At 37.4% G+C, this 144,179-nt stretch overlaps 8 protein-coding genes and 1 long non-coding RNA gene across 11 annotated transcripts; 2 read left to right on the forward strand and 7 right to left on the reverse strand.

Moving 5' to 3' along the window:
- Nucleotides 1-749: 749 nt before the first annotated feature.
- LOC103047227 (ankyrin repeat and SOCS box protein 2-like) lies at nucleotides 750-12,756 on the reverse strand. Its single transcript, XM_022663460.2, has 9 exons — nucleotides 12,656-12,756; nucleotides 9,858-10,008; nucleotides 6,446-6,615; nucleotides 5,884-6,039; nucleotides 4,757-5,002; nucleotides 4,402-4,573; nucleotides 2,548-3,103; nucleotides 1,113-1,266; nucleotides 750-1,003 (listed from the first exon to the last, which is right to left on the reverse strand). Exons 2-9 carry the CDS (start codon nucleotides 9,992-9,994, stop codon nucleotides 873-875), a joined length of 1,722 nt encoding a protein of 573 aa, XP_022519181.2. The 5' UTR covers nucleotides 9,995-10,008; nucleotides 12,656-12,756; the 3' UTR covers nucleotides 750-872.
- A 2,413-nt stretch (nucleotides 12,757-15,169) lies between these two features.
- asb2a.1 (ankyrin repeat and SOCS box containing 2a, tandem duplicate 1) lies at nucleotides 15,170-33,862 on the reverse strand. 2 transcript variants are annotated; one of them, XM_022663451.2, is made up of 11 exons: nucleotides 33,669-33,862; nucleotides 30,517-30,815; nucleotides 25,848-25,970; nucleotides 25,549-25,718; nucleotides 25,297-25,452; nucleotides 24,310-24,555; nucleotides 24,037-24,208; nucleotides 22,022-22,072; nucleotides 19,355-19,907; nucleotides 16,940-17,093; nucleotides 15,170-16,145 (listed from the first exon to the last, which is right to left on the reverse strand). In XM_022663451.2, exons 2-11 carry the CDS (start codon nucleotides 30,804-30,806, stop codon nucleotides 16,000-16,002), a joined length of 2,061 nt encoding a protein of 686 aa, XP_022519172.2. In that variant the 5' UTR covers nucleotides 30,807-30,815; nucleotides 33,669-33,862; the 3' UTR covers nucleotides 15,170-15,999. The 2 variants fall into 2 exon arrangements, with proteins under 2 accessions (XP_022519172.2, XP_007258266.3); XM_007258204.4 differs by lacking the exon at nucleotides 22,022-22,072 and having other exon boundaries at nucleotides 15,171-16,145; nucleotides 33,669-33,861.
- A 3,474-nt stretch (nucleotides 33,863-37,336) lies between these two features.
- On the reverse strand, nucleotides 37,337-45,007 carry asb2a.2 (ankyrin repeat and SOCS box containing 2a, tandem duplicate 2). Its single transcript, XM_007258209.4, has 10 exons — nucleotides 44,874-45,007; nucleotides 43,865-44,197; nucleotides 43,633-43,755; nucleotides 42,872-43,041; nucleotides 42,626-42,781; nucleotides 42,263-42,508; nucleotides 41,436-41,607; nucleotides 40,777-41,347; nucleotides 39,177-39,330; nucleotides 37,337-39,088 (listed from the first exon to the last, which is right to left on the reverse strand). Exons 2-10 carry the CDS (start codon nucleotides 44,188-44,190, stop codon nucleotides 38,937-38,939), a joined length of 2,070 nt encoding a protein of 689 aa, XP_007258271.3. The 5' UTR covers nucleotides 44,191-44,197; nucleotides 44,874-45,007; the 3' UTR covers nucleotides 37,337-38,936.
- Nucleotides 39,692-43,748, forward strand: LOC111189782 (uncharacterized). The gene is made up of 4 exons (XR_002648882.2): nucleotides 39,692-39,931; nucleotides 42,663-42,787; nucleotides 42,879-42,928; nucleotides 43,640-43,748. It is a non-coding gene; the product is annotated as an uncharacterized LOC111189782 (long non-coding RNA).
- A 5,941-nt stretch (nucleotides 45,008-50,948) lies between the features above and the next one.
- On the forward strand, nucleotides 50,949-80,814 carry ppp4r4 (protein phosphatase 4, regulatory subunit 4). Of its 2 annotated transcripts, none has more exons than XM_049483599.1 (25): nucleotides 50,949-52,869; nucleotides 54,224-54,297; nucleotides 61,685-61,787; nucleotides 61,901-62,048; nucleotides 63,010-63,083; nucleotides 63,198-63,304; nucleotides 63,658-63,765; nucleotides 65,349-65,470; nucleotides 66,974-67,096; nucleotides 67,773-67,936; nucleotides 69,090-69,209; nucleotides 69,609-69,686; nucleotides 74,938-75,021; nucleotides 75,267-75,446; nucleotides 75,542-75,647; nucleotides 75,743-75,890; nucleotides 76,026-76,170; nucleotides 76,299-76,337; nucleotides 76,419-76,490; nucleotides 77,252-77,315; nucleotides 77,614-77,694; nucleotides 77,800-77,890; nucleotides 78,567-78,628; nucleotides 78,823-78,988; nucleotides 80,205-80,814. In XM_049483599.1, exons 1-25 carry the CDS (start codon nucleotides 52,765-52,767, stop codon nucleotides 80,248-80,250), a joined length of 2,610 nt encoding a protein of 869 aa, XP_049339556.1. In that variant the 5' UTR covers nucleotides 50,949-52,764; the 3' UTR covers nucleotides 80,251-80,814. The 2 variants fall into 2 exon arrangements, with proteins under 2 accessions (XP_049339556.1, XP_049339554.1); XM_049483597.1 differs by having other exon boundaries at nucleotides 50,950-52,869; nucleotides 75,264-75,446.
- Nucleotides 80,815-80,863: 49 nt separating this feature from the next.
- On the reverse strand, nucleotides 80,864-94,322 carry serpina10a (serpin peptidase inhibitor, clade A (alpha-1 antiproteinase, antitrypsin), member 10a). The gene is made up of 5 exons (XM_007258205.4): nucleotides 94,162-94,322; nucleotides 89,721-90,296; nucleotides 84,143-84,416; nucleotides 82,453-82,600; nucleotides 80,864-81,376 (listed from the first exon to the last, which is right to left on the reverse strand). The coding sequence occupies exons 2-5, from the start codon at nucleotides 90,289-90,291 to the stop codon at nucleotides 81,200-81,202; spliced, it is 1,170 nt and encodes a 389-aa protein (XP_007258267.3). The 5' UTR covers nucleotides 90,292-90,296; nucleotides 94,162-94,322; the 3' UTR covers nucleotides 80,864-81,199.
- A 3,076-nt stretch (nucleotides 94,323-97,398) lies between these two features.
- prph2lb (peripherin 2-like b) lies at nucleotides 97,399-101,829 on the reverse strand. Its single transcript, XM_022663418.2, has 4 exons — nucleotides 101,680-101,829; nucleotides 100,364-101,151; nucleotides 98,837-99,083; nucleotides 97,399-98,197 (listed from the first exon to the last, which is right to left on the reverse strand). The coding sequence occupies exons 2-4, from the start codon at nucleotides 100,939-100,941 to the stop codon at nucleotides 97,943-97,945; spliced, it is 1,080 nt and encodes a 359-aa protein (XP_022519139.2). The 5' UTR covers nucleotides 100,942-101,151; nucleotides 101,680-101,829; the 3' UTR covers nucleotides 97,399-97,942.
- A 1,970-nt stretch (nucleotides 101,830-103,799) lies between these two features.
- LOC103047529 (G-protein coupled receptor 183-like) lies at nucleotides 103,800-105,210 on the reverse strand. The gene is made up of 2 exons (XM_049483621.1): nucleotides 104,037-105,210; nucleotides 103,800-103,889 (listed from the first exon to the last, which is right to left on the reverse strand). The coding sequence occupies exons 1-2, from the start codon at nucleotides 104,906-104,908 to the stop codon at nucleotides 103,865-103,867; spliced, it is 897 nt and encodes a 298-aa protein (XP_049339578.1). The 5' UTR covers nucleotides 104,909-105,210; the 3' UTR covers nucleotides 103,800-103,864.
- A 6,400-nt stretch (nucleotides 105,211-111,610) lies between these two features.
- On the reverse strand, nucleotides 111,611-113,590 carry LOC125804592 (trace amine-associated receptor 7e-like). The gene has a single exon (XM_049483623.1). It carries the CDS (start codon nucleotides 113,374-113,376, stop codon nucleotides 112,501-112,503), a length of 876 nt encoding a protein of 291 aa, XP_049339580.1. The 5' UTR covers nucleotides 113,377-113,590; the 3' UTR covers nucleotides 111,611-112,500.
- Nucleotides 113,591-144,179: the final 30,589 nt, after the last annotated feature.

Genomic DNA, 144,179 nt, shown 5'->3' on the forward strand with positions numbered 1-144,179 from the left:
TGTAAACAAATCTATATAAAGTAAAACAAAATATAATTGTGCTAAATATTATATATTCAATTTTTAAATCTGCATGGCCTACAGTAGAAATAAAAACATAGATTGTCATGTTTTCATCCTGTTCTATGTCTCTCCTGTATGTCTCTGTTTTTCCTGCCCTCCTGTTTGTTTATTTACCTTTTCTAAGCACATGGCCCTCTCTGTGTTCTCCTTGTCTCTGACCATGTCTTCAGTGCTCCCACCTGTGTTCATTTGTAGCTCCGTCCCCCCCATTACCTGTCCCCAGGTGTTTCCTGTTTCCTTTCCCCTTCCATGTACTATATATAGCTCTTTGTTTTCAGTGTTAGTCTGTCGGTTCTTTTACATCTTCACGTCTGTTCAGGTTGCATGTTTCTTGGTCTCAGTTTGCTCCTTGTTTCCTTGTTGTTTTGGTTTATTGTTTATTAGTTTATTGACAAAATTACTTACATTTGCGTCCGCTCTCCACGTCCAATCCCTGCTGCATCCTGACATAATTCATTTTAAATATCATTTCTTTCATTTTTTTGTATTTATTGTTTTTTTTACTCAATTTGAAAACACATTTTATGTTGCAATATTATTTTAGAATGTTTAAAACAGTAAATATGCTCCACACTTATTTGGAATAAACCTTCAGTAACTTCAGTAAAAGGTTTTTCTATATTCTCCTTTTTGTTTCCATTAGGTAGACAATATGAAATTTTCTGTTACTCTGACATTGCAATTGGTGTGATTAATCAACTCAAATTTATTTATATAGAGCTTCACAGAATCACACTAAACATAACTGCAACAGCATCTGTAACTGTATGTATCCATCAATCATTATAACATTTTAATAATATGTCTTGTCACTCCTGGTGGTGTAGATACTGGATTAGTCGTTTAGGGAGAGGGAGTTTGCTGATTCTGCTCGTTCTCTGTGCTCCAACAGAGTGGTGGATACTCAGTCTGCAGAGCTGCTTCATTGAGTGTGGAGCCCCTTTAATTATAAAGCAAAATCTGTTATAAGTATAATAATTTAGTGAGAAATCTCTTTACATTAATGTATTAAAACACACCAAATAAACCAGCATCTAAAGAACACTCACTTGTTCTCTCCTTGATGCAGAGCCATTCTTTATTGCTGTCCAGCTGTTCAGTGAGCCTGGAACAGAGTTTGACATTTCCCACATAATCCAGCAGCAGGTCTATGATTGGTCCTGCCCAGTGACACACTGTAGGCCGGGAGATCATCTCACAGAACTGTCAGAGAAGCGATGTACTTATTAAAAGAAAAAAAGCTAAATGAAATAACTCTCTTTATTTATGAAAGGATCCAATTATCAAGCTCTGGATGTGTATTTGCATAAGGGAAACACAAAACTTTGCTGATTATGGGGTACCTAGGATTGATTTTAGAAATTACATGTGTAGAAACATGAATTCTGCATTGCATTAAAGGAGAATACCATTTTACAATTCCTATTTCAGTGTTTTAGAGTAGTTTGAAGTATAAATACATTTTTACTGAGAGTCCCTCCTACATGCACTCACTCTTAAAGGCTTATGTTCCCTCCTGGCCGTTTAAGCTTTGCCAAACATTCACACAAAGCAATCCAGACAGTTCTCCTACTGAGTTCCTTAAGGGTGGAACAAACTATCTACTACTACCAGAGTCAAGACATTGGATGATCACCACCTCAACTCATACCAAAAGTATCGGGTAAAAAGTCATCATTCCAAAAAACAGTTTTTCACCGCTCCACAGCTCAGTGCTGGGTTTATATACCCCTCTAGCCCATACCTGGCATTAGGCATGATCCTACTGTAACGGTGGTTTTACATGTATTGTACTACTGCGCATGTGCGCCAGAGTTGTGCTTCTCTAGGAAGACGGTGAGCTAGCTGTAGTATGGCCTCCGGACTGATGTACCTACCCTAAGCTATCTGGACAGTAATGGGGAGATGCGTTGGTGCTTATGTACTGTTAAACCCGTCTTCTATCCCGCATGGAGTGTGTCCTGTGTGTGTGCCTCGAGGGAAGCCAGGTTTAAGTGTATTTTCTCTGCTAGCTCCTCCACCACACGCGTTTTCACCCATTACACTACTGTACTGGCAATACTTTACTTATAGTTACTTTTACTGGTAACTAGTTACTTTTATAATGGAGTAACTCAATTAGTAACTCAGTTACTTTTTTAAGAAGTAACTAGTAACTGTAACTAATTACTTTTTCAAAGTAACATGCCCAATGCTGACTAAAAGTGCTGTATTTCAGAATGCTGACATGCAGCTTTGTATGAAAGGGTGGATAAATGCATGATGGGAACAAAAAGTAAAAATAAAAAGTAATTAGGCTGTGAAAATATAATTTCTGTGTAACCTGAAGTCTTATAAATATGATAAAGTGTCAAAAGAATTAAAATGTTTTTAAGGTTTTGCAGCCAAAAAGGTACAGTATTCTAATAGTGACACTACTATCAATAACTTTGATTAAATTTCAAATATTTAATATTAGTAGAATTCTCCAATTCCTGTACAAACCTGAATGCATGGCTCCTCTTTGTTGACATCAAAGCTGTCTTTGGTGCAGTTTTTCAGCGGTGGATGTGATTTGCTGCCATACCTGCACTGCAAGCAAGACAGAGCGTCACATCCATTGTCCATGAGGAGCTTCAGCATGGGCAGGCAGTTCATGCAGATAGAGACAGTGGAGGGGAAAGTGGTCGGCGAGTTTGGAAACACCGTGTTTACATCAGCACCATAATCCAGAAGCAGCTGTACCATCTGCACTGAGCCCTGCCTCAAAGCTACCAGAATGGGTCTGAAGTAGTCCAGGTTGGGGTTTGCACCGGCCTTCAAGAGCATAGCTGCAGCTTCAATGTTTCCATTACTGACAGAGAAGTAAAGCGCCGTGGTACGACGGTCCTGATACATGCAGGAACGTCCTGGTGTCAGCAGAGCATTCACATCAAAGCCAGCCTGGATCAGGAGCTCCAGGACATAGTCCTCATCGTGCTCAGCTGCCAGATGGAGGGGGCTGATGCCACTGCAGTGAATTTTGGTTCTGCAAGTGACTGGAATCAGCATGGACACAATCCTAAGTCAGGAAGAAAGAGCATAATAAGCTTAAAACAGGGGTGTCCAGTCTAAATTGCTTCCTACTGCATTCCACTTAAAAAACATTTGACTTTAATTGTGATATTTGTAATGGCCAAGTCAACATGCACATGTGGAGCCCATCATTACAGTCCACCTTGTGTTTTTTCACACTTGTAGTTTGTTTCTCTGGTATGAATCAGTTAACAAGTTTGTTAACTTGGATCATTTCCCCCTTTGTTTAGAGGGGTTAGGCTGGTGCTAGAATGTAAATACATAAAGAAGGTATTTTTGTGCATGTGGAATTGTGATATAGATGGTGAACACAGCATATCCCACATTCAGTGTGAAAACAGGTCAGTTTGGAGCAACAGAGCTGGCATTAGTTATCTATGGTAATTATCTTGGTGATAATTACATCAAACATGAGGAGTAAACTTGATAGTTACATCAGATTAAGGTCAGATCATATTTTCACCACAAAAAAAAAAAAAAAAATGCTGCAAAGTTTATTGGGACTGGACCAAGACTCGCATGTCTCCTCTCGCAGGTCTCAGTGTGGTTGTATTGGTTTGCACCTGAGTGCTGGTGAAAAAAACACCCTTAATTTTAAATGGGTTCCATCAAGGCCTCATGTACAGTGTACAACCCAAATAGGGTACTTGTTTAACCCTTTCTAGTCCTATCACTGACATTCATATTTGGAGTCAACATGAAACCAGTGGACAAAACTTTCTGGTTATGTGTTATCAGGGAAAATGCTAAGTCAACTTTATGAATTGCAGTTTTATATTAAATGTTTTCAATCAACTTTTAAAATTAGAAACAAAACAATTTCATTACATATGCATAGTATTAACACTGTTATGCCAAAAGTCATGGGATATAAGTATGTAAATTGATCATGATATGTTACCTCAGGGGATGGCTTGGGAGCGCCCACACCTGAGGTGCCATGTTGCCAGTGAGGTCAAACACACATGTGAGAGTTTGAATAAGCTCTGATGGTAGGTGCCATATGGATGAGACTTTCATAGAAGCCATTACCTCCCTCAGTGGACAGAGCAGTGGGTGGTAATGATTGTCAGCAGCATCATCTGGCTAGAACTGTCCATATGAACAGACGACTAGCAGAAATCACATTTACATTCAATGTAGGAACCTCTCTTACCAATATACTGCAGGACAGGAGAATGGAAGAATTATTTAGCTCCCATGGGACACCTTACTCGTTTCGGTCCCATGACTTTTGGCATGTCAGTATATAAATGAATATAAAATAAAGTAGTGTGATCTAACTCATAATGGCCATGCTGGGCAGCAGTGTGAAGTGGGAGGAGTCCAGCCTTGGTTTGTTTGTTGGCATCAGCATTCTTCAGCAGGAGAAGTCTTACAGCTCTCTCGTGGCCGTTTTTACAGGCTTCAAAGAGGGCTGTTGCACCATCACCAGCCTGGCTGTCGATATTTGCTCCTGGGGGACCAAAACAGACACAAACATTTTATTACTTGAATGATATTTAAACTAGATTGATACTGATTAGGAATGAATGTCTCAAGAGAGTCTTTCAGACAGATATTTTATGTAACATCTAGTTAAATGGTAAAACACTCATACCAGTTTTTTTATATCACACAGTGTCCATTGCTTACTTACCATACTGCAGGAGGAGGCCTAATGCCTCTACATTTCCAGTTTGGGCTGCCACAAAGACAGGTGTAAGGCCATAAGTGTTAGGTGTGCATATTTTGGCTCCTGCTTTCAGTAAGATCTCACAGATCTCCACATTGTTCCTGCACACAGCCTCATGGAGGGGAGTCCATCCTTGGCTGCAGCTCTTATTCACATCAGCACCCACATTCAGGAGGAGCTTCACCATCTCTGCATTTTCTACATCACATGCTTTAACATTACAATAGACAACATAATATATCAGTACACTGTAAAAAAAAAAATTAATTGGCTCAAATTAACACAGTTTAATCACAGTCACAGTTTATTTAGTATGTATGTAGATATTATAAACATACTAAGTATATTATTTTTTAAGTACCAGCAATGTATAAGTGTAACACTGGAGCAGTACAGGAGTAAACTCTGAAAAAAGTAAAAATCTGTAGCTCTGTGCCAAGATACTGCCAGCACTAAGAATACAGAATAAAGGTAACTTGCTCTTACAGTCTACAACACTGAGACCTGCCAATCAACACATATATTACATTACTAAACACCCAGGATTACGTAGCTTTGGGCAACAGACAACACAAAGATGGTAAGTAAGGGAGAGGCCACACCCAATATGCAAAGATATGGTGCCAGGAGCCTTATGGGAAAATGGCATTCTGTAGAAACACTGTAGAAAGAACCATTGACACTAAAAGCTGTTTTTTCATTGGCTCAACAAACATTTTTAAGTTTTCAGGTTAAAGTTATCTAAACTCATTTTATTGAGATGCACTGGCCGGTAAGTTCACTCAGTTTAATAATATTAGTTCTTCTGACTAAAACACAGGCTTGTACATAGTGTATAATGTCAGTACAGAGTTATAGGTGTTGCACATGAGCAGTTTATGTCTGGTTTTACTTTTAGAGAAAAAACTCTATTTTAAAATTCTATTTCATGCAAACTTGTCCAACCACTGGTAGCTTTTTGGTAATTTTTTCTTTATTACAAATGCCTAATGATAAAATTGAAACCCCTTTTCCAAAAAGAAAGCTCATTTAAAGTAAAGTTGACCTGCAAGATAGCAATGTGTATTAGAGGAAATTAATTCAAATAGTACCTTTACACAAGGCGGTCTCTCTGTCTTTATTGGAAATGTTTGGATCAGCACCCCAGTTTAGAAGACACTCCACACAGGCAACCTGATCACTTTCCACAGCCACAAAAAGAGGAGTACGCCGTTTCATGTCACACCTGTCAATCAGCTCAGGGTGCACTAGATATAAAAAAAGATGGTGCTTTAGTTGTTCCAATATCTTATTTTACTCATCTTATTTCCACATTGTATATAAGTATGTACTTTATCAATCTCCTAACTATATAATTACTGTCATAGTTAACAACAGTTTAATAGGCCCTAAGATATATCCCTGTATTCACTGAACCAAACATTTATCAAAAATACCAAATGGTTTTTGTATTTAAATTATTATCAAACAACAAACCCAGGATCCAAGGGGTAACCAAAGGGTTAATGGTTAGTAGAAAGACAGAGGTGTAAATCTTCAGTAACCTGAGAATTGTCTTGGGTTTAAGATGCTTCCAGTCCATCTAGGTGTTAATAGCTGTGTATGTGTAAGGAATGGGAAGGTTAAGGGCAAGTCTGCTTTCGTCCTCCTCACCTGTTAGCAGCACTCTGAGGCATTTGTCCTGCCCATGAGCTGCAGCTTCATGCAGAGTGTTCCAGCCCTGCTGCTGAGATCTGTCTCTTACATTTCTCCCAGCCATGATCATCTCCAGCAAGACATCCACGCTACCACTTCGAATCACTCCAACAACTGGGTCAATAAGGCTTAAAAAAGGATCACAGATTAGTTTAACAGTTGTACTTTCAGACCTGATTTATGTTCCAGTGATAAAAACTATAATGATGCACTTTTCTGTCTATAATTCACTTAAAGGTTCAGCAAATAAATGGACACAATAATAAATAAATAAATAAATACATTAATTGTACATTGTATGTTCATTGGATTGTGGAATGATTTGTGCAACACTGTTGTTTTTATTCTGCTGAGATGCTTCCATTCTTTACTTCACTAATGTGCAAACTTTAATTTTTCCAATGCAGTGGGCGGGGCTAAACTGCTGTTTGATTGGCTGATATGTCTATTCTGATGGCCAATCGGTCTCAATCTGTGTTAATTGCCTTGTTGTCCATTGCATTGCATGCTTTTGTACTGTACTGACATTAAGTCTTACGTCTTACGTAGTATTTATACCTTATTTTTAATTAATTTGAACAGAAAAATAAGCACAAAATTCACCAGTCAAGTTATTCAGATTTGTGCATCTAATCAGTGAATTTTGTTTAATTTAAGACTTGCTTCACTCATTTTAGGACTGTGTGATTGCTTATTTTAAGAAAGCTTACTAAGAAACATTTGGTTACCACATTGGCAGAATTCTTTAGCTCAATATATGCATACACATCTCAGTTTACTAGTTTTCTTGTGTAATATAACAGATTTTAACTTTTTAACTCTATAACTATATTTTGATCAATAACAGGGTTAGGTACCTATAGTTGAATGTACATAGCTTTATATTCAAGTACGAGTACAAGTAGGTATTTTTGTATTTTTATTAGTATTCATGTGTCTCTATTTTAAGTCAAAGCTACTATGTTAAAAGGAGCTAAACTTAGCCTGTTCTGTTAAGGCTGGCTAGCTACGTTTTAGAGTGGTTGGTTTGGCGTTTTTATTTATTTATTTGTATTTTGAGGACCTATCATAAACGATGTGAACTATGGAGACCACATGCGTTCAGTTACAGCGGGTTGTTTCAGCCTCTGCAGGCTGGTTTCGTAGGTTTTATGTTTTTAAAAGGTGATAAAAAAGGAGAAAACCTCCTCCACACAGTGACATGATCATACTGTGACATAGAGGGCTCCCATGATGCACTGGGGTTCCATTGATTTGTATTTAGACTTTAAGAAAGGAGTTTAAGTTGCAGTGTGGTTAAGCAACAGTTTTGTTGTGTTATGTAGTGTTCTAAAATACGTTTTAAAGTGGTTGGTTTGGCATTTTTTTTCTATTTTTTTTAAGTTTGAGAACCTACCATAAATGATGTGAACTGTGGAGACCACGTCCCTTATAGCCCCTGTCTTCCAGGGCACAGACAAATGGGGAATATTGCAAATGTTGCTTTTCTCTGAATTTGTCAGTGTCAAAAAAATATATTTACGTTTTGTCTTTAGGGAAACTCTAATGGGAAAATTTAAGATTTTGCTATAAAGCTACAAGGTTTTCTGTCTTTTCTGTGCTTCAATAAAGGATTTCAAAACCAAGTCAAATCGAAAAAACTTCCTAAGGTTGCTTCTGTTTAAATCTGCCAATGTCAAATCAAATATTCAGACCATGTGTTGCCTTCAAGGAAAAGTCTGATGGTAAAATGTAAGATTATGCGATGAAGCTACAGGGTTTTCTGCCTTTTTCTGCTATGATTAAGGACTTTAAAAACCAGCAAAGATTTGGATGAGTTCAGTTCTGCGGGTTGTTTTAGCCTCTGCAGGCTGGTTTTGGAGGTTTTATATTTTAACAGGTAACAAAAAAGGAGAAAACCTGCTCCACAAAGTCACATGATCATTCTGAGGGATCCCATGATGCACTGGGGTTCCATTAATTTGTATTTGGATTTTAATAAAGGACTTTAGGTTGCAGTGTGATTAAGCAAGAGTTTTGTTGTGTTATGTAACGTTAGTGTTCTAAAATACGTTTTAGAGCGTTTGGTTTGCCATTTTTTTCTGTTTTTTTTTTGTAGTTTTGAGGACCTACCATAAATGATTTAAACTATGGAGACCACAACCCTGTTTTTAAGTAAAAGTTGTTGTTGAGTCACAGTGAAATGGAAAATTTAAGCTTTTGCAATCAAGCGACATGCTTTTCTGAGCAAAGTTTTGGATGAGTTTAGTTCTGCAGGTTGTTTCAGCCTCTGCAGCCTCTGGTTTTGTAGATTTTATATTTTAACGGCTGACAACAAAGGAGAAAACATGACCCACACAATAGTTGGCTATAGGTTGTACTGATTATGTGATTACTCCAAACTCATTGCAGGTGGGTTTATTCATCTAGGCATTTTTTCTAAATTTATATTGTTATCTATAAGTTAGCTGTGCGCTGCAGAGCTTTGGAAAAATTCACTCTACCTTAGCCTAGCTTTGCTAGCATTGTTATATTCCGTGTTGTGCGCTGCCTGAGCAGCAGTAATGTACTCACTTTTCTAAGCTTCTTATTACAAAAAATACAAAATTAATGATGTGGTAGCAATATTTATGTGTAGTATGAGACATAAGGGTGTGTATTTACTGGTTGTTCCTTACATGAGTGAAACAATGCACAGAGGTCACATTGGCAAAAAAAAAAAAAAAAATCACACAATTTCACCCTTTAGCTATTACACTTAACCTTCTGTAAAATTTATTTATGTATGTATTATGTACTGTATGTAAGACATAATTGGTTAACTGGTATCTGAAATTTGCTTCTTCTGTTTTTTGCCTGTAGCCTACTTAGAGGCAGATGTCCTTACAAACTCTTAAAAAGGATTCTTATATGATTCTAAAGCTTTATATTCTTTGAGAAAATATTAGGGTTTCTTCAATTTGAAGGAGGAGAGTGGAGAAACTTTATGATGTGATTTAATGGAATCTTAAGTAAACATTTTTCCACTAAAAAAACTTTTTCTTAAAGCACCACAATGTGTTCCTCCACAGCTTCAATAACACCTGTCCACCACCCTCTCTTTAACGCATTCATGTCTCTCAATTCTAGCTTCACTTATCAGAGATATGTTCATACTTCTAGCTCCTCAATCCTGCAGTCTGCTCCACATTTATTATATCCCAACAACATTCTCCTAACCTACAAAAATGGCCAGCTTGTTAGTTTCTTATGAATTGAGAGTTTGGAAAATGTTGCATTTTATTCTGTGGTACTGAAACAAATCTGTTGACCACACCTCATTGTATTTCAGCAAATCAAGATCAGTTTTCTGTTTTGTTTTTTTTACATTGAAACAAATATTTCCACTCACTCTTCAGGCTCTTTGGTAGTGTAAAATGTTCCATCATATCTCCTCCATGCCACACACCGAGTCCCATCACTGCTGATATAGGTGTATGACCTTGTGGCTTCAGAGGTGGGGCAGTTTAGGAGGGATTCAGCTTTCATCCTCGCCTTGTGTGCTTTATTAAAAACACAGTGGGTCAGGATTTTCCTCTTGGAATAAAGCTACATTTTATTTCTTGACATATGGAGGTTTAGGACATGTTTATATGTATAACAATGATTTGAAATTGATGTATGTTAATGCTAAATGAAAATGAACAAAATTCATCTAGAAATATTTTTAAAAATTTACTTATAATAACAGAGGTGGAAACAAGTCACTTAGTCTCAAGTCTTGACACTCAAGTTCTCAGTCTTAAAATTCAAGCCCTAGTTAAGTCATCAAAATGTAATTAAATTTCAATATTTACATATAATTATGTTAAAGTTGCTAAGTAATATATTGAACTGTTTGCTAACTAATTTATTGTATTTATTAAAACAAAAATAAACTACATATAAATTTAGATAATGTTCTATAATGATAATGTTAAATTAAAACCAATATGATGGCATAAACATTTATAATATCACCTGCGATTTATAATGCATGCAATTTTAAGTACACTGTCTCTGTATAGCTTTGTAAAATATCTCTTTTTTACAATAAACTTCCTGTTGGTGATGAATGAAGTAAAGCTGATCAGTGACCAAATCGTTTTAGATAATCGTCTCCAAGAAATGCTATGAGTATGCTTCACATGAACTTCTTCAATGGCCTGTTATTCTTTCCTTAGTGCTTCAGTGCACTACAGTGTGTTTAGTGTCACCCCACCTTTACATTGATACTGCAGTATGCATTCTATACAAAATGCACCAGTAATGTTCTTCAAATTATTTAACACCTAAAATAGGGTTGTCAAGTCTTTTGACTTGGTTATGTAACGTGTTTGTATATAGCATCTCTTTTTGCACTAGAGCTTTCTTTTCTTCTCAAGGTCTTCACACTTCGCCAGCCCATAAGTGATCCCTTCCAGCTGCTCAAGGATATTCCAGATATGGACGACACGGATACTGTGCACAACACGACAAGCTGCTGCTGAAGTCTTGTAGTCAGCTCCTGACCTCAGAGTAAAATTAGGCCTCAGCATCCTGGAAAGTGCAAGTACAATAACACAGGCTGCAACCGGACGCTGGAACGGCATGTGCGTCTGGTGCCTTTAAAGTGCAATTAACTAAGAGTTCAAGCTTCTTAAAGAGACTTTGGTTGAATAGAAATTTCAGAGTTTTAAATAATTACATTTTGGATGGTAATATTTATCTTATTTTGGCTTCACTGAGCCAGAGAGAGAGCATAAAGGTTGACTGAACCTTACTGACACAAACGTACATGATGTTTCATATTTCATGTAATGTTTGAATTCCATGAGATGTGACTTAAGCCATGTCTTTAAAAAAGCCAATTGTAAAAACAATGTAAAGAAAATGATAGCAAGCATTATGTCACGTCTGGTGCTGTTAGCTCCTCTGTCCCTTCCACACCAAGCTCTAACGGAGGTTCTCAGGTCAACAACTACACTACCCAGAATGCACCACCCGCTGACATCACGCACTCACCTGATCACGTGACACCTCACCTGCTTCCTCCAGGAAGTCCCGAATACTGATTACTGGCACTATAAAGGTGCACGCCAAACAGACTACCACGCCGCGTATTGTAGGTTCTCCTCTTTACAAAGCGTTACTTTATCTCTTGTCTCAGTTTACTTTGTGTATGACCTTGCTTTTGTTTTCTCGACGCCGATTGTTGCCTTTGCCTCTGATACTGGATTGTTTGTGTATGACTTGGACTGTGTTTTCACCACTGCCTCTTGGATTACCTCTGATACTGGATCTCTCGTGTATGAACTCTGGACTGGTTATCGTTTCTGGTATGGTTTTGCCTTCATTACTCTGTTTACTGGTGATCACCCATTTCTCTGTATCGACTCTGATTACATCTGTTTATTCTTATAATAAACACATTTTGATTTTATCAGTATCTGCACGTGTCTGCCATTCTGTACATACCATGACACATTAAGTAATTTTCTTTATCCCTCTAAAATCACTGTAGCAGAAATAAAAATAAACAAAAATAAACGGTAGGACATTTTTTAAAGAGAAAATCCATTATTATAAATAGGTGAATTTAGAGAAATAAAGATTTAGTTTGTGATTTTATATTTATTTGTATTAAAACTCTATATTGGACATAACAGTAATGCTGGGCTTTCTAAAGTAGAGCTTACATATAATTTAAAATATTGAGTATTTGTTCATTTTACTATAATAAATGATTGTTTTCAGTGGGGTGAATTAAGAGTAATTTCTTGTTGCACCCTAACTATGAATTCTCAAAATCTAATTAATACAACAATATAATTTCTTTATTATATTATTACAGGAATTAATCATTTGTTTGTCTATTTTGTTTTATTAATGACCAGTAAAATGCCCTAATCACCCTAAATGTACCCTATACATGTGTATAGCATGTATAAAAGAAAAAAAAATGTGGGTATTACAATATGAAATGAAGGTGGGCAACACAGCAAAAGACATAGTGAAGTATAATTCTGCCAAGCTGTGTTGTACATGCACACAAACACATAAAAACAGTGAGCAATATAGAGAAATATTAACAGGTGTATTAATACCTTTACCACTGCAGTGCTATGATAAACTCTTACGTCTCACACACAGTAACAATAACAGTAAGCCTATAGTAAAATGGCAAAATACCTTTTGTGTTGAGCAGAGCTTCAGCAGTAGCCGTGTTCTTCAGGAGTCAGTGCACTATACCTGCTGCAGCAGCTCACACACACTCTAATGCTGCAGGAAACGCCTCATGTGCACTCCAGACACAAGCTCACATATCCAAACATCAGTTGAGGCTAGTAAATATACAGTACAGCCACACTGTGATATGAGACTCAGCTGTCTGACTCTACTGTCTTCCCAAATAACAAATCCCATATGAAAACAGAAAATAAGTGTGAATACCTATTCTTCACAATCTGTTTTATGTAGAGTACTTTGTAATGTGTCCCTTTTGAGTGAGCGGGCCACTGGTTTTGGGGAATCCTGGGAATGCAGCCAAGTGTTGTTTTTTTGTGACCTTTACGAGTTGTTAGAGATGTGCTTAAGCACATGTATTTGGTCAGTCAGCATCAGTGAGGACCATGGTGTGCATAGTTTCATTGCCTAGTGTGGCTGTGTACTAACCTCATTGAGTGATTATGGAATAAATCAATCTGCCCCTGGATTCTTGTTTCTAAATAAGAATGGCTGTTTTAAGTATTCGTTCTTCTTACAGGTGATCCAATATTAGCTTTAAAACAACATCTTAACATGAAAATATTTGAATCCAAGTAATTTAGGAGTGTTTCTTTTGGTCCAAGACAAAATTCGCCATATTCACCATAGTTGTGCTAAAAACAGATGAAAAGAGTCCAATAGTGGCAGCATAAAAAACCCAGAAAATTGTAATCAGTAGTGCACTAACCACTGAGCCGTCAGTGAAAATTAATGTCAACATCAACTTCCAGATTCAAATTATGTAAAAAAAATAAAAATAATGGGAAAAAAATTGAGAATTTTAATGTAAAAGAACTTTGATGTAATGTTTCATTATGTAACTTTACCTGTTTTTTTCCTGAATATAAATATTTACATGTATTTTCAACTTGTGCATATTTGCTTATTATATGACAGTCTTTTCACACACACGTGTAGAGAACCCAAATTGATTACCCGTATATCTTTTTAAACATATATACAGATAAAGCATGAGTTCAAATATAAAAAGTGTAAATGTTCAGGTAATGTATTAAAATGTACATAGGTTTTACAAAAATCTAAAATGCATTAACTTTGTATTGACTTGTTTACACTTGTAAACATGTTGTAAACATAGTGAGCAATGCTATCACTGGAAATATCATTCCGCAAGATGTGCAGCGTTCATGTAACTTTTGCTCAAATGTTCAGCTTTGGTAACATTGCGCCCTCTAGCGCCCACAGTGGCAAAATAACATCCCAAAAACACACACGTTGGTAATACAGTATAAATGCTTTTACTATTATTGTCTCATCTAAAGTCAGTTAATAGAACTGTTTATTAATATCAAGGTATGAACAAATTGACCACTGAGGAATGTGTTATTATTTACATTTTATTAAAGCGTTGAATTTAAACATACACATGAAAGTTCCTAATTCTTACAGGCAAAACACATACTAAAAATATATATGTGCTAAATATTTTAAAGAATAAACACTATTCAAATTTATGCTTATTTAAATTGATTCAGTAAAAAAATATATTCTTTATAATTCAGGGGTTACAATGTCAATCCTACCATTCCTACCATTGCTTTGCTGATGACACCCAGCTATACCTGTCATTCTCACCTGAAGATAACTCAATCTCTGCACGGATATCGTCGTGTCTCTCTGACATATCCTCTTGGATGAAGGAGCATCACCTTCAATTAAATCTCTCAAAGACTGAACTTCTGGTCATACCAGCAAAACCATCTTTTCAACACAACCTCTCTATAAGCATCGACTCTCTCTCTCTCTCTCACCGACAAAGGTTGCTAGGAACCTGGGTGTTATGGTTGATGACCAGCTCTCCTTCACGCACCATGTGGCCTCGGTTGCTCGACCCTGCCGCTTCGCGCTTTATAACATCAGGAAAATTAGACAGTTTCTGACGCAACAGGCCACCCAACTCCTGGTACAAGCAGTCGTCATCTCACGCCTCGACTACTGCAATGCCCTGCTAACTGGCCTCCCGGCCTGCGTAGTAAAACCACTCCAAATGATCCAGAATGCAGCAGCACGTCTGGTCTTCAACCAACCAAAACGGGCACATGTCACCCCGCTGCTCATTGAGCTCCACTGGCTACCAGTTGATGCTCGCATCAAATTCAAAACTCTTACAATTGCCTACAAGGTGATGACAGAACAGGCTCCTTCCTACCTGCACTCACTCCTGAAGGCTTACGCTACCTCCCGGCCGCTGCGCTCCTCCAATGAACGTCGCCTCGCTTTGCCAAACATTCAAACAAAGCAATCCAGACTGTTCTCATACAGAGTTCCCCAATGGTGGAACAAACTACCTTCCACTACCAGATCAGGAGAATCTCTCGCTATCTTTAAGAGACTCCTGAAGACAGAGCTCTTCAAAGAGCACTTACCGGTACTCTCCTAACACCTCTAACAAACTAACTAATTCTAACCTCATCTCCTTCTTCCCCTCCTTCACTTCTCTATCCCTTTATTTCCCTTCGACCTCCTTTAAGCCCTATCTAAAAATGGGTTATCTAAATTCCTATTACTTTTGTACTTCATTATTGTAAGTCGCTTTGGACAAAAGCATCTGCCAAATGAAATGTAATGTAATGTAATGTATTTGGTCAATGTTGCCTTTCATTGGTATACAAACAAGATAAATGTGGCTTTATGAAAAATCTATTACTTTTGGGTATTTTTCAAGTGGTGATAGTTTTTACATCTTTTGGATTAGGTTATTATCAGTGAAAAACTGTTTAATTGCAAAAATAACTTTTTAATTTTTTATGTAAAATAAATTCAACAGTTAAAAACTTTAAAACTTTGGTTTTAGTGAAATATTTATTAATGTCTGTTTTTTATATAAAATAAATATCAACTCATCATTGGCACAGAAGCAGTATTGATTTAACAATATCACCAAAATCAATCTAAATAATTACGGTAAAAAATAAATTCAATAACATCCAGGATTATCTGCTATCCAAGTATAATTTAGTAAAAGACTAAAAAGACTAAAGTCACATTAATTGTTTTTTATTACCTTACTATATTTTTTAACACCCTAAGCTGCAATTATTTGAAATTAAGCTCTTAATTACATTGAAATACAAATGCATACAAAAAGCTTTGAAAAATATATACACTCATAAATACATCTACAGTGTTGAAGGGCTGTGTATGCACTGTACATGTAGATGTTTGTAGTGATAAAATATGCAGGATGATAATTTGCTTTCTCTACTTTTCCTCATTTGTGTTTACTGTCACTGTCATCCCCAGAAGACTTATAGATCATATGAGCGTTCCTCGTGATTCAGGAACCGGATCAGTCCTCCAGGAACGGGCAGCTTTTTGATCTTCTTCACTCTGTTAGAACCAAGAAGTTGGTGGATCTTCAGCCTGCAGAGCTGCATCAGTGGCCGTGGAGGTGCTGAAATGTGAATAAAATAAAGAAAAAGAAGATTAATAACTTATTAGACTCTGGGAAACTGAATGCCATAAAAGATTAAATAAATAACATATTTTTTTCTTTTCTCAATTTACTTCAGTTGTACTGATTTTAAATTGCATAGTAACTCTAAATTCTAATAAAGTTTTGGCAACTTTACATAAAGTTACCAAATTTAATATATTCAAAGTTGATGTAACTATTGGTTTCTGGCATCACCGCCACAAATTCACCATCAGTGTGTTTTCTTGTAAACAAGGGTTACCTTTCCTTGGGTATTTGGTTAATACTCACACACAGAATAATAGGAAATTATTATAATCCTTATAATGGGAAAGGTTGGACAAGACCCGAACAATGTCCAGTATATTTATTTAACTCACAGATAAAACACTTCCTTAGTGCTAAAATATTTGTGTTTTTATCTGTGAGTCAAATAAATATTCTTGACATTATACGGGTGCTGCCACTGCCATTTTTATCCAGCATTAAGTCTCACTTCACATTAAAGAAAATAGTAGCATACGTTTGTAGCATAAAACACTGTAGCCAGCCAGTCAACCATTCTATAAAATATAACTGAACAGCCAAGGAAAGGTACTGTATTCTGTGTGTGAATAAAGTCACAAGGAACATCAGCATTAGCAGTGTTTAATGCTTGCTCACTTGGTTAGAAACAAACATGGTAAGAATAGTGATCCTGATTAAGCTGTGATGTAATGTAAAGGCCTTAAACATAGACCAGTAGAGCTAGGCTTTGGGTATTTTGTACTTACTTGCTTTCTCTTTTATGTTTTCCCAATCGGGGTAGCTGTCCAAGTGTTCAGTCAGCCTGGCGCAGAGTTTAACATCACCCACATAATCCAGCAGCACATCTATAATGGGTCCTGCCCAGCGACTGTAGGTGTCAGTGGAGACCACTTCACAGAACTAGAGAGGAAAAATTATAGATCTTAGTTTTAAATGGTATTTATATCGTAACTGTGACATGAACCATCAGTTATTTTACACATGAGTTAAATTTCTGCATTTTAGGGATGCACTGTATTTTGTGGGAAGACTACTTAGTGGAAGTTCAATTAAAGCTGATTGTTGCATCACATTCTAAGCTTGTACTTGTGAAATTGTAATTTAAAGGACCACTCAGGATTATATTTTCAGTAGTAAATTCCAGTATTTTATTGATAATTAGATAATAGGTGCAGTGTTGTCTCTGTCTCGACCTACTGCTCGTTCCCAAACACACATTACCCACAACCAAGTTTGCCAAGTTTAAAAACACAAAAGCAACAAAAGAGCAGCCATGTAAGATAGAAAGTAAACCTTAGCTCAATGATAATCAATCACCAAAAACGGAATAAAACAGGAGTAAATATCGGCTGTGAATGAGAAGACTTCAAGCTCAGAAAGACTACAAAACAGACACCGAGCTGCTACTTTTCTCCTAAATGGGTAATGTTACTTAGTTTACTTGGTAATTTATCATAACCAATAGGTTAGCTTTCTTGGGAAAAAAACATTTTATTTAATTTATATGAAATTATTATTATAATTAATTTTATATTATTAACTGGTCTGTGTAAAGTTGGAGTAACAAAGCAGAGGATACCTGGGATAGCTAATGCTAGCTAGTTAGGTTAACTAGGTTAGCTAAAGTCATCTGGATTATGCTGGCTAATACAATCATGCTATGCTAACAGGAACTACAGTCAGTCACAACAGAGAAGCAGACATATAATATCTAATTATTACCTCAGCGGTGAAGAGTATACCGAATATTTATGTCAGAAACTGAATGTTACACTCTGACTCATTTTGTCTATAAATGTGAATATATGTCCTGTGATTTTCTACATTAAAAACAGTCAACTTTATTCATGGTTATTCCAAGCAGCTAGCTGGTTTTAGCTATACATCTGTTCTTTTCCAGTCTTTACTGACTTCGCTTGACTTCAGTTAAGGCAGGTCAAAACTGAGATGTAGATCAGGCTGCAGATTTAAGTTATCTGATAAATTAAGCAGTATATTACTGGAATCTGTAAAGTAGTAACTCCAACTTTTTTTTTTTTTAGGTATAACTGACTTGGCTTAGGTTAACCAAGTTAGCGGTGCAACCCGAGTGAGTTTGGTGTCTGTGGGGGGGATTTGGTGGGGGAAACAACTCTCTCCGGTGTTTTGAAATTGGACTGCTCCCTGCTTCCCACTAATTGCTCCTATAATATTTAGCTTTTAAACAAAATTGCCAACATTTTTGTTAAGGTTTCAAAATTGTCACAGGTTCTGGCTTCCCATGAGGGTTCTTTCATGGGTTCTTTTAGCACAAAGGCTGCTATAACTTTCTGTAAGTTCTGCACCGTTTAAGGTGTAATGAAACATTACTGCATTTTAAGGACACACTGTAGGTTGTGGGAAGAATAATCAGTTGACAGATTTGATTAATCAGTAGAATTTATAATGATGATGATGAATGATGTATCACATTTCAGGCTGAAAGATTGGATCCCATGTGTGAGACTGTACTTGTGTAATGTGGATAGGTCCTACAGCTCTGAAAAAATAAGCGACCACTTCAGTTTCTGAATCAGTTTCTCTGATTTTGCTATTTATAGATATAAGTTTAAGTAAAATGAACATTGTTGTTTTATTCTATAAACTACGGAAAACATTTCTCCCAAATTCCAAATAAAAATAGTGTCATTTAGAGCATTTATTTGCAGAAAATGGGAAATGGCTGAAATACCAAAAAATATGCAGAGCTTTCAGAACTCAAATCATGGAAAGAAAATGTTAATATTTATAAAGTTTTAAGAGTTGTCCTCCACCAGTCTTACACATTTAACTTTATGCCACTCTTGGTACAAATATTTGAGCAGTTCAGCTTGGTTTGATGGCTTGTCATCATCCATCATCCATCTTTTTAAGTGGTCTCTTATTTTTTCCAGAGCTGTATGTACTGTGTATAGACCTTCAGATCTACAACTATATTAATTAACTGTCTTTGTGGTCAGCGTTCAATGGTTTGGACTGCCTTTCTCTCAATATTAAGAATGGCCCATCTGTTACTGCTTTTCAATCAAAAATTAATTGCATTTTATTTCAATCGTCATCAGTAGGCTTCTTTTCTATTGTGATGTTTTTATTTTGGTCCATACTAACACACACACTCACACACACATACAGACCCCACCTACCTGCACACAGGTTTTCTGTGATGTATCATCTCGTTCAGAGCGCCGAGTCTTCAGAGGTGGATGAGGGTTGCTGCCATACACACAGTTGAAACATGACAGAGCGTCGCAGCCGTTGTCCATTAAGTACTTGAGCATGGTAAGGTACTTCATGCAGAACATTATGCTGGCTGGGAAGGTAGTAGGGTGTGTGAGGACATAGGCATTTACGTTTGCGCCGTGCTCTATAAGTAACCTCACGGTGCTCATGCAGCCCTGCCTCAAGGCCACCAGCAGGGCGCTGAAGGTGTCCAGGTTAGGGTTGGCGCCGGCCTCCAGCAGCATGGTGGTTGCATCAATGTTGTTATTAATGACGGCAAAGTACAAAGCGGTGCTGCGGCGGTCTTCGTACAGCATACTGCGTTCCTCAGAGAGCATGGCATTGACATCAAAGCCTGTCTCAATCAGCAACTCCAAAACATCGTCTCTGTTGCGTTCTGCAGCCAGATGTAGCGGGCTAATGCCAGTGCGTCTCACTCGGGCCTTACTGGTGGCTGGAATCAGCAAAGACACGATCCTGAAAGAAGCCATATAGTATTCCGTCAAATATGTGCTTTATAATGTCATTGCTAGAATACTGGGTTAGAATTTTACATGATATGAAATGATGGTTTAGTAAGGAGGCTTGCTAAGCAAATACAGTGAAAGATTAAAAAATATGGCTTAAACAAAAGACACCTCATGCTATCAGAGGATAAGGATGATTATTTTACTTTTTTTATTTGCATGGTTAAAGAAGACCATGACCATTTTGTACAGAAAGCATTATAACAATGGAGTGACACTCTAGTGAACACTAGGGAAAAAAACAACAAAAACACACCTGGTTAAGGCAATATTTTTAGACTGTATATTATATTGTGATTTTACAGTATAGCATTGACTAGGGGCATCCAACTCTGCTCCTGGTGAACAGACCTCGTCTTGTTTAACAAGGCCTTAAGGAGTTTCTGAACATCAGCATGACCAATACCCTGTGTACACCTGGTCAATTAATGTGATCTGGCTGTATGTTTAGGGTCATTGTCTTGCTGGAAGGTTTCCCAGTCTCAAGTCTTTTGCAGCTTCCAACACGTTTTCTTTTAAGGATTGCCCTGTATTTAGTTCTATCTATCTTCCCATCACTCTGAACAGCATGATGCTGCCACCACCATGTTTCACAGTGGGGATGGTGTGTTCAGGGTTATGAGCAGTGTTATTTTCTGCCACCTATAGAGCTTTGTATTTAGAAAAAGTTTAATTTGACCGCCGCACCTTCTTCTACATGTTTGCTGTGTCTCCTACATGGCTTGTGGCAACTTGCAAATAGAACGTCTTATATCTTTTTTTAACAATTGTTTTCCTCCTGCCAATCTTTTATAAAGGACATATTTGTGGTGTACATGACTTATGGTAGTTGTCCTGTTTACAGATTCTCCCGCCTGAGCTGGGGATTTCTGCAGCTTCTCCAGAGTGACCATGAACCTCTTGGCTGTTCTCTGACCAGTGCTCTCCTTGCTCTTGATCTGTCAGTTTGGGTGGATGACCAATTCTTGGTAGGTTTGCAGGTGTAGAATACTTTTTCTATTTTTGGATGATGGATTGTACAGTGCTCTTTGGGATGCTCAGATCTTAGGATATGTTTTTATAACCTAACCCTGCTTTAAACTTCTCCACAACTTTATCTCTGACCTGTCTGGTAAGTTCCTTGGTCTTCATGATGCTGTTTGTTCACTAGTGTTCTCTAACAAACCACTGAGGCCTTCACAGAACAGCTGTATTTATACTGAGACTAAATCACAAACAGCTGGACTCTGTTAACATATTCAGTGACTTCTGAAGACAATTGATTGCACTAGATATTATGTAGAGGTTTCAGAGTAAAGGGGGCTAAATACTTTTGCACGTCACACTTGATTACATTTTTGTTTGATTAAACTTTTTAAAACATTGTATAATTTTCTTCCTACTTCACAATTGTGTGCTATATTCTGTTGGTTTATTACTTTAAATCCCAATAATGTACAATAACCTTTATGGGTGTAAGGTGACAAAATATGAAAAAGTTCAAGGGGTATGAATACTTTTGCAAGCCACTGTATACTGTTTCATATCTATGATTCACAATCTGGTTTTGGGAGAAGATTGGAGGTCTAAAGATTTACTAACTAACTACACACTAAAGGATAATCTGGGACGATCATATTTTAAGATTACCCTGACATCATCAGACTTTTATCTTTATTATTTAATTAATTCAGCCCAGTTATTATAGTTGTAGTGGGGGTCAGAAATTGGTCAGATCGAATTGCTATGTGGCATTGCCATAGTGGCAATATTTTCTGGCATTTTGGTTGTACTAGAAGGAGTTGTGATGGAGATATTTACACTGAAATAACATGTGGCTCAAATGTGTTTCATACCACCTCCTATAGTGTTTCCAGAGATTATATTTGTATGTTTGTAGACACGTGAAGAGACCAGGTGTAAACAAGGTTTAGGTGTGCTAGAACTAAACTCACCAGGAGCATGTCTGGATGCACCTAGCATAGAGATTACATACTGTAAGCTTTGGGTTAAGGTTACATGTGCCATTGTTAATTGAGCACCATATTGCATTAATATAACTGTAAACCAGCTGCTGAGACTTACTTAACCGCCTTGTCACTTTTGCGGGTACACCCGTAAGTGAGGAGGTCATTGCTGAAAACCGATGCAAGATCATGAGATCCACTGAATCATGTTTTTGGGCAGCATTTGTATATTGTGACTGTCACACAATAACTTTGTATCCCCAAAACAGTGAAAGGAAGAGGAAAACATTTTCCTTACTTAAGTGAAAGTCAAAAAAGTGTAGAAATTAAATTGCATTCCAAGTCATTTTAAAGTATTTCTATTAACTAATTAATTAATTGTTAGTTTCTACAACAGTGTACCACTGGCAGATTCAAAATAATAAAAACAACATTTTTCATGACAGTGACAATATATTTGTTTTGTGTGTTTGTTGTTGGACTATTAGCCACATTTTCAGTTAAGAATAATAAAAGTAACAGAAAGAAAAGTAACAGATAGAAAATACAGATTAGATTAATACTTATTCTTTATAACTACTCAGAAAAATAGGCAGAAAAATGTCCTCAGTACAACAGCAATAAACAAAAGCAAAGATGAACCTGAACTGAATGCAGTTTTAAAATATTATTATTTATCTTGTCAGGGATCATTAACCACTCCATAAGTGCTTTCATGTAAAAAGAAAGTGCATGACAATCATATTACCAAGAACACTCCTTTTTTATTGTAATCCCATTTTTCCCCTTCTTTTGCTAGGCCACTCAGCTGGACTTCACCTATTACTAGTAATACTCCCAGTGTCAGGAGGGTGAAGACTAGGGCTGGGTAATGTTTTAAAATGTTCGCCGGTACTGATACAATACTTTGAATTCGGTGCTGATTCCTAAACAGTACTTTTTTAGACCCCTTTTTCTAAACCGTAACCAAAAAATACAAAAAATTATAATTTTTCTTATACAATGTATTATGAAACAGCAGACATGAGTAATCTCATTCTCATACTGGCAACACTGGAGACTCCATCTTTTTTAATCTTGTTGTAAAAAACAGTGAGCATGTTTGTGGTACTTTATCAAGAACAAAAATCATTGCTTGTGCTTAAACTAAAATTTAAGCACATTTTTCCTACATATATTGCTTTATGTGTTTCAGTTTTAAGAGTTATTATTTTTTTTAATATCAGCATTACATTAACAAAAGTAAATTATATTTGTATTAGTGATCTCAATTACTTAAAAAAGAATTATAATCATGATTCTTTTTTATGCTGGTATTTTTGAGAGGGGGCAGTAATAATAGTGTAGTGTGGTTTAATTAAGGGATACTAGAGATACTTTATTATAGAGAGAGAGAGAGTGGAGAGACAGCGCGAGTTAGGGAGAGACCACGGGCAAGTGCCTAAGAATTTAGACCAGCAGCAGTGCACAGTGTATGGCGTGTTTATATGCGTTTCAAGTATCTATAAATTTCACACCTAATTTCGATCTGTGTCTTTTTAGTATCGAATTTCGATACCCAACCCTAGTGAAGACTAGGACATGCCTCCTTCGATACATGTAATGTCAGCCATCTCCCGCTACTTCTTAAATATAAATGCTCATTCACAACTATATGTTTGGCATTTTTATAAGCCTAGAGTTAAACTACACAGCTGTTTGAAAGGAGATCCAATAAAAGGAAAATAAAGCCTAGACTAGGCTTAATCCATGTCTGGGAAACTGACTCTGTGTGCTGCATGTATGATTGAATCAACTGGGACAATCCCAACAATATCTGAGAACCAGTTTCAAAACTTTTGCTTTCAATAGATACTATAATAATAAAAAACTAATAATAAACTACAATCCCCTGATGTTTATTAGGGAATCAAAAGTAGTTCTTACACTGTATTCTATACACTGATTTACATTGATTCAATCATTCCCTATTTTCAAGAGTGCATGTGTAAAATCTTATTGTATATACATGCATATTTAAATATCATAAGCTGAGGACCACTGATGCATCATATAATAGACAATGTGCATTTACACTGAAAGCATCTGAGAGTCCGACCATTACAGATCATGATTCCAGAGCAATAGACATACCTGTCATTTCCACGCTGAGCAGCAATATGTATTGGCAGTAGTCCAGTTTTACCAGGCTTGTTGGCATCTGCATTCTGAGACAGAAGAAACTGCACAATGTCAACGTGACCATTCTTACAGGCTTCATACAGTGCTGTGGCTCCATCTGCTGCCTGGCTGTTGATATCTGCCCCTGATATTAGAAAGAAGAACAGACTTTTAATAGTGTCTCTTTCTATGATGGAGATGTATCTGCTGCACCAGTGTAATTCAGACCAGTGGAAGATTTATTACCGTGTTTCAACAGGAACCGAAGTGCATCTACTTTCCCGCTTTGGGCTGCCACAAAGATAGGTGTGATGCCATAATTGTTGGGTATGCTGATTTTGGCGCCTGCCTTCACGAGCATGTCACAGATCTCCACATTGTTCCTGCACACAGCTTCATGGAGAGGAGTCCATCCTTGACTGGAAGTCTTGTTTACACAGGCTCCGTGATTCAGCAGCATGGCAACGATTGCAGGATTCTCCTTTTCACAAGCTGGACAGGCCCCAAGCCAAGAAAATGGACAAAACAGTGAATCAAACAACTGTAGATGAAGAAGAGCTAAACTTAAAAAAACACAAAAAGGTACAGGAAATCATGTATAATACCATACATTTTTGCTTTAACTTTTTAATGCCAATATAAATATGAAAGCAGACTTATGCATCCCGTATGTTACGATTTTCTCAATTTCACCACTTTCATGCAAAACCTTTGTATCTCCATTTTGAGTTTTTTACATATTTTTATTCTGACAGTTGACCTTAAGATTATATCCAAATGCTATGATAAATGGACCAATAGAAATCCTTCCTTCTCCTGTAAAATTATAATCTCCCACAGGAAAGAAAAATCAGAAAGGATAATTTGGCTGTAGTTTCTTCTGTGGCCAACAATGAGATCAGATACAAAAATAGGGTGGTGGTAGACTTGCAGTTGGGGTATTGGTGGCTCGGTGGTTGGAGCAAGGTTGTGGTGGGCACCCAGAATCTCCCCAAATCTCACATGTATCTAAAACCACATTCTCAGTTTTTAACCCTTTAACCACAGAAGTATCATATGTCTCAGTAAGAATCCCAACTTTGTCTGCTGGGACATCAAAAATCAACATTTGAGCAAAAATTAAAATAAGTTTCCTATGGGATTGGATTGACGGTAATAATATTAGGCAAGCTGATAAACAGCAATTTTAACAAAAATGAGTTCAGGCTCATCTTGTAAAGCCCAGTCTGGTACCTTTATATAGGGGTGACTCCTTGTCTTTGTTTGCAAGATCTGGATCCGCACCTTTATCCAGAAGACACTGCACACAGTCTGCTTTCTCAGAGGACACAGCCAGATAAAGGGCAGTCGACTCGCTCAGAGTGCGCTTGTTAATCATCCCAGGTTGTACTTAACAATAGCAGCACAGAGAAAATGTAAAAAAATGAGCTGTCATTTATTAAAGGACTCACCAAGAAAGCAAATGGACAGACTATTTCATCCTACCTCTCAGTAACGCTTTAACACACTGATCTTGGCCATAGTACGCTGCTTCGTGAAGTGGAATCCATCCATATTGGTTTGGTATAAGAATGTTGCAGCCTGGCTTCTTTATGATTTGTCGTAACTGTCCCACATCTCCATTCCGAATAGCCTTCACTATTGGATCCTCTTCTCTACCAGAAGGTTTAACAGCTTATCATAAAGCATTCAACAGCCCAAGTGATATGAGCTCAAAATACATGGGTTTGTAGAAAAGTCTGAAATGTTCAGTATGGCATCATAAAACAGATACAAATACTCACACTTCAGCTTCAGGCTTGACTTCTACCAGCGTTCCATCATATCTGCGATATGCCACCATTGGCTTTCCATTACCACTGGTGAAATGACTAACTATAACAGGAGATTGTTCATTACTTGTGTCCCTATAAAGAAAAAAGTATAGGATTTATTAAAATGTGGATCTGAGGGTTTCAGAATAGCAATAATAAGTATCATTTATGTATTAACACAAAAGCAATTCTGCACTGTTTCTGGAATGGTTGTAATGTGTAAAAAGGCCTGTCACGATAACTGCATTATTGATTTATTGTACAACATGTGGACATAACTTCAAAAGTTTATGCTGACCTCAATATAGCCCATGTGTGTTTACTTAGCAAGGAGAGCATGTTTAAAAACAGTAACTTTATTTAATTTCTGTTTTATTTATTTTATTTATCTTTTTTTTACATTCCAATACTTGAAAATTTCTAATGTGTATTCTGTTCTATATACATAATCTGAATAGTCTTAATTCCTTATTCTAAATTAAAAGTTAATTCTTTAAAAGTAATGTGACATTATTGTTGCATTATTTTATCATTACTGTATATTAAAAATAGTCCTAAAATCATAAAATTGTTTATCTCAATAACATTTTTGGACAATATACTGTGCTGCTGTAACTGCAGCATATGTCACATACATACAGTTATGCATTCATCCATCCATTCATTCCTTCATCCATTCATTTGTTGTTCATAGTTAATCAAATTCTGATTAACTAAAACCAAATGCATTTAAATAAACTGACACATATTGTAAGATGTGTTTTTTTTGTTTCAAAATGACCAGTACACAAATTGTAAACTTTTGCAAAACTAAGAAAAAAATAAAATAAATAAATAAATAAAGTTGACACCAGCATTCATAGTTTGTAACTCAAGACACATTTGCCACTGTCACTTGCGAGTTCTAGAACGTTCTATAAAGGTTATTTAATCTACATTTAGTCTTGGCACTTTAAAATGTTATTACTGCTATATTTTATGAGCACATTCAGTCCCTATTTTTAATGTTGGCAATTTGATAAACTCTCCACTCCCCAACCTTAAGGTTACATTAAATATCATGTAACCTGAAACACCTTGTTTTTAAACACTGATAACCTCATCAATGCTCTATTGTCATTCTTACATTCTTTCCATTGTATATTGCGTATGCATACCCATATAAAATACATACCTGTTTGAATGTTATGACTGCTAACAAGCTCCTGAACCAAAATACAATAGAATTTATTCAGCAGATTGACAGTAATCCACTGGATTTTAAAGGGCTTGTTGTTGAGGTTTAGTTAAATTATGCTTTAAGCACAACAGAATTCCAGCCAAGTAGATCAGGGACAATACTGAAGGTCGTGCTTCTATTTTTTTCCTTGATGGCATGTGAAATTTGGGAATTGGTCCAACATGACCTCATGGTAATGATTATTTTGCACTGGTTGTTAGGGGTCTGTTACCCAGGATGTATTGGGACAGGTGCTGTGCACATGGCAGGTGTCGGGTAAGTGATACTTCTAAGTGATACTTTGCCAGCTAGTATTTAGTATATAAATGAGGACAGCATTAGATAAACAATTGGTGAAAGTACTAAATAAACTAGAAAGATGAAATAAACGGAGAGTGCACACTCACCCTGGCTTACATTTTTGTGTAAAAAAAAACAAAACCAAAAAGTTACCAATATCGGGTCGGGTAATGGGGTAATAATTTATATTGTAATAAAAAAAAAAGATTTGGACTAAATAATATTATCTGCCTTTTTGTGCAGTCACTAATAAACAGACATGAATAAAATACTAGAGTGGATATCATAATGCAGGCAGGTAGCAGAGTGAAAGGCAGAACTGTGGCAGCACGATATTCTTATGAGATCAGTTTGATCTTTTGATGTGCGGATAATGTTTGGAATTGTTTGTAACATTTTTTGTAATTGTAATGAGCAACAATGCAGCACATAAAAATGTATTGGAATAAATGTATGAAAAAATATATAGTGTAAGTAAAATACAGTGTTGGGAAGTAACGGATTACATGTAACGGCGTTACGTAATCAGATTACAAATTATAAGTAACTGTAATCCGTTACAGTTACTGCTTCAGTAAGTGGTAATCAGATTACAGTTACTCTGCTAAAATAAATGGATTACATTGCGGTACTTTCCTATTTTTGGTCTTCCAATCCAACACTGACAAAACGCAAACACATTCACATAAATCACGACATCAGAATATTCTATGATTCACAACCTCCTGCTCAGAATGTTTTCACTGCAGAAGCGCCCTCTAGCGGGCCCGTCGGCGGGCCCGTTCTGACTATGTAAAGTAGAATGCTTAAAAGCGTCAAATATTCTAAAAACACCGACAAACTAACCGACTCATATTCTTTAGTACTACTTTAACTACCTGCATGCAAAATTACAACCATCTACATGAAACCAGTCGCCAGAAATCTCCAACTGAAAATAGCCTGTTTTTTCACATTGTTTACATGGGGAACACGCCTCCCCAACAAAATAGCCTTATAAAATAATATTAGTGTATAAAATAACATCATATTCCATTATAGAAAATTCACTTACTATCACAGCATCCACAGTACAGCACTGACCCGCAGATATAATATCCATAAAGTCCTTTATTCGCCTGCTTACTTCTCCTCACAAACATGCGTTTATTTTCAGCGCAGCCGCAACGTAATATTCTCAGGCTCCTAGCGACCACGCAATGTAATATTTTCACGTAAAGTTGTACGTGAATACAAAGCTAAGGATGTCCTCTTCTAGATTCTGTGGTTTTCATTGGTCCACAAACCACTTTTGAACCAATAACGTGAGCTGGATCAATCCAATCCAATCAAATGAGGTCATAGCCTTTCTCCAGGGTCACAAAAGTGATTGACACCTATTTCAACCAATAGTCCACCCTTAGATGAAAACACTGGTACGTACTTTGCCCTGATTGGTCTCCTAATGGCTGGGGGCGGGGCATTCCTAAGCGCTGTCATCAAAATCCCTCTGCTGAACAAAGGTGCTCCCACAGCGCGGATACGTGTGATTTTGTGTCATTTCATCAAAAAAATGTTAATATTACTCTGAAGTAGACTTACATTCATTTATTTTATCACAAACAAACAAAAAATATTACAAACTCTGGTTGTATAGAGACAGATTTACTTGTGTATCTTTGTATTAGATTAAAGGCACTCTGGAGAGGTTTTGAACACTTTGGAGACGCCTGGTGGACACCTAATATAATGCAGTGTAACTCTTCAATGCTTTGTTCTATAAATTACAAATTTTGTAATTTGTTTGTCAAGATCCTGCTGAATCAGGAAATGTAGAGAATGATTCACTATTTATCACCAACATCCATACACACATTGTAAACTTTAAATATAACTGGCGCTTTTTTTTTTTTTTTACATTTTCTTCTGCATTTGATGTTTTCAAATGGAACCTAAATAATGGAAATGAAAGTGTTGAAGTGAATTATTGTTTACTGTTTATGATTACACTGCATTTGACATTTAATAATAAAACATTAAAATTATATTTTGTTTGCATTTGTGAGTTCTTACAAAAAGGAACAGATTGTAATCACATTAAATCCTATTGAACCGAATCGAATTGTATCGTGACATAATATGAGGTATCAAACATTTTCGCATAGCTGGCTAAAATAATCGTATTGTAACGTATCGTAATGAATCTTGTGATTTACACCCCTAGATAATCCTGGCAAAAAATCCACCTGCAGAAAGTGGCAAACCTGCAAAGAGATATCTTACAGTTGTTGTTACATTGTTTGTTTTTAATGATTTTATCATCAATTTATAGAAGTGTTTCATAAAATTGTTTGATGAAATGGTTTCATAAGTATTTTTATAGGGTGATTGAAAAGGCTGTTTTATTTGTTTATCTATTTGTTAATTGGAAAAAAAATAAAACAATAATATGCAATATGTGGTTGCTACATTCATTCAGGCTTAAAAAAAACAACAATACTGTAAGTAATCCAAAGTAATCAGATTACGTTACTCACTTGAAGTAATGTAACTGATTACGTTACAAATTACATTTTGAGTGATGTAATCAGTAATCTGTAAGGGATTACATTTTAAAAGTAACCTTCCCAACACTGGTAAAATATAAGTAAAAGTGGAAGTAGGAGAAAAAACTCCAGTAGATAGAAGACAGCAGTGAAGTAGCTCTACGTCCTTTCTGTCCGTCTCTGCTAAAACTATATAACAGTTATAAAAAGTTTACAGTGTTATAGTCATTATTTGACTGAAGATTAATCTGGGGTGAGACCACAATCCAGTGACTTTAAATGATTTATTTTTTGTTAATTTAATTAAAAATATTCCAAAATTAATTTTATAAACAGTAGAGCAGCATTTCTAATACAATCGTATCTTTGTCCTAAAAATGTGGGCACTGTATGCATGTGGTTGTGCTGTGTAGCTTAAATTTAATAAAAACAATATATATATATATATATATATATATATATATATATATATATATATATATATATATATATATATATATATATATATATGTATATATTACAATTGACTTATAAGACATATGGAGTGTCTCTGTTTGTCATGCTTGTTAAAATCTGTTGCATGTGTTTTATGCACCTGGGCGGGTTGGCAGGGCATGGCTCTGGAGTAGGTTGTACCGGCTGCGGTTGAGCAGCTGGACGAGATGGCGGTGCTGGACGGGTAATTGGGGGAGCTGTTCTGCTACTCGTGGGCACTGAAGTCTTTGTGGTTTCAGTCTTGGAGGTGAGGTTTGGTGAATCTTCAAGGCTGCGTTCGATTGCTAACTGCAAGAGCTCCTCATCAGACAGGTTACTGTAGAGACTGTAGTCATCAAATCCCAGGCTGGAGTCTGAGGACCCCGGCAAAGACACTCTGGCAGCCGCCATAATAGTTTTCTGCCCCCAAAACAAAACCAGTTCAATAAATGTAATTAGTTATCTACAGCTCTGGAAAAAAATAAGAGACCACTTTAAAATAATGAGTTTCTTTGATTCAAATTAAAAACCTCTGGAATACAATTAAGAGGAAGATGGATGATCACAAGCCATTAAACCAAACTGAACTGTTATCCAAAAGCAGTGTGTAAGACTGGTGGAGGAGAACATGCCATGATGCATGAAAACTGTGATTAAAAGCCAGGCTTGTTCCACCAAATATTGATTCCTGAACTCCTAAAACATTATAAATATGAACTTGTTTTCTTTGCATTATTTGAGGTTTAAAAGCTCTGCATCTTTTTTGTTATTTTAGCATTGTTATTTCTCATTTCATAAAATGTTTTCTGTAATTTATATGATAAACAACAATGTTCATTTTGCTCAATCATATACCTATAAATAGCATAATCAGAGAAACTGATTCAGAAACTGAAGTTCAGAACTGAATTAATTTTTTTCCTATGTATGTAGAGGTGCAAATAGCCTGCTGAAAAATTACATTAACTGTTAATATTTTGCTTCTTGAGGCCTTTATTTGGCTTCAAAAAATGCCATAAAAACTCAGAGAGCCTCACTTCTTATATTGTCATAAATCTGCAGTTTGTATTACTCTATACATTTTTTCATGTAATGTGAAAATAGCATGGTTCTTTGTATTTTGTCAAAGTTTTACGATAAATGGCTCAATAGAAATGCTCCAAAATTATTTTTACAATGACTTCCATTTAAAAGAGATTTTCCTAAAATATGCCTAAAATTACCGTTTTGAAGACACAATTTTTTTGTGCAACAGAGACAATGTAAATTTCGTAGCTGTTCTGCACTGGTAGTGCCATGCCAAAATAATGAGATTTTATTCAGTTTTGATTTTATGCATAGCATGGATTTATCAATTACATCTACAATAGGCAAAAGAGTCACATAATGAAAGCTACCAGCACAATATTCACTGTTTACTGGTAATCTTACTGCAGTTTTAAAAATCAGCTACATATATTGTATCTTGTCAGTTAATCTGTAGTTAACATGCTAACTGCTTGGAGTGAAATGCTACATGCTTATATTGCGACTACATGAATTAACAGGCTACGATGACCACAACAGAGCTCGTCAATTAACAGCATCGACCCTCCACAGCAGGGGTGTCCAAACTTTTTTTGTTGGGGGCCAGAAGGAGAATTATATTTGAAGTCATGGGCCACAGACTCTATAATTAAAACAAATAATGAAATATACCACTTTAAATTATAAATTTTCCTGATTACTTTAATTTACACATCATTTTACTTGACTTACTATCTTTATCTTTGACAGTGTTGTGTAAACTAAGATTGTTCAAATTGATGTTTCATTTCATGATGTCTCTTAAAATTGAACTCCTTAATTACGGCAATTTTTAGACTCTTTGGCCCGTTTTTCTGCGCTACAACTTCACCCTCTCCGCTTTTAGACTCTTTGGTCTGTTTTTCTGCGCTACAACTGCACACTCTCTCCGCTTTTTGGCTCTTTGGCACTTTTTTCTGCGCTAAAACTGAGCACTCTCTCCGCTTTTAGACTCTTTGGCCCGTTTTTCTGCGCTAAAACTGAGCACCCTCTCCGCTTTTAGACTCGTTTGCCCTAGATCTTTTTTGGATTTTTTTTTTTTTTTTAACAAAAAACTTAATAGCTTCCATCATACAGAGATTTACATTTAGGTAAGGCCCAGTTTTTAATGTTAAAATAATTTAGTAACTGGTAGACAAATATAGGAGAAATATATTTGAAGTCACAGGCCACAGACTCTATAATAAAACAAATAATGAAATATACCACTTTAAATAATACATTTTCCTGATTACTTTAATTTACACATCATTTTACTTGACTTACTATCTTTATCTTTAACAGTGTTGTGTAAACTAAGATTTTTCAAATGGATGTTTCATTTCATGATGTCTCTTAATATTAAACTCCTTAATTACGGCAACTTTTATACTCTTTGGCCCGTTTTTCAGCGCTAAAACTGCACACTCTCTTTTTTGGAAATGTTTTTTTTTTTTTTATAAAAAACTTAATAGCTTCCATCATACAGAGATTTACATTTAGGTAAGGCCCAGTTTTTAATGTTAAAATAATTTTGTAACTGGTAGACAAAAAGTTAAATTCGATGTTTGCTCAACATGTTAAGAACCAACCCACATTAAGTACCCTATGATATAAAAGCATACAGCAAAATACATTGCAGAAAATTATTCATACCAGTTCACAAACCATGTTGCAACTCTATGGAAGTCATTGGGTCATTGATTTTAAAATATGAGGTATTGAGTTCGACCCACCTGTCCAGCTGGAAGAGGACCGAGGTCAGTTCAGCACGTGCTTGTCTAACCTTTTAATATATAAATAGAATTCGGCACTAAGCAACTCTATGGACTCTATCTTATTACCCTCCCAACCCACAGCCCCATCCCACCCACTCTTAGTTTTGTGTTTTCTATGTCTGTCATTTTTTTTAATTATCATGTAAATCAAAACCACAAGTACATGAGAAAGAAATTACAGAATTTTAAAGCAACCAAATTAGCCAAGACCAGTCAGAAGACTGTTAAGTGTGAAGCAAAAGAATGCTTACTTTAATATATTAGTTGCACATGCAAGATGTGTCTCGTAATGCACTTCAAGAATATAAATCAACATATGTCACTACTGGAACCGTGACAAAAATTCATGATAGCGTTTATTTAAGTTAATTATAATGACTTATAATTATTTTAAAGTCAATGAAATTTGGAAAGCTTACAATACAGCACAAAACACAAAAATGACACTTACCTGCTTTTAGAGTTTTCTGTATTTCAGTAAGAAGATTCCACAAGTTTCTCCACTTGCTTTAGCTGAGCATGCTGCAGCCAAAAGAGGCCCCTATCTCTATGTCCTCCCTGACTGTTTATACCAGGCCACATGTCTAGAGAGTGCACATGATCCGGGCAGTGCATTCGCCAACCTCTTAGCTCGGGTTGCTCTTGAGAGATAGCTGGCCTAGAATTTGAAGAGTGGTCTCAAAGACCGGCAACACTGCGACACAACAGACGGAAATCCCATGGCAGACCAACAGGAGCACAAGAATGTCAAACCTAAAGTGATTGTTTAGCCTCTTTCATTGTGTCAAGTTACAGAAGAGACAAGACAAGCAAGACGTGAAATAGTGTGAATACCAGCTCCTTATTTATAGACAGAGGGTCAGGCTACTGCTGGGGAATAAGGTTATCAGCAAGGTTATGAACTTCTCTTCTTTGTTTACAGTTCTAACCCCTGAGTTCATCTGCTCTAATTCAGGGGGTCAACTTAGGTCAATAAGAATCAAAGCTTTTGTAAACAAGAGGCTGTTTTTCAATTGCTTTATTTTAGGAATAAAAAAATAATAAAAAAATAATAATAATAATAATTGCTTAACATTATCAAAAAAAAAAAAAAAAAAACAAAGCCAGGCATGGGAGAAATAATAGGCAAAAACATGGCCCAGAGCAGGGTGTAAATTCCGTTAGTCCATTAGGTGGCATCAGATAGATCCTGTTCAGTCCAAAAGGAATTAAAGGGCTCCAAGTCGTGAAGTAGAGACATTGACAGCCCTGGAAATATCACAGTCGCAAACTCCATAAAGACAGTGCGAATTCTTAACCCTTTCAGACCCAGCGTCCATTACAATGGATATCATGTATTTTCTTATTTTTTCAAATGTTTTGTTGCACATAACACTAATTGAGAGCTGTTTTCAATTAGAGTAGAATATAAACAAGCCAAAAAAAAACTTTATAAGCCAATGAAACAATATCTAAGCTCGCCCACTGCACTGGAAAAAAAAACGTAGAATACTTTTTTTATATTTTTACCATGTTTATTTTAGTGTTTAGGGATGGCTTGTAAACAAAAAGGTCAATATCAAATCTAAAATAAAAATGTTAAGTACAGGCCTCTAATGCAATTGACATAAAAACAGTTACTTATTTTAGTTAATTGGATTCAGTGTTAATATAGATTTTATATCATAATATTAGAGTCTTCCTTTTTGTACATTGCAGACAGAAAACAGCATTGCTATTACTATTAATATCATTTTCAACACTGGCACATAATTCAGGTCTGAAAGGGTTAAACAAGCCAGTATTAGTACACTGTGCCTTTGACCCTAAAATCTTTAAAAAGGTGACTTAAGATTTCCATTCTTTTGACTTTTTATTATATTTCTAAGACTTCAGACTACACAGAAATCATATTTTACCAGCTTAATCACTTAATATTTTCACATGCATGCAATGCATGCACAAAGAGAGAGGACGTTTTTAGGAAAAATTGGCATTAGATGGTTGACCTACAATTTAAAAGACATGGATTTTGATTATCTAAAATTATTTTACAGTGACAGGATGCACAGCTTAAGCTTTACCTCAGCTAAATATAGAGGCAATATTCTAAATATATTAGGTAAAATAATATTATTTTCTGCTGTACATAGAGTAAGTGTCTACTGTCCCCTGAAAATAAAACTGTATGATAGTTTTGATGTCACTGATGTCAAAGATTACTTTCTTAAAGAGGCGCTATGTCAAGATGGCAGGGTGAAAATTCCTAGACACATTTATATAGATTGATATGTTAATGAAAAGAGCTAAATTCATATCTAAAATGTCATCTCCTCTCATCTCATTGTCAACCACTTTATATGTGAAGGGTCGGGGGGGGGGGGGGTGTTGGCTGGAGCCTATCCCAGCAGGCATTGGGCGGAAGGCAGGATACACCCTGGACAGGCCGCCAATCCATCGCAGGGTAGACAGACACAGACAGACACACAGACACATCTAAGGGGCAATTTCAATCAAGGTCCAATTAGTCTGAACCGTCTTTGGACTGTGGGAGGAAACCGGAGAACCCGCAGGAAACTCACACAGACACGGGGAGAGCGTGCAAACTCCACACAGAAAGACCCGGGTTGCCCCAGCCGGGAATCAAACCCAGGCCGTCTTGCTGTGAGGCGGAAGTGCTACCCACTGCGCCACCGTGCCGCCCCATATCTAAAATGTGTACATAAAAAAAACCTATACTGATATTTAAAAAAATGTTATTTAACCACTTAAAAGTACTCAACTTATTCAGGCAGAACTGCGGACACCCAACTCACACATCAAATAAAAAGGCTAACATTCATCTACAAAAAAAAATGTTTTTTTACACAGTATTTGTATTGTAAATTTAAACAACTAAGCTGCAGACACAAAAAGCATATTGTGTTAACATCAGTTCAAATGGTTTTGTGCAGAAAATTGTAAAAATAATATTAAAAGTATTAATAATATTATTATTATTATTATTATTATTATTATTATTATTATTATTAGTAGTAGTAGTAGTAGTAGCAGTAGTATTAGTAGTAGTCATTATCATAGCATTGGTGGTAGCATTAGTAGTAGTTGTAGTTTTATAATCTTCATGATGGAGAACCTGTTGTGTGTATTTCTTTAAACAAGCTTTTATTGTAAATTATCCCATATACACAAAATATCCTTCTTTAGAGTTTTTACAAAATAATTACTTATAAAGCAATGACACATAATGACCTAGCATTATATGAACAGCACAGTGGGGGACGGTTCTTACCCAAGTGTCTGAATTAAATTATGACCTGGATAAGTATAGCACATATCCCACACACAGTACAAAAAATAAAACCATGTGGACCCCGAGAGATCAACTGATCCGCATTTGCACTGACTTGTTTGTTAAATGATACAGTTGTATCAATGATAATTTGACTTTTTGATATATATTAAGCTATAAAATGCTTCACGTGAGAAAAGACCTGACTATTTATCTTCTCTATCCAGAAATATAAACTATTTTAGGGTACGGAAACTGCAAACCACCCCCCACAAACACTCAGACATTTCGGGTTCCTATGGTGTCATTCAGAGGGCAATGTAATAGATCCATCAAACAAGTGCTTTCCCAATCAAACACTGTTTATTATGAGGAGTGTCTGTTTGCAATGCATGACTTTGATGCTTGGGAGCACATGTAAACATATTTTTCTTGTATTAATTTCATATGATTTATGTTTCATAAGATGATCCAAATGCAATTCATTGCACAGATGCTTTGGGCTTGACTGTTTGGATGTTTTCCATCACAGCTTATGATTTTTCCATCCTGCACAACATGTGCATGTCCTGCTACATCAAGCTGAATAAACTTTTTCTTAAAGCTGCATTATGTAGTGTTGTTTGCCATAAAACAACAGCTTTGTTGATGCTCCACTGACTAAAATATAGGGAATAGTGTATTTATAGCTGCTATTCTGGTCTTGGTTTTTAGTGGAAGTAATATTGCTTGTTAAACGTAAAACCTGTTGATGGACTAAATTATCTGAATATAGTCTGATAAAACTCAATTGAATTAATTATGAAATTTATATGCACACAAAATCCCGGTTTCGTTTAATCATATTTTATTTAAACACGCACAAATGCTTTAAAAAACACATCTATCATGTACAATATTATACACATTACAACACAATTAAAAAACTATGGCACAAAACTTCCTGTACATTTTCATATTTATTAAGAGTATCCTCTCTAAGAGAAGTTTTATTCTACAGTATTGTTATGTAAATCCATTTTTGTAAAGTATAAGTTAAAGTTTGGACGCACCTTTTCTCATTCAATGTGTTTTCATTTCATTTCATTTATTAAATCTGACAAGGCAGCACACAAAAGCACAAAAAAACTATTTTTAAGCAGTGAGATCTGAAATGTGTCAAATTTTCAACAATCAGTATCAAAAACAGAAACAGTTAACTTTAGGGTATTATCATAAAGTAAATTAATAACTAAATAAGTCACTTAAGAAACAATTTAGGAGCATGAGGAATAGAAGAGAGTTAATATCTTTTAGTTTTGCTCACAGGTTATTAAAAATTCCTGCTGTCGACAAAGTGAGTAAGTAGATGTTGGGGCTGTAGGCAAAAAGCCATGTAGAGGAGATGATTCGTCCTTAAGTATGTGAGGATGCGAAAGGTAGCCTCATCATGCCTTTCACTGAGTAGTGGAAGAAATGATGATGGAATGCCAATGATCCTGCAGCATCGTTTTTGTACCCTTTCCAGCTCCTCTGAGAGTTTTTTTTGTCAGTCCACCCCAAACTGGGCTAGAATACTTAAGGATTGGGTATAAAAGTCAAATATATTTGTTTTAGGACATCACAGGGAAGGCCAGCTCTTTTGGCAACAGCATTTTCTTTTTTTCTTGATTTTTTTTACATTGTAAAGTTATAATTAAAGACATTAAAGCTAAACATTAAAAGTATACAAAAAGTGTTAAACTAACCAGATTATGTTTTATATTTTAGATTCTTTTAAGTACCACATTTAGCTTTGATTTTCACTCTATTGGTATTTTAATCTCAGTGGCTTCATGAGGTAGGAGGAGTTCTCAGTTGGGTTTAGGTCAGGGAATTGTGTAGGACACTTTTTCCACATATGTGTAACTTAAATGTTTTCAGGTTTTTAATATTAATCTACAATGTAGAAAATCAATAAATTAATATAGAAAGAAAAACATTGAATGAGAAGGTGTCCAAACTTTTGACTGATACTGTTTTTCTTTCAGCAGCCTGGAAATTATAATTCTACAATTATATAAAAAAAATGCACAGTGTTCAAATATTATGTCATTTTTGCATATAAACTTCATTCATGGATACTGAATATGTATAAATGTTTACATACCTGTATACTGTGTGAGCTTCTATTGATCCTTTTTTTAGCTGTCTTTTTTTGTACAATAATGAAGTGAAATTATCATCTTTACATTTTCCAGTAATCACTAAACTGCAGCTATGATGAGTAAGTTGCTATTAAAGTAGAAAATAGCTGTCATCTTGTAAAATATGAGAGTTTTGCATATTCCTACACATATATATTCAAATGTATGCACTATTTTTTTAAATATCTTATTGACAAAACCAGTGAAACCACTAAAACAACATGTTCTAAAAACAGCAAAGAAAAAGACCATTTAATGTATCTTAAGTCTTTTTACTCTTAATTTACAGAATATCTCTAAATGATTCTCGCTCATGCCTTAAGAACTTCATGAGTCTGCCAGGTAGTGGAAGGCTACTGATCCTCTGCAGTCTGTACATTCCCAGGCACTTGCGAATCTTCAGTCTGCAGAGATGCATTAAGGTGCATGGAAGCACTGGAAGGAAATACATTTAAAATGCTTTAAAATACAAATATATCAATTACAGAAATAAAAATAAACAAATAACCAGTGGCACACTTACTTGATTTCTCTTTGATGTGTGCCCAATCTATGTAGCTCTCTAGGTGCTCATTGAGTCTAGAACACATTTTCACATTACCCACATAGTCCAGCAGAATGTCTATGAGGGGTCCTGCCCAACCGCTGACTAAGGGGCTGGAGACAATCTCACAGAACTGTTGGTTCCATTAAAAAAAGAAAAGAAATGCATTTAGTGCTGGGTTTCCCAAAAGCATTTAAACACAAAGATAATTCGTAGCTTATACTGAATCATGTTTTGATCAGTAAAGATGCACTGTAAAAAAACAATTATTGAGCCCAGAAAACTTGAATAAGAAGATTTACCTGAAATTATATATTTGAAACTTTTCTTAGTTAAAAAAGCAAATACAGCCCAATATTGTGTTCTTATTTTGTGTAGAAATTTGTAGAAACTTTGCATATAATTTTGAGTAAAGTTAACTAGACCAGTAATCTTTGCTCATTATAATGTAAATATGTAATCTCCAATTATACCTTTTAAACATATATGCTTAAAATTCTGTGTGTGTATTATGTTTAGAATGTAGCAGAAACTTTACATATAAATTTAAGTCAACATTACAGAATTGAGCACACCAAATATTTAAAGTTTGGCACACCTCGTGTTGCAAAACACTAAAGTAAACTTCTGTTTTGTAATTGTGTGAGGAATATGTGTAGTTTGAGTTGGTTTTGGAGACTACTGAATTATGTGAGCACAAAAAAAATATGTTTGCAGCTGTTTCTTGAAAGAAGGTAAGTATTAAACTGCCAGTACAATATCTCTTTACACTGGTGGCTATTTAGCTAGCTAGTGAGCTATGCTGTAGGTATAACTAGCTAGTAAATAAACAGTATATGTACATGTTGCTGAATGTATTAGGCAACTGGCTAGCTAGCTGTAGGTTTTCACAAGGTCAATTTGGTTCATTTGACCAAGCTAGCTCACTGGCTATTCAGCTAATGAATTCAGCAGCTGGCGTTAGCTAGCCTGAGTACTGAGGCTAATGGTTCTGCCTATTGGGTAGCCTGGCTGGTCCAGAGTCCAGAGTCACTAATGCTGCTAGCACAACGGCAGCTAGCTGTTGCTGTTAGCTGTTGCTGTTAGCTGTTGCTAATGCCTCTGTCGCCACAGCAGGTATTATTTGGGTGGTGGGTCTCAACACTGCAGTGACTCTGGTATGGTTTCACATACTTAATAAAATAAAATAGGTGAAGTTAATTTGTGTGTTTTTTGTATGTTTATAAATGTTTAGGAATAGAATTTGTTTTAGTTCAGTAGTAGTCAGTTGTAGCAGTAATGTAAATTCTTAAAATAGAAACGGCTTCATTTTACTTACTGGAGAAACATATTTCTCTAAGTAAAGACATGTAAAACAATGATTTTAGAACAACATAGCCCCTCCAACAAATAACTTTGTAAAGGTTATTATAAAGCACTGTTTCATTTTATAATTGTAAAAAAAATCCTTTAAATTAATGAAGAAAAAATTATTTATCCTAAAAGAAATGATTGATATTATGATTATTTGTTGAAAGGCCTCAGTTGATTTGAACAAATGTGTTATATCCATTAAATGTAGAAGTCATTACTCATTTACCTGCACAGTGCCTTCTGTAAGTTCATCAAAGGCACAAAACAACCCCTCCCTTCCAGTCCTTCTGGTTTTGATGGGTGGATGAGGATTGCTGCCATAATCACACTTAAAACATGACAGGGCATCACAGCCATTGTCCATTAGGTACTTAAACATGGGCAGATACTTCAAGCAGAAAATCAGAGCAGCTGGGAAGCTTGTCGGGTGCGTTGGGAGAATAGCGTTAACGTTAGCGCCATGTTTGACCAACAGCTGGACTATTTCCATACAACCTTTCCTCACAGCAACGAGCAGAGGGTTGAAGGTGTCCAGGTTTGGGCTTGCACCAGCCTCCAGGAGCATGCTAGCTGCCTCAATATTACTGTTGGCTACAGTACAGTACAGGGCAGTGCTGCGGCGATCCTCATACATTTTGGACCAATCATTAGACAGAGTGGCATTGACATCAAAACCAGCGTCGACCAGGATCTCAACAACATCATCCCTGTTGCGCTCTGCTGCCAGGTGGAGAGGACTGATGCCAGACCGTTTTACTTTGGCTCTGCTAGTTATGGGTATCAGCATGGCAACAATCCTGAGAAAGGAAACACAGTATAAAATGCTAAAAGTTCCATTTCAATTCTACCATCAATTTATGGCAACTTAATATTAAAAATACTAACCCATCGTGTCCATTCTTAGCAGCAATGTGAATGGGAAGCAGTCCTGCTTTGTTACTTTTGTTAACATCAGCTCTTCTTGACAGAAGCATCTGCACGGTTTCACCATGACCATTCTTTGAAGCTTCAAACAAAGCTGTAGCGCCATCATTAGCCGCAGTGTTTACATCTCCCCCTGGAAAAGAACTCCCCAAATAAATAGGTGGATTTCTCTACGTTTTTACTACATTAAATTATATTGTGAAACATTTTGTCTGTCAATTTATCTGAAATATGCAACAAAACTAACTGGGAAATCCTTTATTATGCAGCAAGATTATGACCGAAAACACACTGCCAAAACTACAAGAGCAAAAAGTGAAGGTTTTAGACTGGCCTAGTCAATCTCCAGACTATAGAGAATGCATTTTACCTGCTAAAGAAGAGACTGAAATAAGTAACCCCCCAAAACAAATCCCAACTAAAAGGTCTGTTGTGAAAGCTTTTGAAAAGGATGACAAAAGAAGCATGCAAACATTTTTTGATGCCAGTGGGTCATGATTTAAAACTAAATATTAACTCTGATTAACTTATTTAATTACATTTAGTTTATATGTTCCTGTACTTTTGCTCACATGAAAAATGGGTGGGTTTAGACAGAAGGTTCTATCTTCTGAAATGTCTATCAGATCCAGAGGTAAATACCTAAAAATAAAAGCTAAAATAGTGATATGGTGTGTGATATTTATCTTTTAATGTCATATCCATGCTTTATTTTTCAGCCAAAATAAAGGCCTCAAAAATTGGCCTCACTGTTCCAATACCTTTAGAGGGGAGTGTATGGGACCTACCTTTCATAAGCAGGAAGTTAAGCACGTCAGTTGTCCCACACTGAGCTGCAGTAAACACAGGGTCTATGCCGTAAATATTTTTAGCCATTATCTTAGCTCCGGCTTGAAGCAACATTTTGCAAATCTCCAGGTTCTTTTGCCTCACTGCCTCATGTAGCGGAGTTCCACCTTGAACACAGGACTTTGTTGTTGATGCTCCAAATCTTAAGAGGAGCCCCACTGCGTCTTCAAAGCCCTTTTCACAAGCTGTAAAGATAAGCTGTGTTAGCTGATTCACCCAACAACAGTCAGCACTTTAGTCACTGCAATGGTTAATATCATAAAGTGTCAGTGAGTTTATTAACAAAAACTGCACATATTTACCTTTGTATAACGGGGTCTCCCACTGGTTGTTTGCCAGGTTGGGATCAGCATCCTTCTCCAGAAGGAACTGGACACAAGACAGATGTTTGCGGCCTACAGCCAAAATCAGCGGAGTCTGGTTCTTGAGAGTGCGAATGTTAATGGTCTGCGGTTCAGCTAAAGGTAAAATAATACAAACGCATATCAATTACTAACGGACATCATGTAGTAATTGTCAACAGATCTGATTTGTAACTGATTTCTTACCTTGCAGCAAAACCTTCAGACATTCAACATGGCCGTAATATGCAGTCTCGTGGAGAGGTAGCCAACCTTCTTTATTAGGCTCTGTGAGGTTTTTAGATGCTGCTTGTATTAAGCCTTTTAAAGCCTTGGCATCACCATTCCAAATAGCTGCGAGAAAAGGATCCAAATTCCTGAAACAAATATGAAAACCTTTAAAAAACACATACTTATCAAAAACCAACCAAGTCTGACAGTCAATAGAGTTACTGGATTAGGACAGTCAGTCAAAATCTACATAAAAACTAAATATTGCTGAATGTAATTACAATTAAGTAAGAAATGCTTATATTAACCACATTTGAATAAAGAATTCTACTAATTATTCCAAATTTCTGAATAATTCAGTTGTTGAAGTGTGAAAAAGTGCCTTGATATGAAATGGTTTATATGGTTACAGTGTTTTTTCTTGATGTATTCATGTCTGCAGCATAAACACAGCCATTATTACAATTTACTATTAATTACATTAGGCAGGATATTTATTAGGTTTCTGCCAAATAGCTTTTTAAGCAGATTTCTGGTTGCTATTACCAATACTGTAAACTATTCTCAGTTTACATCCTATTACTCTGAATGATTTTTGATTTTTTTTATTTTAATTAATTGTGACTAGATTTTGCAGAAATGCCCAAAAAAGTGCTAGATTTCCCTTACTAAAAAAGGTGCAAGATGTGTTCTGCAGATTTCTAGGCATCAATCTGTCTGCTAATGATGGCTCTTACTTGGCAGATTCCACTGTAACCCGCAGGAATCCATTGTGTCTTGTCCAGGCGACTACCTGATTATTGTCTTTGCTGAAGTAATGGTTTTGAGCATCTCTGTTGATTTTTGTACACTTTTTCTCACTGTTAAAACAATCAGTTTATTAAATAAAATTACAGTATTTACATAAAAACACGTTGGTGGAATTTGATGAATGATGTGTTTTAGTGTGTGTATTTTGTGGAACATTACATGGGAGGATTTGCAGAGGCGTTTGCAGGTGGGTGTGCTGGTTGGTTTGCTGGTGGGTTTGCAGGTGGGTTTGCTGGTGGGTTTGCAGAAGGGTTTGCACGTGGAGGGAAGTTTTGAGTCCGCCTGACACGTGAATAGCGGTCTAGTGGCTGCATGTTGGAGCAGAAAGCCTGGTTCTGTCTGGGTGTCGAGTTTGTTTCAGCTAGACTTCTCTCGATAGCCAACTGCAGGAGCTGGTCATCAGTCATGTTTGCGTAAGCACTGTAGTCTTCTGTGTCCATGACTGCAGTGCCCATGCCAGGCACTGATACCCTGGCTGCTGCCATAATCTCCCTGGAGAGAGAGAGAGAAAGAGAGAGAGAGAGGGACAGAAAGAGAGAGATAGAGATTAAAAATATAATAAACAACTAAAATAAAACTGGTTTGTGAATGATGTACCTTGTGTATTGTGCATAACATTTATTTGTAGCTATTTATTTAAATTTTAATTTTAAGCAGAATCGGCAACAAAAACATTTAACTCATAAGAGCCCAGACCCAGACCACATGGCTGTGAATATTTAGGGTTTAAATCCTTATGTAACATAAAGCAGAAAAAAAGTAAATAGCTTTAAGAAATAATCATAAAAACAAATTCTTCTAGTAGTTAATTAAACTAATTATACAATGTAATACATAATACTTTTAATATGGGCCTGTGACATGTATACAAGAAAAATAAAAAACAATTCTGAGACATTACATACAAGGTTGGTCAATTGTAAAAAAAAAAAGGATCATTCCAATCTCTAAAATATTTAGGCACCTATTCCATGGTCATGCAATCAAATCAATACATTTTATTTAATTTCATCTATTTTTCTTATAAGCTGTAGAACTATTGCTATATTAACTTTTTATATTTCTATACTCATCATATTTTGCTTTTTTTATTGCTAGAACTGGCAATGAACTAACACAATTATAAGTGTGTATGCCCTACACTGAAGTTGTTACATTTCCCACCTACCTTTCTAAATATCAAAATTGTGTAGGTATCACAGTTGTGTAGCCGTCTTCCCTTGTGTGCTGTGTGGCTCTGTGTACATTCCTTATCTACTGAGGTCGGAGATGGCTTGATTTCATGATATAAACAAACCTGTGACCTCACAGATATCTTGACTTGGCTTTCATATGACACAGCTTGGAGAGCCAGGATATGGGGGTATAGTTAACAGGAGGGGTGAGAGGCACTGTGGAGGGAACTACAGAAACAGCAGTGTTTACAGGAGGTGAAGAGTAAGCTGACTGAAACAGAGCTGTAACAACAACTGAGAAGTTATTTGACACTGTGTTGATTAGTAGAGCTGGGAGAAAAAAGGAGGAGGAGAAAAGGAGAGTGAGACGAGTATAGGAGGCTGTTGCTGCTGTGTTTGGAAAATAAAAGAATTTAAAAGTATTAAGAATGAACTTGTTTGTGTGTCCTTAAATGTGTATCATATCCAGAGGTAAATACCTGAAAATAAAAGCTTACATATAGTTATTTTGTGTGATATTCATCTTTTAATATCATACCCATGTTTTTAGTCTACAACAGAAATAAAGGAATTGGCCTCACTGTTCCAATACCTTTGGAGGGGAGTGTATTTTACCTACCTTTCATTAACAAAAAGGTTAAGCACGTCAGTTGTCCCACACTGAGCTGCAGTAAACACAGGGTCTATGCCATAAATGGTTTTAGCTATTATCTTAGCTCCAGCTTGAAGCAACATTTTGCAAATCTCCAGGTTCTTTTGCCTCACTGCCTCATGTAGCGGAGTTCCATGCTACCGACACTCTCAAGATAAAGGGTTACAGTAGTATCACTGGGTAGCCAGCCTGCTCAGAGGAAACGCAGCTACCCAGCTCTAACACATCAGCAAACAGACGCCTGTGTTAACCAACATCACCTTTTGGAACTGTTATCTACTCACCCAGAAAGAGCATGGCCAATTGTGTTCTCTCAGACTCCGGCTGCTGATGGCAAGCAGCATGACCTGGGATTCCAATCTTAGTGAGAGCACCTTAGTCTAATGGGCCACTTAGAGCCCCCATAACCAAGACAACTCTTTACATTTTAAACCCAAAGTTTAGCCATTTTAAATTCCTACCATTAGCTTGGACTATCAGACATTGCTACCAGTGTCAGGAGGGTGAAAGCTGGAATGCATTTCCTTCAAATAAAAGGATGCTTGATACTGCATATTTTCAGACTATGTTCAAGCAGAGTGATGTGAGGAGAGGGAGGGCCATCCTATAGCCACCCTTTGACAGTGATTTTACAGAAAGCAATGACATTCTCCCAGTGATGTGGTCATTGCTGAGGTCAATGCAACACTCAGGAGCCCCAGTGCTGTAAAATTCTGTGTTCAACTGACTTTCTACTAAAGTTTTTAAGGTAATATGTTTGACTTATAGAGCTGAAGTGACTTTGTCAATTCACTACTTGGAATGCTTCATCAAAACATCAATGTTGCAAGCAAGCAACTGTTTTGATGTTTCTCATATTTACAGTGTCAGTGACTCAAATGTCTGTAACCGAAGCTGTGGTAAAAAAAAAAAAAAGGTCCACATAGTACAAGTGCTGGCTCACTGTAAAGGGTGTGGGTCAGCATCACTTGGATTTGCATGTAGTTTAACAGGTTCTCTATTCCAGTGGTTCTTAAACTTTTTAGACTACATGCCTCCCTTGATCAAACTAAAACGTCCAACAACCACTCACCAGTTTTACTAGTTCGGCCTTGCTTTTGCAATCTGCAAATTATGAATTATTGTTACTGGTCTATGCAGTACGCAAATTAAGACATCTTGGAAAGCTTGAGACAGGGGGAAATAATTGGAGTGAACATGACATACCCTTGAGCCCTAGGGTAATTATTTAATTGTTAATCCTAATGCAGAGACCTGTGGGAATTGTGGAGTCCCACAAGGTTCTAGTGTAGGGCTTTTGGAACTGATGTTAATAATAATAGAACTGTACTTATGTGCGCTTACACTCAGAGTCTACAGGTTAAACACTAAACACAATTTAAATACTTAATATGTGAATTCATGCTGCAAATGTTCTGGGGTTTTCTTTTTGCTGCTGAAGAATTCAAACTGGCACCAGGTCTTTTCCTTCCAGTCCTTCATTGAGTTTATTTTAAAATAATTTATAACCACTTGCTCTGGATCATCTACCTTACAAGAAGAAGACAGACCCCAGTGCATAATCAGAACTTCAGAGGTCATTAGGTGTACTCTGCCAACACTTCACGACATTTGTAACAGCAGGGTCATGAAGAAACATTTCACCCAGTGGTCAACAGCACCCATCCTGCTGTGATTTTCATATTACTATGTGTATATGGAAGATAGAAAAATTATGTATCTCACATGAATTTAAAAATATATTTTTAAGTGTCATGTGAAACCATAAAAGCTAAATTTAAATGAGAGGGGGTAATTACAGAAATATAGGAACCACTTTTGATTTCATAATGAATGATGTGTATATGACAGAAATATGTGTGTAGAAAATTGATACAGTAGCCTGAAGTGAATATTTTAAATGTAAATGTAATGTTAAAATAAAAATGTTTTGTTTCAGGGTAAGTAAAATAACAAAACTTACAAACTAACAAATGCAACAAGTATGCACAGACATGTGAGCTCAAGCCTCAGAATGCTCTTTGGATCTGGCTGGGGTGATCCACTCAACAATCAAAATACCCAAACTAATGTCAAACGTTTAAATAAGACAGACTCATCCAGAATCCTTTCTAGAAAGTTTCTAATAATTTGTAGCTGATGTGCTGCACCTAATTTTATTTTTTTGACATATTAAGAAGCAATACATGTGGGAGTGTCCTTATTACCCCCATATTGTTAAAATAGAAATATACAGCAAGTAAAGCAAATAGGCTGGTGTGATGTAATGCCATACCAATCCATTAGCGACATAAGCAATACATTGGCATAAACTTTATTGTAACAGAACAGAACAGGTGTCAGGATGAGTACAGTATTTGGTGTCAGATAAGTTTGCACTGTAATTAATATTTGCCCCTGCCCTCTATGCCAGTGCAAATTAATAAGCTGTGAATAAGCGCTCTAAAGTTGTTCTACCACATAAATACCTAATACTTATTATACTGAATTGATATCAATGTAAATGGGTCAGTAAATGGATACAATATGTTATATCATTACATATGCCCTCTTTCAATTCATTTAATACATATTTTGCCAAAGTTTACATTTATATGCAAACACTTGACACATTTGAACCCTGTCTTTATGTTTCAGTCTAAGATAAATAGTACACATCCAAAATAACAGACCTTAGCAAAGAGGTTAGAAACAATATTAATTTATGTTAAAAAGAAAATGTAAAATTAATTAAACATCAGTTATCATGATGCAGTCCTACACACATCTGTTCCAAAGGTTTACCCATGTCTTCACACACGGCTGTGGTGGAGACGGTGTTTAGAGTGACCTGCAAAGAAGGGGTCATACTAGGACAGCTTGGAGGGATCCTGGGAAACCCACTGGGTCACAGACACAGAACTACAGACAACATTTCTCCCTAATTCCAAATAAAAAATTGTCATTTAGAGCATGTATTTGTAGAAAATGTGAAATGGCTAAAATATGAGCTTTCAGACCTCAAATAGAGCATAAATTCACAAAAATACTGTTGAAATTGTGGATAAAACCACTACCTCTCAGAGAGGTGGATAGACAGAAAGATGGATAGACAGAAAGAATCAGAGATCTTACTTCACTGTTCACTTTTTTCCCCAGTTTCAGTTACAAAAAGATGTTTACTCAATTCAGCTTAACCTATAAGAGAAAAGACCATCAAAGCTCTAGTGCTTAATGGTAGGTTTTGCTTAGTCATGGTGAACCAAAGGATAAGTTTACATACATGACCTATATAACCTCACTGGAAGAGTGTTGTTTTACTGTCTTTAAATAAGCATGCCCTCCCCTCTCCCCTGCCCAAACTGGTAACAGATAATGTACCTACTGTAATCACTGCAATTACGAAGGCACACTTCATGCTGAAATTTTTTCGTGCTTATTTTTTTGGAAATGAAGAGGATTAATATTAGGATGTTCATCACTGCTGCAGTACCATACTGCAGTCTTTAAACTATAAGTCAGTTGGTCCTAATACTGGTTCTGGAATACCTCTGTCCCTATTTATACCACTATTTAGGTGTTTTTCATGTCTACACATGAATAAAATATGTTACACCAATACAAATTATGTCATTCCTGTTTGCATTTTATCACCTTAAAATAACACACAGTGTTAATCCAAAATAGGGTTTTTAGAACGAGGCTAGAAATTGCTATTTTGTAGGATTGGCAAAAAAGTTTCTTCACAAATGTTTAATATGCTGTTTTTTTTACATTTAAAAGGCACACATGAAGTGCCACATATTAATGTCATACTGAGGACATTAAAACAATGCATTTTTTTCTCATTCACTAGAAGTTTATTAACTTTTAATATGTTTTGTTACTGATTTGGATATTGCATATTGAAGAGATGAAGAGAGATTTAAAGACCGGATTTTTTAAAACATGATTTATGACTTTTTACCCAATAAACATTAAAAAATATAAGTGGGCAGGAACGTCCAGAAAATTAAATATTAGAATAATGCGTGTGTGGCGTGAATGCGGACAGCAGGTGGCGCAATTTCATTACAATTACAAGACAAAACAAAGTTCCATTGCACCACAAAAAGTTTACAATACTCCTGGAACAAGCTCTTTAAGCTTATATTACATTATGTTACAGTACAATGTCACAGAAAATACCCTGAGGCTTGTGTCTATTTTTGATATTTTTCAGTATTTAAACTTTGAATCTGGCAGTTGTTCCTTACACAATCTTAAGGTTATACATGCAAATTTTGTATTATAAATGGCTCAATAGAAATACATGTAAATAATACATTTAAATATTTTTTTCCCTGTACAGTTACAGATAATTGTAAGCTCAACACAGACTTTGTGTGTGTGTGTGTGTGTGTGTGTGTGTGTGTGTGTGTGTTAGAGGGAATAAAAACTTAATATATAAAAATGGCAAGCCAGTTCTTTTGTTGTACCGATAGCTTCAAGATGTGCTGTGTGGTCTGTTGGCTACATTGGGATGTGAAGGGTGGTCTGCATGCAGCTTTCTGGGTGTGCTGGTTTAGGTATGCCACCAGTTTTATTGTGTGCCAGTGGAAGTGCTGGCTGCTTTGGAATGCGCTGAATACTGTACTGGCCGCCTTAGATGTGCCGGGGTGTGCCCACTTCTTTAAGATGTGCTGGATTATAGATATACCAGGTGGAGTGAATGCTGTTTTAGAAGTGCAGATAGCTTGTAAAAAATATATAATGACTAATTTAAATACTTTTTGCTCATCTGATTTTGCACTCATCTTTGATATTGGGAAAAAAGAGAGTTTCTAACTAATGTACTCTGAAAGTAGAGGTATGCAGAGAAGTAAAACGTCTAATTTATTAATTTTATTGTAGTAACCTGTCAGGTTCCTCCTCAGTTTCTTAAAAAAAGTTCTTAAATTCACTTTGTAGGCATATGTATGTATAAATGGGCTTTAGAAAGTTATTTTCAAAAATGTTTTGGTTTGTACTCTATATAATGTGGTTTGGGACTCAATGACAAGGAGAAAATGTGGGTCCCTGGCTGAGACCGGATGAGAACCCCTGGTGTAGAGTACTTCTGATACACAGTAGATGCAGAAAATGCAATTTGTTCTATGACCTAGTGAGTAAAAACTGCTTTAGTTTTTCTTGATGTTCTTTTTTAGATCAATTACCTCGTTTTTGTATGCAATCAAGAAACTACATATTACAGTAATTTGTTGTATTTTAAGAGTATATATATCTGTGATAAGGGGTGTGATTATTGTGATTGCTGCATAAATTTGGGATTTTTCGGTGAACCATCCCTTTACGTCAGAAGTCAGAACTGTCCAATAGGAGAGGAGCTAAGTTTTGGTCAGAGTTTATGCAGGAGGAGAAGTCCTGCTTTTACGTCTCTCTGGTGCTGCATCAGACTCCTGTTTACGCGTGTTTTTCTCTGTGTCCACGGCTTTTGTGCTCTCTCTGCAGGTCATCATCACGGGCTGATGACGAGCTGAAGTCCGCGCGCCGTGACGCGCCTGAGCTGCTCTACACTACGGTGGCATGCGGTCTCCATGGCAACCGGCTGAGTTGGTGCAGTGCGTTTGCGTGGTGTGGAGCGGTTTGTTCTGGCTGCACAATTTTTACTCCCAGCTCTTTTAACGTCGGAAAACCAGCGCTGTGTACAGCGGAGCGGACACGGAGCGTATCTAGCGCATTTCAGACATTACTGTGATCAGAGCTGGGCGGCGGGGGACGGTTATAATGAGAGGTTTTCGTAGCGTTTCGGAGACTGGCGGAGTCGTGAGTGAGTGGACGGGCTGCTGCCTCGAATGATCAACTTAGCTTTAGGTTAGCTGGAGCTAAATAACGCTAAGATAGCTAACCGACAGAATTTATGTAAGAGCTGGGTTAGCTATAGCTAGCTAACTGTCTGTACCAGCTAGTTTAAGGCTTTTCACGTCGAAGAGGTAGCTTATCTAACGAGCTTTAACTAGCTTTAGCCTCACACTAACGATTTTTTCGGTTGGGTTTTGGACTTTATGAACGACTATCGACTTTATAAACGACTTTATGAACGCGTCACGTCTGATAGTAATTAATTAGTTAACTAGCTTAGTTAATTAGCTAGCTGGGTTTGATAGGTTTGTTCTTATGGCTTGTAGTGATGGTTTGGCCTGCAGTTAACTAAACTAGCTAGTTAGGTAGCTTAACTAGCTAGTCAGAGAAGGCTAGGTAGGTTAATAAGCTAACGCTAGTTAGTTAGTTAGCTAACAGCTAGTTAACTATCTAAGGCAAACGTCGCCCGCCACTTAGTCCCTCAGCCTGCCAGCCAGTCATTCTCATCGGCTGTGTATAAGTGTGACCGGTGTTCTGTCAAGTTGTGTTATGCTTCTATATGTGCTTCTTACACCAGTGCGCAAGCGCAGATCTGCATTTTTTTTGTTTTAATGTAAGTTTTCATGTGTTTTTCCGGTAATTCTGTTTTTAATCGCCCTGCCTCTATTTGAATTTGTATTGCAAATGTGTAAATGGCAGTTAATAATAAAAGTAATAATAAGACTATAAAAATATATAAAAACTGGTTCTACTCTACTCACTTTTCCTTTAACTGATATATTGATTGAGACTTTCAAAAAAAATCATACCGAGACTTTTTTAGCGTGCATTTTTAAATATGGTGCTTTTTATCTGGTATTTTTGCGTTTAAATACTCACTTGGGTAGCACGGTTTGACGGGGTAGCACAAATCGACAGAACACCCGTATGTGTGTGGATGTAAGTGTGTGACAGCTACGGCAATGGGAAAACTAGCCTTTGCACAGCCACCCATATTCCTCACAAAGTTCAACAGCATCCCTCGTTCACGGGAATCCCAGCTCTGCGTCGCGTGGTTTTGCCAACGCCAGTGCTTTTCCACCTCCTTCCCGACTGGATACGACTAGAGGCTTCTGAACACAGCAGAGCATCTTCAGCAGGAGCAGCACCACCACCACCACCCGATGAATTAGTTATAGCCAGCCATCTAACCTAACCTAGCTAAGTCCTGCTATAACCTGAAGGAGGGATACTGTTTTTCTTCTTTTTCTTGTCGTGGGAGGAACAGCTCCTTCTTCTCCCAGGAAAAGTCGAATCAGCGTTAAGACTTAGCTAAGGACCTGCAGTCATGACTGAGGAGCTGTAACAGACAAGAGAGGACTTCTTCTCTCTCCATCACATCCATAAACAGCACCAAACCAAACCGGGACCAGATGTTTGTCGGCAAAATGACTCTTAGCCAGTCCGGTCTGTTTGGGCAGATAGATGACCTGCAGGACCTCACGTTCATCGAGAGACCTATACGCAGGAGCCTAAAGGTAACGAGAGTTAAATAGTTATCTCAACTACATTCACCTAGCCAACATAACTAGCTAACAATCATTTATTCATTTTCAGTTAGGGGTTTATCATGTTCTTTTTATTGAGCAACCATGAAATTGCTTGAGGTTGAACCTGTTTTTTAGTTTATGTAAGAGAGTATGTATAGCGTTATCTAAGTGGCAGGCTGTGTATTATAAATATGAAGGCGTGTGTGTTAAATTAAGCTAACAAGCTCACCTTAACATCATTTGATCCCCTAATCCCTAATGAAATAGTGATAACTAGCTATCCTTATTCTCTGTGGCGAGAAACAGGTGGATTTTGATTTGCTTCAGATGGGTCATTGATTTGCTTCATGTGCCCTTCTGTTCTGTTAAACACCTACCCAAACTGTTTCAGATACTAGATTATTATTATTCTTTAGCTCTAAGGTAAATTCATTGCTGCTGCTCCTCATTGAGAAGAAGCACGGTATGTGAGGAGTTACTGTGGAGGAGGCTAGACGCTGCTGCTGCTGCTGCTGCTGGTAGGGAGGCTGGGGGTTGCCCACATCGCTTTAGAGAGAGAGTGACGCAGTTTCTGTCAGCTGTGCGCATCCCTACCTTGCCTCCTCCACGCCACTCCACTGCAGTATGTCTACCAGATTTCACAGGCTTTCTACCATGCCCAATAACAGCATTCCTACTTATGTAGCTAGCTAGATGTGTAAAGCTGTATTTATTATCCTATACGCCACAAGCCATGAAAGCTGCTCTACCTCCAGCAGCAGAATGAAGAAGATGAGATTACTCTCATCCTCTCTTGCCCGAATATAGGCTTATCACACACCGGATGGAAGGAATTTGTTGCGTACGAGGAGGGCGGGTGTTTTCTACCCATGCTCGATTTTTTTGTAGGGAGGTTCCTGCAAGAAGCTTTTCGGCTAATGAGAGAAGCCCTGAAGTAATAGACTCGTCGCCCACATGGCTCCCGTCCCCCACACTTTCTTCCCACGCAGTCCATCGTGCTTCACATCCTGCCTCGCTGCAAACCCCCTCACACATTTGGCTGAGTCATCTTTAAGCCGTAATGGAATTGGTTGATGTCCATCCACCTATTTCATATAAAGATTCTTATGAAGCATAGGTTTATTTTGACGTGAGATACTCAAGGCCGCCTGTGTGTGCAAAGGATTACATGACATATCTGCCCTGTTGTCTGCCAGCCATTAAATATACTCGGTTATTTTAAACACTGTCTGTTTAGTACAAGTAAAAATAAAGTTCAAGATTTTAAGATCAATCAATATGTTTTTATTATATTTGTTTATGTATGTATTTATGCATGTATATATCCTTTTATGTTTTTCAGACTGCAGAAGAGATTGACAAGTTAACTGTTGATGAAGATCTGAATGACATAGAGCGGGCAGTCTACCTCCTCAGGTAAAGACAATGGCAAATTCTCTACAATATTAATGTACAGAAATTGCTTATTGAACTTTTGGACCACAAGCTCTAAAATGGTTCAACACTACAAAAGCCAATAATAATTATAATAAAACAGAATAATCACAATAGCCATATTTGAATTATCTTGATTTCCACTTCGGGCTCTCAGAACTGAAAAAAATAGTGACAGATTTTAAGGAATCAGGAGTCACAAGGAGTCACATATATCATTCTTATTTCTTAAACTCAAACAGCAAAAATAAGTGAAGGCTACATTCGTACAGGGATTTTGTTGGTTTCTGTTAAGGTATAGGTTTTAGCTGTTTATAATTTGAGATTATTGTGCTCTATCATACAAAAATGAAGTATTATTATGTATCTACATTTTTAAAACAAGCATAAGTTTAATTATTGTGTTTTTCCTGTACCAGAAAGCCTGCAGAATCTTGAGACTGGTTTAGGGGTGTACAATTTTGGTCAATAAACTGTCATTTTATAATTTTTCTTCATATTTCTCCAGATAATACAATAAATAATATGTAAATACACAGAATGGACAGCTTCAGCACAGGTCCATTTGAACTCAGTGTAGTGTAGGTAACCAAAGATTAAAATAATTGTGAACTTGTAATGTGAAAATAAATTGGAAAACATGAATTCAGTTACCTTCTTTTCCATGTATAACATGCAGAATTTGACATTTTACACCCCCTCTTGTATTATTATAAAAAATATTTATTTATTAATATATTAATGTAAAACATTATGTGGTTTGAATTAAATAGTCGTTATTTAATACCATAAGGTGTAGTCTGCAGTATGGGAGCCCTTTATACAAAAATCCATATTCTAATAGATTGTCAGGCTTGTTTTCTTGTGCATAATTTTGCCCTAGTTGTTTGTTCATAGCTAAAATAACACTAACATGTATTTGGGTAAAGCTGTACGCTTCATGACTTCTCATCGCCTACTGCCTGATGTAGAGCGTACAGCTCAGCTGGTCATGGGATGCTGTGTCGTCGCTGATGTACACGTCTCATGAATAATGCAGGTAGTGAGTGGCCTCTCATTGATGTCTCTGGCAAAGTTAACTGTGTGCCAGTCTCTGGAGGACCAGACTTCTAAGAGACACCATTCTTAATCCAGTGCGTTACTGACACTGAAATGCACAGGTACAACAGAGATGCATCACTATCTGATGGAGGATTTAAGCTTATTAAAGTTGGATGGGCTGGTTCTGATTACTCAGGAGATTGGATTATACTTTTATCAGATTTCCTTAGAACTCTCCACTTCACTGGGAGAATCCTGCCAAAAACGCACTGAAAGTTTGTCTTGTTTTTGTTCTCATGGACCAAAAAAATAAACATCTTCATTGTTTCCTTTATTTTGTGTAAAATTATATATCTCAGTAAAACTGTTATATTGTGATATGTTCATATTTTATGTATTAAAGTAACATTTTTCACATTGAAGAATAATTGGATGATAGGTTTATCTGTTTACAGTTAAGCTCTAGGCAATTGCAGCTACATTGCAGATGTAGTTTTAATGACACAGATTTGATGAAGTTGGTGCGTCATACTATCCCACTGGTATGTATACACAGGGTATAATGGCCCATAATCAGTTTGCATTCTAGTGCAAAATAAAGTAACAGAAATGTTATTATTAACATTTAACATTAACATTGTTTTGGCAGTTCTTGAATGTTCTGTGTTTTTAAAAAGTTCAGTGCAACTGCAATGCAAAATGTTGCACACTATATGTATATATAGTGTGTATACAGATATATGTATGTATACAGAAGTAGGGATGCATAGATACCACTTTGTGTGTGTATGTGTATGTTTGTATTTGCAGATACCAATACTTACTTAATTAAGCAATATGTCACAGTGTTCTTGTTAGCAAAGGTAGTGCAATGCAACTTGCAATTTTGTTGTGACAGTCACATAATGTATATATATATTTTTTCCAAACAAGCATTTTTAAAAAATAAATTATCCTGATCTGAACAATAGAGATACCACTCTTGATTTGCAATAAAACACATGAGATGCAATGAAAGTGTGGCACAAAAAAATCCTATGAGGCGTTTAAAAATGCAACCATTTTTCTACAAATCCTACTCTTTTAAGGGGCTCAAAAGTAATTGGACGAATTATCTGAAAAGCTATTTTATGGGCTATATTTGCTGTTCCCTTGATAATCGTATTATCTTTTAAGCAGGTAAAAGGTCTGTTGCTGATTCCAGGTGTGACATTTGTCAGTTGATGTTAACCCACAACATGCAGTTAAAGGAGCTCTCAGTGAAAGTGAAACAGGCCATCATTAGTGTCAGTCCGGATGCTGTCAGCCTGCCTGTTCCAGACTCTGAACTTTCCCCCTAGTCTTCATTTCCCAGCATGCACCTTCACCGGAACTTTCACACACAACCACATCACATGACGCTATGGTGTTCCCGCTCACCCAGCTACTGATTGCTCTCACCTGTTATCCTGTCTATTTATACCCCTCACTTCCACCTGGTCCTTGCCGAGCATATACAACGCATTTTCTTGTTTTTTCTTCCGTTACCAATCCATTTTGTCTTTGAGTTCCCCTTTGCATTGCCTGTTCTATTGATTGTCTAGCTACCAACCCTTTTTTGTTTATTCACCTCGCCTTAGTCTTCTCTACAAATGTTAGCTGTATGACATTATCCAAGTCTTCCATGAAAAGAAGATCTCATAAAAGCAAATACAGAGGGTTCACCACAAAGTTTAAACCATTAATAGAAAGGCCAGACTTTGCCAAAAAAGAACAACAAAGAAGTCTAGTTCTGGAACAGCGTTCTTTGGACAGGTGAAACAAAGTTTAAGCTGTACTGAAATGATGGGAAAAGAAAATATGGAGAAGACTTGAAACAGCTTGACACAAAGCTCACCACATTTTCTGTAAAACAAGGTGGAGGCAAGGGAGTGCATGGCTTCCAATATCACTGGGTCACGAGTATATTGAAGATGTGACCGAAGACAGAAGCAGAAGAATGAATTCTGAAATGTACAGAGATTTACTTTTTGCTCAGATTCAACCAAATGCAGCAAGGTTGAATAGACAACACATTACACTACAGATGGACAATGACCCAAAACATACTTCAAAAGCACTCCATGAGTTTTTTATGGTAAAAAATTGGAATATTTTGTAGTGGCTGACCACATTAGCCTGATGAGACGCTCAGGAAAAAAAAGGAAATAAAAAGGAGGTGGGGGAAGTTTATATATATATATATATATATATATATATATATACATATATATTACTGCATTTGGATTTCCTGTAGAACTCTGAGGTTAAGGTGGACTAAAGGTGGCTAAGGCACTAAGGATGGTTTGCCGAGCTGAACTCACTCACCTTTTTGCATGCTTTTGCTATCTGATGCAATGATGCAGTTGCCGAAAACAAGAGTCTTCTGTTTGTTATCACAACAATGTGCTGTAGGCACAGCGTATCAGATTTTGGTATCTGAGCCTTGTTTGTGATTACAAGTACGAGTAAATGAGCATGGTATCTGACAGATACTCAATACCAATATCAGTATTCATATATCTCTTATATAATTAATATCATACCCCTAACCATAAAATATACTACATATTAATGTACTGTAGGTTTCACATTTTGATTACCGGTAATTAATTACATGTTTTCAAAGTTATCTTAAATAGTTTATAATGGCCATGACTTTGGTAGACTATCTGTTTATTATATTGATAGATTGCATCTCCTATATATCTTTCAAATAAGATTGGTATCAATGCCAATAGAAACCTTTAGTACTGCTGCATCAGTAGGTTGTTCATATATGTGGTTTGTACCTGTTGCAATTTCTCAAAATATGTATTCACCCCAAATCCTCCTGTCAAACTGCACTTTGACAGAATTGTTAGTTTTAGGCTTGACACCATCTGTTTAAGGATTGTGTTCCTTGTGTCTCTCTTTAACCTACAAAAAACACTACGTAATGCTCCTTCTCTGAGCTAATTAAGTGCCAGAGTCATACCACACCTCGGCTCCCTTGGGCAGCAAACTAGTTCTGAGAACAATTTAATTGCCCCTGTTGGCTGTCACTTGGCGCTTAAAAGCAGGCTGCCAGAAAATCTGTGAAATGACAAAAAAGAGACTGCTTGTTAAGTTGTGGATGAGCTGTTGGCGGGATGAACAGAGGTGAAGCAAGTCTCTCTCATGTTCAGGCATCCCATGGATTATGATTACACAAATGAATTGTTCCTCCACAGGGAGTAGAAAATGTATGTATTTTAGACTCTTGGGGGGTTCTTTTTAAAATGCTTAAAGAACTAGTTTTCATTTTCAAATTTCGATTCAATTCCGTTTTCTGAATGGACTAAACCATAAAAAAATTGTATCAATGTGTAGGTCTACAACAGTTTGTTTAACTTGTAATTTTATATATATATATTTTACTCTCTATGGTCATTTAGACATATTAGTCTTTTAAGCGAAACACGTCTTAAACATTTTTTTTAAATCATTATTACCATATTGTACATAATATTCGATAGAATATTTGAGCAAAAAAAATCAATGCTCCCATTCCTTTTCAGCATGGTTTCTTACATTAACTTTGATTTTATTTCACTGCAGACAGTCCATTATTGCCTTTCAGGCCTGCAACACATTCCAAGAAAGCTGGGACTAGGGCAATTTAGGGCTAGAAAAAAAGGCTAAATAAGGATGTGATGTCAACAGGGGATTGTAATCATGAGTTGGTACATAAGCAGTGTCTAGATTGTCATGAAAATGATAGGAGTATCAAACTAGTTGTAGCATGATGTTTACTTTAATTTGCCTTTTTTGGGAAACTGCACACAACGTGATGACAATACTGAAATGATATATTGTGCAGCCTCAGTTGGGAAGCTAAAGGCTACCACGTGCTTCCTCTGAGACATGTGAAGCAGCAACTTAACATCATTTCAAACTGCTGCTAATGCAGCATCATTAGACAACTCAATATGCTTGCTGGAAAACGATAACTGTCCAATTCTGTTGTGTCAGCTAACAGACATTGAGCTGAGTAATGAGGAAGAACAGGGCCATTTATGGTCTCTAGGACTCAAAGCCATGGAGATTTCTGACTTTACCGGGGTTCAAACTAATGCCCTGATGATGTCAAAAGTACCTTTTAAATAATAAGCTTTTTTAAGATCTACAGAAAACTGTAATATGTTTAATGCTTTCTTTTCTTTTGCCATCTTTATTATTTTATTCTGTTTGGTATGAAATGTATTGTGCACACACCAGAAAATGAAAGTTATGTAATTTGTGTGAGACATGGAGGTCTGCACTTCTCATCTAGTATAATTTATTAAACCTTGTCACTGCAATGTCACTTTATTCTAAACTTGAAGGTGTGTAATATGGCCCTAAAATAATATTACAAAATTTCAGGGAATTGCGATAACAATGTTCTCAGGGACATAACAAAACACTGAAAAATATACAACTACAGACTCTGCAACAATATACTTTTTTATAAAAATAAATTCTATAAATAAAAGTTTCATTTTGTGTAACAGTTTTAATAATTCAGTAAAACAAAGAAATCTGTACACTATTGTCCATTTTGTGAACAACAGTAACTTACCAAGAATCTGATTTGTGTAAAGTAATAAGAATAATAACAATAATAATAATAATCATTTATCAAAGAAAGTAACAAATGAACGTAATCTAACAAAATTTCTACCACAATATTAAAGTGCAGATATATTTAGTGCATGCACATTAAATATAAACTTAAATATTTATACCAAACATACCCCTATATCTTCACATTAAACAGAATTAATGTTACATAGAATAGAATACAGCAGTTATCATGATAAGTCGTTATTTTAATAATATTATTAATTTTAATAATAGTATTGCGTGTGATAAGATATGGTAGACCCCTAGTTATAACTTACTAATAATAATGATGATAACAGAGTTGAAAAGGACATATTTTGTCAGAATTGTTAACACACTTGCTGTTTACTTCAGCAATTTCACCCTACTGTCAGAATGCCTGATTACTTATTACTGAGTTCGACTGCTGTAAATGCAGCATAGCCGGCAAAGAGTAGCTTTATGCTGTGCCAACTTTTTCAGGTCTTGCAAGTCACACATGGCATTCTGCCTAAGCAAAAGTTTAGGCTTTTAAAGCTTAACTGAGCAGGCATTGTCTTTATATGAAACCCAAGTCTCCTGCTCATCCTTCACTCGATAGTCAAACCTAATTACAAATGCGAGTGTGTCTCTTTTTACTTTCTGACTGCCCTCCAGGAAGGACATGGCCCAAGCGTTCACAGTCAGATCAGTGCGTGTGCCTAAGGACTTGGATTGTGTTACTGGACCCCACATCACCTGGTCTTTAGCTGATTAATTCACTCCTCTCCCCGTAGATACCAGCTGCTCTGCTCCCTGTGTAGTGCCTCTGTCGTCTGGCCCATAAACAGAGCTATTGCCAAGGTGCTGAACATTATTGCCCATATTCAGGGTGTTCACAAACCATGACCACATTACCTTCTTCTTCGACAGACTTGGCAGCAGAGTAAGCTCTATCATAGTTATTAAATAACTCTCTGCCAACAAAGGCCACTGGAGGACAAGCTACCTCTGAAAAAGTAATGAATACCTGTTTATGGTTCATTATTTAGAGCAACAGCACATGGGGGACTGACAGACATGGTACTGTTTGTCACGATATACTCTTCCAAAAACATTTACATGACTGTTTCCATTACTGTTTACTTAGCACTTTGCTGTGAGTTTGATTAATGTCATTTTTGGAATCTTTAGATCTATTGCTTTAGATAATTGTGGTTGTTTATATTCTCACATATAAATATGACCCAATAAAGTAATAAAACCCACATAATGTAAAAATGTAAACAAAAATCTAAAACAGAAATAATTGTTTTTGTCATTGATTGCTACATAGAAGCATGCTTTTCCTACAACTAAGTGGCATATTATAATATGGAAATTAATTGTCAAGGTTAAAAGTCAAATGTTGCTCCACATGGATTCAGTAAAAGCACTTTCTCTGAATCGGAAAGTGCTCTTTCTTTAAAGCCTAAATTGAAGACGAGAATCTATTTTAAAGTATGTAAAAGCACTGTCTTCATACAGATTTTCAAAGAAGCATCACTTAGCATTCCATTTTTAGATAGTGGTATGAGGATCACATTTAAAAGGAGCTGGAGATGTTACGAAAATAAAAAACAGACAGTAATTCTGAATTTGTGCTGCTTGTGGACTTGTGGTACTCTGAGAAATGCACCAACTGAATATTCTCTGTTTCTCTTTGCTTGTTCTGTTGTCTTGCCAGCTCTGGTCAGGATGTCCAGCGAGCCAGTGTGATCGTCAACTTGCCAAACCTGGTGCGTCAGAACCCAGCAGAGACGTTCCGGAGGGTGGTGCCAAAAGTCAGGGTAGGCCAGATTCTGCTCCATCTTATTCTTTTCAGCTTTGAGATCAGGGAATGCTTCATTGATATGTAGCATTTGCTAAGTGATCATCCAGAGCTTTTTCCACCCACTCACAGGAGGTGCTGCACGTCGCTGGGGCAGACATGCAGCTCGCTGCAGCAGGCTCTTTCTTGACCATTCTCCAGGACGACATTGTCCTCATCCAGACGCACACCCACTCAATCCTGCAGATAGTTCTGCTCAACCTAGACCACAGGGATGCAGGTTAGCAATCTCCACAATAACTGATGAAAGTATTTAGGTGAAAATGGAGTCCTAGATTCACTGGTTGCCATATAATAATGTAATTTCTAAGGATCTGTTCTGTTGAGTCAGGCCTGAAACAATATTCTTTTTTGACGACAATTTACACTGATGTGCCAAATGTCATGGGACAGGAACTAGTATTGTGCCTTGTGATTTAGCTATAATTCATGAAAACTAAAGAAAAACTCCAAGTACTGCCCAAGTACTGTTTTATTCATAGTTTGCAGCCAGCCAAGGACAGTGCAAATACCCGAATGTGTTTTTGCTCCTCTTGGGTTATTGATGATGCACCGGAAGTTAACTTGTGTCGTCGTGCAAGAGTCCGATATCCCAGATTGCATTTTATACCAGTATTGCTGTGAAATCGGAGGAAAAGGCTCATACACAAGTTATACATTTTTAAGTAGTACTGTTGTGGGACATAAAGTAAATTTTTATGTGAAAAAGATGTTGTTAAGACCTTATATATGTGGTTTAAGAAGGTGCCACCTTACTGCTGCTCTTACATTTGTGAAATGTGAAAATGTGAAAAGTTGCTCTTACATTTTTGGAAAAAAATGAAGTGCAACCAGGTCAAGTGTCCAAAATATGTAGATCTTTATGTATTGTGTTTCACATCGATTTTGAGATATAATTTTTTTGTCAATATCGTACACCCCTACAGGCCACAGTGGCCAGTGTTCAGTGTCACTCATAAGCTATTACCTCATAACTTATACAGGTGTTGGTGTTCCCAACTCCCCACACTAAGGTTACACTTCATGATCAGTTTACATTCTACTGCCCCATAACTTTTGGCATGTCAGTGTATGTTACATATCAGTTATGGGTATTATCAAATGTTCAGTATTATGTCTGCATTTTTTATTTTTTTGCCCTCAGTCTCAGCTTTCTTCTCCTCTTTGTTTTTTTTTAACAGTGGTCGGCAACGCTTGGCTAGAGACTTTGCTATCAGCTATTGATGCTTTACCAAAAGAAACAATTAGACAGGAGGTAATAAGAACTTTTTCAGATGTTCTCATTGCTGTTTAGAAATATGCCAAGTCATAGCCAATGAAGTAGAAGAAAAGAAACTTAACCTCTGCAATGGCCTAACTGTGTTTGCAGATTCTTAGCCCACTGGTATCTAAAGCTCAGCTCTCCCAGTCTGTACCAGCCCGTCTGGCCAGCTGTCGCATCCTAGGGAAGGTTGCTGCCAAGTTTGAGTCATCAGTGTGAGTTTGCCAAAGTTTAATTTTTCTCTGTGGCTAGGAAAAGCATTAAGAATAAAAAAAACAGTGTAATTAGGAATAATCAGAAGAAGCTGTGCTGTTCTCTCGACTTAAGTACTACTCTGAAACGTGTCCAACAGTGTTTCATTCTGTTAAACTTAAATGAATTTTTGTATGGAATTATTGTAAAATGGTTTTGATATTGTTATAAGAGATAAAAGCTTTCTCTTATGACCATAATAAATATGAAAGTAATGACTTTTAAGTGTGTCAAGGGCTGGTCAGAGAAATGATTTAGATGTAGCATCTACATTGTTTTTTCGCTGAGAACTTTTTGCTGTGACTGCTCTCTGCAGAGTGAAGAAGGACCTGCTGCCTCTGGTCAGGTCGTTGTGTCAGGACGTGGAGTACGAGGTGCGCTCCTGCATGTGTCGCCAGCTGGAGAACATCGCCAGGGGAATTGGGTAAAAAGAAAAAGAGAAAGAGACTAATATGAAAGTTGGGCCTTCTATCGGTTTGAACTGCCTTGTTACCAGTACAGGATATCACTGTCACTGTTAGGGGTGCATCTGATATTTAGATGCCACTTTAAATAACATCACTCTGGATGTATCCAAGATTTAACTTGTGTAATTATCGCTCACAAAATATTCATCCCTCTTAAAAATCTTTAGATAAGTCTGAATTGCCAAATGCCATTGATAATTTGTGTTTTACCATATTTGAAAAAGACAAAGGAGCATTATAAAGGAATGCAAATCTTAACAAAAATTATATATTATAAAGGGTGCAAAATAAGTGTTCATGGCCCGGTGAGCCCTGTAGAATTATCTGTGACGAAATAGAAGCACTGCATAGCAAAGCCATTCCTAAAAATGTCTTCAGACCAAGAGGGAGACTTATTAAGAAATCCAGAAAATGGAGTGAAGGTGCACCGGTCTTTAATATAATGTGCTCTGCACACAACTGGCCTGTATGGGTGGGGAGCATGACAGAGGCCTTCGCTGCCTGTCAGGAGTTTGTCAGAAAGTTTGTTTTAAATGCTTCAAATGTTCCATACCTAATACTATCTATTTCTCAACAAACATATTTCCGAAAAATGAAGTAAAAGACTAGCAGCAATATAATTTTGGGGTGATTTTACACAAAAAATGACTTGTCACCTTGTTAAAAACTGAAAAATAGATGGATGGTGCAAAATAGAGTGTGATCACCGCTCAAAAATCTACTTCAGGTAACTAAGGCTTTACTTTAAAGGAACTCTAACTAATTTACTACATATTTGCATCATGTATAGTTTTGATATTTGTATCTTGACAGTTGTATCTTTTGATAATCAAAATTCACCTTTTAGCAGGACAATGATCCCACAAAAAATGATTCAGCAAGAAAATGTAATATTAAACAATAGCAATGCCTGAACAATCAGAAGCAAATGTGCCAAGAAGAATAAATAAACATCCCTTTAAAACAGTGAGCAAAGCTGGTAGAAACACACCTAAAGCTTGTTTAGCATCAAATTTGGCACCTACCAAATACAAATACTATAGCCTGAAAGGTCTGGATACTATTGCAGGCAGTGTTCTATTTTTTTCTGCTGATAGTCAATCTATTTATCAATTGTACATTTTAAGAGCATATTGTTTTTTCAATAAAAATACAGTTTGGTGCAATCTGTATAAAAGTGGCATTTATAATCCTGACAAATCTGACGAATTGAATATTTTTGCGAGCCACCGTGTTTTACCATCTGTTTGTACTAGAAGATGCATGTTAATAACCTGATCATATAATTATGTGCATGTGTGATTAAGTATTTACACAGAGTAACATGGCTTTTTGAATTTACATGATAACATCTTTTCAAGTGGTTGCACCTTAATAAAGTGTTAAAGATAGCAGTTGTGTGTGTATATGACATTTTATTTGTGTGCCACAACTTGACTCAAGTAATTTATAACCATGTTTTTCAGTGTAAATGAATTTGAATGTGAAAGAGTGTTTTTTACATGGCACATTTTTTTGTGTGTTTTTATTTTCTCCCCAGGCTGGACCATACAAAGGCTGTGGTGCTGCCGGAATTGGTTGAGCTGGCCAGAGATGAGGGAAGCACTGTAAGACTGGCGGCCTTTGACACCATCATCAACCTTCTAGAGATGTTTGATAGCGGTACGGTTTAATTTGTGTTATAAACAAATTAGAATGTAGCAGTCTAAACTATAGCTTTGCTCCTAAGCCTTTTATTGGAGTTTACTCATTTTTGCTTGAATTAATTTCTTAGGAAATTTACTTTTTTGTGTGTGCAAATGAACAAATATTGTTTGCAATCAAAGTATTTTGTGGTATAGTATCCCAATAAAAAATCTGATTCTTAAAGTACACTAAAGGTTTCCTGTATGTGTGTAAGGGTGTACTCATTTATTCTGGGCACTGTAGGTAATTATGATGTTTTACATTGCTTGGAAATCAAGGTTTGCCTCGAACACCCACTTCTTGCTCTAGTCTTGTTCTTAGGTTGTGCATAAACACAGGGACTGCAATAATTTTTTTACACCCTAATCTGGGACATATCTTATTTATTGTGTTTGGTAAAAGCTAATTTGTATGTTGCTAAACCATAGTGTACATATATACAGTATGTATCGTATTTTTCAGACTGTAAGTCACACTGGATTATAAGGCTCACACTAGTAAGGATTCCTACATCGAAGTTAGCTAGGTTGTCGTCATGGTTACCTTCTAGTGGGAAAGCTGAGGGGAGCGCCTAAGTAAACAGAACTGTAAATCTTAAAAAAAAAAAAAAAAATCTTTTAAAGTCAAATGAGTGCTGGATAAATTTTCAGTGAAGATTCTTTAGCATTAAGGCTGGGTGCTGCAGATTTAGAATTAACCACTAACCACAGTGCTGGCGGGGAGTGAATGCTGCCCAATAGCTCTAGACTGAGTAGCCCTGAGTATTTTGGTAACCCAGGGAGCTATCAGCTAGCGTTTCCTCCCATATAGCTTGTTTTAACATGGCAAACATGCAGCTTACAGTCTAATATACTCGCCTATGAAATAGCGAACGAGCTAAAGCTGCGTTTAGCAGCTAATGCTGCTGCACTCAGCCTTAATGCTGGATAAACTTCACTGGAAACTCACCCTTACAAAGCTGTATTTTAGTGGAGTGGCTTTACTGCTCCTTAATACCTGACTGATAAAATTCATACAGAAGGCCCACCAGATTATAAGGCAGTCTGTCGATTTTTGGGGAAAATTAAAGGATTTTAAGTGCACCTTATAGTCTGAAAAATACAGTATGTTCAGTTTGTGTTGCTGTGCTTTGTTTTCCTAGGCATACAATTCTGTCTATTTGTGTACTAACATATAGAATTATTGACTTAATGTATTGCTGTAAGATGTTATATGGTCAAAGATCATAGTTTTGTCAGGAGAAAGATTTTGATGTGCAAATCTAACATATTCCTTGTTCTTGTGAAGATAAAACATGTCGCTTTCAGCATCCCTGTGCGACATATCTCTTCTTTTTGACATCTGAAGCCATATATCAGGCACGCTGGGACATCAAATACAGAAATAGACAATCACTGATGGTTGCTATGCTGACTAGAGATGAGTCTGGACATCAGTCTCACACAGTCTCTCTGACTTCCTCTCACCCTTTCTGCACAGATGACAGGACACGTGTTATATTTCCCCTGGTGAAGACATTCTGTGAGAAGTGCTTTAAAGCTGATGAAGCAGTGCTGGCCTCCCTGTCCTTCCAGTATGGCAAGCTCTGTCATGGCCTCTCAGGTGGGTGTCTGAATCGTACTCACACCTGAGCTACTGTTAAGGTTTGCAAGTAGGAGGATAGTGAAGCATTAACGTTTTTTCAGATCCTACCCTTCTTGGTTACAGTTGCTCAGTAACTACGACAAATCTAGGATATATCTTTACTGATGTCATTTAGACAGTTTAAAGCTTTTTATTTCATGTTTCGCAGTTTGGTGATTTTGATAAAAATCAAAAAAAAAATTGGCTTGTTTGTGTAATTCCACAGCATACATTATGTTATATGTGCGAATCACTGACTAAGCAACTAATCAACTTATTGATCTACGGATAAATATAAGTTGTCTAATGTTCCTGACGATGATGATGCCCAGTATCTTTACGAAGCTGTAATTTGATAGCTAGTTGTTGATGAGTCACAGTTTGAGTTACTGCATGCTCTCTGTACCTCAGGCGCAATGCTAAATGCACCATCTGAGCATTGACTTGTCTTGGCACAGACTGGCCTCTCTGTGGAAAGCCAGGCGTTGTGTGCTCAGATGCCAGTGGACTTTTTCTGAGCTTTTCTTAAATGCCCCTTCTGTCTTTGATTGCACATCAGATAAAATGTTCAGTGCCACTAAATACATGTTCAGTCACATCTAAATCTTGTGATTTCCATGACTTTGACTCCTGACTGCTTTTTCTTATCCTTCAGCATCATTCACAGATGAACAGCACCTCTGGTTTCTGGAATTCTATAAGAAGCTGTGTTGCTTGGGACTGCAGCATGAGAACGGTCACTGCGATAGCCAGCCTTACCCCCTAGAGCTGGAGAACAAGTACGCACTGGTGCGGAGGAATTGCGCCTACAACTTCCCTGTGAGTGAAAGAGGCCACCACTGTATCAGTGTTCTGTGAAGAGCAATTTGTGACCTTCAAAGCATTTGGACATCTTGACATTCTTGCCTATGTAAGAATAAACCAAGGCAAGCATGAAAAGATAAGAAACTCTTTAATTAGAATAGCCATAAAGAGGACTGCATTCTGTTTTGAAGTTTTTAGCACAGTACTTCAAGTGTGCCTATATATATATATATATATATATATATATATATATATATATATATATATATATATATATATATATATATATATATATATCTGACCCACAGAATGTTCTGGTAGCATACTCAGAAACTGAAGGATGTGCTTTGAAAATCTGCTCAGAGATCTCTTGTGACAGGGCTTCGATCTGAAAGCTCATTTGAAGAAATTAAACCTGTAACTGCTCCATTTGCCTGTGCTGAAGCAATGAAGTGCTTTCTATGCTGGTTATAAATAGAGGTGGCTACTCTGCTGAAAATTGTATATAATGATAACTGTCTGTATCGTTAAAGTAGGTCCAGACGATTCCCTAACTGGTGATTAGAAGAGCTAAGAATATCATGTATTATTTAAAGATATGTTAAAGCGATCAAGTATTCATGTCTTTAATTCAGCAAGCATCCACCTGAAACTGTTTTATATTTAAAAGGTATTTAGGTATGGAAAGCCTCCTAAATAGTTCTATTATACGAAAATTTCTTAAGTTTATATATTTTTAAAAGCTGTTCAAAACTATATATATAATGATCTATATATAAAATGATCATTGTTGTTTTATTCTACAAATTATGGACAACATTTCTTCCAAATTCCAAATAAAATGTTGTCATTTGTTTGTGGAATAACCCTGTTTTTTAATCACAGTTTTCATGCATCTTGGCATGTTCTCCTCCACTAGTCTTACACACTGCTTTTGGATAACTTTATGTCACTCCTGGTGCAAAAATTCAAGCAGATTAGCTTGGTTTGATGACTTGTGATCATCTTTCTTCCCCTTGATTATATTCCGTAGGATTTTAATTTGGTAAAATCAAAGAAACTCATCATTGTCAAGTGGTCTCTTATTTTTTTCCAGACCTATATATATACAGCTCTGAAAAAAAAGACACCACTTAAAATGAACTGTATATCTAATTTCTTCCTGTAGGCTATGGTGTTGTTTGCTGATCCGAACCACTTTTTGTCTGAGTTATACCGGACCTTCTCAAGCTTGTGTCACGACCCTGAAATCTCAGTCCGACGGACAGCTGCTGAAGGATTCCATGAGGTACTAACTGTAGATCACCTCAACTGTAGATCACATATTTCACCATACAGTATAGACTGTACATACATGACCATGAAGCTGAGAAGTGAGAAGCTTTAACTTTTTAGTTTTGTTCTTTAATAAGAACAAAAGCCAGAACCAAAATGTACTCCACTCACTCCTCTAACATGTATGTTATTACAGTTTAGAAAATTACACAGTATTGGGCGGCATTGACCTAATGTTTAGAGTGTGCTTGTAAACAGAGCAAGATAATTATTATCAGAGGCAACATGATATACATGTTATACTAGCTGTTATTGTCTGATGTAGGCCCTGTTTTCTGTATCTCTGGATTTGAAGTAACTGTGCTTAGAGATTAAGGTTGGGCACTACATTCCCTTACGTCATCTGTTTCAGGTGGTTAAACTGCTGGCTCCAAATGTGCACTACGTACACAAAGAGCTCATCACCTTGCTGCAGGACGATTCATTAGAGGTAGGACTTGTGTTTCTGCATGCGTGTGAGTGTGTGTATGTGTATCTGTGTCTGTCTGAGATATATTTGTGTATTGTGTGAAAAGGTCTGATGGGGAATTCTGTTGGTCGGTATGGGCAAAAGTTATATTACAGTGTAATTCTGAATTTTGATTGATACAATCTAATTTCATTGTCAATATGAACACTGCCTGTGGTGTACATCATCACATACTGACACTATGGAAACCTATAGTGTTCTGCTGTTTCTGCTTAGCTTACTATCATATCTCTTACAAGCCTAAACCATTTTTTTTTTGATGCACCTTTATTTGCCTAAAATCACAAAGAATGTATAGGACACAGTAAAAAATGCTAGAAGTTTTTTTAGATTATCATAGGTTACTCAAATATGTCTTAAAGAGTGTGTGAGGTGTTGCTCTGTAATAATATAAACATATAGCAGCCCTGCTTTAAATGCATGAAAATGATCTGCAAACATTAAGATAATTTAGACATATGGATTAAAGGTTCACTAAGTAAAGTCTAAATAAACTGAAAAGATAAAAAAATGGTTAAAATGAAATTGTAAGAATTGGATGCTCTTTATTGTTCTTGGTATACAAGTATAAGTATACAAGCTGGCCCGAGGACTTTTATTATGTAGCCACAATGGCTAATGTATAATTGCGATGCTAACGGTATTTTTAAGCTGATTTATTCACTGTTTCATTGTTTTTGTGCTGGTTAGAGTGGATCCTGTCATTTGATGTGATATATGGATTATGGCTATAGTTTAGTTGAGTTCTTAGTGATTACCATCACAACACTGGAATGCAGCTGTCGGCCAAATGTTATGTAGCTAGATTTACAGACTGCTGGTGTCAATGGAAACTTTTAACAGGCGATGCTAAAGGTTTTCCAAGCTAAATTAATAACTAAATTAGTTGTTGCTTTCTAGATGAATGAAGTTCTGCTGTTTCTTTTAATATGTGTATATCTGTACATGACTCTGATCTTCTGTTAAGTCCATTAATGTCAGAACATTGGCATGCAGTTACTGGGTGAATGCAGGTTCTGAGTGATTATTGTGATATGTTAAAAACAGTGTATCACTGTTATTGAAATATTTTTTTTGTCGCAAAAAATATTGATAACAAATTATTGTCCAGCTCTAATGGGGAGTGTACAGCTGCTGTGTGGGATTCATTGCTGTTGCTCTCTTGGCACATGGTGTTTTGTAACATTTGGAAACACTCCCCACTGAGAGCACTACTCTGTTATGGGATGATCACCCCTTGCAATGTGTCAGACAGCTGACTCTTCTCTTGGATACAAAACACTTTCCGTTTCTGCTCGACTAAGCTCCCTCCTTTAAAGCTCGGCTTGCCTTTGCTGACATGGGCCCTTGTGTTAGGGGTGCGGATTAGTTTTCTTCCTTCTTTGTGTTTGGGTATTAATGACCTTGCCTGGCCAGTCCATACTTTAAAGGGAACTCTGGCATAAAATTAGCATTTGTCATGCTGTGTAGGATTCAGCACTGCATTTGTTTATACATCATTGCTGCTGTTTGAGTAATCCATACTATGCATTGAAAATTGACATAGTTAGCAGTGCTATAGGATTAACATAAAATATTTTACTTTCTTACAGTGGCATTAGTTACCTGGCAACATTTGCTGTAAAACCAAGGCATGGATATGACATGGTTTTACATATTTCCATCAGATGACTGTATTGAACATTGCTGCTATTTTGCTCGTTTATTAGGGCTGCAACGATTAGTCAATTTAATTGACAATGTTGGTTATTTAAATTTATTGACTGCAATTTTTATTGTGGACCAATCATTGATTTGTTTAAAGTGCTGGGGACAGAAGTGCAATTGGAGATGAGTAAATGGTTCACTCACACAGTTTACATTCAACTTAGTGTGTGTCTCCAAAAGTGCCCAAACACAATAGCTTACATATTTACTCACTATATCAGCACTTTCCACATTTAAACAACATCTAGACATTTAAATGCTATTTAAATCTCATGTTGAGCTGTTTCTGTTGTTTTTAGAGATTAAGAAATAATCGTTGACTAATAGACTTTTCGAAAAAATAATCATCAGATTAGTCGACTACCAAAATAATCATTAGTTGCAGCCGTATTTTTTAGAGAGCCTCACTTTTAGTGAAATAAAGTACCCTTGTAGTTCACCATTCAAATTTTTCAACAGTGAATGATTCCAGGAGAAGATGCAGTACGGCTACTGGAAACTGAACATCTGAATATCCTGATGTGTGTGTGTGTGTGTCAGTGTGTGGGGGGTCTGCTTGTGGATGTTCCAGGCCACTGTGTTTGTGTGGGATGAATGAATGCACTACTTCTCTGTAGCTGACGTTAGGAGCTTGCTATTGTTTGTTTTATACAGATCCCTTGAGAGATGTTAGTCACACAACATATTAGCATTCAGTGCTGTGCCAGTCATACAGAACACCAGCCGACAGCTTACAGACACTAGTTATTACTGAGGTGAGCTTTTGATTATTCCTTCAGGTGCTATAGAAATTAAAAACCTTTCTTTTAAACCTTTACTCTGATCTTATAGCTGATCTTCTTTTTGACCACATACCCTATATGTAAAATTAAACAGAGGGTGATGGGTGGGTTTGTGGCATGTTATTTTAAACAGTGGGTAGGTGAGCTTATATTTTTTGTTGTGAGAGAATTTATTTATTTACATATTTAGTGCATTCTGGAGTACCGTATTTTTCGGACTATAAGGCGCACTTAAAAACTTTTAATTTTCACAAAAATTGACAGTGCGTCTTATAATACGGTGCGCCTTTTGTATGGATTTTACTCGTCAGGTTGTAAGGAGCAGTAAACACACACTCCGTGCAGCGTTATAGAGAGTTTCAGTGCTATACAGAGTCCAGAGCCGTGCAGCTCCGAGGCTGAGCAGCAATAGCATTAGCTAGATGCTAACCGCTAAGCTAGCTAGCTTATTCACTGAGATCAGTATTATCTAAATTTTACTCGTCAGGTTGTAAGGAGCAGTAAACACACAGTCCGTGCAGCGTTATACAGAGTTTCAGTGCTATACAGAGTCCAGAGCCGTGCAGCTCCGAGGCTGGAGCAGCAAATAGCATTAGCTAGCTTATTCACTGTTCAGAGATCAGTATTATCTAAATTTTACCCGTCAGGTGTAAGGAGCAGTAAACACACACTCCGTGCAGAGCCATGCCGCTCCGAGGCTGGAGCAGCAATAGCATTAGCTAGATGCTAACCGCTTAGCTAGCTAGCTTTTTCACTGTTCAGAGATCAGTATTTTCTAAATTTAGCACTTTTAATACTGCTGGAGCAGTATTATTAGAGTTAGATGCTAATCGCTAAGCGTTCACCGTTCAGAGGTGAGTTATCGGCCTGTAAGTCTGTGCTGCTTTGCCTGGCTAGCATTAGCTAGATGCTAAGCGCTAACTCTCTCAGAGGTGAGTTTTATCAGCCTATAATCTGCTTGTTTACCGTGTTAAAACAAGCTACGGGGGACGAATCGCTAGCTAATATCTCACTGTCTTACCAGAACACGCAGGATTACTCAGTGTAACGCTGTCGTTTAAGTTTGGGTTAACTTTACTAGTTTAGGTGACTAGCTAGCGTGCTAGCGGATAGCTATGCTAACGCTGGTGCAGCAAGCCTTAGTGGACATCTGGAAATCTAAGCTTACTGTAAATAAACTGAAGCACGTTACTCACCCAAATAAACAGTTTTCAGGAGAGGAATCTGTGTAGATTAATATCCAGCACTCGTTTGACTTCGAAATAGCTAGATTTGTATACTGAGACGCTCCACCGGCAAGCGACCACCCCCGGTGGGGGAAGGGAAACATGGCGCCACCCCTGTTCACTTTGATATAGGCACCCTTTCTAGTGTCACTTAACGCGCCTTATAATGCGATGCGCCCTATGTATGGAAAAATAGCAGAAAATAGGCGTTCTTTGATAGTGCGTCTTATAATACGGTGCGCCCTATAGTCCGAAAAATACGGTATATGGTTACAGGAATACAGTCTACATTGATAATATTGGTTATGGTTTAAAACAGTAAGCCCTACAACTACAGACAAGCCAGTTACTACGTTGTATTGATGAAACTTTTGTCATATCTACATCTATGGTCTAATGAGATTTTAGCTGTATAATTGTTAACTTTCCGTTGAGGTTGTTGGATAGATATGTTTTTCAGACTGGGCTAAAGTTGTTATGGTATAATTAAGAAATAGACATCCATAATGAGTACCTGACCTCACTGTTGCTGTTGTGGCTGAACATTGTGGCTGAATCTGTTTTTCACAGCAGTGTTCCAACATTGTGTTAAGCCTGGCCAGAAATAGAGACTGTAAGTGTATTAAACGAATATCAAACATCCTATGAATACCCATAATTTTAAGAGAAAGTGTTGGATGAGATGTCTACTTTGGTTTATTTGTCATTGCTATGTTAAATTTAGTGAACTAAACTAGTTAAAGCAAATAATCATATATTGTCTTATATTTAATATTTAAAACTAATCCAGTGAGAAGGGATATTTCAATATATAGTGTGTTTCTTTTGTGTCAATATGTGCCATCACATATCAATATTTTTACTGAAAAATTGATGCTTTAAACTACTCCCCCAACCACTATCCCCCCCAAAAACACAATTTGACTTACTAAAGTTATTGCTTCATTACTCCACATGGTGTCGCTATTGAAATAAATAGAATAAACCTGTGGAAAAGAATATACCAATTAATCAATAATCCTATTGTTTAAGAATTGTCAAGAATCACAGAATCATAGTGATTTCATCATTATTGTGGGCAACGTATTGAAATAATATTTTATCGTGAGATGCCCTGTGATTCCAACCCCTAATGTACAGTCTGGCTCATTTTGATATTGCTCTATCCATTAAAGGCAATAAATGGATATACAAGTTAAGGAAGAAGAGGAAGAAGTAGCAGGGGAAAAATTAAGAAGTAGATAAGGAAATACACATAAAACAAACAGTATATTATTAAAGTATTGTAGCTCTGTACAGTGATATAGACAGAGAACAGGATAAACTAGTAAACTGGGGCTTGCATGCCTTACAAGTCATTCTGGTCAAGTCATTCTCAATCAACCTAGTTTTAAGCATGTGGTTTGGCTGAAATGCCATAATGTTATATATTTCAGTAACTATTCAAAATTTTGAGTTGGATTTACTCTTAGATCTGACGTCCCTGTTTGTTTGCAGGTTCTGGACGCCCTGCTCAGTCACCTTCAAGAGACTTTGGAGTTGGCAACATCTAGAGGAGAAGGTGCAGGGCCAGAGAGTAAGGTACATTGAATGTGTGTGTGTGTGTGAAGGTGAAGGGTGGGGTCAGTAACTCCCTCTGCTCACCATACATACCTGTATGTCTGTTTGTCTTCAAGCATTGCATTAAGATCACAAAGTTCAACGTTATTATTTTTAGCTATTAAAAAGTAGTATTGCTTTTGTGCTGAAAAAAAAAATTGAATTAAACTTCCATAAATATTCCAGTTTTTTCACCAGCAATTTAAATAATGTTCCTCTCTTAGCAGGTGAATGTGCCGGATCTGGTGCCTGCCCTGGTGACAGCTGAGCAGAAGGCTGCGTCCTCTCTGCGCTGGAGGGTCCATGAGAAACTCCTGCAGCGTTATTCCTGCTTGCCCCGCGTCGTATCTGGAGACCAGATCTACTTCCGCTTCTTGCAAAGAATGTTTAACATCATAACCACAAATGTAAGACTCTTACTGGATAGTACATACATATTTTAACACACATTTACTGGCTTTAGTTTAGACAGATTTTAATATATATTTTTTTCTCCATCTAGAATGTTCTGCCGGTTCAGAGGGAAGCTGCCCGGACTCTATGTGTGTTTCTGCGCTATAATCGTAAGCAGGAGCAACGGCAGGAGATCATCAGCAAAATAATACAGGGTAAGAGATACTTACTTTTGTCCATGTGTTATTTTAAACCGACTTATACACACTGACATTATCCAATCCGTTATTTATTTTCTACATTTCCTCAGAACTTGCTCAGGGTAGAAGCTATTGGAACAGGTTGCGTTTTTTGGATCTGTGTGAGATTGCCATAGATCTCTTCTCCAAATCCTACTTCTGCAAGCACTTCCTAATTCAGGCACTGGAACTTGTCAATGACCCTGTGGCCAATGTCAGGTGATAGCTGTAGCTTCCTGCACTCCCATTTATTAACAGTACTCATACATATTATGTGGCTATTACTTTCTTTACTATTACGTTAGAACACTGTACTCAGAGATTTACTGAAGACTATTTTTTGTCTTGTTTTAGATATAAGCTGTGTCACATGCTGCCCAGGTTAAGATCCACCATCAGGTTGCCAGCTGACAAACACCTGCTACAGGAACTGGAGTTCTGTGTCCGAAAATTGCTCTGTCGTGAAAAAGACAAAGACGTAGTGGCCACAGTGCGCAAGGTAAGTTATGCACTGTAAAAAAAAAAAAGGAAAAAAATCAAATTTGGCCAAATATTTGCAGTACAGTGTCAAGTACTAGTTTCTTTAAAAAATAATAATAATATAATATTTATTTTGTTTTTCCACAGACAGTCCTGGAGCTAGACAAAATGGACATCACAGAACCGGTATTTATTCACTTAAATTTTTACACTTGCCATATTGCTTGTAGCTAGTTGTATTCATCCCAGCACTTTTTATTTCTGCAGTATCATAAAAGGCATGAAAGAGATCTTCTGGACCAGAAGAAAGAAAAGGAGGAAACCTTACTACTTGAAATGGTGAGAATTCAACATTTTCAACAAATTGGGGATAGGGAATTGAATTAAACAACAGAATGACATTGAATTCATATTAAAAACAGCATTATTTCACATATGGTATTTTTGATCCTGGTCTTCCCCTAAATTTGGGAAGGGTAATTCACGTTTTGACCTTCTGCCTAAGAAGAACATGCTTTTATGCATTTCTGGATGAGCTGAGAGATACAGAACAGTGTAATATTACAGGAGGATATGGGTTATGCAGCATTATTCAGTCCTGTCTCTCAAAAGCTATATAGTTAGCAGCTTTCTGAGCCCAAACAATGTTCTCCAATTTACAAATCAGAGGAGCATCAACATGATTTTTAAGCTGCTGTTAAAAGGTACAAATGTGACATAATGTTGCTTTAATGTTCATATATTGATTTTGTTTTTAATTTTTTAATTAAAACTTCGTAATATTTATATTATGTGAAAAGTGTTTTACAGACAATGTGATTTTTTTTACAATGTAAATTTAATATTGAAGACTACATTAAAGCTATACAGGAACACATGCAGAATCATTTTGTAAACAAAAAGTTTAAAACCAGAATATATTTATACTGTTTATACTATATTTATACATCCAGCTCATCCCAAATCACCATCTCAGTTGATCAGGTTTAGATCAGAAGATTGTAGAGGACAAGCATGTTTTGCCCATATGTTTCTAATTTGTTTAATGTCTTTAATATTAATCTCCAAAATAATTATTTAAATAATTATTTGCCCTATAGGAACTGCTAGAACGGCAGCAAAGCGAGGCCAAACTGGTAGGAGAGAAACATACTGAGAAGAAACGTAAGTAGTTGTCTTATTTATATTTATATAACGGTCTGATCCTATACAGCCCTCTCTCTCAGATTCAATCCTTATCACTGCATGTTCATGCCGTCGCTGCTCTCTCACACATGAGTCAGCTTGTTAATTTGCTAATGAGTTGAGTTCTGAGTGGTATAGCAGAGAAACACAAAGCTATGCAGTGCTGTAGACCACCAGCATACTATTAGAATAAATCTGCTGTACAGTTATTTTCTGTCATTCCGTGGCGTTATCTACGAGGCTTTTTTTTGTAATGTCTCCATGCCATTCTGTGCAGGAAGAGACAGTAAAGCAGGACTTTCTGGTAGCAAAGGCATGTCAGGGTCTACATCTGGAGCCACACTGTCCACATCTGCTGGTGAGTGTGGAATACTGCATAGATACATCCTTTTGTCATGCCTAGTTAGGGGACAGTAAGAGAATTGGAAGGGTTTTAATGCTGTTTTAATAATGGTGTTTTCAGGTAAGGAAATGCGGAGAGCCAAACTGGCTCGCAGCCGTTCCCTCAGTAGCCATCCCAGCACTCCTAAAATGTCAAACTCTGACAAGACCCTGTGAGTATCAGACCTTTTTTCAATAGTTTGGTTCTAATGGAAAAAACAGGCCCACTTAGATTTTTCTCTGGTTCTTGGAAAACAATTACTTTGAGTATTACTTTCTTATCAGATCAGTAAAAATATATTTCATCCACTCAGTGGGTTTGTTTACAGCAGTGGAGTTAGCTTCCTGGGCACTACCATATTGCTTTAACAATGGACTGGTTAAATATTAACCTTCTCAAAGTGTACAGTGTTGTCCATCTGAAACACTATCGAGCAAAGATTAAGCACATTTATCATGGCTTGAGTATTTCTGCAGACCATATGCATTTTTAAGTGGCTACTTCCAGCAAGATGTGCCATGTCATACAGCAAAAAAAGAAAAGAAGGGTTTTATAAGCATATCAAGGAGTTCAGTGTTTCGGTGACTTTTACTAGTCACTAGATCTGAATAAAATAGGCCACTCTTGGAAGGTGTCAAAAACAGAGATTCACAGTATGATAGTGCACCTGGAACATCTGTATTAATTGTGTGACGCAATCATGTAAATAATGGATCATAACAAAAAGCTAAAAGAGACCCTACCATCTTTAATATAGGGTCATATTAAAGTGCCTAGTGAGAGTATGTTATCAACTCTTATTTTGTTTTCTGTTCCAATTTTAACACTCATTTTTTACACTTCTGCAGAAAAGTGAAGGAATCAGGAAGTTGTCCTGGATCAGGGAAAAGTTCCATAATTCCAATCAATGGTAACTAATTACTTTTTTCTAATGTGAAAGACATTGAGCATTTTTTTCCTTGCTGTGCTGTTTATCTACACACATATTACTACACCTAAAACAGATAATATTAGCAGAATTAGTATAGTTTACTTTTTTTTAAAGTTGTAAACTGCTAAATATTAAGATACCAACGGCATTTCCTCTAATGCTTTCAATTCTAGATGACGCCCTGCGATCCCATCATTTCAACGTGGCCTCCTCGTCCTCCTCATTGTCTCCAACTCCCTCTACCTCCTCCATGCCTGTGCTGATCCGCAGCAACACAAGCAGCTCTGTAGATCATCGAAGCAACGGCAGCAAAGACACACAGTCCAGAAAACTTTCCATGTAAGTCTGACCAGAAACCAGGAAATGATTGCAGATCATTTATTAAAAGGAAGCCATTGTATGTTTTGGTCACAAAAGCAGTACTAGATTTGAATAGCTTTTCAAGTAATTTATCAAATGTGGTGAAAGAAGCACTTCTATCTCACAAGCGATACAGTACCTACTGACGTGACTGCACATTGCACTGTCAGCTCAGTTGCCCACCAATGCTGATTGTAAGAAAAAGCACACTGGCAGACTTTATTCAGTTTGTATTGGATTTGTGCACGATTTTACTCCCAGGTGGGGAGGTAAGTCAGGGGCTGACATTTAACAAAATTATCTTAAAAAAGAAGTTCTTCTTATATGTGCTTTTTTCTTAATTTAATTTGAATTAGATGACGTGTTTTTTCTCAAAACAACCTAAGAACCTTTTTCAACAAGTGGTATTCTTAAATTCATCTTCCAAAATAAGCTAAATGGGATTAGTTTCTAAAGGGGACGTCTGTAAAAAAATATTTCACACTTCTACTCAGTGATAAAACTCTTGAATCTGTACTGCAATTGAAAAAACAAGAGGATCAGTGAGTCTGGCTTTTTCCGCGTTCGGTAGTTCCTCTATTTCCACACGCTGTTGTGTTTATGTCGATCTCCGTGGAAACGTGCGCCCAAAGTGTAATTACGGTTCGTGGCAGTGGACAAATAACTATTTTATTACTGGAGGAGCACGTAGTTCAGCAAAAAACGGACGTCTGAGAAAAAACACGTACATCGTCGTACGACAGGAAAAAAATCACAGAGGACCCCCCATAAAAGAAAAAATTACCCCAGGACCTCCTGAGAAACTAATCCCCTCCAGATAGGGCTATAGATGAGGCATCATTGTGATATTAAGGCTCGGCATGCAGCTAACTACACTTTGTTACTGTGGCAAAGTGGGCAAAAAAAAACACTTGTGAGCATTGAATAATACTACGTAACCAAGTCATATTTATGCAAAATTCTGTAGTTTTTGTAAACTCTACCTGAATCTTTCACTTCAGATGCCGGTTCTGTAAAATGTGCATTAAAAGCATGACTGTCACCACCTGTATGCAACCATTGCTAATAAAATAATGTTTTTCACTGAAACGTTTAAATTTGGTAAATACAACTTGGTTTGTCTAACAGTTATGATAGAAAGAATGCTGTTGCGTAACCTGTCTGAAACACTTCCTCTTTTTTGTTTGTCCATTAGACAAAGGAAGTCCAATTCATTTGGCATGCAGTCTGGGAGGGAGTGACAGTCACTCAGTTGAGAGGACTCAGGCATAGTGGCTGTTGTGAAGTGACCCCCCTCCCGTGGCCTGGAGCTTGGAGAAGGACATAATGGCTCTCCGTGTCCATCCTGGAGATACATCGTCTGCCTGTTGCTGTGTCCATCCCTCGTTCCTCCTCTGTAGCAGAACCAGCTGGACTTTCTTTGCTTAGGCTGTGGAGGAGGAAAGGGGCCCCAGGATTTTTTTCACATCAATGAAAGTAAACATTGATCCATCTCTGCCTTATTCCACACTAAAAATTGCACCATTTATCAAAAACGAAAAGAGCGGTGGAGTAATATGATGTATTTAATTTATTGGTTCATTTATTTTTTTGTTTCTTGTATTATAGCATGCTTTGCAAATTTTCTTTGTTTTATATTTTCCAACTGGCTATGAAAAAAGATGCAGTATGTATTTTTATGAGCGCCACCTTTAAGAGTTCTGGGACTCTCCATCCAGTGACATTTGTGCCTGGTGCATCACAGCACCTGAGTTATTCACGCCAATCTTTCAGAATCCAATCAATAAAGCCCATGTTGAACACAACACTTTTCGGGGACTATCTGTTCAAAGGTAGAGCTTTGAAAGTTCAGTATCCAGTGGAAGATTACACAGAGTTTATTACAACTGAACCACATGAACACATAATATTAGGATGTGAGTGAACCAAAGAATGTATAGTAAACCTCATGCAGTTTACAGTATTGAATCAGTGCAGTTGTTACGTTGCAGTTAAAAATAAAGCATACAGAGCTTGAGTTTTGTATAGTAGAAATCTCTTTAAATACAGAAGATGGTTATGGTACGATAAACTGTGTGCTTTGTAAACTAACTCATAAAAACACAAGAACACTGACTGTAACAAAAACACAATCTGTAACTGAGAGTCTAAACACTTGTAGTAATGAGTAACTAGTTTCTCTGAACATCACTACTTCTTGGTAGGGTCCACCACCCGGCCCATGTGGAGCAGGCTTTTGGTGGCTTCGTGGTACACGATGAAGTGGAAGGGTCGGTTGAAAGTCAGCCGTGGAGGAAGATTGTCCATGAGGACATAGGTTGAGGGCCCCCCTTTTTCATCCACCTCTACGGAGACCTTCTGGACTGCCTGTAAGAAGAAGGGTGTGTTGAAGAAAGGGTGTGTAAGAAGAAATGTGTGCTGATGCCAACCTACTACATGTTACACTGTACACTCTGCTCAGTTCTTAAAGGCTTGTTTGCCGTTTATATCTTCTGGCTTTACTGTACATGTTTAAACTCTGCTTATTCATTGTGTCTTCTGAAATCTTTGAAGTCTTTTGAAATCATTGTTTGGAGTGCATGGGTGACAGGGAATGCATCAATTAGGGGTATGTATATACATAACTATCAAGGTTATTTATCATATACCCATATTTGTAAGTGTAATGTCTAAATTTGTCAGATTGAGTCAGAATTCCACAACAGACACTGACAATGTTTTAGCCATAGAAACAGAACAAGCCTGTTTAACCCTCTATAGTATGAATTATGTTTTTTCAGGAGGAAATGTAATAATATATTTTTTTAAAGCTTGGGAGTCCCTGTTGATATAGCAAACTTAAACTTAAGATTTTAGATTTAGACATCTGATAACAAGTAGATCATTTGAATCGGGTGGTTTAGAGCAAGGAAGCACTCAAAACTTGCTTGCTTTAAGAGATGAGAAGCATCTTACTAATAGGGTCTAACTTGCAACGAAGGTAATGAATACACAGAAGCAGTTGAGTAAAATTACAACAAGAATGTAAGAATATAAACAGCAAAATATACATTATTACATATTCTTGCACATATAAAAATATTTGTTTTTGACACACTTGTATGCCTCATTGTATTTGACGTAGATATGACGTATCATTATATTTAAACAATAATACACTCAAAGTTTGAGCTATAATGTGTAATATTGGCACTGCAGTGATGCAGTTGTAAACTGTAGATCTTCAGTTATAGTGCATTATTGACTGATAACAAATTTGGTTTGTTGTCTGAGGGCACTATGGCATCGAGGGTTAATTGTTGGAGTCAATGAGAAGTTGTTAATATTAATTATGGCTGTGTGTGGGACATAAAACCAAATGTTTGTCAAGCTTTGATTTCTCTTTAACACAGTGTTCCTGTTCTCCCTCCCAACTATAATAATCAGACATGGAAACCGTGTACCTCAGAGAGTGATAAGTCAGGGAAGCTGCTGATGCCAGACAGATCTGCGCCGCTCTCAAAGATTTTGGTAATGCCCAGACTGCGTAGATTTTTCTTCAGTGAAAAGGTCTGCTCCACAGAGAACCTCGGCAGCTGAACCTCTAACTTCCTGTGGAAAGTTTATTTTAAGAGACAACTTGAGACAGAGGTATGTTTTGGACATTAGAACATCTACATTTTGTAAGATATTATAAAGTAAGCCATTGCCAGTCTCCTTCTGTAAATCAGTGGTGTGTAAAAGTGTTTGCCCCTTCATGATCTTTTTTTTGCATGTTTGTCTTAAATTATTTATGTCAAACAAATTTAGATTTTAGATTTAAATGAAGTTTTAATATTAACAGAGAAAAAAAATCAAACCTACATGGTCCTGTGTTAAAAAGTGATTGCTCCCCCAGTTAAAACAACTGTGGTTTGACACACCTGAGTTAAATTTTTTTAACCACACCCAGGCCTAATTACTGCCAAACCTGTTCTCAATCAAGAAATCACTTAAACAGGACCTGCCTGACAAAGCGAGGAAGACCAAAAGATACTCAAAATCTAGACATTATGGCAATATCCACAGAAATTCAGGAACAAATGAAAAAAAATTGAAATCTATCAGCCTGGAAAGGGTTATAAAGCCATTTCTAAAATTTTGGGACTACAACAAACAACAGTAAGAGCTATTACCCACAACTGGTGAAAAACGCGGAAAAGTGGTGAACCTTCCCAGGAGTGGCCAGCTGACCAAAATTACCCAAAGAGCGCAGTGACGACTCATCCAAGAAGTCACAAATGACCTCACAACTGCAGGCCTCACTCATGACTCCACCATAATAAAAAGACTGGGCAAAAATAGCAAAACATTTCAGAAAGAAAACCATTGCTGAAAAAGAACAGATAAGGATCGTCTCAGTTCTGCCAGAAAACATCTTGATGATCCCCAAGACTTTTGGGAAAATAATCTGTGGACCGACGAGAAAAAAAGTTGAACTTTTTGGAAGGTGTGTGTCCCAGTACATCTGGCGTTAAGTTATCACCGCATTTCAGAAAAAGAACATTATACCTAGAGTAAAACATGGTGGAGGTAGTGTGATGGTCTAGAGCTGTTTAGCTGCGTCAGGGCCTGGAAGACTTGCTGTGATAAATGGAACCATGAATTCCGCTGTCTACCAAAAAGTCTCAAAGGAGGATGTCTGCCATTTGTTTGTGACCTCAAGCTAAAACGAACTTGGGTTCGGCAGCAGGACAATGATCCAAAACAGGATTCGGAAAAACAAACTGAAGACTTTGGAGTGGTTTAGTCCTGACCTAAATCCTATTGAGATGCTGAAAATCCTCCAATTTTGTGGAATTACATCAATTAGGTAAGAAGAGTGGATCAGAAGTTCTCCACAGGGCTGTGAAAGATTCATTGCAAACACTCAATTGCAGTTGTTGTTGCACTTGTTCACTCAGGACCACGTCGGTTTGGATTTTTTTCTCCCTTAATAATAAAAAAGTGTTTTCCTTGACTAAGATTTAAATTTGATTGATGATCTAAAACATTGACAAATGACAAACATGCAAAAAAATAAGAAATCCTAAAGGCGACAAACACTTTTTCACACAACTGTATTTCATGTTATATTTATATGAAAATGAATATTCTAGGTTGACATAGACTTACGTCTTCTTTAACTTTGAGACCCATCCAACGAACACTTCAGTGGTGAGGGAATCATCAATAAAGGTGTAATCCACATCTTCATCTGGCAAAAGGACAAGCATTGCAATGCCATCCGTGCATGGCAGCTTCAGAATGCCAACCTTGAGTGAGGGGTCATACGCTAGGTAGTATTTGTCTGAGCGGGTCATCATGGGCACCTGGACAATGTTGTAATTATCAACAAAGAAACGATCTTCCTGGGTGGAGTTGACACTGAAAGGGAGCTGCCATTGTCCTGGTAATGTAAAAGCACAGGAAGAGCTGTTGAGCTTTAGCCTTATACAGGAATATTCCAGCATTCTGTAACCTAATTTCATTCCGCTGCATGTGTGATTTACCTCCATGCAGCACAATAATCTCACAGATTATACTCACTTATAATAGAAGCAAATAGGCAGATGAATAAAATCGATGCATAAAATATTAAATTGTGCCTGTATGCAATGTGTTTTTCAAAACCACAACCTTTACACTCAACAATTTAGGTCTCACAGATGTAAGTGACTTGCCAAAGACTTACCTTAGAGTCCAATATTGTGATTTTAAACTATTTTTTAATTAAATGTGTGCGTATATATATTGTGGCGTCTGTGTGTGTGTGTGCCAGCTTGTAGTGTGCCTGTGGGGGCGGGTCATGGTAATCCGGGGCCAGCGGGGCATTATGGTGGTATGTTTTGGGTGGGTTAAGGGGACCTACCATCTCTGTGCTGGATAGCTGGGTTGGTGGCCTCAGGGCTGTTTGTGCTGTGTTTGCAGTTGGGTTTCGCTCTCCTAGCCTTGTTAAAGGCTATAAGTGAGTGGCAAGCCTGTTAATAAAGAGCTGTTGAGTACTTGCAATGAGTCTCACGAGTCCTCCTTCCTCTTCCACGCCACATTTGGTGTCAGAAGCGGCCCTGCTGGATGATATGGAGCTGCTGGCAGGGGAAATTCTATGACGGCAGCGCTGACTGGACGGCCTTCGAAGCCCAGCTGGAGATCGTGGCGGGCCGTGCGGGCTGGACGGATGCTGAGACGGCGGCCAACCTCTGTCTGGCGCTGCAGGGAGACGCACTGAGGGTGCTGATCGAGCTCCCCGCGGAGTGCCGCTGTGAGCTGTCTGACTTGACGCGGACGCTGAGAACCCGTTTCAGCCGTCAACCTTCCGAGGCGGCCGCCAAAATGCTAGTGGCGGACCGGCGCCGGCAGCGGGGAGAGACTTTGGGCGTGCTGGCATCTGAGATGACTCTGCTAACCCGCCAAGCCTTTCCGGCATTTCCGCGAGCGGCTCAGAGAAGTCGCGCTGGATAATTTCCTGCGCGCCCTAGAGCCAGACGAGCTGCCCAAACATGTGAGACTGGCCGACCCACAGACCCTGGAGGCCGCGGTGGAGGTGGCTGAGCGGTCCAAACTCATCCTGTCCAGCCATCCGGAACCGTGGGGGGGCGTCGCCCGGAGCCCATGATCCACTGAGATGGAGGCGGAGCCGGCCTGAGGCGCAACTGGAGTGCTGGCATTGCGGAGGGCGTGGCCACAAGCGAGCGCAGTGCGGCCGGCCGGGAAACGGAGCCGGGACCACCAAGTGAGGGATACGGTCCCAGGGATTCTAGGCTTACCCTCGGAACCTGATCACGGAGCTGTCGGACCCGGCGGCTATTTTCTGAAGTGCACGCTGAATGGAGTGACGGTGGACGCGCTGGTGGACACGGGCTCGTCAGACTCGCTGATAAAGCCTGAGCTCGCGAGGAGTGTGGCAGGCGAGTTTGTGGTGGACTACAGCCGGCGCATCGCGCTCTCTTCAGTCACCGGAGATCCTATCGCTCTCCTGGGATTAACGGAGCTGACAATTAATGTTGGCAAGGGCCCCTTTCAGCAGGAGTTCTGGGTTGGGCACGTCAACGATCCGTGCATTCTGGGCAAGGACCTGCTCGCACGCGTTGGAGCCGTCATTGATTGTGCACGGGACTCGGTTCTGGTGACTGGACTCCCCTTAGAGGCGGGGTTAATTATCGATCCGATAGAAGAGATGCTGGAGCGCAGTTGTGTGGGTTTATCAGAGCCCCAACAACTGCGCTTACGCGACCTGATCGAGCGTTTTCGCGCTAGCTTCGCTGTGTCTGAGCGTGAGTGTACTAGGACTAGCCTAGACGATACGCTAGATCAGCTATCGGGCTCAGCCTGGTTCAGCTCGCTAGATTTGAGGAGCGGGTATTGGCAGGTGCCCCTAGCTGAAGGGGATAGGGAGAAAACCGCTTTCTCGCTCGGCTCGGCTCTATGGCATTTCACGGTGCTCCCGTTTGGGTTGTGTAACTCGCCGGCTACTTTCGAGCGTCTTATGGAGCGCGTGTTAAGCGGGATCCCGCGTTCGTGCTGCGTTGTTTACCTGGATGACGTCATGGCGCATGGGACCGACTTCGACTCCGCGCTCTCTCACCTCGAGGTGGTGCTCGGCGCGATTCAGGCGGCTAACCTGAAGCTGAACCCGGCGAAGTGTAGCCTGCTGAGGCAGCGCGTGAATTTTCTGGGCCATGTAGTGAGCGGTGCTGGTGTGGAAACCGACCCTAAAAAGACGGAGGCTGTCCGTGACTGGCCTGTCCCACGTAACGCGAAAATGGTTCGTAGTTTCGTGGGGCTCGCATCGTATTATAGGCGGTTTATCAGGGGGTTCACGGAGGTGGCGGCGCCGCTTCACAATTTAACTAGACCGGGTGTGACATTCCGTTGGTCTGAAGAGGCGGAGCGAGCGTTCGAGGAGCTAAAAAGCCGTCTATGCAATGCTCCAGTTCTGGCGTATCCGAATATGTCGGAGAGTTTCATTGTGGATACTGATGCGAGCGACCGTGGCCTCGGAGCGGTCCTGTCACAGGTTCAGGATGGCTCAGAGCGCGTAATAGCGTACTATAGCCGCCGCCTGGACAAGGCGGAGCGTAACTATTGCGTAACGCGCCGGGAGCTACTCGCGGTGGTCGAGAGCCTTAAGCATTTCCGACCGTATGTGTATGGGGTCCCATTTCTGCTGCGCACCGACCACGCCTCGCTACAGTGGCTCATGCGTTTCCGCGAGCCCGAGGGCCAGCTTGTGCGCTGGATCTCTAGACTCCAGGAGTTTAGCTTCGAGGTTGTGCACCGACCGGGCCGTAGCCATGGCAACGCGGACACTTTGTCTCGCCGGCCGTGTGCGGCCATTGACTGTAAGCATTGCGCTCGTGCGGAGGAGAGATCCGCTTAGACTGCTCGTTGCGCTGCAGTCTCAGCGGATGTGGCCGGCAGTGTAGCGGTGGCCCAGGTGTCCGTAGAACAGATCCAAGATGCGCAACGGGCGGATCGCGACTTAATGTGGGCAGTACACGCGCTCGAGGCGAATGTCGCGCCGTCGTGGGAGGAGGTGGTGCCGTTGGGTCCGGTCGCTAAAGCGCTGCGCTCCAACTGGGCTAGCTTTAGCTTATCTGATGGCGTGCTGTGTCATACCTGGGAGGATCCGGCGAATGGGCGGCGCGTGTTTCAGGTGACGGACTCTGGGAACCGCTATGTCTTGGTGGCGATGGACTATTTTACGAAGTGGCCGGAGGCCTACGCGGTGCCGGACCAAGGGGCGGTCACCACTGCGGATGTCCTGGTGCGGGAGTTCTTCTGCAGATTCGGGGTTCCGGAGGAGCTGCATAGCGACCAGGGGAGGAACTTCGAGTCGGAGGTCATGGCGGAGGTCTGCCGCATCTTGGGCATACATAAGACCAGGACGACGCCCCTTCATCCGCAGAGTGACGGGCTGGTGGAGCGGTTTAACCGCACGCTGGCAGCGCAGTTGGCCATGGTGTCGAGCAAAGGCCAGCGTGACTGGGACAAACATCTGCCGGTCGTGCTGCTGGCCTGCCGCTCGGCCGTGCAGGAGACGACAGGATTCACGCCGGCCCTGCTTATGTTTGGTCGCGAGCTGAGGACGCCGGTGGCTCTGGCTTTCGGGGCGCCTCCTGATGGGGGCGAGCACGCTACGGACGCGCCCACTTTCGTTTCGCATCTTCTGTCCTCACTGGATTTGGTGCACGGGCTCGCGCGCTCGAACCAGTCTGCTGCCGGACGGAAGCAGAAACGCGCGTATGATACGCGCTGCTTCGGGGAGCCTTTATCTGTGGGGGCGAGGGTTTGGCTGTACAACCCTCAGCGTAAAAAGGGACTGTGCCCGAAGCTTCAGTCGGCATGGGTGGGTCCGTGCTTGGTGCTGTCCAGGCTTGGGGAGGTGGTGTACAGGATCCGGTGGGGCAGGCGCAGAATGATTGTGCACCGGGACAGGCTGGCCCCATATAGGCCGAAACTGCTGGACACTGGGGACGGCGGTGCAGAACCTGCCGGCCCTGCACCTGAGCCTGACCAGAACTCTAACTCTGTGGACCCACTGGCGGGTGGCGCTTTGCCCGGCCCCTCTGGAGGACTTTGTGTGTGACTGATTGTTAAAAAAAAAATCTATATATATATGTTTTTGTTGTTCATGGGGTTATTGTTGGGTTTGTGGGGTCGCCGGCACGGCTGACCCTTAAGGGGGGGGGCTATGTGGCGTCTGTGTGTGTGTGTGTGTGTGTGCCAGCTTGTAGTGTGCCTGTGGGGGCGGGTCATGGTAATCCGGGGCCAGCGGGGCATTATGGGGGTATGTTTTGGGTGGGTTAAGGGGACCTACCATCTCTGTGCTGGATAGCTGGGTTGGTGGCCTCAGGGCTGTTTGTGCTGTGTGAGCAGTTGGGTTTCGCTCTCCTAGCCTTGTTAGTCAAGAAAATGGTATTTGAAACTGACAGGCAATCTTTATAGACAGTGTATATTAATGTTTATCAAAAAATGTTGAAACATGGCCATAGTATGTTTTGTTTTCCTATTTGTCTTCTTTTTTTTACTAAATTAACATGGATTTAAAGGTAATATCAATGGGGACAAAATACACAAATATGGAACAACTTTTTTTGTATTCTCCACTTTTATTAATTTATTTAGTTTATTACCTTTATTAATTAATTTAATCTGAGGTGTCTTTGGATGAACGGATTATTGCGCAGGAATTAACATGCTGCTAATATACAACTTTTCTTCTGACAGAACAAGAATTCATGGAAATATACTACAAAACTCGGGTTGTGGCAAATATGTGATTTCATCAACTGCACAACTTTTGTAAAAATGAGTTTTCAAGTTATTCTGTAATCTTCTTAATATTGTTGCTGTCCAATAAAAAAGAAGTACATCCTAAACAGCATCTTCAGAAGAGAGATAAAACCTTAATTTTACCTTTAACTTTCAATAAAAGTCAATGTAAAAAGAGTTTATTTTAGGTCTTTTTTGATAATTTAAAAAAATACTAAAATGCAAAAAAAATAAAAATAAAAAAGACAAAAAGACACAAAAATAGACACAGTATAAGGGCCAGTTTTTGTGTAGTCTTCAAAAAATGGAGATACTTGTTTTTTTATTGGACAACAATGATGCAGCATTCTGGATCATTCCTTTAAGCAAACAGTGCACTATTTCTTGAAATCTGTCTCACTGCATTATTTAGGAGACTAACCCATCAAAAAGTGCTTACCTGTAAAGTACGCAGCACTGATGAGTGTTAGCTGGCTAGCAGGGTCCACGTTGTTGACCACCTCTCTGATCATGCTTCCTGTGCGACTTCTAACAAAATCATTGATGCTGGATTTGGCTGTTTGAGCGCTTGCGAAATTCACACTTTGTACGTCAGCACCGTAGAACGCCTTGACTTGACTGCTGAAGCTGGATTCAGTCTGGACCTGCTGGCTACTGAAGAGGCTTGTCGCCACAATCTGGGCAGCTGTCTCTCTGAGCTGCTGGAGGAGCCTGGGGATTCTGTCTGTCTCTCCGTCTTTCTCCATAGAGGCCAGGCCCAGGCCCTGCAGCAGCTCACTGCGCGTCTCCCCCCCAGCACCAGCCGCCAGAGCGGCCAGGCCCAGGGTGGCAGCTAGAGGGGAGACGACAACATTGTCATCACTCATGCTGGCAAGTTTGCGGTACAGGGCCGTGCCGAAATCTGCACTTCGGCTTGCTAGTTCCTGCAAGTCAGTGTTTGGCGCCTGCCCATGAATACTGGCAACAAGGATGGTTACAGTGATGAAGATGGGAACGATGCTCACCTCCATTGCTCCTGTAACAAAATGGTACAAACAAACCTTGCTGTTAGCAAACAGTGAGTGTGGAGTCTTACAGTTCCTAAATAGCTCATATAAAGAAATAATAATGTTTAGTTCATAGTCAGTTCAACAAACAAGAGAGTTCACTCCCATTCAAAGCCACTTTATTATAAACCCCTACATTGTAGCTCTGCTTTGCTTGTATACAGTTAAAAATAAAAGTCCATCTACTGGTACTAAAGCATAACCAACCTTTAGATTTTTTAGAACAGGGGTGTCCAAACTACGGACCGTGGGCTATTTGGAACCCATTTCCTTTTTTGGAGTGGTCCGCGAGGTGTTAGAAATAAAAATAAAAGTTGGCTTTTTTTGTTGTTGTTTTCATAATTCAAGATTCAAAGTTTGAACGCTAGGTGTCGCTATCACATAAAGCCAATCTAAAACGCTCCTCATCTCCTTTCCTTCCTACATTAACCTTCTAAGCTGTTGGGAGAACAACTCCAAACAAACGAAAAATAGTCGAATGCAGACAATTTCAGGCACGTTGGGAAATGTTTTTTTTTACAGAGTTCAGAGAGAAGTGTGTATTTTAAAATTGTAAGGAATGAGTTGCCGTGATGAAGAAGTATAATATTAATAGACATTATAAAACGAAACATCAATTTAAAAAGTCATAGTTTACTCAACACTGTCAAAGATAGATAAAGCTAGTAACTCAAGTACAGTTATATGTGGGCCTAAATGATAGTAATAAAAAATAACATATTATTATATGTAGTATATTTCATTATTTGAGTCTGTGGCCTGTGACTGCACATATATTTCTCCTTCTGACCCCCAACAAAAAAAGTTTGGACACCCCTGCTTTAGAACTTCACATGCTGCTCTTGGATGGATAATGTTGGGTGGGACATAAGCAGTGTGCAATATGCGTAACAACTAGGACTGTGGATTGGAAAGAACTTGCTAGGACAAAACATATTATTCAGGGGTTATGATTCAATGATTCAAGCTCTTACTAAAAACCCTGAAAACCACTATGCCTGATACACTCATTTCAACACCACATATCAACAACGGTCAACCACCTGAATAATAAAAAGGTTTACAACAGCCTGTGGTCAGAAACTGATTAATTAGAAATGACCAAAGATGGTGTCTGACAAAGTGTATAACAGGAGATGAGCTACAGTCTGTAATTGCACAACCATATATTGGATTTAAAGTCAGGTGAACAGATGTAAACAGAAATAAAATAGATAATCAGTGTATTAATATATAACTAGTCACTGAGATCCAAGTCTGAAGGTCATGATTACTATGGTGTAAATATTTAGTTGTGGAAGAAACACTGCTCTGTTCCAATTAAACTGCCACATAATCTGAGCACAAGAGTGGGGTTTATTTATTAATGAAGCAAGACTCCTCACATTTCATGATTCCTGAGTTACTGCTGATTAAGGTCTGCTACTATCCCCGACTGTCATCAACGTATACATTGCAGAGCTCTATTGGGGTATTGAGCACATTCCGGCTTGTCATTGTCTAAAATCAAAATAAACCTTTTCTTCAAATGTTTCAAAATCCAACTAGAACTATCTGAATATGCATACCAGTTTTCATTAGCTAAGAAAAAAAGCACCTTAAAGAAAGGAAATATAAGTTACCTGAAAATGACCCCAGTGCTCTAGCTTCATCAACACATGACTGCATGAACATTAACTGAAGCTGAGTGTCATTAAACACAAGCTATTAGATACTTGAGACTAAGGCTGCAAAAACTAAATGAATTTAATAATTTGTAATTTGTGTCAAAATTATTTTACACATAAGTACAGTTGCTACTACCTAATGTGGGGCAGTAAGCCAACCAAAGCTTTCGCATGGAGCCATGAGTGAAGGAGATTCACAATAAATTTGTAGTAAATTATTTAAAATTTTTCTCACTCAATGTACCTTGAGCTGGCTAGAGTAGTTAAACAAATGAGTCTTGATTTTAGTAAATTTATATATCACTCAGATTTAGCAAACAAGTTAGTCAAATTTCGCTTCCACCTTAAATGTGTAACCTTGACCAGTTGCAAAACAAGCCATAGTTTTAGTCAAACTAACGATATCAATTTCTGTTTTCTCTCACACACAATGTTACTAGAACCTAAGGCATGTCTCATTTTTAGTATTTTTTTTATTTAGCAAGTTTAGCATGTTTTCCATTCCACCTTAAATGCAGTGCCAGTTACATTCAGAGTAACAAAAAATCTATCCATAATAAATTTAAAAACTTTTTGAAGGTCTTTTCTGACTCTGACTTTTGGCCACGTGTATGTATACATTACATACAGTGTTGGTGTTGTGTTATTAAATAATGATAATAATGATAAAATAGTCTGGTTAATTCTTCATGTAAACATGAATATTTGTAATAATGGTAGGTTGTGCGTTCTGTATACAATTACAACATTAGTTGTAATTAGTGGGCCATTACAAAATTCTTCAGATCCAAACAATATCTGGTCAAATTTGTATTGATTGCATTTCCATTTTATTTAGCACACAGCAGCATCGCCAAATGTTCCTTTATTTATTTTAATTTTGTATTGTCTTAATATTAGGTCAGTAGTTATTATTTGAAACCATGTATGTTAATTTGTTCATTTTTTATGATATATAATCAAAGAAATAGCCAACAGATTAATTGATTATCAAAATAATCATTAGTTGCAGCCCTACTTGAGACCTTGAGTTTACAAAAGCAAAGAACAGATAGTGGATCAACACAGGGCCTGTTAGCTGACTCAGCCTGGATGCTTGAACAGAATTTTAATAAGAAGGGTTGTTTTGCAAAGCACTCAACTGAACAAAGAGAAGAATAGGGTCATTATCAGAATACTGTGCCCCTTTGGTGGACAAAATGTAACAAACATTGTCATATAAATAAAATGTAGGTACCTAGAGTTTCAGATATTTTGAATCTGTTGTATCTGAATATATATATAAGATATATATAAGATATTTTAGATTTTTAGATGTGTACAGCAGCACTGCGCAGCTCTGCCCTCTCCATGTCTGTGGTGGGTTTTAACCCATTCAGACCAATGATGGAAAAACTTTAAGTACGCTGTAATGCACAGAAAAGAAGATTCTAATATTCTACTATAAAATCTAAACAGCGAATAAATCCAATTAACTAAAAAATATTTAATCGTTTTGTTGTGTGTAATATTTTAGATTTCATATTGACCTTTATATTTCTTAAAACATCCATAAACAGTAAATAAACATGATTAAAAAGTGTTCTAAATCATATGTAATTGGTAAAAATTAGCTGTTACTTTCCCTCAATGGCTCTAGTGTAGTACTACTGTTTTTTAGTGGAATATGGGCAGTACCAAGTTACTGTTTATAACCTTGTTCAGCTGGTTCATGGTCTATTCTGATGGACAACAGCTCTCAAATAGTGTTAGGTGCAACAAAACATTTAAAAATAAAGAAAATACATGATGGTCATTGTAATGGATGAGGGGTCTGAAAGGGTTAAAGCTGAACAGTTACAGCATCAGCAGAGCTGCCCTGCTGCTGAAGCGCCCCCTGTTACCTGCTAGCTTAGCTAAAGGTCTGGAGTTGTTCCTCAGTAACATACAGGGGAGATGTTAGATCATGTTATTAAGATTTAAACACACACAGGATTACAGTGCGGGACTCAACACAGTGATAGAGTGATACAGACATCACACCAGACCTCTCTCTCTCTGGTTAACGGGGACATGAAGACTAGAGCTAACAGTATAAAAGCAGCAACCCGCGTCCTCCTCCTCCTCCGAGCTCTCACTGACAGATACGTCTTATAAAAATAAAACAAGACATACAAATTCTACTTACTGGCTGTTATTCGCTACAGCAGAAACGCGTAATCCTGGTTAAAATCAATTTAAAGTCTATAAAATCCGCTGCAGACAGAGAAACAGGCCGAAAGAGCAGAGAAACATGTAAACATTACATATTCACCAACCCGTATTCCGACCGTCCCGCCCCCTGCGCTAGGATTGGCTGGTAGTTGACGCTGCCAGACAGGAAAAACGACGTTAGACTAATTGTAGCCAATCGTTGAGGAGGAGGCGGGGCTTGTCTAACGTCTAGCATATCCCAGCTCAAGTCGTGCCAGGGTAGGCCAATCCCATTTCTTTGTGAAAATAAAGCCATGCCTCTGGTGCTTCACATCGGTACCAAACCAAAGCTGTGCTCCAAATGCCTCACTCTCTGCCTTCCTCCCCAAGCGCAATCTTGGCTCTCTGCTGTTAACTATGTAGTGGATAACTCGATTTGGGACACATTCTGAGAACTGTATTGGTATCCTAGCAACAATCAAATACTGTAAAGAGGATTCAGAGTTAGCCAGAATGTGCTACTCACTGGCTAAAACAGGACTATTACAAAACTACACCACTTATACACACATGTATAACTTACTAGAGACCCAGACATGAGTAAAAGTACAAGTGCTCTATCAAAAAGTGACTTGAGTAGAAGGTGAAGTGTTCTTTAAGCTCCACACTTAAAATCACTAAAGTAATGAACATTTTTGTACTTAAGTATTGCAAGTAGTTTATTGTAAAATGTACTACTGAAGTACTGACAGTTGAAGTACAGTACAGTGTTATGTAGTTCTTACAGAATTCAGTGGAAATTGGTAATATCATATTGCAGGTGGCAGCAAAGTAAAAAGCAGAACGGAAATATGTTCTATATAAGACAGCTTGATCACTTGAATTATTAAACCTGGTAACTGTACCATCTACCACTCCGGCTTATTGATAATGTGGGTTTGGAATGATTCGTAACATTTTCATAATTGTAACAAGTAACTTAACGATGCAGCACATTAAAAATGTATCAGACTAAAAGTATCAAACTCATAAAAAATATTTAGTGAAGTATAAGTGAAAGTAGGAGAAAAATATAATACTCCAGTAGATATAGACTTTTAGTATTTAAGTATTAAGTACATGTTAGTTCTTACTGTAGTGAAGTAGTTCTACTTCATAACAATACATATCTGCTAATAACCCATAAAAATACAATTTGGACTATTATTAAACTTAATTTTAACTTAATATTAAACTAGTTTTATATTTTATCTGAATCTAGTTCAATTTGGAAAAGTTACAATGTTTATGGCACATCTAGCTAAACCATGTCCTAAGTTAGCTAACTAGCACTGTTAGACTAGCTAACTAGCATTGTCCCAGGTTAGCACTGTTAGTGATTCCTAAAATAGAGACATAGCCTCTCCAAATGCTAAAATGCTAACTACTCTGCAAACAACTGTGCAAATGCTTAGCAGGAGAAATGTTTCGACCTGCAGGGATGAATGAGGAGGTCAAATATATTTAAATTCTTAATGTGGCGAAGAGTTCTGTCTCGAGCTCTCCCACCTCAGTCTTAAAAGTTACTACTGCGTTTGGAGAAGGAGGTCGTAGTGGAGGCAGGAGGGTGGGAAGCCTCGTGCTATTGTGGCCAATTTCACTATTATCAGGACTGTGTAAAATGATGTCCACAAACATTTGGACATATGAGATACATATTAAGGCATATAGAGGTGTGCTGTTGATCTTTAAAAGGTAAAAAATTCAAGATATCAGGTGCCACTATGAAATGGCAACATAAAGGATAACTGAACTAAATTCGTGCAAATGTTAATATTTGATGTTAATTAATGTTAATGTGTCTTTATTAAAGAAAATATATACTTTATAAAAGCCCCACATAAACCTAAGGTCACCACTTTGTTTAGAATATTAATGCTCTGTTAAAAACAATACTACAGATTTGTCATCACAGGGATGAATCATTTAACCAGATGAAGAACATTTAAAAAAAATCAAATTTTTTTAGGTTTGTATTTAATAGCAAGAGTAGGGGCTCTGTTAAATACTAAAAACCTGAATAAACAACAACCTTGAACCTTGAATTTCCCCAAAATGTTACAGCTACAGCATTATACATTTATACACCTTAATCAGGTACACAATAAGAAAACATATATACTGAAAAAGTTATAAAACATAAACTCTATATCACCAGATATTTATTTAAAATCGTGTAACATGACAGTGTGTAAAAATGAGTGCAAAACTCATGTTGTATGTTTTCTAGGGAAGAGACAACTAGAGACAACAAGAGTAGTGATCCCAGAATGCATTTTTCTTGTTTTGTTTAGAGCAAAGTAATACTGACACTTTCAAATGATTTATGTCCTGTACCAATGTGAACCGACTTGGGATATATTTGCATTTAATTTGTGTTCAAATCAGCTGTCAAAATATAAATTGCAACAGATGCAGTTATTATACCATAGCATTAAACAAATCAACACCTTGTGTATCGGTTGATAAAGATGAGCAGCCAATAAACATTAAGAGGATTAAGAGGAATTAAACAACATAATTATACAGAATTATTCAAATTATACAGTCAGGAATACCTATTTTTTTGTGTGAAATACCATTTTAGATATATTTTAGAGTTTTTTCAAATAAGCATTATTAGGGGTTTCCAGTGGTATAAACCGTACAGGCCTACCTTTAGAAAAAAACAAAGACAAGACAAAACCCAGTCTACATTATGAACAAACTACTATGCATGAAAATATTGTTTCCTACCTGAAAACATAATTGCAGAGACACCAGCAAGTTATTTGCCGTTTACCATAAACATTGACAATTAGAAAACTCTAGAAGACAGTGCTGTGGTCATAGGAAGAGCACATTCTCATTATTCATTTGTAACAAAAGGCACAACATGTTTTCTTGTTTGTTTGTTCAGACATCATCATGAATGAGAATGTTGCCCCAAAAGTGAAGGCACACTGAAAAAAGTGCTGCAGTAAATTTACTTCTTGCAAATGTGTCCAATGCTTCCTATTATTATGAAACTTAATATAAAATAAATATAAAAGTGTTTCATTATTGTCATGTAGAATTTATATTTGACCTTAGAACAAATTAATTGCTATCAGCTATTTTCTATATTATTGTACATTATTTTATAATAATTATGTGCCTACATGAATGAAGAAGTCTAAAAAAAGCACATATATAGGTATATACATTTTTTAAAAAGTTGTACAGGATCATTTGGTTAAAGTAAATTCAGTGCACCACTTCCCTCTGTGCAGAGGCACCAAATATTATAACTACTCTTAGCAGACATAATGATCATCTGATTGATGTTGAGCAAACATGTCTCAAAATTTCCACCCTTGTTAAAATAATGACAGTTTTCTTATACATGTTTTCTATTCAGTGAAGAAAAGGCAGCAGAACTTGTCCACACGGATGTGTGTTGGATACACATCAGTCTTTTCAGTTTTACATCTTTCTTTTTGGCTTGTCTAAACCATCTTGCCAGTGAGTTAGTATGGCACAAAGGTGGCTTTTAACATGAGATCACTTTTTTCTCTCATTTACTGAATTTCTCTCAAAGATCAATAAGTGCAAACTCTCACAATCTTCACTTCTTTGTGCTCAGCTGATTTGATGAAGTATCTTAAGATGAGGATGTGGAGATATGGAGCTTTATCCACCTTTCTGAGGCTGCCATTTAAGTGTTAATGTTTACATGTTTAATGTTTCCCAAAGTTTATGTCCAGTTCTCTCAGATGCTAGCTGGCCACAGGGATTTGTCGAGTGGGTACATTCTCATGTACTTGCTGGCTTGTACTTGGTCTGTCAATGTTGGGGTCATCATCCACCTGGTAGCACTTGCCCAGGTTTTTGATGATATTGAAGTTGTAGCGGGCAGTCTCAGCAATGCTGTTCTCCAGAATCCAGCCGTCAGATTCAGACTCAGGGTCTCCTAACCTGAGCACATTCTCCATTGAAGTCTGCAGGTACCTCACGCCCGTCAGCACAGAAAGCTGCAGGTTAAGGACAGAAAAGAGTTAATAGGAGAAAAAGGGAGAAAATTACAATTCTTCGAATACATGTCTTCAAACAAGACATTGTGTAAATGATTCATACTTTCATGTGTCATCTTTGTTTTTAATGAATTTTAACCCTTTCAGACCCTGCATCGATTACAATGGACATCATGTATTTTCTCTTTTTTAATGTTTTGTTGCACTTAACAGTATTTGAGAGCTGTTGTCCATTAGAATATACCATGAACCAGCCAAAGTTTATAAACCATTTAAACAGTAACTTGGCCCCACCTACTGCACTGAAAAAACAGTAGTACAAGAGCCATTGAGGCAAAGTAACGGTTACATTTGATTTATTTAATGTGTTTCAGAACACTTTTTAGTCATGTTTTTATGAAATTTCAATGCAGTGTAAAAAGAATATCCAATATTTTAGTTAGAGTTGTACATTACAGACAGAAAACAGCATTTTTACATATTTTCCATCACTGAAGATCATTCAGGTCTGAAAGGGTTAATAAGTGGCTTCTTCATACGACTTTTTTATTACTAAAAAAATATATATAAAGTCAGACATACTTAATACAAATACTTGATACATTACATCATCAACGTTGAATAATTTGTGATGCAGACCTCAAAGAGCCAGATGATGAGCACAATCAGGCCAATAGACTGCATAATCTGGGTGTAGTACTCCAGCAGTGCCTGTCTGCAGCCTTTCTGGTTCAAGTTCAGCTCTTCTTTCTGATAGTCGTAATTGTAATGAGCAGAATTGTTGGTGATTTGGTACTGGATGCATGGCCTTGGAGAGTACAGGTTGCAGCAGCTGAAGGGCACTGTGTCCATAAGGTACTTTCCTTCCACATTACTCCTCAGACGACTGAAGAAGAACACAACAGATGATCGTTGATTGACAGTTGAATACATTAGAATGATTGCTTCCTATATCTTTTCCTGAAGTATCATATCTGTACACACTTGACAATTAGCTGATCAATAAAATTATGTGTTTTGAAGAAAGGAAAATGTCAACCTATGCAGGGCTAGAATACTCCAGGACAAAGAAACGTGTATGTTTTATCCTTTAAAGCCAGTTAACATTTCTAAAAATCCTGGTCCTGAAGATCAATCTCCCTGATGGTTTTAGTCACAGCTAAACTCTACAGGGATGGGCAGTCTAGGTCAAAATGATTATGATAGTTTAAAATCTTTTTTCAACTTTGAATATAATAACACATGCATTTAATTATTCAAAACATGTACTGTTTAAACTCAGGCAGCTTTATGTAATTTTTACAAGGTTTCTAAGCCAAAGATGGTTACAAAACTCGTTTGATATTTAAAAAAGCATGTTTGAAAGACTACTAATTCCTTTCATTTTCTCTCAAGAAAGTCTTGGTTTTAAAGAAATGATTGACTGCTTGTTTGATTAATATTCATAAATTGTCATAAACTGATATTTATGACAAAAAAATCACTACTGTTACTACAAAAATCACTACTGTTACTGCTACTCATTCCTGTTACTGGAACTCATTTCTGTTACTTTTTATGTTTTGAGTAACATGGATTAAGGTAACAGGAATAAGTTTTTAGAATTACCAAAAAAATATGAATTTAGCATGAAAAATAGCTAAAAAATAAACAAATAACATTAGAATTAATTAAGGTAAAAGGAATAAGTGTTGAGATTGACCTCCTCTGTCAGATACAATAAGATCAAATATATAGAAAAATAAATGTGGGAACTTAATTTTGGTCTTCAGGAGAAACAACTGATGTAACTTCCTGTTGAAGATGTGACAGAAATGGCACCCATTCGTAGCCCTTAAATAGTGTTTGTGGTCATTTGAATGAATTTGGTTTGAAAACGATCACTACACAACGGTAAATATACAAAGCTGTGTCTGGACACTTCTGCCAAATAGTTTCTCTGACTGGATTGTGATATTTAAAATGAGAAAATAACAACTGAAAAATCCAAAGCTTCCAATGGTTGAACTGATATTATAGCATTTCTGGACCTGTATTCTATGAAGTATCTAAGTAGTTACAATAACTAGTTAATATAACTTGGTAACGTTAGTACTGATTCTAGTTCACCATCCTTTCTCTGAGAAATTTCATTAAAATTGGGTTTTAAGTTTTGAATGTACTTACTCCAGTATGTCAGTGCTGGACATGTCCAGGAAGCGGTGACTGATCCACTGGATGTAGAACCAGTCTCTGAAGCCGTCGTTGCCGCAGCACTGGAACTGGATTTGCAGCATGTCCACTGTGCTTTTGATGTAGCAGCGGCCTGGTGTGTCTGTGTCCTTATAGTAGCGCATGGCATCTCTCAGCCCCAGGAAAAGCGACTCCTCCAGATTGTTACGCATAGTGTAGCACATCAGAGCCCCCAGCAGAATGCAGAAGGTGAAGAAAAACGTACATATGATGTAGGGCAGCAGTAGCAGCTTCCAGCGCAGGAACTTCACAGTGTCCACACACTCGTAGCAGATTTTACCTCCCAAGAAGTTGATCCCGCAGGCCACCATACCCACTGTGATGAGCATGTTGGGAACCGAGTGGATCTCGTCGGACATGAGTTCGCGCCTTTTTCGGATCTCCACCTTCAAGTAGAGGCCCAGACTAAAGAGGATGATGCCCGTAATCACAGACACCCAGTTCAGTAAGCACAGCACCTGGGCCAGTTTGTCCCGGTTGGTTTTAGTGAAGGTCACCTTTAAGACTGCCATTCTGAAGCGGTAGGTTGATTTTTTTGGTGCCAGATATGATGATAGTACCTTGTCAGGGAAGTGGGTTTAAGGGGGAACGGTTAGGTGTGTGCCTAACAGGTTGAAGGGTGCAGGGAGACAGGAGAGGCTATTTTCTAGTGGGCCCCATAAGCAGCTTAGATGAGGTATTTTTACTCTGGCCTCAGCTACATGAGACAGAAGGTACTAAAACTAAGATGAAGGAAGAAACAAGAGTAAATGCACTGTTAAAATAGCATCAAAGATTTTATTCAGAGTTTATCTGTTCATAATTAAATAAAGAAGTATTAGCAATTCTTCAGATATGCATTATTTCACTGAATCAAACATGCAGTCATAACATAATATAATATAATGAATGTAGGCGCAGTGAACAATTTTATACTGAATAGAACTGCATGCCCTGTACATAAATAGCTATTTTAATCTAATCTGTATTATAAAATTGAGTCACTTTCAGAATGCTAATTTATAAAAAATATATACTATTGAACATCTACATGTTTATTACATCCAACACCTACCTATGCTCAACATAGTACAACCAATCAAGCTTTAAACGGCCCTCAGATCCTGAAGCTGCCCTGCACCAGTTTTGCATTAAACTATAAAAAATACTTTTAATAACAAATCTAAGAAGAGGAACTAGGTAAGGTAGAGGACAGAACTAGGTGAGACAGAAGATAATCTCTCAGCATTAAGAACATTAAGGACACTCACCTTCAGTTTCACAACGGTAACATTGATCTTTGAAGGCATTTGGTTCTCATATCTAATATTCTGAGTCTTTCATATCCATTTTTGATGAGGATCATTCTGAGAGGTCAGATGAGAACAGAGACATACAAAGTGCAGTGACTTCCCTCTGAGCTTCACTCTGACCCCCAGTGTAAGCCACTTATCTTCAGGATTTAATGGACACCAATCCCAGCCCAGCAAAAGGAGTTGTTCATTTCTTTCATCTATATCATCCCCACATCCTTAGCCTGATTTACCCAAATTAATTTTTATCATAATAAAATAAGCATGTGTCCAATACTTACTCATATTCTGATATATCCATAGCCTGCTCTTACATTAGCCACATCTCTATTATCTCACTGTTTTTGTTTTGTTATGTGTTGTGCTGTATGGTGGAGGTTCCTCTTATTGAGTCCTGTTCTTTTCTTAAGTTTTTTTCCCCTCACTATGACTAAGTTTGTCCTTGGCACTGTTGTTTTGTGATTACAAAACAGAGGCTTGGACACATATATTTGTAAAGCTGCTATATATATATATATATATATATATATATATATATATATATATATATATATATATATATATATATATATATATATGTGTGTGTGTGTGTGTGTGTGTAAATACGTTTTTAATAGAATAGAATAGATTTTTTCTGTTTAGATCGTTTGAGCTTAGTTTACATTTTAAATGAATAAAGAATTACAGGACAATATTTATATTATATATTTATAATGAAGTATGTAATAAATTTAGATTTGTAAAATATTGACCGCTGATGCATTTTTGCTTAAAGTGATTAGTAACTGCACACTCAAAACAATTGAATTATGGTTACTGTAAATTGGTTATATAGCTATTTGTTATTTCACATAGTTTTTAATTAAAATTAATAATCCCTAAACCCCATTGTATCTTAATAAGTGATGTGGGTTTAATAGCACTCTCACCACTTGTCTCCTTGCCTCTAACGCCACCACGTGGCATAGAAGGAAAAGCGCTCAAACTGACTGAATAAGAGGTTAGTTACAACTAAAAAAGTTTGATATTTAACGTGTTCAACACGTTTAACTATGTACAGAACCAACGTTAATAACCATAAATATAAAACAGCACAATTAATAATATCCTTTTATTACATAAAAAACACGTCAGTGTTGGCTGTTTTTATAGATGTGATCATAAATAATCAAGACTTTTTTCAGGATTTAGATTTTTTAACAATTACAAAAATAGTTTCAATACATTGCTGTATTTTTTAAACACAAGGCTGGTTTGGAAATACAATAAAAAAGACAGAGGTGAAAATGCATGATGCTTCAACTTTTTTGAAACTGTATTAAAAAAAAAACGTTTTCCTATAACGTTCGCATGATGACTTGTAATCGATTTGAAAACTCCTTTCAACAAAAATGAGAAAACTCAATGTGAAGCATATGAGGCCTAAATGGGTAACGTATACAACCAACAAGGGCAGGATTGAGAAATATCACTTATTTATTTGCGTAATTCATTGAACGAACAAAAACTTTTCAAACTGTTCAAACTAAATCCAAATATGTACAAACATTTAGCAAAAGACTTATTTTTACTTTACATCATTTTACAAACCAGTTTAACATAGTTTAACTTTTTTCAAGTTGATTCAATAAAAAGTCTGAGCAATACAAATATTAGTTGAATGAGCAAGAAACAAGTTGGGCAAAAGAGGTACCATGATTTTTAGTTGTAACGCAAGATAAAAAAAAAATGCACCGTAGCTTTGTGAAATATTGATTGCTCTATGGGACACATTTTTGCTTGAATAAAAGTGTTATTGACTGTACAATCAATCGTTCTAAGTGTGACGTGCCTGTACATTTAAACCCAAAAACGTCTTTAATTAGGGTTAATGTAAAGTGGTTATATATATTAGTTATTACAAACTGTCTGTAAAATGGGCAAGATCCTCATATAATAATATAATTATAATATAGTCCTGCGTGATATAAAATTCACAGATGTATTTACACCAACATCAAACAAGTGCCATTTAATAAGCAAACAAAAAATAGCAGCAGGTAACGTTTATACTGCCAGAGAGTACATAAAGTCTGAAGTGGTTTGCAGACACTTTAATAATGATGTTATAAAAAGTAGGCGATGCAGTCTTCACTTATTGCTTCTAGGTGGTGTTTTTCTGACTGGATCTGGGAACACAGATAGAAAAACAGAGAAAAGAGGAGAAGACATACATTATTCTGTGGTTTTAGGTTCAAATAATAATAATTCATGCTGTACTGTAACTAAACTCAAAAGCAGTGTTGTGTAACTGGTGCTGAAGTGTATTTTTCTACCTTGTCCACTCAGGTAGGACTTTGTTCCAGCCCGCGCGCCACACGGCCGCGCGCAGCGCAGGGCTGCCCCACAGGTAGACCGCGGGGGTGCTGACCGCGTTCAGCCGCGCCATGATGGCGAAAGCGTTGGTGGCCTCGTTCCTGAAGACCAGACCGGACCTGCTCACCTGCCTCAGGATGATGTTGACGAAGGACGGCATCCAGAGAGTCAAGAAGAGGATGACCACCACTATGATGATGCGCAGAGACTCCTTCTTACCGTCCCTTTCCGCTCCCGGAGGATCGCGCTTCAGCTGAGACTCAGCCACCAGGTACAGCTTGACCGTCATCACCACCTTGGTCACCACTATGATCTGCAGGCAGGCTATGCTGAAGGCGTAGATCTGGGCGGCGTAAACCAGAGGCACGATACTAGTTGCAACCAGCTGCGCGTAAACGTGAACCCAGGGGTAAACGCAGACCCCGATCACCACAGATCTGGAGATGTAGCGGTTGTAGAAGAAGGGGTGACACACCGCGCAGTAACGATCAAACTGAGCGAACATGAAGGTGATGATGTTCACTCCTAACAGAGAGGGCAGGATGAGGAAGGTCCCGTTTCTGGACGGGTATCCCTCCTGCACATCAAACAGACCCAGATAGAAGACGGATAGACCCGTCAGTGTGTCGCAGATGCTCGTGTTGATCATGAAAACGAACCTGTTCTGCGCGCGCAGGTTTCTGTCTCTCAGAATGCCCACGAGCACCGAGCCGGCCAGCACGGCGGCGCACGTGGCGAAGGTGATGTGAAAAGCGTATATGAGATAATGTTCAGGGAGGGTGAAGTCGACAGAAAGGGGGATGAATCTCGCGCTGGAGTTGGATGAGCTCATGCTTAGGAGAAGAGCAGAGCCCGTGTCAGTGTTTTTAAAGAAGGACCAGAAGGTCCAAATATGAGCAAAATAGGCTCGAGAGGGTCCCTGTAGAACTCTCAGTGGACCTCCTTGTTTTCACCAGTCAGAGGGACTCGTTAATGTCTTTCAAGTTAAATAAAGAAAGGTGATAAAGTTGCAATAAACATGTTTGTTTGTCTGAAGGTTTGAAATATTTTCTTTTGGACAAGAACTTGGTAGAATGCAGAAAGAGCTTTAAGCATGTTAAAGTACATTTCTACAAACTTTCACCCACTTTTCCTGCCAGATTTTCCCTGTCATTATTCTCCCTATCCATTATTCTGTTTCATTGTCCTGTATTTTTATATAAACTTCAAAGGAAAGATCTTTTATCCAAATGTTTTACACTGCACAGTTTTAATATCAATGTGATGCTACACTGACCTGTAATAAGGACACTATTTGGCATGTTGCTAATGTATTGTGGCGTGGAAGAGGAAGGAAGACCCGTGAGACTCATGCTGAATGCTCAACAGCTCCTTTATTGAACAGGCTTGCCACTCACTTACAGTCTTTAACAAGACTAGGAGAGCTGAAACCATTCTACCCAAATAGGCTACCAACAGAACCAAGTGACTAAACTCACTACTCACTTACTTTATGGCCCCTTACTTTATGGTACCAACTACGTAGGCTAGAGCAACACAGCACACATAGCACAACAGAACACATAAGGCCACACACAGAGAAGAACAGAAACATGCCTACAGGCAGCCACACACACAACCCAGAGCCGCCACAGTATGAACACTAGAATTTTACAGCATATTCTCTGAATTTCTTTTCTCTAAAAAACCCTGTAAAATGGTAAAGAACATATTTTTGGAATGTGTCAAGTGAAATACATGAATTATCTGTTTTTATATCAAATAAAACTAAAGGGTTTTTACACGTTGTAAGAAAAGGTTATTTTCCGGACGCAGGGGCACCCCTGGCACCCGAAAAAAAACGTTGTTACGGTTTGCATTTATTTTCAGTGTAAAACACACTTTTACGAGAACTCGCATGATTAAACATTTTATATAAAATCCTGTAATATTCCACCATGTCAGGCTAAATGCTCCTTTCACTTTCAGTGATGGCTCTAAATGCATTTAGGAAGTACATTGAACATTATAGCAGGAATTTGACTTTCCAACTGTAGGGGCAGTCCAGCTGTAAGAAATGTCAAGTTTTGCATTATGCATAATAGCACAATTCAATTTAACTTTCCTGTCGTGTTCAGGTCAAATCTGACCGATTTACAACTTAAAACACTCATACATATTGTGTTTTACATCTGATTGCCTCAAGATGATATCTTCCACAGTATTCACTTGAATCTGTAAAGGTGATAATTACATCTTTCATTGAAGCTTGTTCCACGTGTACGCAACGTCTTCTTTATAAAAGCGCTTTAACTTTACTTAGAAATACACTCAGAGAGAAGGTGCTTTTCCTGGCGGGGATGCTGAATTCAACACAACACCTGTACACATCTGTACACGTGAATCACACCTTCCAGACTAACCAATGTATCAAAGCTTCACACAGATGCCATATATTGCTTGATGTTTGACTTGCACTTCTTCTACAATGAGTGCAAGCAGTTATCTGTCAAAGACGTTTTGGTCCAGGTTTTCGGATGATGAAGAGGGCACTGACATTAAACCAGAGATAGAGGAGAATGACCAGTCAACAGATGAAAAGGAATGGCACCTCAAATACAGACACCTGAAGAGACCAGGACTGGACACTTGCTCTGGTCCTCATCCCTCCAGGACAAAGAAAGAAGAGCAAGATTCAAAAACATCATAGAGATTTCGCCAGATCTCGTGTGGATGACATTGTGTCCAGATTCTGTAGATGACAAACCTGGAAGGGAAGCATGTGTTTGTGGACACCTGTTGATTTTAGCAGGAGTTTTTGACTTCATGTTGAGTTTGGTCTTTGGTTTTCAATTTATTTTTACATTACATCTTAATTTCAATGTCAGTGTCAATGCTCCATATATTTTCAGTGCCTTTTTACAGCAGTTTTTTTATATCTAATTATATAAATTCACATTAAACACTACTTTGAGACACTGTTCACAGTTGCAAAAGGTTGAATACAAATTTGGTGTTTTTTGTGTTTTTTTTGTACTTATTTGAGGGCAGTTAAAACAGACCGGTCAGTTTTGACTGGAGAGATTAAAGTAAGAGGTGGGAGGTGAAAACAATCGGAGGGTTAAATCTGTGAGCTTACCCAGCACAGGGGTTGCATATACTTTAGCAAAAATACACTTTTAAGTTAGTAAAAATGATAAAATATTTCTTTTTAAACTATAGATATTTTTGTTGTTTTATTACAATATGAGATTTGACTTTCTATTCCATAATATTTTCATTACTACATAACATACATTTACTTAGAAGAAAGCCTCAACAGCTAAAAACAATATAATTTTATAATATCTGTTTTAGTGTTCCATGTGTCCACTTTTGCCTTTTTTACATGTTTTCATTAGTTTTAAGACACATTCTTTCATTGTTTCTGTAGAAATCTGAAGAAGATTTTCCCATATCCGCAAAGATCAGTCTTAGTAGTTAGAGCATTTTCTGCTTCTTACTGTTTAGGTATACATTTAAAGGTGCTGAAATCTGGACGATGTGTGTTTGTTCCACTGTTTTATTTAATCAATGTTTTTCCCTCTGTCTAATAGATTCTCTTAGTAAGGACTTCTTGATTAGTGTAAGACAAAAAAGCAGTGTTTCTGACTGGGGTAATTAGCTTCATGTTCTTTAAGAACTTCAATGCTGAGTTGACTTCTCTGAGTGACAAAGCAAATGTATAAGCCCCAAATTAATAACCAATTAATTCTCTACTGATAAGGTTATTTATATGTTAACAGATAAGTTTGTCAGGTGTACTAATTTTATTATTAAGGCCAAAATTGTGATTAACTTTAATTACAATTATAATGGTTGAAATGAAAAATGCCTGGTTAAATATTTCTTCTCTTTGTTGAATGGTTAATGGTTTTATAGAATCATTTTAAATAGTTTCACATTACTAAGACAAAGAACTTATTTTCAGAACTAAAAAGATTAGTGTAATACCATATTTGTACTTATTTTTTACAAAAGGTATGTGTTCAGAAAACAACAAACAGTAGAGCTTAATATATCATAATTGTTACTGTTAAAATTAAGTTAAAATCAGGAATAAATATGGACTCATTTTGGATTTGGTACATGTTCTTTACTGGAGGCATCTGGGGCAACAATCCTTTAATCTACAAACATGTTTAAACATACCTGTCACAAGCTGTGACTGAAGTCATAAATAAGACATTTAAAGAAACAGATGACAGTGTTACCGTTGTTTCAACTTGAGCTTTGTGTTGCAGTGAGGTGCACTTATTACATTACCATTTACTGACAGAACTGCAAACTACTGCTCGAAAATGTGATATTTTTGTTAAGTTTTTACTTATACACAGGTGTTCAGAACGATAATCATCATGTAACAAAAGCTAAATGCATAATTTATCTGATTTAAACTTTACATTTTCCCTGCTTCAGCCTATTAAATAGTGTGTCTGAACTACATTTTTCCTAAAACAGTGGTACACATTCTTAAATTTGTTCGCTTTTTCTTTGAAATAAAACTCAGAGCTATAATATGCTAAATGTCAGCTTTCATTTGAGGGCAGTTTTAATAAGATATGGGCTTAAAGCTTGTGATTAATATGCAGAGTTTCTTTGCAAAACCCTTGAGGCCATATTCATTTGCAAGAGTATACTATTTATTACAATTAAACTGCAGTGAGTATATATATTTTTTGAATAATGGCAATGTACTAATCATAATCAATAACCAAGCCCACATTTAAAGTGCAATATCACCATATTACACAAAATATGTCCTATTAAAATAAACATATTGTAACTAAATCTTTTTTACAACAGGTTTGGTATACACCCAAATCTCACCGCGAGGCTTCTTGCCTCTAACGCCACCATGTGGCACAGAAGGTACACTGCACAAATTCACTCAACAAGAGGTGAACGACAGCAAAACGGTACATTGTATATTGACTAAGAATTTAACGTATCAATATATGTTAATTTTTTTAAATATAAATTACATTAAACGTTTTTTATATACAATTATATATGTGCAGTACTGTGCAAAACGTTTAGGCACTTGTTAAAATAAGTATTAGACAGCTCTTATCTGGGCTAATTTATAATAGTTAAATCAATTAAAAATAAATAACATTTATACAAAAACTAGTAGTGACTATATTTATTAAAACAAAGCCAAAGCTCTTCCCATCTATAATTAAAATCTAGAATCGTTTAGAGCTTACCAAACGCATGGTTTGGTAAATCAGTGATTATTGATGTTAAATCAAGTAGAAAGGTGAGGGAAATAAACGCATCGACACGCTGACAGGGGCGTACGTACAGAAATCTAAAAAACAAGCTTAATTCTTCAAACTGTAGCACAAGATCTTAACTAATTTGTTTAAAATGTGAAAGTATTCGTACAGTTTTACTGTATTCATTCCATTTCGTTTTTCTTCCCATCAGCAAAACGTCTCTTATTGCTTATTGCTGAGATGAATGCTTTTGAATAATGTGTTCAAACATACCGAACATAAGAACATATTGTACGAAGAGACACATTATCTCTTAACATGTTTTGATGATAATGATGACGTTCCAAGATAAGAGATGCATCCGTTGCTGCTGATGATGGCTCATTTTCTGGGGTTTGAAGCAGGGGCGCAGATGGAAATTTTTAACTGGGGGGGACCAAGCTGTAAAATCATATATATATATATATATATATATATATATATATATATATATATATATATATATATATATATATATATATATATATATAGTGGCGTGGCAGAAGAAGTACGACTCGTGAGATTCATTGCAATTACTCAACAGCTCTTTATTAACAGGCTTGCCACTCACTTATAGCCTTTAACAAGGATAGGAGAGCGAAACCCAACTGCTCCCACAGCACGAACAGCCCTGAGGCCACCAACCCAGCTATCCAGCACAGAGATGGTAGGTCCCCTTATACCACCCAAAACATACCCCTATGCCCCGCTGGCCCCGGATTACCATGACCCGCCCCCACAGGCACACTAAAAGCTGGCACACACACACACACACACACACACAGACGCCACAATATATATATATATATATATATATATATATATATATATATATATATATATATATATATATATATATATATATATGCTGCAATAAACTTTAGAATATTCACTTTTCTGATCAACACTAGCCATACTGAAACTGTTATTGCTCTGGTATGTCAATATGTCCCCAGTGCCATCTGCGCGCATTCTTACACCATGATGCCAAATCACTGACAGCCTTCTATTCCATATCACACACCAAAACTTTATGCCCTCTGCAAATTTTTATTTTAACATTTGCTGATGTCAACAAGATGAAAAATCTCAATCTCAGCACAGAAACTTGAAAAAAACTGAAAGAAACTGTATTATAACAAAAAATCAAAGAACCTATGTGCAAAAATAATAATAACAAAATAACAAAAAATAACAAAATAAAATTTAAATGATTCACAAACATGCCTTCATGTAAATGATTATAAGATTATAAGAACCAGAACAAATGCTTACTAAAATAACATCATAATAACATCATACATAAAATCAATGGAGAGAGCCGCTGCATGCCTCGGTGCATGCCGGGTTGCGTTGCGTTTAACGCAGCTCCGCCCTCCGGCTCAACTTTATTCAAATAAATCCGGCCGCCGCATTGTGTCCAGTCCAGCCAATCAGGGAAAAGCAGGCTGCGTCTTCACACACACACACACAGAACAGGCGCCTCTCAACCACAGAAGAGAAGCTGAAAGCGGCAGAATATGGATGTATAGAGCTATAGGTTACAGTGAGGTTGGTAAAAAAAATAAAAACATTAAACGTATGACTGTCTACTTCTGTTGCTTCATTTTAATTCAAAAACGAGCAAGGAGATCCAGCGCAGCGGATTGCGTTGAAAAAAGTGCCAGTGGACACGTACCGTAAGGAGCTGGTAACTGCCTGTGTCTGTAGTCTACAGGCAGTTACCAGCTCCTTAGAACCCCGGACTTGAGAAGGTGCGTTAAATTTACATTGGAACTGGAACACGGAGCTCCGAACAATGTAACCTCTGAACTGAACGCTTCCTAGTTTAAAAACGAGGGCATTGTGGAACACAGAATTCCACAAACGTACAGTTAATTAAATTAAAACCCCAACGTTTGTAGATGCTAGATTTCCGTCCCCAGTGCCATCTGCGCCCATGGTTTGGAGTCACTGTAGTTTTTTTCGGATAATTTCTAAAGATGGACAGAAAGAGAAAAAATGCAATATTTACATACGTTTTTTAAGTCTATATACATTATCATTACAAACTAAAAACAGAAGTACGATATGCAGGGGCGTAGCAGCAAATTCTGGGCCCTGTACACCCTCTATGTTAATGGGCCCCTATCCATGCCAGTAAACAAAGGAAAGTGAGCGAAAAAAAAAATCAGGATTTTCATGGGCCCCTCTCCCTACTCGGGCCCTGGGTAGTCAGGTCCACTTTTCCCCCCACTACCACGCCCATGACGATATGATTAATTTATTGTACTCAAAGGTAGACTTTTCGTAATTGTACCCTCAAAGGTATAATATTGGTCTTTACAGGGTCAGATATGTTCCTTCTAAAGTACAAAGTCTTTATATTAACAGCAAGAAGTACAGATTTGTACCATTTAATCAGCCAAAAAAGGTACATTATCAAAATTCTGTATCACTGTACTAATACACAACATATATTTTAATTATATATTTTTTTTATTTCGAAGCCAGACAATTTTGGATCATCATGTTCTTGACACATAATGTTTATAATCTTTATAATCCTTACTGGTACAAAAAAAACAAAATGTGTACAAAAAAGGGTACTTTCACTGTAAGGTATTCTAGTGTACCTCAGTATAGAATACAGACCTATTTAAAAGCTTTGTACTCTTTTTAGTAAATCTCTACTTAGTTTTCTTCATGTGTACCATTATTTATAAGAAAAGAGGAGTAAGAAAAAGTGAAGTGGGGTAACAACGCATAATGCTCTTTTTTTACAGCTATTCTCTTTGAAGTACTGTGCAAAACCTTGAGGCACTTGTGAACATCAGTAATAGACAGCTCTTATCTGGGCTGTATTTATTTGTTAGGTGAAACTATAATAGTTTAATACATTGATATAAACAACATTCATACAAAACGTAGTGACTATATTCATTAAAACATATCCAAAGCTTTTCCCATCTAGAACTGTTTTATTTGTACTAAAAAGAAGAGAAAGAGTGGAGAGAAAAAGTCAAGGAGGGTGGGTAACAAAGCATTATGCTCTTTTTTTTACAGCTTTGCTCTTTGACAGACTCTATACAGTGGGAGTTTATGATCACATTTGATTCACTGCTGTGCATACAGTGTTGTGTAACTGGTGCTGAAGTGTATTTTTCTACCTTGTCCACTCAGGTAGGACTTTGCTCCAGCCCGCGCGCCACACGGCCGCGCGCAGCGCCGGGCTGCCCCGCAGGTAGACCGCGGGGGTGCTGACCGCGTTCAGCCTCGCCATGATGGCGAAAGCGTTGGTGGCCTCGTTCCTGAAGACCAGACCGGACCTGCTCACCTGCCTCAGGATGATGTTGACGAAGGACGGCATCCAGAGAGTCAGGAAGAGGATGACCACCACTATGATGATGCGCAAAGACTCCTTCTTACCGTCCCTTTCCGCTCCCGGAGGATCGCGCTTCAGCTGAGACTCAGCCACCAGGTACAGCTTGACCGTCATCACCACCTTGGTCACCACTATGATCTGCAGGCAGGCTATGCTGAAGGCGTAGATCTGGGCGGCTTGAGCCAGAGGCACGAGATTGGACGCCAGCGGCTGCACATAAACATGGAACCAGGAATACACGCAGACCCCGATCACCACAGATCTGGAGATGTAGCGGTTGTAGAAGAAGGGGTGACACACCGCGCAGTAACGATCAAACTGAGCGAACATGAAGGTGATGATGTTTACCCCCAGCAATGAGGGCAAAATTTGGAAGGTCCCGTTTCTGGACGGGTATCCCTCCTGCACATCAAACAGACCCAGATAGAAGACGGATAGACCCGTCAGCGTGTCGCAGATGCTCGTGTTGATCATGAACACGAACCTGTTCTGCGCGTGCAGGTTTCTGTCTTTCAGAATGCCCACGAGCACCGAGCCGGCCAGCACGGAGGCGCACGTGGCGAAGGTGATGTGAAAAGCGTATATGAGATAATGTTCAGGGAGGGTGAAGTCGACAGAAAGGGGGATGAATCTCGCGCTGGAGTTGGATGAGCTCATGCTTAGGAGAAGAGCAGAGCGCGTGTCTGCGTTTTTAAAGAAGGACCAGAAGGTCCAAAGAGGAGCAAAGAGGAGCAAGTTAGGCTCGAGAGGGTGCCCATAGAACTCTCCGTGGACCTTCTTGTTTTCACCAAGTCAGAGGGACTCGTTAATGTGAAAAAAAATGCAAGATGATGCAAATACGCTCATCAGTTCCTCAAAGCATATTAACAAATCACACTGGCATTAGCACTTCTAAATAAACACTCACCACTAAAATGAATGTAAAATTAGAATAAATAGAAGTCCGAAAATATATGTACAAAATTATTTTTAAAAAAGTTGCCCCCCTGCTTAAATTTGCTATGTTGCTAAAAACAGATAATTCGTCTATTTCACTTTGTGGTGTGAAAAAGTGTTCCCCCTTCATGATTTCAGATGTTTTAATGTTTCATATCCTCACATAAAAGTAAATAATAGTCAAAGACAACACAAGCAAACGCAAAATGCATTTTAAATGAAGATTTTAATTAAACCTACATACAAACTGTGTTTTTTCTCTAGCCACAACCACAACCCCATACTTAGCTGCAAATTCCCATAGGCCTACAGCTGGTAATTGGGGCCCTTTGGACAGTAATTCACAGATAGTGAGTTCATAAATGGTGATTCTTGTGTGTTTAAAATGGAAACAAAGACAACACAATAATTTACAAAGAAATACAGATTCCGTCCACACCCCCTCTCTTTCGCGTTAAAATGGAATATTCCATCCATGCCATGTGGTCATGCCGGTGAACCGCGAACGCGCTGCTTGTGAAAGACGGAATTAAGGTGAAATTAAGTGTACAAGTGGGATGTGAGCGAAAAAAGAAAAAAGAAGGAAGAGGCTAAACTAAAAACAGATGCTCTTCCAAAACTGATAAGCTTTTTTAGTGTGTCAGCACCACCGGACCCAGGACGAGGAGGTGCCATATCCTCATTTATGAACCATCCCCACTTTTTTGTTTTTCCAGAAACATGCACTGACCTTCTTTGGGTCTCCTTCACCTAAAACTTTAGCAGGGATTGTATGGGAAAATATCAAATCAGGTATATAACTTAAATGAATTAGAGTCAGGGATGAAAATTAAAATACCCTACTGCTACAAATATGCCTAATTGGTATATTATTCTATTATTTATTATTATTCTATTATTATTTATATCTGGTTACAGCTTGTCTTCGTTTTTTCTACATGTCTGTATTATTTTTAAACATTTCATGTTATTCAGGCAAATAGAATAAGCCTTGCTCGTTGTGGGTCGGGAAACTTGCTCATTGTTAACCAGTGTTGGGCACCTTACTTTGAAAAATCAGTTATATTTACTAGTTACTAACGGAGTTACCCCACTATAGTAAAAGTAATTGACTTACTTTAAATTATGTAAATTCTATTATTTTTATTAGAAAAATAACAAACGAAAATAAACCCAAAATGTTCACAAAAATATAATCTAACGAATTTCAAAACAGAAACGAAAAACATTAAAATGGTATTGATATAACATAATATAATATAACAGCTGCATCAAACAGTTTAGCGTCAGTCACATGGAAAGCACACGCAATTGCATTTAAAAAAAATAATAAATAAGATCCTATCAAGTGAAGTAAAATATATGGTAGTAAAAAATATTAAATTCACATATTTATTGATATTTAATTAAGAGAAATCAGGCAAAATGCGCCTAAATAAATTAAGATGAGTGAGGACCTGTAAAGTTAATCAAATATTGTCAAATATAAAGTATAGGTTGAGGTTTTGGGGAGCTGTTTCAATTATTTGAAACTGAAACTAACTGAAACTGATATTATTCTGCGCACTATTAGATAGCTTTTGATTGTGTTTGAGTTTTTATTTTATATTAATTATTTTTTATTCATTTTAAATATTTTTTGTATTTTATTGATCAATATTCTTTTTTATTGATGGGCCCCCAAGCTAAATTCGCCTTGAGCCCCCAAATTGCTATGTCCGCCACTGACTACACACTGATGGTGAGTGTCAGAAACTGTTGGACACAGGTGCACCCAGTATGCAAATAGATTGTGACAGAAGCCAATGGAAAAGAAGCTGTTAATGACAACCGACTAAACTCAGTTATTATAAGTTGGTTCAACTCAAAGATCTCAGTTTCTGTGCCCACAAATGTTCAACTAACTCAAAATAGTTGAGTATTGTTTAGAAATGTCCAATTTTATGTAAAAGAGACTTTTATGTCATTTGTGAGTTTACAGTGTGGAATGAAGCATAATGAAAGAGGGTTATCTTCGTCTTTGTGGAGACAAGCATGAATCTTTCAGTGGAGGCACTGTGGTCAGCAGCAAGATCAATGGTTTGTTGGTGGTTGTAATGCTAATGAATTTTAAAACATATACAAAAGAGCATAAAAGTTGACTACCTTCTACAACCAGAGGAGGAGCATCATTTTAAGAAACTCCTGAAGACTTACTCTCTTAACACCGCTAATAAACTTACTTCTAACCTCATTTCCTGCTTCCTCTCCTTTCCTCCTCTATCCCACTAATCCCATTTGGCCTCCTTTAGACCCTGTCTTAAATGTTTTTTTTTACCTTGAACTTCTATGTCTTCTATTACTCTATGTACATCATTATTGTAAGTCAAAAGCATCTGCCAACTGTAATGTAAATCAATGTAATGTAAATAGACACAGCAATGATGGAGCTATTGGCGTTTCCCCCCTAGAGCTTTGTTTTTTTGTGAAAAATAATATATACTGCGGGTGAAACAAGTATTAAAAACCGTCACCAATTTTCTAAAGAGAGAGAGGAGGTGCTAAAAGCCATGGAAAGTCAAGACACCAACTGAAATCTCTTAGTAAGTAGAAGCAAACCTGCCACACAGTGCAAATTAATATCAGCTGATTCAACTGGTGGCCTATGAAATAGTGTTTCATTACCAAGGTGCTACACAAGAAACATCTCATGATGGGCAAAACTGGTGAGCTCTCTTAAGACCTTCAGAACCTTATTGTTGCAAACCATACTGATGGAATTGGTTACAGAAAATGTTTAAACTACTGAGGGTTCCAGTAAGCACTGTTGGTGCCATAATCCAGCAGTGGAAAGAGCATCCTGTCACCATAAACTATCCATGACCAGGTCCTACCCGCAAGATTTCAGACATAAGAGTGACAACAATTATCAGAAGAGTTGTCCAAGAGCCAAAGACCACTTGTGGAGAGCTACAGAAAGACCTGGAATCAGCAGGTACAATTGTTTAAAGAAATCAATAAGTAATGCACTCAACCACCATGGCCTGTATGCATGCTAACCACGCAAGACTCCTGTTAAATCATGTTTAAAGTTTATGCAAAAACATTTATTTATTTATTATTATTATTTGTTTATTTGTATATGAATTTTCTATTAAGTTTTTGTGATGTCATGGCATCTATACTGCTTATAGAACCTTTACAAATGTCTGTTGTTTATTGCCTAAAAAAACTCTACCTCAGAAGATTACTGTCACTGTCTGTCTGCCTGACACAGACTCAAAACAAAGACTCCTCTTTCCAGAATACACCTATGCTCTACCTTCCAGACACGCTGGCTCAGGTGACACTTCGGTGTTCCGGCTCACCTAAGTTCTGAGATTGCTATCACCTGTCTTCCCCTCTATAAATACCCCATTTTTTCCTGTTCAGTGCCTGATATTGAATCTATTTTACATAGCTCTTCTACACTGTGTTTCATTTGTTGTTGTCTTTTGTTGTTGATCATTTTCGTATTTTTGACCAATCTTTTGCCTAGCCATTTATTGTTTTTGTTAGCTTTTCTGTTGGTGATTTTTTTTTTGCATTTTGACTGCCTTTTTGCCTTGCCCTTCTACTCATTATTGGATATCCTGTGTATTACCTCCTTGCCTGCTCACTCTAGTATGTTGCTGGTATCTGCTGCCCTTTTGTTACTGACCTTGCCTGTCCCTTACCATTCTTATAGATTTAGGCCTTTACCTAATAAACTGTGTGTTTGCTATCCGCGTGTGTATGTTGTGTGTTTGGTCACCGTGACAATTACTTTGGAGGGCACACCAAATACAAAATATTTTGACAGGTAAAAAGTTTGTGATTTGAGTCAGGGATCTCAGAGCAGATTATAGCAGGCAGACTGAGCCTCTCAGGGAGCTCATTACACACACTTGTCCCCTTTGTGAGCAATTCTGTTGCAGTTAACTATGACAAGAAAAGAGTTAGGTGAACACACAGGGGCAAAAGAGCACAAAAAATAAAAGGGCCTAATTACACCCAAGGTAGAGCTGCTGTTATATCATCCCCCTGTGGTAGCCACAACATTTCAAATCAGATCAGTGTCAGAGCCCCGCTGAGCTCACTGTACTCCACCGAGAGCCAGAAATCTGCTCTCACAAGTCATGCTGGAGATTTTTTAACCCAACTGACAATGGACTCTGCTCTCAACACAACAAAACATTTTGACCAAAAATAGCATCTTTTACTGTCCTCTGTTACTAAAAAGTGATGCTAGATAAGATAAGGTTTAGAATTTATACACATCTAAAACACCCTTGTTGACAAGCTTCTACAATCATTTAAATGCTGGCTAATAAATATAAACTGGCTAATAAATAGTAGCGTAATGCAGGAGTGAACCGGAAAAAAAAAACAGCAGTCTGTGAATTCCCTGTCAAAGGCTGTAGTTTAATACATTCATTTCAAACTCATATTTTGTTGATAAAAAATAATTTAGTATAAAATTACACATTAAAATTAGTTTGTTTGTGTAAGTTTAATATATAAAACAATCAAGCAAGTCTTCTAAAATCCCAGCGTTGATTTATTGTTTAAAAGTGGAGAAAATGTACATTTAGGTGTAAGCACATGGCAAAATGAACAAAACAATTACTCAAAACAGAACCAAACTAATAAGGGAAATAATTTTCTACTCCTTGTCAAAAAAGGTAAAGACAAACAAAAAGACACTGTCTGACTTTTTTTTTCAAAGATGTATAAGTTTACTTACATGTCAGGAGAACACTACATGATTTTAAGAGTATTCAGATGACTGTGCCTTTCGTACTACATTACTTGTTGTCTTGTAAACAGGAGTGTTTTAGTCATCTACAGGGCTGATCAGCGAAATTAAAGAGTACGATCGTTTACCAGGAGAAACCCACAAGTCTGTCTGCTCTGCAAAAACATTATTATGTCATTAAAACACATATAAAAACTGATCCGATGCCATGCACAAGACATTTTTTTCTTCCAAAATAAATGTTATAAGAGACACATGTTTCTGATGCTTGTTGATATTTTAATTCAGAATTTCCTTTATAGAACCCCAAACCCAAAACTGACACATATTTACAGAAATTACTGGAAATGAAGAACTTTGGTATTCCAGATCACACACATTCTGAATAGTGTGAATAAGTTCTGTAGCAGTGGAGTGATACTTGGTCTTGATCTTGTTCAGTGGTACTTCTGTGCAGTTTTATTTCTAATCATTCCTACTCATACAAAAATAAACTAAACACAATAGAGCTCAATAATAATAATAATTATAATAATAATAACAATTATAAATGAATTTGTTTAGCTGTTCCTTATGTTATTACAGGAAATGCCTAATCAGGTTAACACAAATAATCTGTGATGTGTCAATTTAGTTTCATGGCACTACCTGAATGATAAACATTAAGATACGTCTGGGGTATTAGGAGTTTTTCAGTCCATAATACAAGAACATATTTGTCTTGGGTCGCTGACATCATTGAGGCTGGTGTGTAGAAGTTGCAGAAATCATTGCAATAAATTTGACCACATGGCCCTGTTTAATTCAAGTGGATCTGGTTAAGCCCATAATTACACAATTAATGCATCAATCAGATAGTTCATCAAAAGGCCACCAAGTATGTTTTACTAACCATAAAACTTAATTGTCTCTATGCTTATCACTATGCATATGTACACTGTACATGCATTTTAAATCTGGATCTTCTAGTAATACAATCTGAAAGCCTGTAGACAGTGAGAAACATACACAGCACTGTTTCAGGATTTGGGATTGGACTGGTTTCTGGACTTGCTAATGGCAAAATGAACAAAAACGATCATCTGATTACTCCAGCAGAAGATTTTCAATTAGATGTCAAATGTGCTACTGTAGATAATCAGTTTAATCCTCTGCTTCTGCTTCCTCTTCATTTGTACAAGGCTCAGCCCTTTGCTGAGAAGCTGTTAGTAGAGAAAAACATGAGGTTTTAAAGATTTGTGTTTAGTCAGATACTGCATTTTTTGGTTATACATAAAAAATTATTATATAAAAAACTGCAAAATCTTCAAAATCACAATTTGCATGTGCAAAAGAACCCAAAAATATTGAATACCTATTTAGAATCAGTATCTTCAAATCGTACATAATTTAGTTATTATTTGTTTTTTGCCCACACAGATTAAACAGTTAATGTGCCTTTGTGTGCCTGTGTGTGCCTTTAGGTATTACTTTAGGGTGTACACAGACAGTACAGTTCCAGTTTTTCTTTTTTTCCTTCTTCTTCTTTACGTGCAAACCTACTAAGCTGGTATATGTTACACAAAACCTTTTTAAAAATGACCCACTATCATAATGCCATCCCAGCCATGTTATTTTTCCTGTAGTACTTCTTACATACATTAATTAGAAGGGATTTCTTCAAGAAAAATGGGAGGTTTATAGGCAGTGATGGCCTAGTTGAACCTGGGTTCTGGGACAGTAATATACTCCAGTGCAGGCTAGTGATCGGTGATTACATTGTCATGGTGAGTTATGTCCGTATCTCTGCAGGCAAGGACGAGGATCAGTGTGAAGGACGTTGATAGCACCTCAGCAGCTGGAGTCACTTCCACACACAGGAAAAGAGAGGCGTTGGATTTACATGTGCATTTTCTTGGAAGTTCAAGTGGGGAGGTTGCTCTGGGAGGAAGGAATTCCATACACAGTTCTTTGACTTGTAGCAGATAAACTTTGAAACTGGATGCACAGAGAGCACGTGTTATGCGTCACCAGTGTAATGCTGTTATGCCTGTTTGTCTGGTGCTTCATTCCACAGGATAACAAAAAAGATTTGGCCAGTAGGACTTGGGCAGGACTTGATGTTTAAACAAATAAAGACTGTGTTAGAGATTTACCACTGATTAGGAGAATAATAAGGTATATTTATAAATGTACATGCTTTGCAAGGGTATACTCTAATGTTAATGTATTTTATCCTTTTAAAACATGCACCATTTAATATGTGACTGTCAGTGCACGCCCTGAACATGGTCTGGGCCTCTGAACTGGCAGGAAGCTTCAGTTTGCAGGGAGATTCTGATCTGACAGTATATGCTGCAATTAATTGTGGTAGACTTTAACTAAAAGCTACACTGGCTTGATGCTCCAGAGCAATATCACAGAGGATGTGATTGGAAGGCAGAGTATTATGGCCGAAGAGCTGAAGAATGGTTTGGTACATTCTCCATACCATAGTTATGATCTGGTAAAGGTGTGGGGTGGTACAAATGCAACTTGCTAAACAGCATCAGCAGGTTTGGGCAGGAAGTTGGCAACTATCCAGCACGTTTGCTCATTTTATGATACATTAAACATATTATGAATCACATTCAGTTTAACCATTCATAACACGTGTTGCTGGAAATATTTAATTAGTATGTTTTTTTTTCATTTTTCCTTGTACGCTAGGGAGTTATTAGAGTAATTACTTTAGTATTAAGGTATAATAATGATTTCACCAACAACTGCTGCACTGCACATGCAGTTCTATAATATAGTGATTAATAACAAGAAAAATCTTTAGCTGCACTAGACTGTTCTTGAGTCATGTGCAGTATATGCCCAAATGTTGGTAGATACCTGGTCATCCAATGGTTCTTCTGAAATCAAAGGTATTAATAGAAAATTTTTAGATATTGGACCATCGCTGTGAGGATAATCTGCCATATTTGTATTAGTTAGGTCAAATAATAATGTTAACAAAAACACAACAGAGATATCAAAACCTAAGTTCAGCTAAGGATGCTGGAATTGCCCTAATGCACCTACTGACCCTGACATTAATGGATAAACCCTTTATCATAAATTAAATATCTATCTAATGTTGTATGCTTTGCTTGTTTGGAGCACCAATTAAATAACCAGTGTTTTTTTTCTCTTTAAATATACACCTCACTGAAATATTTGAGATGACACATTAAGACACATTGTGATAAAATAAACATACACAACAAATATAAATACAAGGAAAAATCATAAATACATCATAAATACGACGCATGAAGATATAACTATTATATGCTAAAACAAAATCTGCTTATTTTTGAAATTCCACCCACTTGTCCGTGTGAAATGAAAATTACAAAGATTTAAATTCAACTTTGTTTAATAAGATATAATTACTCAGACTTTACTCTACAGAAAAGTGGGACAGAACATTACTAGATTAAACGGGGTTTGACTGAGAAGACAAAGCACAAAACTGAACAGATACTGACCTTCCAGGACTGGAGGTGAACTGGGTTCACTGTGTGTGGAATGTAAAGCTCATGTGGCTCCAATTTTACTCCTTAAAGAAGTAGAATGTATTAGTTACAGGACTTTTGGGCACACGCTGGAAGTGTGTATATTGGGCATATTGTCACTGTTGTGCAAAAAGCTAGTATCTTTACATTGGCAATTCTATCAGAGTAGGAAACCCTTGTTCCCTTTCAGACTCTGGAAATTAACAAGAAAATATTTTCTTAATTTCTATTGGTCCATTCACCAATCATTAATAAACATGTTACAATGAATCTAGTTACATTGCAACATGTTTATTAAACCCACAAATTCTCTCTCTCTCTCTCTCTCTCTCTATATATATTTCTCTTCCTCACATTCTTCACTGGAATATGACTGGTTCTTGTTAGAGCAGTAGAATGCCAGCAGTTGGACAAGTTCCCATTGTGACTGTAAGGGATCAGGTTTGGCCTGTGTGTGTGGAAGTCAGAAGATAGGATCGGCCCAGACTGTGCATGCTGATGGACCGCATCTCAACTGCAGGATGCCATTCATGCTTTCTACAAATAGCTTTAGCAAGACAGCTCAGTAGAAACTAAGCAGAACAAATCAGGAAGGCCAATTTCTCTTGCAGTTTTTTACTGTACCCTTATTAAACAGAATGAAATGTGACTAGCTGTGTTGTGCTGGATTAATGCTGTAATACCATTAATACTTGTGTATGTTCATACTTTATAAATCACAGACATTAGTTAACTACACACTGTGTTTACATACATAGTCTAGTAAGCATATCGTCGCTGTCCAGTGAAAAACAAGTATCTCCAAAACACCAATTTTACAGGAGAGAAAAAACACTTTAAAACTTTCAATGGAAGTCAAAGTAAAAAGAGTTTATTTCAGGTTATTTTGAAGTGTTCTATTGGTCCGTTCATTAAAAATGTTTGGCACAGTCTGATGAAAATTTAATGTGTTCAAATTATGTATTAAAAGAAAAATTTACAAAAATGGAAATACCCGTTTTTCATTGGACAGTGACAATATTAAGACCACTAGGGAAGTCACTAGAGATTTATGAATAGGAACATGAATAGCTGTAACTAGGGGGGGGGGGGGGGGGGGTCTTGTTGTAAACCTCCTTTCCAGGAGAAACAAGAATGACTACAAGAATGAGTATTTGAAAAATATTTTTTTAACAGCAAATGTGCGTTATGTATCCAAAACAGGTCTAGTAACGTCCATTGTGATCTTATTTCTACAATGACTATCCATTTTATTAGCTCCATTGGCCATTATCAGTCCAGCAGTGACACTGAGGTGTTTAAAAACTCCAGCAGCACTGCTGTGTCTGCTGTGTCTGATCCACCACTGTACTAGCACAACATATCCTAGCACAGCACCACCATGCCAGTGTCACTGCAGATAATAGCCGCTCTGTGGTGGCCCTGTGGGGTCCTAACCAGTATGGAAGAAGGTGAACAGAAAAAGAATGACTTCAGTCTGTAATATAGATCACAAAGTGCTCCTACATGGCCAGTAGAGCCGATAAAATGAATAATGAGCATAGAAACAAGGTCATTAATGTTGTGACTGAAATGAGAATCTGCTCAATATTACAATATGGGGTTCACATTGTCATTAACTACTTTATTAATATTATTAGTAAAACCATGGAACAATACAACAGTGCATACTTGTGAGTATGTGCGTGCGTGCGTGCCCCTGCCTATCTTGCTATGTTGGTTCCCAACATACACTTTGACAGCTTTGTGTGAAATATTTACGATATGCACAACACTGAGATTCTGACACATCCTACATGTCTTGTCTAACAACTGGTACAACAATCAACCCAGAAACTCAGAGAAGATAAAAGCCTGAACCAAACAGAGAATAGGAAAAAAATTTAGTTGATTATAATAAAAGAACAGTTTAGAAAGCAGCTACCAGTGGGGGGTTGTTGCACTGAAATGCTTTAATTCTTTTAATGAACTGCCAGTAAAGTGTCTAGAAATAAAACAAAACTCTTGCACTCTGAATGAACCCTTAACTAACTCAAGCTAAAAAAAAAACAGTATGCTCATACTTGTAGACACATGCTCATCCAACATTTCTGAAATTAGAACATTGCTGTGAAAATTTAATTGTGTTTGGCCACAAAAACCTTAGTGAGGTCAGTTACTGACGTTGGATGATCAGTTTTAGATCACAAACTTCACTCCAACTCATGCAAAAGCTATTAAATGAAACCAATGTTGGGGGCTTTAAACTGATGTTTTCAGCATGGTGACCCAAGATTATACAATTGTGTATGCACAGCTCATACCCTGTATCAGAAATACTGTAGGTTTATTTAAGAACCATATAAAAGAGAGTTTCCTTGTAAATTAAGCATTCAATTCAAGTTCTTTGGGATGTTGTGGTTCTATATATAACTTCTGATACACCAAGGAACCCTTTTCTATAAGCTGGAAGTATGTAACTTTATCCATTTAAAAAATACGGATTTTTATAAATGGAGCTCCATAACTTCAGAAAATCACAGTTCCACTGTTTCACAGCCCAGTGTTGTTGACTTCCTGGCTTACTAGCCATTACTTGGAATTTGGCATGTAATCTTTGTCTCACATGCAGCTGATTCAGAATGTATTTGGGGATTTTAAAACTGTGTGTACACCTCACCACCTGTAGAAGGAATTCAAATTTCTCCAAACAAAAGTTTGAATTAAAAGTTGATAAAAAGGCCAAAAAGTCTTAATAAAAATCAAAACAATACATTTTAATTTAAGTCACGAAAAATTGCTATTTGGGGAATATGGTACAATCTTTTGTGCAAGATAGATACCCATTTGACCAGGCAATAAAGAGATGTATTCTATGCATTCAAATGGTTCTTGAATATCTTATTTGGTGTTGGTGTATTGGTGTACTTTATATTACCATAATAAAATGGCATCTTAAATTTATATTATTTAAAAAACATAGTTTTAACCCCTTAACATGCCTTGTCCTGTATACAGGGTACAGGTGTAGGTGATACAAAACCCTTTTTTCTGCAGTAAATAAATTATTTTACATTGTGAAAATTTGAGGGATCTGAAATCTCCTACAGGACACTTGAAGCTGTCCACTCTCTGCTCCACTTAATAATTCCACAACATAACGAAACTAAAGGTTTGGAGGACATGAACTGTTTGATTTGTATTTAGGAAAATGTTGATTTAAAATGTTATTATTTCATTCATTATATTTTGACATTAGCAGATTTACTTAAATATTTTTTTTATATTTTCTATTATAATTACAATTATGCTTTTCAGTAATGTTCCTTATCAAACATGAAAGCTTTTTATGTAATGCTTAAATAAAAATCCTCAAGATTTAGGGGTGTGGTGTCAGACTATTGACAAAAATCCTGGCCTGTTAAGGGGTTAAAAAGTGGTTGAAATCGAACGTGTTACTTTGTGGTTATGGTGGAATAGAAATGGTTCTTTTCAGAGCAGTGAAGTGAGTGTTGTTGTGTTGTTTTATTGCTGAAGTTGATGGTAAGTTTCACAGGTAAAGGTTAAGTATGAGCAGAGACTGAACACCGGTTCAGCCGGAATGCGAGAGGGAAGCTCGGTCGTCTTCAGGCCCACGCGCTGTAAAACCTCTCAGACCGGCTGAACCTGTTTATCAACCCGCAGCAAACCCAGTCCAAACAGCGCAGCTCTGGATATATATAAACCCCGTGCAGACACCAGAACAGCAGCTGCACAGTTTCCTCTGTTCTTCAGATCTGCTCTTACCTTCTTCTTCTACACTTTCTCTCATCCAGCGCTGAACCCTGCGGATGAACCTCCTCTCTCTCTCTCCCCGCTGCTGACGGGCCTCAGCTGGGAAAAGCTGCTCGTTCGCTGTGCTCTGGCTCCCTCTTTGGTCAAGTGGTTCTAAACAGTTCAACAGTTCTTTGCTAAAATTGTGAAATGTTTAGGACCACTTGGGCAGACTGTGGAAAAAACCATCTCCTCTCTGGATCTGGACGGAGCAGCTGATGATCTTCACTGGACTACAGAGATCTGGGTGATCTGTTTGAATTGATTCATTTGTGGGGTTTTTTTTGTGTATGTGTGTGTGTGTGTGTGTGTTTAGGCTATTCATGAAGTTAATTGTTTAGTTAGGCTATCGATTTGTTTTATCTGGCAATTTTATCTCTCCCAGAACAATGCAACTTACACGTGCAATGCAAAGCTAAAACGTAGCTTAGACGTTCGTTTTTTTAGTTTGATTGTTTGCTACATATTGTAGTGAACTGAGGGGGCGGGGAAATGAGTGAACACGTGTTGAAAAATACTGGCAATATAAGGAACACCTAAGGGGTCCTCAAGGGGGGGCACGGCCAGGTAGACGCGAGAGGAAGCGCGTGCCGCCGGATGAGACGCTGGTGTGGCGTGCTCTGGGAGAGTGCACTGAACTCTGTTTGCCTCGGCGTGAACCAAGGAGAAGACTGAACTTTTATGGGACTTTGATGAACTACAGCGAGTGTGCGCTCCTGACTCTGTATCTATCGCATCTGAACGCAAGTGTTTATCACTCCCTCTCTATCTCTCTCTCTCTTACTCCTGTTTGAGCTCTGGCCATTGTTACTCTAACTCACTAATACCACACCATCAGAGAAGCACAGCAATCGTACCTAGTTTATCCTCAGAATAAATAACACACGGCTGAAGAGCTAAAAAGACATACGCATAAACACACGAGAAACTACAATAACTAGACCAGTCAGAATGATCCTAAAATAATAGTGAGTTAGAGTAACAATGGCCAGAGCTCAAACAGGAGTAAGAGGGAGAGAGAGGGAGTGATAAACACTTGCGTTCAGATGCGATAGATACAGAGTCAGGAGCGCACACTCGCTGTAGTTCATCAAAGTCCCATAAAAGTTCAGTCTTCTCCTTGGTTCACGCCGAGGCAAACAGAGTTCAGTGCACTCTCCCAGAGCACGCCACACCAGCGTCTCATCCGGCGGCACGCGCTTCCTCTCGCGTCTACCTGGCCGTGCCCCCCCCTTGAGGACCCCTTAGGTGTTCCTTATATTGCCAGTATTTTTCAACACGTGTTCACTCATTTCCCCGCCCCCTCAGTTCACTACAATATGTTCACTTAACCAAAAGTAACATAGTAATGCTTAATATTTATACACACTTTAAAATTAAGTAGATTCAGAGCATTCCAATGCACTTTTTTTGAAGATTATTGTTGATGTTAGTCTGATTGTGATTTCTTGAATAAACAGAAGTCAAAATCTGATATTTTTCCAACTGTTTGCTTCTCTTTTTTCCTTGTTTATCATGTGACTGAGTTAGCACTAATTGCTGTCCATGGTTCTGATCACACATCTGTATTCTGATATTTTTCTGCAATTTTTTTTGCAAGTTTTATTTTGGCAAAACTTTTATTTTGGTAAACTTAAAAAGAGAGGCTATCCCGTTTAGCAACAGTTGCTACAGTAACATTGCAGTTGATTAACCATATTTTATGGATCTAGTTATATGCACTGATTTAAATGTATTATATTTTAATTTTTTAAAATAGGCTGTTCTAAAACACTGCAACTAAAGAGCACAATAGTTGGCAATATTTTACTTCATTTATTATTATTATTATTATTATTATTATTATTATTATTATTATTATTATTATAAAAAATAAATTATTCTAAATTCTAAACATGGCCTTCTGATGATCCCACTTTGGAGCAACCGTACATGCTGTTTATTGTGAATTACCTTTTTTTTTGCAAATATAGTCTATCCGATTTTGTCCTGTTTCTACTGCTTTTGCTCATGATAAGAAAGCCTAAAAACGATAAAATTAAAACGTCACGCACAATGGTCGTCACGCTTATCCAATAAAAAAAAATCAATGTAGCTTAAAGGCCACCTACCCAGCAACAAACTAACCATGACCCCCACCATTTTTGCGATAAATCCCGGGGAACCGAGGGGCCTGTGAAGCCCCATGACTTGCAAATGAGGGCAGAGTGGATTTAAAATCCAGCGAGCTCCAGCACAGACACGCACCACGGCGCAGATGATTGCCACCAATTGTTTATCATTTGTATCTGTCAGTCAGCTGTGCAGAGAGACAGCTCCAGCTCAGGAGGCATCACAGGTATCTTCTGGTCAGTGCCACATCCTCTACAACCAGAGCAAAAAGACCACAGTGAACCAAACGGATTGTTTAATTCATAGACTGAAACTATAACATTGTTTAGAAAAAAATAAACTGTTGTAAAAAAAAAAAACGGTAAAAAAGTGCATTCGATATATTTCTCATGGTCAATGGGAATGTTGAAGTCAAACAAAATGCACTGAAATGTGTCATGTCCGCACTATACACATATAAATCCTTTCATTAACCCCTTAATCAAATTAACCCCCTGTAGCCATGTGCAAACTCTGCCTAAGATTTAATTTCAAGCTTGACGCTTAATATGTTGTATTAATACTGTCAATACACATGATCTGGACATGTTTAAGAACAGATATATACAAAACAAAATATATAAAAATACACACACATTTATACATAAGGCATATACATTTTATAAACATCTCTCTATGTACTACCTTGGTGGATATTAAATGAAACAATCAACCATGCAACTGAAGGCCTTAAGGCAATCATAGACTATATATTGCATATATTGTATATATTTGTATAATGATATTAATCTACACTTATTATATTATATAAAACAATTATTGTTATTATGTCAAAACTATTCTACATATGCATAAACAATAAAAACATAAACAGAGTTTCAACATAACATGATATTTAAATATATGGAAATTATCTGTTTTTGAAGTGGGTGTACTGTTCAATCCAAGATCTGGTGTCCTGTTCCTCTTTGAAGTGTATACCTACAGGTTTTGCCCTTGTGCGCTCATTAGTGACAAGCTGTCCACAGTGAGATTAAACAGGGCCAAAACAGCTGAGGGAGTCCCACAGGGATTCAGGACAGGCGTCGCTCGTGTCTAAGAGACAAGTTACAAATCACTTCACAATGGATTCTAATGATTGGCCTCTGGACCCTGATCATCTGTTACAAAGTAAATCTAACATCAACTGACAGGCCTCGCTTTTATTCCTCTGCTGTACAGTGAAGAACATCCAAGTGTGCTTTCTGAAGATATTACATAACATAGCAATCTGAATAAAATACACTGAATTAAATCAGGGCTGGTACTGATAGAGATATCCTAATGATGACCAGACAGCACATTGTCAGCTTATTATACCAGTGGATTGAGTTTGGTTGACCACATTTCCCATGGGGGCATCAGTGACACTGCTGTCAGAGGTGAAATGAGATTTCTCTGCTGGTCCATTACATCTAGGTAAGTAGTTCAGAGGGAGAGAAGAAGAATAAGAAGAAGAAGAAGAAGACGACAGACAGACGGATAGTGAGAGCCAACAATGGAAAAAAAAAAACAGAAAAAATCTATGTGTTTAAACAATAACAGACTAAAAGGTAGAGTAAAATGTAACATAAGCAAGTAAACAATAAACTCTGGGCTCTAATGATGGTTTCAAGAACCCTAACCAGAAAAAAGAACCCCCCACAATGAACAGGTCTTGGTCTATATCACTTTTTAGTGTGAGGGCAGCATTGAGTCCTGACATAAATGACTCTGCTGTGGTCAGTGTTGTGGTCTCCTTATCAGAAACGAGCGCCTCTGTGCGACTCTGATAAGATTATTATTGCAAGGCTGAGGTTCATGGCCACATTTCACCTCAAAGAGCTGTGTAAAGAATAATAGGCTAACAACTCAATTAGGCTTTGTGCTCAAAGGGACTTGTGAGATTTCCTCTCTTTCTGTTGACAAAAAGACCTACAAGATGAGGTTAATTTTTTCCACGTTATCTCAGCACAGGCAGGTCCTGATGGATATCAGTTAGCATGCTCACCACGATTATATAATTATCAGATGTGAGAGCTTCAGAAAGGTACACTGTTAAAATAAAGTTGCTGTAAAGGTTTTTTTGAGTAATGCCATTGATGCACCATTTGAAGAGCCTTTAAACTGGTAAAGAAAGAGTGACTGAAGCTGACAGATACTGTGTGCTGTGGTACACCTCTGGTAGGTTGATTTTATGGAATGAAGGAGAGGAGAAGAAGAAGAAACAGAAAGAAAATGAGGTATGCAAAAATAAAAGAAAATAAATTAGAGGAGAAGGAATTTAAGAAAAACAATAAGAAAGAGCAACAGATGGGGGTGGGGCAGGACAAGAACGAGGAGGGGAGAAAAGAAAGCAAGGATTTTCAGAAGGAGAATGAGAAAAAAGATTAATGAAAAAGAAGGAAAATAGAAAAAGGAGGAGTTTGATGAATAAAGTCATAGGTTAAGATAAAGAATGGCATAGGTCAAGGAGGAAGAGAAAGAGAAAGACAAGGATGAGGAAGAAGAGAGCAAGTGGCAGAAAGAATGAGAGAAGTAGGACAAATAACACAGCTGATGGAAAATGAAGTGGAACAGAAGGATGTGAAGAATGAGGAGGAAAAGGAAAATAAGGAGACAAAACGTCAAATTCTTAAAGTGCAGAAGTAAAGTAAAAAAACAGTTGGTATAAGGAGAGCTAAAGAAGAGAAAGGAGGAGAAGATGAAGGTGTGAAGAAGAGGGAGATGGGGAAGGAAGGTGAGTAGAAGGAATGGAAAGAGATAGATTAACAGGAGAAGAGGCAGACAAAGAAAAATATAAGTGAAAATGGGGGAGAGTTTAAAAAAGGAGAAAAAGGTAAATGTGGAGGTGAAAGTAAGTGGAAGAGAACAAGGAACAACTAACAAGGAGGAATAGAAGAGGGATGGAGGAAGGTAAAACTGTGAAGAAAGAAAAGAGCTTGGTGAAGTAGAAGAAAGTGGTTATTTAGAATAAATTGATTAAAATAAGCTCATCAGTTATTAATAGATTAATTACATGAACACAGTCATTGCAGTGACTTAGTAAACGGTTTAAACTCTAAGATGATGCTAATGTGTAATTTATACCTTTTTCGGTGAAAAGAAGGATGAGGAGCAGGAGGAGGAGCTTTGTGGGTTTTTTTTGGTGTGAAGATTTGATGGAGGCGGGGTTGAGAGAGATACTTCTCAAGGTGGAGGAGGAGCAGGAGAAGAAGATGCGTGCTTTAGGTGCGTTCGGGACATGCGGGAGTGGAAGTGAGCCCGGTGGGCTTTGGACCGCAGAGGATGTAGAAGCGTTTGCAGGAGAAATAAGAGAGTGAACTGTTTTCCCAGGTGTAAAGAAGGACCACGGCTTCTTATGGCTTTACAGGACCCATCACACGCTCACGAGGATGTGCAGGATAACCCAACACTTGTGGATATGGACACGTGCCTATTGGAAGTTGATGGAATATTTGGATTTACGAGTCACCTTCTGAAAAGGAAGCAAAAGGTAGAAATCGTTTTTTTAATGTAAGGATCAATCGAGAGTTAAGTGTGTTTTATTCGGTATGTTTCAATATTAACCAGACTATTTTCTTAAGTTTTGAATGTAGCTATTTTACAATGTATGAGCCTTAGGTCACCATGCCTACTGCCAAGTATTGACTAAAAAGGTATAAAAAAAAAACATTGTGGAGCAGTAGAGTGTGATGGATTTTTTTTTATTTGAGTTGAGTTGCAGTGGCGCATCTCACTTCTGTAGCCTATCTGATCTCACTGGTGCTCTTATTGACGGACGCAACAACACTCTTGTGCATCTAGTGCCCTGCCAGGAAGGTAAAGGTTGTTAGGCAAACTCATTTGATTAGAAGAAGCTTTGCCTGAGCAGGTGTGAACAAACTTTTTGATATGTAGTAAAAAATATATATATATAAACAGGTAAAACATGCGTGTGCAGTTTTGGGGATAGTACATAATATAAAAGCAAACTACTTCAAGTACCTGTAGACCAGAGTGTAGCTTAACTGGAATGAGAATGTTGAGCGTCTTCCTGTAGAAAGACAGAGGAGAAAAGGAATACAGAAGAGATTTTTTTTTTTTTGCTTTTACATCATTTAAGCAGTAGTTTCTTATTTCATGACGGAACAATGTTTATGATCTTTCTGTGTGCCTTATCTTAGCACTCAGAAAAGCAAGAAATATTTTTTTATTTATTTTAGCGGCTTTAAACGTGATCTTTTTCTAAAACCCTCAAGATAAGTAATTAATACGAAATAATTTAAAAACAGTCAATATTTTTTTTCGTTGTTTGAGTAGAAAATAGTAAAGAAAAAATCACTTTATTTTGGTAGGATACAATTTCAGCGTATGGCCGTAAGGAGGCGTCCAAGTAAAGGGGACCGGCTGTGGTCCTGCAGCTCGCGCTCTGTGTAAAGGCTCCCGGTAGTTTTGTTGTGTGTGTTTAAAACATACAGTCTATGGTTTAAAATAATCAGCGCAAAAGAGCTCCACACACATGATTAAAAAATCTATGATTATCTGTAAACTCTGCCTTATATAGTAATTTCTTTTCCAACCCACCTGTACTAGATCATCAGTCTAGTTCCAAACGGGAGCTGATTCTGCAGATTGAATCAGTGCAAGATTTCAACAGGATTGTATTTTGCTGTGCTGTCAGAATGGAGTGTAGTTAGAAACACTGCCCATCATTATGTAATGTGTGTATGTATGTTAAGTCCTAATAGATGTAGCTAATATATTTGGATAGCATGAATCACTGTATCATGGTAAATGTATAGCAGTGAGAGGCTATTAAAACTGCTTTTGAATTTTTTTTAGATAATAATTATTGTATTTATTGTTATTTTTTCCATTTACGCTTTTGTGCAACTACAGTGAGTCCAGGTTGTTTAATGCACAAAAAAATATATTATTTAAAAAACACAAGAAAAAAAATAAAAAAGTTAGGATAGCCTAAAAAGGGTGATTTTGTTGTATTTTTATTAATTATTATTATATTGTACCACTCACTAAGGGTCTCAGGTTGGAGCTCAGACTTTTCAACGGACCCGAGGAAAACAAAATTATCATGAAAAACAACACTTAAACATTTTAATAAAATAATGGGTCAGAGCAATGCACAGTCCGTATCGATGGGAAGCATTACTCGACAAAACAACATAACAACAAATAAACAAAATCAAATTTAAATGCACAGATTTTAGCAAGCCACCAGTTTTAGCAGGGCACTAAACCTCCTGATTTTTTGCTGACTCCACCCTCAGCTCAAATTTGAAAAAATGCTAAAAAAAAAAAAAAAAAATAGGAGGAATATTTTGGGCTGGGCACTGGGTGATGTATGGGTTTAGAGGCGGGGCAGGAGGGAGAACTGATTGGCTGAGCTGTGCCTCTGGTGAGATGCAGATGGTTGGATCTCAGCAGGGGACAGTATTATTGATAGACTGATCTGCATATTGTGAGTTTTAGGTACCAAAGTATGCGGACACACACCATCCTTACCTATAGCACAGTTAAAGCTCCACTAGGTAGGATTGAGGTTTTGTGCTAGTGTGCTCCCCCTACAGTTGTAGAGTGTAATAAATGTTTCAGGCAGATTAGTTTCTCTTTCTTGTTTTCTGGCTTTCACAGACATATTCGGTCTCTTTCCAGCTTCTGCCAGAGTGTCTTTATGTTAGTTTGTAAAGAATGAACCAGTAGTCCTTGCAGAACTGTTAGAACTGAAGGTCGGAAAGCAGGTCGCAGTTCTCGCGAGCGTTGGTCGCGGCCGCCTCGGAAAACTTACAGAGTCTGGTTTGAGCTCAGAGGAGGCCGGAACAAACACGAGAGCACTGCTATTCCTCCTATTACACCTCAATGCAGCGCTGCAGTGAGTTTCAAGCTGTAATTTTACTTCTTTAAAAAGATCAAAAATCAAGGAAATCCTACCTAGAGCTGCTGTAATAGCAAAATTGCAAAATTAGCAAAATTAAAAACTCAATAAAAGGTTAGGAAATGTTTATAATAACTTTAAGCAAGACTGGTATGTTTCATCAATTATTACATTACAAATAAACACATTTCAGCTTTTTATAGAAAAAATGTGGTTTAGGTTTTATAGTGGCTGTTTAACATTATCATTAGCTATTAAACTCCTGTTTTCACACCCGTATTCCGACAAAGCCCGCCCCCTCCATTGTAGTTGCTGACTATTTGGCAGCCTGTGGCATTGTGCACTCCAATTGGCTAAATTGTAAACAACCAGCCAATCGTAGTGACGGAATTAAGACACTAGTTTCTACTATAACCAGTAGAAGTTCAGGTACTATAACCAGTAGATGTTCAGGTATGGAACGCCAAAAGGCCCAAAAAACGCCTGGACCAGATGCCTTTTATCGAAAAGAACGGCGTAAAATACGCTGTTCTGTGTGGGTTTTACGCCGTAATATACGCCGTATGATTTCAAGACGCCGTAATATACGCCGTACGATTTCACGACGGCGTTAAAAACGCCGCTAAAAGCACGGAAAACGCCGTTTCCCCCTGCGTTTTTCGACCCTTTTGGCGCGCCGTACTGAGCGCCGTCTCAGTGCAATAAGACGGCGTAAAAAGCGCCGTTTTAGTGTCTCTCTTGACGCCGTAAAAAGCGGCGTTTAATAATAAGATAATGAGCTCCACCTTCCAGTTTTGAAAGCCAATACATTTAAACTCTGTTCAGCCAATGCTCTTACAGAGAGACTCAGTCTAAAGCAATTCACTGCAGATCCGAGCTCCTGAGCTCTCCAGACACAGTTTTTTAGACACAATTAACAATATACCATCTATAGACATTCCCGCTGGTGCTCATGCCTTTTATTAGTCTAATATTTATGCTGTATCAATGTAAAAATAAACTCTAGGTTTAGGTGAAACCAAAATGCTGTGCAGCTCCCCACTTTTTTTATCCAGACGGAAATCACATCACCTTGTCAGTATATCACACATGAAGAACCCTATTGTTGCAAAAACATCAGGGTTTCAATAAATGAATTTATTAATTTATTAAATTAGTTACAAATTATATTAGGAAGCTGATTCTTCTTATTTTTATTCTTATTATAATATTATAATTATACAGTATAATTATAATATATTATATATATTATATTATATTAAATTATTTATTATAATTATATAATATTATTATTATTATTATTATTATAAGATGTAAATTATTCTTAATTTACTATGAATATTATTGTTTTGTTGTTGTTTAAGCATAATATTATTAATATTAATTTTTATGCTTCAGCAGATCCGGTAATTTTTCTATTTCCATAAGGAAACAAGTAATGTCATTTACAGACATAGACTTACAAGTTACATATTTATTATATTTATATTTATTATTATATTATATTTACTTCAGTCGCTTAGAAACCTTCATTAAATTATTAATCTGGCTCTTTACTTTGGAAAATCTATTCAATATCCAAACTCATTGGCAAGCCCCATGCACATTATGAGTGTCAACTTATCTCATCATATTCTATTATTATGTAACATCAATTAGCTGATACACATGCAGGCAGTACAATACACTGTATTTAATAAAAACACACAAACTGACCAACAGCACCACAGCTAGCCTAACTCACTCCAGTCTAAATGCTGGACAGCCTGGATCATTAGCTTAAAAAAGCGCTGTTTAATTTTGCGTTTAATTTTTTCTTGACGCGGCTCCGAGACAAAGTGGATCAGATCTTTCGCGCTGCGTGGGGAGATTGATTTTGTTACTAAAATTCTTTAATTGTAGTATACTTTAAGATTTGAATATTTTTAACATATTAGAGAGACACTTCTGTAAAAACAATTAAAACATCCCTAAAACGGGGCTATAGCGACGTTCCTGTGTATAGACACCTATTCACGGTTTGCGGATGTCTTATCAAGTCTTGTCATTTATTTGCCCTAAAAAAGGCCTTTAAATCTTACTGTAAATCCTTTGAATTTAACATTGTTGTGTGCTTTTTGCAATTTTCATATTTTCATAATTTTGTCTCTGGTGGTCTTAAAAATCATTTATTTGCACAAACAGGGGCAAAGCAGCCTGGCATTTATTATTTATATATATATATATATATATATATATATATATATATATATATATATATATATATATATATATAATTTTTTTCTCATTTATTCTTATTAATTATATTTTCTTACTTTCTATTTTCTTTTAAATTGTAAATGCTCGGCTACACTGGAAATGATGTATTCCCGAGAGGTTTATTGATTGAATGATTGAATGATCGGTAAGTTGAGCTATCCAGTGATCAAGAGTGTTCTTCGTGGAGTATAAATTTAGCCGCCATCCTTCTCTCTACCACCACCTCCGTGTCCGTTCCTTGAATATTCAGCTGTTGGGGTGTTTTTTTTAAGTGTTTTTTAGTTTATCACCGTATATCTTATAAACATTTACGTTTCCTTACATTTTATGATTACTAACACTCCTGTTATTTAAATCCTTCAAATAATATAAATACTGATACAGTACCTGGCCAAATAGTTAAGAGCTAGTAAACCAAGAAACTCTTGAAATATAGCAAAATGACCCTATTCACTACCATTTACCAAACGTAGCCTAAAAAGAAACACACTATTAATTAATAAATTTCATGCACAAGGGGCGTCCCTACTACTATTAATTTTATTTAAAATACATTGAACAGCATAAATATTAGACTAATAAAAGGCATGAGTACCAGCGGGAAACGGCGTCTTCTGTGCTTTTAGCGGCGTTTTTAACGCCGTCGTGAAATCATACGGCGTATATTACAGCGTAAAACCCACACATATAAAAGGCGTCTGGTCCAGGCGTTTTTTGGGCCTTTTGGCGTTTCATATTCAGGGGTCGCAGCTTTCTGAATACGGGTGGGTTAAACGCTAGCGAGCATCTGAAAGCGTTTCTCCACCCCCTCCGAGATCCGATTTTAACACATGAGCAACTTTTTAAGCACAACTCCAGTTCATGCCAGTGTCAGCTTCAGCTGCCGAGCTGCAGGACAACTGTGCTCTTCTCCCACAGCTTAACTTCTCCACTAATCAGAGACCAGCACGAGGCTTTACATCAGCTGTTACACGTATTGGAAAACAATGCAAAAAGACGACACATCTTCTTTACTTTGGCAAATCAAGCTTCCTTGAGTAAATAGTGAACATTAGGGGAGATTTGACTAAGAAAGATGCACGCAAGTCGGCTTTCTCCTGGAGGAAGAAGGATGGACTACAGGAGGTTCACGGTAAGACATGCTGAGAGTGGGTGAGGTGCAGGTGGCTGGGTGTGTGTCAGTGTATCTCCTGAAGTGTCTCTCCTAAAGTTTGAAAATCAAATTGAGGCACATTGAGGCACAAATGTACTTCAAATATTACAAAAAAAGGCACTTTCTTTAGTTTGTTTAAACATTAACGACTGTCTTGACAAGTTATCCATGACTGTTACACACAAAAAAAGTTTTGACCATTAAATGAGTACTAGTCAATAGGCTCAGAAACCAAATCAGAGACCTCTTTTGTTTCTGAATCAGTTTCTCTGGTTTTGCTTTTTATAAGTAAATCTTTGAGTGAAATGAACATTAATAATTTTAAAGCATTGTTTTTTGCAGAAAATATGAAATGGTAGAAATTACAACAAAAAAAGATGCAGAGCTTTTAGACCTCAAATAATGCAAAGTAAACAAGTTCATATTCATAAAGTTTTAAGAGATCAGAAATCAATATTTGGTGGAATAAGTCTGGTTCCTAATAACAGTTCTCCTCCACCAATCTTATACACTGCTTTTGGATAACCTTATGCCACTCCTGATGCAAAAACTCAAGCAGTTAAGTTTGGTTTGATGGCTTGTGATCATCCATCTTCCTCTTGATTATATTTCAGAGGTTTTCAATTTGGTAAAATTGAAGCTCATCATTTTTATTTGGTCTCTTATTTTTTCCAGAGCTGTGTATACAGCAGAGATCCACTGCTACAGCAATAAAAAAACTTAATAAAGTAAATATTGTCTATCCTTTGATTGGAACAATACCTTTTTTAAGACTTTGTTGTGATCAAAGGTTTACTTACACTGATCATGGACATTATTCTTTTAGCAATATACATTATTTCTATAAGCTATAAGCTGGCATCAGTAATACATTTGCTTGCATTAAACATTTTCTGCATAGTCATTCTTACTGGATTGGTGTAAAATGGACCATTGTGGGGATTTTACAACCTCTCAGTTAGAGTGATGGTGACAGAAACCATGGTTCACCATCCTAAACTATAAAAAAGTGCAATGAATCTACGTGTTTCATAAAAAAATACTAAAAATAATAACACTTCGTATGAATCCTGAATGTATTTACAGTAACATTCCTTATTTACCATACACAATACTTTATTATGACTGTCAGAAGCTTGCCTAATAAGTACATATTGCAACAAACAACACATTATAAAGTGTAAGTATGTAAGTTCATGAACCCAGATTAATCATTTCTTTATATGAGTATGTTTAATGTTCTTATTAACAGGTATTAAGACATTATGACACGTCTCTTTATAGTTGCATACTTTACATTACTTTATAATGTAATATATATATCACTGTAACAAGTTCTTCTGTCACAAGTTAATATGCAAGCCTATGGTAGTCATTATAAGGTATTATATATATGCTATATCATATATAATGCTTTAAATAATGCATTTATAATGCATTATGAATACAGGATTCACAGGAGGTGTTACCCTGGAAGTGATAAAAAAACTAGGTTAAATCTGAAGCACCTCCCAGAGTGTATTTAAATATTCTGTCTCATGCAATACTGGTATTAAGATGTTCATTCTCTTCTTATTCCCTTTATTATCCATTTCTTTCAGGTAGTTGAAGGCTCGGCAGGTAATGAGTCCCTGCAGTGTGGGGGGCTTAGTCCCAGGAAGAGGCTTCACTCGGCTGAGGAGCTGCAGCGGGGCCAGAGGCCGAACCCGGAGGGCAGTGGGGCCAGCCTGTGCCAGCGATGCCATCTGATCACAGCCGAGCTGCACAAGCAGGCGCTGGAGCTGGCTGATCCAGGAACAACAAAGGTTTGCACACTTATCCAAGTAATTAACTCTAAGTGTCTAATAGGGATGTGTCTTCTCAGTTCTGGAGCGCCCCTGCACTGCATGCTTTAGTGCTGCCCCTGCTCCCAGCACACCTGACTCAACTCAGCAGCTCATTAACAAGGCCTACATTAAGACAAAATGTGTGTTTTGGGGGAGAGAGAACACTGAAGTGTAACAGGGCTTTAGTGCAGGGGACTGTGAAAACTGGCACTACGGGAATGGGGAATGACACTGGTGCTGATTAAACAGTTTTAAATACAGTCAGCCAGACTCCATTGTCTAGCCATGATGTGCAAGATCTAACACTCACCGATCGTAACAAAACTTCTCAACTTTTTAGAGGAATTTTAGAGGAAGCACACCAAGATGGTACACACCACCAAATAGTTTTTAATGTATCAAAAAAAAAATATTAGATGATTTAAGCAAATGCATGTAGGTACCAGACAATGACATATTGTCTATTTTGCAGCATTTTTATTGGAATTTTAGTAAACATTTCAATATAATATATTTATTGTGCTTCACATTAACACAAGGAAATCCAAGAGTGTTTTTTCGCATTGCATTTTTTTTTTGTCCATATCGTTCACCCCTAGTTTGCTTGCATGTGTTTCAGTGGATGATTGGAGGTGGTTCTTTTGACTGTTTAGTTTGAGTGTGGGAGGTACATGGTTTAAAATGTTTTAGTACCACTGAAATAACATTTAAAGCTTTCTCACTTATCATCATTTAGGCTGTGGTGTACTCTTTCTGTCTTTAAATTCATAAGGAGCCCTAATGAGTAAAGCTAAACTTTCTATTCTTGTTCTCATTTTTCTATTTTTTTTGTATTCAAGCCTTTAAACAAAGAACCATTTACAATCCTTTATTTTAGATCACAGAAAAAAGTAAGCAGGACTTTATTTCTGACCGCAGCACTGGGTTAGATGCCTGTTAAATCCAGAAACACTGCAAGTGTGGAGCATTTGATGATGAAAGCTTTGGACATGTTAATACCACTGTCTCTAAGGCTTAAGGAGCACTCTGAATGTTGGTGCGAGGACTTTTTGCTCGCAGTGACAGCCCTCTACCCCCATCTCTTCAGCACAAAATGATCTCTTTTTGACTTGATATTGCTTGTAGTAGGGATAAGCTTACATTATCTATGTTCTTTTAGCATTTGCATGAGTGCAAAACCTTCTGAATTTTTTTGAATAATGGATTGATAGGAATTTATATAATCCTGTTAGAAATTGTAGAGAAACAGCAGCAACAACACTTAAAAAAATACTGAAAAAGTACATGCTTACAGTAGAACTAATCAACACCATGAGATTACAGATGTGGTCTTGAATCACACCAATATTTACAAGTAATATAATTTTAACTACTTGAAATATTGGACTATCTGTTGTTGTTTTTTTTTTTTACAAACAGAATAGAATTAGACAGTCAGACTCAGAAACTAGAAAGACAGTTATAATTCCTATTCGGATGGGTTTAGTTTCTCAGGGGGGCGTCTGTGAAAAATATTTCACACTTCTACTCAGTGATAAAACTCTTGCATCCGGACTACAATTGTAAAAACAGGAGGACCAGTGAGTTTTGGCGTTCTCGGTCACGTGACATTGCGTTCAGTAGCTCCTCCATTTCCACTTGCTGTTGTGATCTCTTTGGAAACACACACCCAAAGTGTAATTATGGTGCGTAGCAGTGGACAAATAGCTGTTTTATTAAACGCATAGTGACGAAACTCAAACGTGCGTCCAGACAAGACTAAAATTACCGGAGGACCATTCAGCCTGTAATTTTCTCAGAGGACGTCTGAGAAAAACACATGCATGGTGGTTCCTGATGGGAGTAAAATCACAGAGGACCCCCCAATAAAAGATAAAATTACCCCAGGATGCCCTGAGAAACTAATCCCATCCAGATAGGGCTTAAGACACATTTACCACCTACATTTTACAGCTAATGAATAGAAGGTTAATACATTAATTAATAGTTTAATACAATAGAAACTTTTTTTTTAAACAGAAGTTGAATGATGCATACATTCTTGTATGCAATAGTTGTCACAGTGCCTACTTCTAAACACAGTGACACATCTTTACAGCTTTGAAATGTGTGTATTTAAATCCAGCTGGACTCAAATGCACACTTTACAAGCTAATTCAACGCTGGAATTGCTGTGTAAATGACTAAGTGAGGGAGTAGCTTCACACAGGAGGATTTCTATCCGCGAGGAAGATTAATCACTGTAAGACTCTGACATTTACAAAGACTCTCCACTGCCCCCCTCCAGTGTTTATGGGAAACGTTTTGTAAGGGTAGCAGCGTGTGTTACGTCAAACATGCCTGTTTAAAGCAGTCCCAGTGAACAGAGGTGACCTACTCAGCATGATTTTATGATCCAATGAATAGTGAGCGATGACTCACTTTGAATGGCCATATTCAAGAAAAGAAGTGCTGAGATACAGAAATGTAAGCAGTCAGGCGTGTCATCAGCGATAGCCATCCTGATTATGGGATGGCATATCCATAATGCTGAGAGACAGCCTGCCCACTCAGTACAGACAGGAACTCATCACACCCAAACCTAGTTAAGATTCAAGTTCAGCCTCATACAGTATCTTATACATATATATTCAGCACATATACTGATATAATCATGTCTCTATACAAAAAAAAAATCATATAGCATTCTGATGCTGTTTTGTAAAGTTTCCAGGACATGCTTGTTTACAGATAAAGATTCCAAATGTTTCTTTGATGCAGAGTTTTATACACAGATAAATATATATATTTAAAAGTTGAAACCACTGCTAATATATATGTGTAAATGCACATACTCAGCCTGTCTGTTCAGTGTAACGATGTCTTGCCAATAGGATGGGACTCTCTGGAGAAGTAAACAAGAAGATATAACCTGTTGGCGCCATGCCTAATAACAAGAATAAGCTAGTTTGGCTGTGCATTGACAAACTTATTACAAAACAGGGGTTACAATTCACTTTATCACAATATATTGCAATACTGTATTTAAGGCAATATATTGTGATTGTTTGAATCAAAGTCATAGTATAAAAACACTATCATATTTATAAAATCTGAATAAAAGAAAAGTTGACTTTTTATTCAATCATAACATTGAGATCTAATGACAGTACAACACTGCTATCTAGTGGGCGGCTTTTAAACACAACACAAAATTAACCACTGTCTGATACCAATCTTTACATGTAAACTATCAATTAAAATTCAATTATTTGTTTTTGAAAATCGATACAGTATTGCAATACTTTGATTTATCAATTTAATAAAATTAATACTGTGTTTTAAAAAATCGATACAGTATTGCAATACTTTGATTTATCAATTTAATAAAATCAATATTGTGTTTTTAAAAATCGAAACAGGATTGCAATACATTGATTTATCAATTTACCAATCTTTACATGTAAACTAATAATTTAAAATCAATATTTTGTTTCAGCAATGCTCCAGAATCTTATAGAAAGCCTTTTTTCTGAACAGTAGAGAAAAGCAGAATTTACTCTTTCTTAATACTCTTTTCAAATTATTTTAAAAGCAACAATGAATGACCAGGTATCCCAATACTTTTGTTCATATAGTTTATACCACTACAAGTGAAAGTCAGCATCAACAAAACATAACACAGTCATAGTTATTAGTTTTTTCTTGCCTTTTTTGGTTAGAGAGTAACCATCTGTCCATTTAATGGAGACCCATATAGTGTTTCCTCTATTGCTGTTTGGTTTCCTGTGTCAGCAGTGCCGGGATTGTGTAGAGACACTAAGTGTAAGTCCATTTGTTTCCATATTCATCTTGCCATGCTTGTGAATAGCACCAGCTGGGTTCATTGTGTTTGAGGAAACAATGAATGCGATGGCATCCAAGTAGGAAATTAAAGCTTCCCAACCTTCTACAGCTCAATGAAAGTGTGTTCCTGCTTTATAGTGCATTTCCTCGAATCACCACAGTCCCTCACGTTGACCATGCATCCAACGCCCTGGTCTCGTCTTAACGTTAACGTCCTGTTTTTATATAATGTCTCAGAATGATCTCAGAAGCTGATCGTTTGTGGCTATTTGTGCCAACACATTGTTCTGGGTTTGCTGTACAGACTGAGGTTAGTATATTAAAATGATTCTAGTTTTTTTTAAAACCTGATATGCAAGGAACAGGAAACCTGCTGATTGAAAACATCTTTAGCACATGTGAATTGATTGCATTTATTATACTATTATATATTCTGGTTATTTTCTTAAGGCAAATATTTTAGAATTCAGTGACCATATGATGCAAGTGGGGTAAATTAGATGGAGTATTCATTTAGTATAATTGCAACGTAAATCCAGTAGGCTTTCTCAAAAATCTGTGGGGACTAACTTCAAAGCCAAGGCTGTTTATCTGACTTTAGCATTCATGTCTGTGTTGTTTTGGTTAAGACTGTCCTGTTCAGTAGAAGACAAAAAATGGTAAATCCTGCAGGCTGGGACCATGAATCAATCCCTTGCATTAATATTAAGCTACATTTCATTTCTTACCTAGGACTTAAGAGTGAACATTTAACATTAACCATAAAATATAGCTGCTTGATTAACTTTTAGCTATTAAATAAATCAAAATTGTACCCCTGTTGTATCAGCTCAGTATAGAGATATAATTAACATGTAGCAATGTACACTTACTTCAACCATTTGAGAATATGTACTGTATGTTCTAATAAATGCATTCAACAAATTAAGTTGCACCTATTGATCACACAGATACAGCAATAGCATTCTGCCAATAGAACAGCATTTTTGTAGCCGATAAACAAGAATCTGTTGGCACCATGCCTAATAACATGCTTGTGATACTTCTGGGATGTGTGTGAGGGTTGGTTATGATGTGGGATTGGGTGGTAATCATCCAATATCCTAAGTTTACAAACACTTGCTGAATGCAAGCAAATCTTCACAGCAATGTTCCAAAATAGTGTACTTATAGTATAATTAACAGAAACATGCCAAATATAAAAAAAACAATCATTCATTCATGAAATTTGTTTACAGAAAAAAATGGTGAGACTATTTTGCTATTTCTTTAGGTGTATATTTTTGACGTACATGTGTTTATTTTATGTTTGTTTTGTGAGCAGTATAGCTGCGCATGGAGTTAAACATGGTGTTAGGTGTATAGTGTGTTTAAACCACTGTGA

This window comes from Astyanax mexicanus, chromosome 1 (genome assembly GCF_023375975.1).
Source record: "Astyanax mexicanus isolate ESR-SI-001 chromosome 1, AstMex3_surface, whole genome shotgun sequence".
Classification (NCBI taxonomy): Eukaryota; Metazoa; Chordata; class Actinopteri; order Characiformes; family Acestrorhamphidae; genus Astyanax; species Astyanax mexicanus.

Coding starts and splice junctions, on each gene's coding strand:
- LOC103047227 (XM_022663460.2), bottom strand. CDS start 9,994: ATGAAAGCTGAATCCCTCCTAAACTGCCCCACCTCTGAAGCCACAAGG. Junction 6,616..9,857: donor ACTACCAAAGAGCCTGAAGA/GTGAGTGGAAAT, acceptor TCCTTTTTTAAG/CCTTATTGACCCAGTTGTTG. Junction 1,267..2,547: donor AAGAGGAGCCATGCATTCAG/GTTTGTACAGGA, acceptor CTTCTCTGACAG/TTCTGTGAGATGATCTCCCG.
- asb2a.1 (XM_022663451.2), bottom strand. CDS start 30,806: ATGGCGGCTGCCAGAGTGTCTTTGCCGGGGTCCTCAGACTCCAGCCTG. Junction 24,556..25,296: donor GGAGTCACCCCTATATAAAG/GTACCAGACTGG, acceptor GGGCCTGTCCAG/CTTGTGAAAAGGAGAATCCT. Junction 19,908..22,021: donor AAAAGTGACAAGGCGGTTAA/GTAAGTCTCAGC, acceptor GGCTTCTTTCAG/GATCGTGTCTTTGCTGATTC.
- asb2a.2 (XM_007258209.4), bottom strand. CDS start 44,190: ATGGCAGCAGCCAGGGTATCAGTGCCTGGCATGGGCACTGCAGTCATG. Junction 41,348..41,435: donor GCTAAGAATGGACACGATGG/GTTAGTATTTTT, acceptor TTCCTTTCTCAG/GATTGTTGCCATGCTGATAC. Junction 39,089..39,176: donor ACACATCAAAGAGAAATCAA/GTAAGTGTGCCA, acceptor ATTTCCTTCCAG/TGCTTCCATGCACCTTAATG.
- ppp4r4 (XM_049483597.1), top strand. CDS start 52,765: ATGTTTGTCGGCAAAATGACTCTTAGCCAGTCCGGTCTGTTTGGGCAG. Junction 52,870..54,223: donor CTATACGCAGGAGCCTAAAG/GTAACGAGAGTT, acceptor TATGTTTTTCAG/ACTGCAGAAGAGATTGACAA. Junction 75,022..75,263: donor GTGCAGGGCCAGAGAGTAAG/GTACATTGAATG, acceptor TTCCTCTCTTAG/CAGGTGAATGTGCCGGATCT.
- serpina10a (XM_007258205.4), bottom strand. CDS start 90,291: ATGGAGGTGAGCATCGTTCCCATCTTCATCACTGTAACCATCCTTGTT. Junction 84,417..89,720: donor CAGTGCTGCGTACTTTACAG/GTAAGCACTTTT, acceptor TTACATTACCAG/GACAATGGCAGCTCCCTTTC. Junction 82,601..84,142: donor GTCTCAAAGTTAAAGAAGAC/GTAAGTCTATGT, acceptor AACTTTCCACAG/GAAGTTAGAGGTTCAGCTGC.
- prph2lb (XM_022663418.2), bottom strand. CDS start 100,941: ATGGCAGTCTTAAAGGTGACCTTCACTAAAACCAACCGGGACAAACTG. Junction 99,084..100,363: donor TCCAGCACTGACATACTGGA/GTAAGTACATTC, acceptor GTTCTTCTTCAG/TCGTCTGAGGAGTAATGTGG. Junction 98,198..98,836: donor TCATCATCTGGCTCTTTGAG/GTCTGCATCACA, acceptor CTTAACCTGCAG/CTTTCTGTGCTGACGGGCGT.
- LOC103047529 (XM_049483621.1), bottom strand. CDS start 104,908: ATGAGCTCATCCAACTCCAGCGCGAGATTCATCCCCCTTTCTGTCGAC. Junction 103,890..104,036: donor GTCCTACCTGAGTGGACAAG/GTAGAAAAATAC, acceptor CTGTGTTCCCAG/ATCCAGTCAGAAAAACACCA.
- LOC125804592 (XM_049483623.1), bottom strand. CDS start 113,376: ATGAGCTCATCCAACTCCAGCGCGAGATTCATCCCCCTTTCTGTCGAC.